The 115000-nt window shown below is 48.0% G+C and overlaps 6 protein-coding genes and 1 non-coding gene across 7 annotated transcripts in view; 3 read left to right on the top strand and 4 right to left on the bottom strand.

Moving 5' to 3' along the window:
• Positions 1-16, bottom strand: part of LOC135819434 (acid phosphatase type 7-like) — a 7506-nt gene extending 7490 nt beyond the window's left edge. Inside the window, exon 1 of the mRNA XM_065332648.1 lies at positions 1-16. This exon is cut by the window's left edge and continues 701 nt beyond it. The gene's annotated coding sequence lies outside the window, so the exon portion shown is untranslated.
• Positions 17-7984: 7968 nt separating this feature from the next.
• LOC135819443 (acid phosphatase type 7-like) lies at positions 7985-28904 on the top strand. Its single transcript, XM_065332658.1, has 8 exons — positions 7985-8453; positions 19428-19529; positions 20068-20223; positions 23831-23906; positions 24264-24381; positions 25055-25255; positions 26662-26867; positions 28014-28904. Exons 1-8 carry the CDS (start codon positions 8097-8099, stop codon positions 28175-28177), a joined length of 1380 nt encoding a protein of 459 aa, XP_065188730.1. The 5' UTR covers positions 7985-8096; the 3' UTR covers positions 28178-28904.
• A 1671-nt stretch (positions 28905-30575) lies between these two features.
• LOC135819452 (acid phosphatase type 7-like) lies at positions 30576-46963 on the top strand. The gene is made up of 8 exons (XM_065332668.1): positions 30576-30988; positions 36985-37086; positions 37874-38029; positions 43002-43077; positions 43316-43433; positions 43858-44058; positions 44621-44826; positions 45880-46963. Exons 1-8 carry the CDS (start codon positions 30623-30625, stop codon positions 46041-46043), a joined length of 1389 nt encoding a protein of 462 aa, XP_065188740.1. The 5' UTR covers positions 30576-30622; the 3' UTR covers positions 46044-46963.
• Positions 46964-47886: 923 nt separating this feature from the next.
• Positions 47887-47958, bottom strand: Trnaa-ugc (transfer RNA alanine (anticodon UGC)). The gene has a single exon. It is a non-coding gene; the product is annotated as a tRNA-Ala (tRNA).
• A 111-nt stretch (positions 47959-48069) lies between these two features.
• Positions 48070-70553, top strand: LOC135819461 (DNA repair nuclease APEX1-like). Its single transcript, XM_065332680.1, is given in 13 exon segments — positions 48070-48223; positions 48338-48400; positions 50077-50156; positions 53943-54000; positions 54232-54318; positions 55407-55471; positions 60843-60886; positions 62907-62978; positions 64209-64239; positions 65954-66003; positions 66006-66068; positions 67015-67195; positions 69486-70553. Coding segments are annotated over 13 exon segments (936 nt in total). The 5' UTR covers positions 48070-48205; the 3' UTR covers positions 69610-70553.
• Positions 70554-70696: 143 nt separating this feature from the next.
• LOC135819471 (high mobility group protein B1-like) lies at positions 70697-75688 on the bottom strand. The gene is made up of 2 exons (XM_065332688.1): positions 75238-75688; positions 70697-71516 (listed from the first exon to the last, which is right to left on the bottom strand). Exons 1-2 carry the CDS (start codon positions 75594-75596, stop codon positions 71303-71305), a joined length of 573 nt encoding a protein of 190 aa, XP_065188760.1. The 5' UTR covers positions 75597-75688; the 3' UTR covers positions 70697-71302.
• Positions 75689-81466: 5778 nt separating this feature from the next.
• Positions 81467-115000, bottom strand: part of LOC135819480 (protein FAN-like) — a 39207-nt gene continuing 5673 nt past the window's right edge. The window contains exons 7-36 of the mRNA XM_065332700.1: positions 112196-112264; positions 111950-111994; positions 111391-111443; positions 106876-106916; positions 106555-106646; positions 105887-105958; positions 105228-105421; positions 104721-104803; positions 104395-104565; positions 103805-103868; positions 103147-103198; positions 102597-102647; positions 102260-102329; positions 101757-101888; positions 101469-101511; positions 100883-100982; positions 99871-100109; positions 99617-99675; positions 95999-96066; positions 95770-95837; positions 93960-94021; positions 92949-93010; positions 91637-91693; positions 88051-88074; positions 86845-86902; positions 86426-86482; positions 85782-85820; positions 84732-84834; positions 82882-82991; positions 81467-82427 (exon numbers count right to left, since the gene is read on the bottom strand). Coding sequence (XP_065188772.1) covers positions 82339-82427; positions 82882-82991; positions 84732-84834; positions 85782-85820; positions 86426-86482; positions 86845-86902; positions 88051-88074; positions 91637-91693; positions 92949-93010; positions 93960-94021; positions 95770-95837; positions 95999-96066; positions 99617-99675; positions 99871-100109; positions 100883-100982; positions 101469-101511; positions 101757-101888; positions 102260-102329; positions 102597-102647; positions 103147-103198; positions 103805-103868; positions 104395-104565; positions 104721-104803; positions 105228-105421; positions 105887-105958; positions 106555-106646; positions 106876-106916; positions 111391-111443; positions 111950-111994; positions 112196-112264 — 2427 coding nt within the window. The 3' untranslated portion in view covers positions 81467-82338. The remainder of the gene's footprint in view (positions 82428-82881; positions 82992-84731; positions 84835-85781; positions 85821-86425; positions 86483-86844; positions 86903-88050; positions 88075-91636; positions 91694-92948; positions 93011-93959; positions 94022-95769; positions 95838-95998; positions 96067-99616; positions 99676-99870; positions 100110-100882; positions 100983-101468; positions 101512-101756; positions 101889-102259; positions 102330-102596; positions 102648-103146; positions 103199-103804; positions 103869-104394; positions 104566-104720; positions 104804-105227; positions 105422-105886; positions 105959-106554; positions 106647-106875; positions 106917-111390; positions 111444-111949; positions 111995-112195; positions 112265-115000) is intronic.

The following is a 115000-nucleotide window of genomic DNA, read 5'->3' on the forward strand; positions in this document are numbered from 1 at the left end:
TCGCCTCCGGCAAACGACTAGCAAACCGTTTGATTTGCCTTGCAAACTAAAAAAAATATTCAGCTTGCGAGCAGATGTGTGCGCAAGATCGAGGACTCAAACTGAACATGACACTTGACAGAATAAAGTAAAAAGTCATGTATTGTACTTTGTAGTGTGGTGTCAAAATAAAAGTCACGTGCAGAATTATTTGTATGATGTGCATGCACACGTGCAGGCCTAGGGGCCAGTATCGTCAAGATTATTACCATGATTACCCTGTACACATACTGAGTGTATCATCATGCATCGATATCGACCTACACAACACTCAACACTACAACAGTACAATCATGTATGCACTGTTTTAACAGCAGTACAGCGGCATGGTCGAACTAAAAAATACGCACTGGCAGTGGTACTCGTATGACCAAGACTCGGGTTGCCAAGAGTATACTCTTGGTATGACTGTGAGTCGTAGATCTACCGAGACTTTGGCAAGAGTACAATCGATCATAATCCGGACCCGGGGCCGGAGGTTACGTACTCTTGCCAGTAGCAAGAGTATTACTATTATGCTCCCAATGGACTGAGGCAGAATCCTGGCAAAGGATTGCTCTCGCTTTCCAGCTGTTCATACTCCCCGAGCACACCCTCCACTTTTAGTTTTAGGGTATGGAGCCCCCCCCCCCCTACTAGTATGGCATGAATGTGTTCGAGCTAGAGACCATAACGCTTTGGCCCCACCCCTCGATCTTCCCTGTTTTGAAAGTCTTTGGACACACTTGAGTTGGCCAGAAGATTTCATACTTCTCATTCTGGTCCAGTGGAGGAGGGGGGGGGGAGGAGGCGGCGGAGGAGGAGGAGGCGGACGAGGAGGGGGTGAGGCGGAGGAAGACAACTGAGGGGAGGAAGAGGAGGAGGAGGAGGAGGAGGAGGAGGAGAAGGGGAGAGAGAGAGAGAGAGAGAGAGAGAGAGAGAGAGAGAGAGAGAGAGAGAGAGAGAGAGAGAGAGAGAGAGAGAGAGAGGGAGGGAGGGAGAGAGAGAGAGAGAGAGAGAGAAAGAGAGAGAGAGAGAGAGAGAGAGAGAGAGAGAGAGAGAGAGAGAGAGAGAGAGAGAGAGAGAGAGAGAGAGAGAGAGAGAGAAGGTTGAAACTATTGTGGACAAGTCAATGCAGTGCATGCAGGTGATGCAATCTATCCTCAAATCAGTCAAATGACAATGCTGGCGCGATGGTTCTCGGAATCTTTGCGCAATCATGGACTCTTATATTTAAAAAAAACAAAAAACAATAATAGTGACTTCGAAAAGTGACTTGGCAAGTGCGTCCAACCTGAGTGCATGCACTAGTGGACGTATGGTAGATCTTCCAAACGGGCCATTTAATTGCTTCAACTAGTCCACGTACAAATCGAGTGTACACGCACGTGATGTATTCTCTTCGTGTGTTGGTTCAGAGACATGGTGGCTGAAGTAATAAACAGCGCAGTCTGAGACAAGTCCTCCAACTCTCCAGCCTAGTCCAGGGCTTTACAGTGTTTACACGTAGTCTTAAAAACTTGCTGTGGTCTTTGTGGTGACCCAACCCTGAGGCGGTTCTGAGGACGCTTTGTTCTGGTGGTATCACTAAAGAGTACGCCCGATTTTGTCATTGACAAGACTGAAAGACTGTGCCCTCTACTACAGTACTAGTCTGGCACCTTTGCAGTTGAATTGAAACTTAGCAATCCTATTACTGCAGTTCTCTTTTAATTTTAAACTCAGCACTGATATTTATGATGGAGGTTATCATGGTTATGGTGTAGTGTCTGCCAACCTGTTCGTGTCTGAAGCACTTTGGACTTATACCAGAAAGTGTAACAGGCTGACAGCACTAGCCGGAGGAACTTGCAAGCTCTGAGGCTTCACAACTCTTTACTCTCGAAATCAATTCCACAATGCAATGAGAAAGAATGATGGGTTTATATAGGCCAGAGGGAGAGAGCAGCTGGGAGTGAGGGCAAAAGAAAGCAGGAGAACAACAGGACAAGAAACAGTGCGGGGGAAGAATGGACCTAAGTGGCGAGCAACGGGTGGGGCAACAGGAATGACATCTAAAACTGTGTAGCGAAAGGGATCTTACTTGTAGGGCTAGTTATTGGAGCGGGAAGGATGCCGGGAAATACGCTATTCAAAGAAGAGAAGCTGAATAGAGCGAGGGAATCTTATACATGATGATTAAGAGGGCCGGGGGATACGCAATGGTGCATGAAGTAAGACTACAGTCTAGTACAGGAATCAATGTAATGCATAGTACAGTGTGAATGGGCGCTATAGCCTCATGCCGTACCGGTCTTGCAAGCAGGGCGATCTAGTCCTAAGTGGTAGCGCGGGAGAAGCACTTAGAATGTACATGTACCTGTAAACTACAATGTAACTAGGAGGTTGTGTGATAGTGACAGTCAGGGATACTACATTCGCCCCTCCTCCGTTGAGACACGTCCTCGTGTCTACGGGACGGATGTTTGTGAAAAGACAGACACATGCATCTAGAAGTAATTCGGTGGACGGATGAGCTGGCGATTGCGGAGATTGTATGGAGGTAAAGCAGGGGGTGGCGGCAGCTGAGGTGGCGGAGCATGGAGAACGGGTTGATCGTAATCTGGAGGGTGGATGACAGGCGCATACTGAATTGGGTTCGGCGGTGGTTCTGGACGTGGAAGAAAGCGTTTGAGACGGTCAGCATGGACAACCTGGCGACGGAGTGTGTTTGGATCTTGAACTTGGATGGTGATGTCATCGATGACACGGGTTACCTGGTAGGGTCCAGTCCAGTACCTGTGGAGTTTTGCTGATGTGCCTTGGGGAACGACAGGGCTGTAGAGCAGAACAGAATCACCGGGGTTGTATGTAGTAGGAGAACGGGCGGTATGGTCATAACCATCTTTCTGGCGTGTAACGGCGCTGGCGTTGTTTTCGCGGGCAAGTTTGAAAGCATACTGAAATGATGATTTCAGGGCTTGGACATACTCAGGGTGCTTGGTGGGCTGCTGGGCTGGCGGGAGGTCGTGAAGGAGGTCGACGGGAATGGTGGCTTCTCGTCCGTACATCAATCTGAACGGGGTGAAACTTGTGACCGAGTTGTGGCTCGTGCGGTAGGCGAACAGTACTCGTTGTAGGTGGAGGTCCCAGTCAGTGTGTTTCACGACACAGGTAGAGAGCATCTTCTCGAGAGTGCGGTTGAATCGTTCAATAAGGCCATCTGATTGTGGGCGGTACGGTGTTGTCCGGGTCTTGTTGATCTCAAGGAGTTTGCAGACGTGCTGGAAGACATGTGACTCAAATTGCGGTCCTTGGTCAGAATGAAGCGAGAGGGGAACACCATGGCGACAGATGAAACCATCCACTAGACATGTAGCGACTGTAGTGGCGAGAGTGTCCTGCAGGGCATAGGCTTCGTACCATTTCATGAAGTAATCCCCCACTACTAGAATGTAACGGTTACCTCTAGCAGTGACAGGAAGTGGGCCCATGATATCGATACCTACTCGCTGGAGAGGAAATGAAGACTGGTGTGCTTTGAGTGGCGCTCTTGGGCGAGGTACGGGAGCTTGACGTTGCTGGCACTGGGGACAGGTCTTGACCCATTCGGTTATGTCGGCTGTCATGTGTGGCCAGTAGTACCTTTGACGAGCACGGGCCAGTGTGCGAGAAGTGCCGAGATGTCCGGAAACAGTAGAGTCATGGATAGCGTGGAGAGCTTCATCACGGAGAGCTGTGGGGAGGACGAGCTGTAGAGTCACTGTGTTGCCATCATTTACATAGCGGCGATGGAGTAATCCATTGTGTAGGAGAAGACGGTTGGACTGGGTCCACAGGCGAATAGTAGCAGAGCTGACATGTTGAAGACGGGCATCACCTCTGGCAGAAATGTCGGTGCTAGAGAGCCAGAGATGGACAGGTCTAATCTCAGGATCAGCTGTTTGAGCAGCAAGCAGGGCGGCAGTAGTCCAGGTAGGTAGCCAAGAGTCTGGGTGAGCGGGTTCTGGGATGATAGCAGCGCAAGCAGGGTGAGCAACAGGGAGGGGTAAGCGGGATAGAGCATCAGCAGTAACATGAGCTTTGCCAGGGCGGTGTTGAGCATCATAGTCAAAAGCATCCAGCTTTTCAATCCACCTAGCTACAATGCCATCTGCATCTTTGAAACGGGACAGCCAAAGGAGTGCCTGGTGATCAGTGCGTAGGAGGAACTTGCGACCCAAAAGATAATGCCTAAAATGGTGAGTGAAATGGACAACAGCAAGCAATTCTCGGCGGGTAACAGGGTAGCGGCGTTCAGCGCGAGACAAAGTGCGGCTAGCATAAGCAACTGCATACTCACGACCCGTGGAGTCAGACTGGGATAGGACGGCCCCAATAGCGATGTCACTGGCGTCGGTGTCGATGATGAACGGCCGGGTGGGATCAGGGTAGCGAAGGATCGGAGCGGACGTCAGGCGCTGTTTGAGCTTGGTGAAGGCTTGGTCAGTTACCGGTGTCCAGACGAATGGCGCTTTCTTCTTGGTTAACTCATGGAGTGGCTTGGCAATCATTGAGAAATCCTGGATAAAGCGGCGATAGTAGGAGGTGAACCCGAGGAAACGACGTACTTCCGTAGCGTTAGTCGGTTGAGACCAGTCACGAACAGCATCGTACTTGGTTGTGTCGGGCTTAACGCCATCACAGGTGAAGATGTGGCCCAGGTAGGTAACAGAAGAACGCAGTAGGGAGCACTTACTAGGTTTGACTTTGAGACCCGCATCGCGAAGACGGGCGAGAACTATGGCCAGACGTTCCAGGTGTTCGTCCAGAGAGGTCGAGAAAACGATTACCGTATTTCCGCAAATAAAAGGCCGTCCTCGTTTACAACGCCTTCCTCGTATATAAGGCCGGGGCAGGGTCCGATTGAAAAATAAAATACCGTCTCCGATTAGAAGACCAGGCCTACTAAACGAGTCTTTGTTCTTGTGTTAAAAATAGAAGACCGTGCTCAAACTGTGGGAAAAATAGAAGACCGTGCTCAAACTGTGTAGAAGAAAATGGAAGAACGGGGGTAAAACTGTGTGGCGAGAAATAGAACCGGGGTCAAACTGGGTTGAAAGAATAAAAGACCGTCCTCGAATACAAGACCGTCCTCAATTATAAGGCCGGGTTAGGACGAGGTTGAAAAAAATAGTAGACCGGCCTACTATTTGTGGAAATACGGTATGTCGTCTAAATACACTACACATATTCTGCCAACTAGGTCGTTGAGGACGGTGTTCATGAGCCTTTGAAACGTTGCGGGTGCGTTGCAGAGACCGAAGGGCATGACGTTCCAGTTGTACAAGCCGAATGGTGTAGTGAAGGCGGACTTTTCTTTGGCGGACTCGTCGAGCTCTACTTGCCAGTAGCCGGAGGCTAGATCCAATGTTGAGAAGTACTGTGCACCGTGCATGCAGTGGAGAGCATCATCAATGCGCGGCATTGGAAAGGCATTCTTCTTGGTGACATTGTTGAGCTTCCGATAATCCACACACAGGCGAATGGAGTTATCCGGCTTCTTCACAACCACGATAGGAGCGGCCCAGGGGCTGGACGATGGGGTGATTTTCTCTGATGCTAGCAGGTCGTTGATGTGGTCTTCGACTGCTGCAGCTTGGTGGATCGGTAGACGGCGTGGAGCTTGGCGAATCGGGTGAGTAGAGCCGGTGTGAATTTCGTGCTTGATGATGTCCGTGCGACCTACATCCGACGGTCCAGTCGAAACACAGTCGGCGTACTCATGAAGAAGTGGAGATAGGCGGGCCTGCATGTCTGGCGTGAGGTGGGAGAGATCAAAGGCAGCGGCTGGGGCTGGAGGGACTGCATCGGGCTGTGGGACAGCAGCACTGCACTGAGGAAGAGAGTCGTCGATAGCACCCGGACTGACAGCAGCAACGAGGGTACCTTTTGGAAGGCAGCGTGGTGTTGACTGAGTATTCAGGACCCGGAGTGGTATGAGGTTATCGTTAGACGGGATGACCGCAGCAGTGGCGAATACTACATCATACTTATCCATGCAGGACTGTGCTGATTCCACTACTAGAGGATGGTCCGTACTGTGCTGGTCGGGACTGTCGGCGAGGCGACCTTGTACAATTAGCTGGGAAAATGGTGGGATCGTACATGCAGCAGTGAGGTGTACTGAATTGGCAGTTGTGGGAATGTTACTTACTGAGCGGACTGGAGGCGTGGATGTGGCAGAGATGACGACATCACCTATCGACAGGGTGGAAGCAGAAGCATTGACGATACCACTGTGTGTCGTTAGGAAGTCGAGGCCAAGGACTACATCTGGTTGGATATCGGCGATGAGAACAGAGTGGTTGAGCTTCAGGACACTATTGAAGGAGAACGTGAGATCACACTGGCCGTGTACGGTGATAGGTGAACCACTGACGGAGATCATATTGAGTGTGGAGCGTTGCATAGTCAGAGTTGTTGGCAGATCTTTCCAGAGAGTGCGACTGACAATTGTTACGGAGGACCCAGTATCCACGAGTGCGTGAGTATGCATGTCCTGCAACAGTACTGGGACATAGAGAGGAGGAACAGCACGGGCAGCAGAAGCAACAACAGGGGGAGCAAAGAGGGACTGTATGCATGTGGGTACGGTGATGTATTGGAAATAGGTAGCGAGGGCGAGCGCACAGCAGCATAACACAAAGAAGACATAGGCGTCGGTCATAAAAAGAACACGGGCAATGCACAGAACTAGAAAGCAGACTACGAGAAAGAGAGCAGGCCTGGTGTCATAGCGTGGTGTGACAGACTTACACATGCCACCAGGAGGAGTCCCTAGATTGGAGGCCGCTGCCGGTCCCGGACTCACTGGGGCAGCGGGCGGCGGTTTCCCTGGTGTTGGAGTGCTCGGCAGTCACGGCGGACGTGGCCCAGCCTGCCACAGTGCCAGCACTGGACGGTAGGAGAGCGGCGGATGCCTGCTGCGGCTGGTCGAGCTGGTTCAGGAAACTGTCGAGGGTTGCTCAGCTTGGCCTCCAGAAGGTCCAGACGATCCAGCAACTTCGTCAGGAGCTGTGTTGGCGGGTCCGCGCTGGCTGTGGCGAAGACGCTGACAGGCGCTGGGGCCGACGGGATCACACTTTCCGCTTGGTGAATGGCGTCATACTGTAGTGCGGCCTGGAGCGCCTCGTCCAGGGTGGCAACATTGAGTTCGCGGATGCGCACCCGCATGGCCCGGGAGTCGAGTCCCGCCAGGAATTGGTCCTTGGAAAGAAGGTCTCTATCGCCGTTCTGCATCTGAGGATACGCTAGGCGTCCCAGTTCCCGGACTGCCTCACAGTGTGCACCCAAGGACTCTTTGTCCTGCTGCCGGCGAGCTTGGAATTCGGCACGGTGCAGGTCTCCTCGTTGGGGAGGCGCGAACCTGGCCTGCAGTGCCTGGGCGAGGGTTTGTAGCTGGCCCTGGCGTACGGCTTGAGGGAGGGCCTGGTAGAAGAGAAGAGCCTCGCCTTTCAGAGCCAGGGGCAGGAACTGGACTGATTCCTGAGGCGTCCAACCATTCACCAGTGCCACTTGCTGGAACTGGAGCCACCAAGACTCCCACCTGTCTATGCCTGCGCCTGAACATTGCCGGAAGATAGTGATTGACTGTGTCTGCTACAGCTAGCCGTACACTACAGTACAGGGCCCACTTCCTGTGCGAGAGAGCACAACTCATGACCAGAAGGATGACCATGATGACTGCCATCATGAGAAACCATCGCGAAGTCGTAGATAACTGTTGACACATAACCATGATTATAACCGGACTAGATCAGTATGCAGTGTGTCAGTATTTTGCAAAATAAATTTGCACTCATATCTTGATTCACCAAAAATGCACGCTATCTAGTATCTACACGACCTGAGCTGATGACACTTGACAGTTCGTAGATCTACAACACATTACCATGATTACATGATTTGATCGCCAAGATCAGATTCACAGTCAGCTGGTCCGAAGGCGAAGATTTGCTTTTTCCAATATTTTTAATCTCCGTGTTGAAGCTCACCGGTGCACCGTAGACGTCTACCGCTAAGCTCACACCTCCGAGCCTCACCCCGCAAACAACACGATGGCAGGGACAAGCAGTTCAGCTACCGTTCTGGTCTTGCTGTTTTCGCTGTTCCTTGTTGCTGAATGTCACAAGCACGGTGGCCGACATCGTGCTGATAATGATGGATCGTCAGCAGTCGCCACGGTGGCACCGTCAGCCGAACAAATCCACGTTTCATTCGGCCGTAGCACTAGCGAGATAGTGGTGATGTGGTCCTCCAGGAACAGCAGTAAAACTAGCAGTGTTCAGTATGGCGGCAGCAGCAGTAGCAGTCCACTTACTGAAAACCTGAACGTGTCGGTTGCTGCTGAGTGCTGGCAGTTCACTGAAGGCAATCCTGATGGCGTCCAGTGGCTTTATCGAGCCAGGCTTCAGGTAAGGCATGGCCATAATACCATACTCCGAGACTCGAAAAATCATAGTGGCGATTATAGTTTTTGGGGGATCCAAACTAACTTTCGCCGGTGTCACATAGTACTATCCCCCCCCTAGCGCTTGCCCCCCCCCCCTCCCCGGGGAAAAGTACTATGCACCGGAGTATAGTGATTGGACCCCGGGGAACTTTACTATGCAGTGTTTGTACCCCCCCCCCCCCGGGAACTTAACTACGCAGCAGAATGCCCCCCCCCCCCACACACACACACATCACTGAACCAGGTACATGTAGAGAACAAGACTACAGTACAGACTACATACAGTACACGCCTGGGAAATAATAATATTTGAAACTTAGCTCAATATGGTTTCGCCAAAAACTGCTTTATTTCTCGCCCACAAGAGCTTCCCTGGTGATATAGTCTTGATCCGAGGCAATGTTTCGGTGTATGTGGGCATTGACTGCCCTCAGTTTCGAGAAAAGCTCCAAGCGATAATCCTTTCCTTCGCTTTCTTGCCAGAGTTCTCAAGACCAACACAACAGTGTTGTGGTACACAATTCGTCGTCAAAAAGTACTCAGCGTAGATTTCGTGCCGAATTCCACCCCAAACAATTTACGCTGACCTCTAGCTCTCGCCACCAATTGAACCCACTGATATATACATCTACACGAGCAATGGTTCGAGTCAAAAGGACAACTTCGCAATGAGCGTACTTTCTCAGGGTAATATTCTACATGTACATGACCGTATATTTTATACCTATGGGCATGGAACTAATACCAGTATTAGTTCCAACGAATGATGTGTGGTGCTCTTGGACGTGTGTACATGTATAATTTTTGGTGGTGACAGTCAATTTTTTCTTTAGACTTTTCCCCTTTCCATTCCCTCAACTTATGAGTACATGTATACTCGTAATTATAACACCATCGAGATGACAAAATGACAAGCAGAAAGACATGAAATTGCTTCCTTTATGTACAAGTGTATGCTCATACTATTTGGGATGCTTTGCTGTTTTCCGTGGCACGACAAACAGTAAAGCATCCCAAATAGTATGAGCATGCATTTGTACATAAAGGAAGCCTTTGTTGCCAGTAAACACTGGCTGCGGACATGAACATTATCCTGCCGAGCAGAGCATTAGTACAAACACAGACACACACGCATGCACACACGCACATACAAGCATGCACACACATGCACACATGCACACACGCACACACACACACGCGCGCGCGCGGCAGCTTGCTACAAGAGAATCATGCTAGTAATGCACTTCACAGGCCATTAGCACATGCACCGGTTTTGGGCTGTGACAGACAGTAACGAAGAGAGGGAAAGAAAGAAAGAGAGAAAGAGAGAGAGGGAGAGAGAGAGAGAGAGCCAGAGAGACAGAGAGAGAGAGAGAGTCAGAGAGACAGAGAGACTGAGACAGAGACACAGGTAGACAGACACACACACCACACACATACACACAGACAAACACACATACACACACACACACACACACACACACACACACACACACACACACACACAAAGAGACTGAGACACACAGTGGGACCAGAGCATGACAAGGCATCAGCTGAGGAAACCAAGAAATTGTAAAGTTCAAGCAGTGCATGGTTATGTTCTTTCAGGGTAAACAGTGCCAAAAAGGGAAGTGCAGAGCTGGGAGAAGTGCAAGTTGGGAATACCAAAAGCAGAAACAGGTTCACATAATGACAGCAAGTGATGTTCAGCATCGGGCTACTGAAGTACTGGTAAGCATCACTTGATTTGTGACTCTTCCAAAGCACACCAGACAAAGTAGATGGCAAAATTGCTACACCCTAAGCAGTAGGAGTACTTTCTTGGGTGGATACCTGTGCCGCTAGAGTCTGGCACCAACCTGGTATCTTACAACTACTGGAAGGTTAAGCCAGTCAGCCACGGCCGAAATCTCATCAGTCACGGGTACCCTACCGGCACTCACGGCCGAAATCTCATCAGTGGTAGCCCACACTCCCGGGTGGTGCATCATTGTTGCTATAAGATACTCTGCTGCTGGATTGGGATTATCCCCAAGGTCAATCATACAATGGAAGCTAGCTGAAGCGCTTTCGTGCTTGGGAGCATGTTTCAAAAACCTCTTCTTGGCTTCTTTGTGAGGATGATAGATATCTGACTGGGCACTAGCGGCAGAGTGAAGCTCAACAGGTGAACGCATCAGCTGAACGTATACAATAAAGTAGGGAGACAGCTTTGTGGACGATTGCTTGTTGCTGCTGTGATACTATTCCACTCCTTCTGGGATTCTATCACCATCTGTCAAAGTGGGCGAAGAAGGGTTCGGGTGAATCGCTCCGTGAGACCATTTGACAGTGGATAATAAGCACTGCAGATTTTTGTTCTACCTCCATGTCCTTGCACAGCAGCTCGTTCCCGTTGCTCACAAACTCTCGGCCTTGCTCACTGATAATGGTGTCGCGACAGCCAAACCTCGACACAACGCACTGAATGAGTGCATTGCAGACACGGTTGATGTACACTTATCTGGGATTGTCTTGGTTTCGGCCCACCAGCACAGATACTTGGTGAACACCACGATGTACTGTTGGCTATCTGGTGTCAACTTCAGTATGCCAGCAAGATCCATACCCCAGGCTTCGCATGTACATGGAGAAACCTTCTCCACAGCACAGCATCATACATTTCTTTCCACCAGTAACGCTCCAAGATCTTATTGAAAGTGGCAGCCTCCTGCTAGATTATAACCACGAGCAGCACGCACAATACGGTCTTTGTCTCGTTCCTTTGGGACCTCTCGCATTGAGTTTGGACGCCGCTTCGTTGGTGAGTGAAACAGCACCCCATCCTGAACTAAGACAGTGTCAAACTTCTTCCTGAAGTTCTGCTTCAAGTAAGTTTTTTGCTTCTACGTTCTACCTTGTCGTCCATCCATGGCAGAACTACAATGCAGAGAAGGAAGGAACGAGCTGAAAGTAAACGTCACTCGAACTAAAATGATCTGAAAACGAAAGCCACAAAGGACAATGAAATCTGGAAGGAACTTTACTTGAAAAATTCAAATGCACGGGTGAATGAGTAGTAAAATACCGGTAGTTTACTACTCCCTACCACAGATAGCTCGGCCCTGAGCCTTCTCTTTGACTGGCGAGGGGGACATCCACTACATAGCCATTTTCCCGGGGGGGGGGGGGGGGGGGGGGAGTGCGACGTAGTACTCTTCCCGGGGAGTCAACCTGCTATATAGTACTCTTCCCCAGGGGGTCAATGTACTATATAGCAGATTGCCCGGGGGGGGGGGGGACAAATTCTGGGGGGGGGGACAAATTCTGGGGGGGGGGGGGTGACTATACTATGTTACACCGGCTTTTGCTCCACCTTGTCCATGATTGTACTAGTACCGGTAGTAGTACAGTGCTGGCAACTGAAATCCGCCCAGGGGGTCGGATTTCAGTTGCCAGCACTGTACTTCGAAGCGGTACAAACAGTAGACGCGGTATGGAATATGCCCAGCTCAGAATGCAAAATTTCCCTTCCATCAGCTACACCAACTAGGTACATGTAAGCCTTGTAAAACAGAACTCTGGGGGAAAACCCCCACACACCCATTTCACTCTGCATGTTTAGAAGAGTATCTCTTTGTCGTTGTTACTATAATCGAGTGGCACATTCGCACTACAATTCTACGAGTGCTAGTTTGAAATTACAGTAGGTATCGGTTATAGCGTGGGTGTTTGAAAAACGACATTTGATTCTTATTGCCGATATTTCTTACACACGATAAATCACGTGTGACATATCATATGCACGTGTGACATCATGCATATACATGTACATATGCACGCACGTTTGGCATGTGGACACGTACACATGATACACGTACACCACGGGTGTTTGCAGTGCATGAACTCTGGCCAGTCGTCCCCGTACGCAAAATGCGTACGCATTTGTATTTACCGTACATTTCCTCGTGTTTTGGGCGAATCTGAGCAGTACGACGCTGTCGAATTGGGCCTGAATTTGCCCTGAACCAGCCGCTATCGAAGTAAAATTAGGTGTTTTGAAGGTCACACGGGAACGCTGCGGCCATGTCTTCTTTCCTGCGTCGTTTGTTTGAAAATCGGCGTGTTTTTGAGCTCGTAGTTCGTCTTCGTTGTGGAATGGCTGTGCGTACATTCTCCTTGGAATTACCAAAGTCTCACCCCCGTTTATTACATTACTAAGAGTTTTGCCGGCAGCCACGATAGTTTTTATCCCTGCTTCCATACGTCCTTTCATTGAACAGCCAAACAAAACTTTGTGGCGCGCCTTAGTTTTTTGTGGCGCGGGGGTCTCAAGTTTGTCACTTCGAGTTGTACACAACAATCACATCAACACCTCAAAGGACCAAAAAACCAAGTGAGCAAGTATTTCAACCTTGCGATTCTGCCAGGCCTACTCTGAAGATGGAGACTTCTACTCGGTAGCACATACTCGTATCAATAAGCTGGGAGGGAGAGCGTGGCGAGTAAAATGTTGGGATAAAAAGAGCCACATTCTCTCTCGGAAAAGGTCGTCCGTTCCTGCACTGGCTACACACTTGCTCTACCCAGCTCTGCAGAAGGCTAGATTTTGCATGCACGTGCGAGATTCGCATCCGCCGCGCACATAGGCAGAGTCGAAATTTTTGTACTCTCGGATTTGCCGCCATCTTGACGAGTGGCCACTGCGAAACACCCGTGACACACGGATCAATCAGACTCGCGGTCGTGCTAGGCGACTGCGGAGCAGCGGATACGAGAGAAGTCGGAAGAAAGAGTCCGACTGGACAGAAAAAGTGATTCTCCAATGCTCCCTTGGATATAACTCTCTTTTTGTGTTGAATATGATTGTATTGAGTATGCACAGAGCACAGATGTTATTACTACAGGCGATATACTTTGCACTAATCTGGCATATTTTGCTACACAAAATCCATTCTTAGGGCCGATATATTCTACTATGCGATAATACTGCTTGTAAGAATAAATATACACATAAAATATGTGTTATGATTATGAAAAAATGAGTGTTCATTCTTGTAAGCAGTATATTCTTGTATACGACCACACTATAACCGATACGCACTGTACGTTACGAATTGTTACGTTGTACAGCAGGTGCGAACAATTAATATTTACATACTCACCGGTTTTCGTTTCGGAGTCCCGCGCTGTGACTCAGCTAATTTCTATTTCGTTTGCCTTGTATTGTCTGACTAGGGGCGCTGTCACCCCGTCGGGTGCAAGCACCCTTGGACAGAACTTCAGAAGCACTTCACTTCACGACAAGTGTTCATTTTCGTTTTCCTCTTCTGCTTCTGTTGCACAGTTTGAACTTTGAATGTGTGCTTTTTTTCGTACTCTGCTCTCGATCGAACCATGCGCGGGTCGATCTCCATAATTTTATCTTCCGTTGCCATGACTGGCATTAGTACGCGTTCTGTACTCACTCGCTGCTTGGCACGCTTGCAGCGCGTCTTTTTTCTGTTGCAACCCAGTGCCTGCGTGCACGGTACGGGATTTGCGAAGCCACATCAGCGTTGGTGTGTCGTTGTGCTTCGTTGTTGTTTTGTTCTTTTGCTGAGTGTGGTCGTTAAACCTGAGCAAGAACGGGTCGTTGACAAGGCGTGGTTTCGATGTGCATGCCCTCCTGTCAACTCCAAACTATTGGTAGCAGAGGATGGTTATCACGGAGCCATCATGGAGGTAAAACTAGAAGACCTCGCACGGAAAAAGCGAGAGCTGAAAACGGATTTCACAAATACGAGGAGAAATTTGACAGTGGAGTCAACGAATGAGGTGCCGAACCAAGATGACGTGAAGGCATGGAGAAGCCACTTGACGACAGTGTATAACGAGACCAAGAAGGTCATCATGGAATACATGGAAGCGGTGGTGGACACTGACTCTAGGAGACATGCTGGTCTCCAAAAGCAGTACAAGCAGCTGGAAGGCCAGTATTCAGATGCCATGGAATTGGCCAGGAGTGTGCTCATCAGGAGCAGCAGAGCGAGCCTGGCAGCGTCGACCAGGCAGACTCCCAGTCCCAAGCAATCGCCACTGAGAGGGGCAACGCCGTTACTAGCGTCAGTACGAGAGGAAAGCAGAGAAATTCTAGATCTGCGTGCGGCGCTCCAAGATGCACCGTTTCTTGGTCGCCAGCACGATGCGCGGGTGATGTTGCCCAGGGCTGCAGACTATGGAGAACGGGTGAAAGCAGAGCCGGACAGTCGTGTCGTAATGTTCAGTGGTCAGCGTGTGGGGGAACCTGCTGAACCCTTCCCGACCGTTGCCATGGCAACCGCGTCAGCACACGCGCCACCGCAAACGGATATGATCAACAGCAATGCATGCACCGCTTTATCTGCAGCAGCTGCAGAGTACCAGCCACGTAGTTCAGTGCTGCCAGCGTCATTTGCAACTATGACCACGGGCAGCAACGCTCCCGCTATAAATCAGGAACAAGGCTTCCTGATCCACGATCCTGCTGATCAAACACCTAGTATGATGTATGCAACGTATGGCAACAATAGTGCTAGGCCGCAGCAGGCATACATGTACCAACAACAGCAACCGCAGTGGAGTGCGAGCAATAGTGCAGTCATGTACAACTCACCTGTGTCTACTGGACCGTCGCACACCATCTCTGCCGGAGCGTCACAGTACGGTGTGAGACCCAGCGCTGGCATGCAAGCACCCCGGACCACAGTATTCGCCCCAGTTCCGACATATGTCGGAGGCACCGCAGCTCGACCTGCGCCACGGACTGCTCCAGCGGCAGCTGCACAGATCAACATCGCCAGCAAGCTGAAGCGGATCGAAATTGCCGTGTTCACCGGAGAGAAGCGAAAATACGAGCGCTGGAAATCCGCTTTCAGCGTTTGTGTGGACCAGCAGCCGCTCTCCGCTGAATTCAAGCTGCTGCAGCTCCGACAGTACGTGGCGGGTGAGGCACTGGATGCCATCGAGAGTCTCGGCTACTCGGCAGCAGCATACGATGCTGCTCTGCGGCGGCTGGAGCGACGCTTCGGTGGGAGTCGCCGGCGCCTTGCGGTTAGGATGGAAGAGCTGGAACGATCTCCACCTATTCGAGCCGGTAGAGCCCAGGACCTGGAGCGCTTTACCGATGTGCTCGACATGGCAGTGGTGACGTTAAAGGATGCCGGTATGCACACCGAGCTAGGTACCGGCATTCTCTACCAGCGGATCCAGCAGAAGCTGCCGGTGAACTTGTTGGCCCAGTATCGCCGCTGGATAGTACACCACCAAAAGGACGAATCGGTCGAGGTGCTGCTGGAGTGGCTGAATGCCGAGGCAGAAGTTCTTGCTGCCGCCACGGAAACTATCGAAGGCATCAGCCAGCAGCATCACGTCAGAAACCAATTGTCAACCAGCGGGACAAGTCGAAATCAGCCGACTCGGACGGCAACTGCTCACGACGCTGTGCAACCGCGCACGACCACGTTCGTGACAGCTACAAACACCGCTGGCAACGTGCCGACCGCAAGGTCCACATGCCAATGCTGCAATGGCGGCGGGCACCCGATCTGGCGTTGCCCAGAGTTTGAGAAACAAACTGTAAGCCAGCGCTGGGCAGCAGCGAAGCGAAGCAAGTCATGCTATAGATGCCTTGCGACTGGACATAGCGGCAAGGATTGCCCACGGGACCGGGAGTGCGGTATCGACGGGTGCACGCAGCATCACCATCGCCTGCTGCACAGTGAGCCCCGTCAACCGCTTCCAGCGTCGTCAACCCACGCCTCCGGAGAGACTGGAGCCATGCAGCCGGAGAACTTCAGTGCTGTCTCCCTCGGAAACAGCACGAAGGGAGAGGAGAATAGAGTACGGACGGTGACGTCGATTCGGACAGTTCCCGTTCAGCTATCCAACGGCAAGCGGTCGCTAACTGTTAACGCGCTGCTGGACGACGCCAGCACGCGCTCGTACATAGCGAGCAATGTTACGGCAGAACTCGGCCTGATTGGATCAAGCATGTCGCTGACCATCAGCAAGCTGAATGGACAGCAAGAGACCATTCACACTGTACCAGTATCGTGCACTCTGCGAAGTGTTGACGGAGCCACATCGACGACGCTCCATGCGTGCACAATCGAGCAGCCAACAGGCAACATGGAAGTTGTAGACTGGCACCACCTGGGAAAGCAGTACGCACATCTAGCCAACGTTGAGTTTCCGCCCCTACCGTCGAAACGCCACATTGACGTGCTTATCGGTGCCGACTATCCGGAGCTTCACATGGCGTATGAAGAGCGCTCGGGTAACAGCCATGAGCCCGTGGCGCGTCGGACGGCATTAGGTTGGACCTGCATCGGCCCAGTCAACCAACCAACGGACGAGTCCATCGAGCTGACTGCGGTGACCGTCGACCAATGCCACAGCGAGCCGAATCGTCTAGAGCCAAGCCGCTATTCCGACTGGGTACGAATGTGCCGTGTTCATGCTTGGTGTGTGCGATTCGCTACGAATTGCTCAGTACCACCCGCACAGCGAGAGTTTGCTGAATTATCGCCACAAGCGATCCGAGACTCTGAGGAGTTCTACATCAAGCGAGCGCAGCAACAGTCGCTACCAGAGTATGCTGCAGTTAAGGCAGGCAAGCCGATCCCTGCAACCAGCAAGCTAGTCTCGCTCAAGCCGATGATTGACGACGCCGGCCTGCTACGCGTCGGAGGTCGACTACAGCATGCAGACTTCTTGACTGCAGAACAACGCAATCCGATCGTCCTACCACGAGGAGATCATGTGACACAGCTGATTGTCAAGGCATGTCACGAACGAGGATATCACGCGTTCGGTGTCAGCCATACGCTAGCCGAACTCTCGTCGCGCTACTGGATCGTCGCTGGCCGCGAAGAGGTGCGAGCTTGGGAAGCCAAGTGTGCGAGGTGCGCCCGGAACCGTACGAAGCCGGCAATGCAGGTGATGGCGCCACTACCTAAGGTCCGAGTCAGCCTGCCGCTACGCGCATTCGGCCGAGTCTCCGTAGACTACGCTGGACCGTTTATGACGAAGCAGGGTCGCGGCAAGACACAACACAAGCGGTACCTGTGCTTGTTCACCTGCTTGCAGACGAGAGCAGTGCATCTCGAGCTGTCATACGCGTTGACAACGGACTCGTTCCTGCAGGCGTACGTACGCTTCACCAATCGACGGGGAGTACCGATCGACGTCATCTCCGACAATGGCACGAATTTCGTCGGCGCCACCAATGAGCTTGCTCAGCTAGTCAAGCAGCTTGATGCAGAGGCGATTCAGCGGCAGACAGCGGATCAGCAGACTAGCTGGCGTTTCAACCCTCCAGCAGCACCACATTTCGGCGGAGTGCATGAGGCGTTAGTAAAATCGGCAAAGCGTGCTATCTCGGCGATTCTGAAGAACGCAGAGGTCACAGACGAGGAGCTATTGTCTGCTATCGTCGGCGCGGAGGCGCTCATGAACTCACGGCCACTGTCCTACGTGTCGGCAGATGGTCGTGACCCGACTCCGCTAACGCCCAATCATTTCATGTATGGCCAAATCGGTACTCGGTTCGCACCTGCAGGAGTGGACGAGAGCGAGTTCAACCCTCGGCAACGCTGGCGTGTAGTGCAAGAACTCGTGCTGCACTTTTGGCGGAGATGGATGCAGGAAGTCGTGCCAGAGCTGAACCGGCGACTCAAGTGGAGGAAGGCCGAGACAGATCTCAAGGTCGACGACATCGTTCTAGTGACATCCCAAGACAACCCACGGGGCACTTGGCCAATGGGTCGCGTCACCGAAGTGCACCCTGGTCCAGACGGACACGTGCGAGTTGTGAAGGTCAAGGTGGGCGACAAGACCTACACCCGCCCAATCGTGCGTCTTTGTAAGCTGTTCTGTGAGTAGCTCCTTGTTTGCCTATTTCAGAACAATAATCAATTTCGAATTTTTTGGTCACTGTGAATTTCGGCACAGTGAGAAGGGAGAGAAATGTTTAGAAGAGTATCTCTTTGTCGTTGTTACTATAATCGAGTGGCACATTCGCACTACAATTCTACGAGTGCTAGTTTGAAATTACGTTACGAATTGTTACGTTGTACAGCAGGTGCGAACAATTAATATTTACATACTCACCGGTTTTCGTTTCGGAGTCCCGCGCTGTGACTCAGCTAATTTCTATTTCGTTTGCCTTGTATTGTCTGACTAGGGGCGCTGTCACCCCGTCGGGTGCAAGCACCCTTGGACAGAAGCACTTCACTTCACGACAAGTGTTCATTTTCGTTTTCCTCTTCTGCTTCTGTTGCACAGTTTGAACTTTGAATGTGTGCTTTTTTTCGTACTCTGCTCTCGATCGAACCATGCGCGGGTCGATCTCCATAATTTTATCTTCCGTTGCCATGACTGGCATTAGTACGCGTTCTGTACTCACTCGCTGCTTGGCACGCTTGCAGCGCGTCTTTTTTCTGTTGCAACCCAGTGCCTGCGTGCACGGTACGGGATTTGCGAAGCCACATCAGCGTTGGTGTGTCGTTGTGCTTCGTTGTTGTTTTGTTCTTTTGCTGAGTGTGGTCGTTAAACCTGAGCAAGAACGGGTCGTTGACAAGGCGTGGTTTCGATGTGCATGCCCTCCTGTCAACTCCAAACTACTGCACAACAGGTCGAATATTTTCTTCCGCCAATTCCATCGTAGGGCAGCACACTACTTTACGATGGTATTGATTTATTTGAATTCGGTATCTCAACAGTACATTGTACAACTTGGGAAGATCCGAATGACATAGATACATAAACATAAAAGTGGAGTAGGTGCTACAGCTGATCATTTTATCGCAGGTTGATGATTATCACTGTGTGTCAGCCTGGCCCCAAATTCCACTTGTGAAAAAAACCCATCCTTGAATATGGGCGTGGGGATGCCCGTGATTCATGGTGACTCTGTCGTGTTTTCCTTTGCTTTCAGAACTTGTCTCCCGGCAAGTCGTACAATTATCAAATCAGCTCCGCACCTGGCGTGGTTGCCAGTGACGTCTTCTCTTTCTCCGTTCCCGAGCTGCTGGATGAGGTACTGGACTGTAGCTTTTCATGTGTATAGTGGGTTGCTTCAGTGTAAAGTACACTGGATGTAAAGTACTCTGCTTCAGTGTAAAGTACACTGGATGTAACACCCTCTTCAGTGTAAAGTACACTGGATGTAACATACTCTTCTTGCTGGATTGGATATAAAGTACTTTTTTTAGGATCCTGCCGCTATCCTTTTCCAGTTACTAGTGCTTGACCTTGGAGTATGCAATACCTTGGCTGTATAGTCACAGATTTCACTGCAGTTTCACAGTGTACATGGTAAAGCTTATAGCCTGAGAAGGAAAGGCATAGCAAATTAGCAGTCAAGTGCAGAGCAGTGATCACTGACCTTGTATTGCTATGTTCTTATAGCACACCCATGTATACACTCCGACTCACATGGTCACGGCTATCTGGGGTGGGGGTTAGGGTATATTATATTGGCTGACCTTTTAATAGCAGTCTGGATTTTTAACATGCCTTTGAACACAGTAGTACAACAACAGGCAGCTTTCTCGCCTTTGTTGTTGTCTATGCAGGCGTACCCAATGCAAGTTGTGATGTTTGGTGACATGGGTAAAGTCGGTGGTAGCGCCACCTTGCCCCGTCTGAAGGATGAAGCAAAGGCCGGGGACAACGTGGCCATGTTTCATGTTGGTGATTTTGCCTACGACTTCCAGGATGATGGAGGAAAGGTGTGTGTTACACTATGTGAATGTTTGTCAGTCAATTCTGAACTGATATTGCAGCAATTTGATTCAAATAATAATGTATTATGCAGCGAAGTTATCAGTCACATTGCGAGTGGTGATGGTTAAAGGGGCACTCCGGGAATATTTTCGGTGGTGTGTTCTCTTCATGGGGGCCTTATATGGCCCCCAAGGAATGGGGAATCGCGAAAACTAGGCCCAAAAAGTCGATATATGAAGCTAGGGAGGGCCAAGTTTGTCTCCTCTTTTGATGGTTTTGATGACGTCACGTGTGATTAGTATTCAAATTCTCTGCATTTGAAGATCTTAGTTGTTTGAATTTTCTGGTGATGAAGAACGATGTTTGGTCAACATTCCCAAGCTTCACAACTGCGACCATACTCTAAGGAACCTGAAGGACCTCCTGAGGTGCCACTGGTAGAAGCGCAGCCTGATGACGGCCAGGAAATTGGAGCGGACGACTTCACTGGTCGACAAGGAAATAACGATTGGTGTTCCTGCCAGAAATGTGGGGTGATGCAGAGGGCAGTCGATTACCTTCGCTGTCGAGAGAGCGCTGCAGCTGTTAGCATTGACAGCCCTTTGACGTGCGTTACACATCACCCCGACTTCGTGTCAGCTTGTCTAAAAAAACTGTTCTGACCATATGCCTCACGACATATAGAGAATTTCGGGATCCTCGTACGCGGACCAGTGAAGTCGTCCGCTCCAATCTCCTGGCCCTCATCAGGCTGCGCTTCTACCAGGGGCACCTCAGAGGGTCCTTCAGGTTCCTTAGAGTAGGTCCGCAGTTGTGAAGCTTGGGAATGTCGACCAAACATCGTTCTTCATCACCAGAAAATTCAAACAACTAAGATCTTCAAATGCAGAGAATTTGAATACTAATCACACGTGACGTCATCAAAACCATCAAAAGAGGAGACAAACTTGGCCCTCCCTGGCTTCATATATCGACTTTTTGGGTCTAGTTTTCGCGATTCCCCATTCCTTGGGGGCCATACAAGGCACCCATGAAGAGAACACACCACCGAAAATATTCCCGGAGTGCCCCTTTAAAGGGGAAGTTAAGCCAAAAATCAAATTTTCACCAGTTGTAGTCTTCGGGGTGCTGAGTCGAATGGTCTTGGTCCGAGGAAGCTGAGATGCTCCCTTCCTCCTATATTCCCAATCGAACTCGCGCACTTCCACCGAAACTGGGTGACTGCGCCCTACTAGATGGGGATTTGTATGCAAAATGTCACTAAAAGCGCCATTTCGTTCTTATAAAAGCACGGATGACCGAGATTGGCCCATATGTTGTAGTCTATTGGACGCTGAGTCGACTGGTTTTGGTCCGAAAAGGCTGCGATGGAGCGTTCCTCCTTTATTCCCAATCGAACATGGTTGAACAAGCGGTCATGTGCTCCTGCGTACACCAGTCACCTGGTCACCGTGCCTGCAGGGTACAACTTACAGCCTGTTTGGCCTTTTTTGGGTGCAGTCCTGTCACTCGAGTTGAACTGGAGTTGAACCTTGGTGTGAAGTTGTCGCCTGCTGGCGCGGTGACCAGGTGACTTAAGCACGCAGGAGCACGTGACCGCTTGTTCAACGATGTTCGATTGGGAATAAAGGAGGAACGCTGCATCGCAGCATTCTCGGACCAAAACCAGTCGACTCAGCGTCCAAAAGACTGCAACATATGCGCCAATCGCGGTCTTCCGGGCTTTTGTAAGAACGAAATGGCACTTTTAGTGACATTTTGCATACAAATCCCCATCTAGTAGGGCGCAGTCACCCAGTTTCGGTGGAAGTGCGCGAGTTCGATTGGGAATAAAGGAAGAAGGGAGCGCCTCAGCTTCCTCGGACCAAGACCATTCGACTCAGCACCCCGAAGACTACAACTGGTGAAAATTTGATTTTTGGCTTAACTTCCCCTTTAAAGGGGAAGTATACCCTAAAATCAAATTTTCACCAGTTGTCTTCGGGGTGCTGAGTCGAATGGTCTTGGTCCGAGGAAGCTGAGACGCTCCCTTCCTCCTTTATTCCCAATCGAACTCGCGTACTTCCACCGAAACTGGGTGACTGCACCCTACTAGATGGGGATTTGTATGCAAAATATCACTAAAAGCGCCATTTCGTTCTTATAAAAGCACGGATGACCGTGATTGGCCCATATGTTGTAGTCTTTTGGACGCTGAGTCGACTGGTTTTGGTCCGAAAAGGCTGCGATGGAGCGTTCCTCCTTTATTCCCAATCGAACATGGTTGAACAAGCGGTCACGTGCTCCTGCGTACACCAGTCACCTGGTCACCGTGCCTGCAGGGTCCAATGACTAGCCTGTTTGACCTTTTTTGGGTGCAGTCCTGTCACTCGAGTTGAACTGGAGTTGAACCTTGGTGTGAAAGTTGTCGCCTGCTGGCGTGGTGACCAGGTGATTTGGGTACCCAGGAGCACGTGACCGCTTGTTCAACCATGTTCGATTGGGAATAAAGGAGTAACGCTGCATCGCAGCCTTTTCGGACCAAAACCAGTCGACTCAGCGTCCAAAAGACTACAACATATGGGCCAATCGCGGTCATCCGTGCTTTTATAAGAACGACATAGCACTTTTAGTGAGATTTTGCATACAAATCCCCATCTAGTGAGGGCGCAGTCACCCAGTTTCGGTGGAAGTGCGCGGGTTTGATTGGGAAAAAAAGAAGGAAGGGAGCGTCGCAGCTTCCTCGGACCGAGACCATTCGACTCAGCACCCAGAAGACTACAACTGGTGAAAATTTGATTTTAGGGCATACTTCCCCTTTAAAAGAGTCTGTCTGCCTCACATAATGGCTATAGTGGAGCATGCACCCCTTGAATAAAATTGATCCTATATATTCACGCTTAGGAGCTGCATCTGCGCCTTGATCCTAGAGGGTGGTGGCGTTCCTACGGATGCGGAAAACTCGGCTCTTAGCCGAGTCCCATGCGAACCGTGAATTTTTAATTTTTTTATTCACTGCAAATATTTGTCTAGATACTGTGATGCAATCATGTCTTTTTATTTAAAAAGTTGACCGTCAGGTGGTTGTGCACTGAAAACTGGTCTTCAGGATGGAGAGATGCCGGGCCCTTGTACAGGCTCAAGTGCTTGCTAGAATGATGGGTTGCCGCATGTTAGGACCAGTCAGAGTATAATGTTACAACTTAGGATGTCTCTTTTAGTGAAGTGCTCATTAACGGCAGCTTTTGCTGTTTGCTGTTGTACCCATCATTCTAGCTTGTCTTGGGATACACGGTGTAATTTGGTTTGCTTTGGGTGAGGCATGTAGCTCCATGGATCCTGAGGCACTAATGCAATGTAGTCTCCTTCCACTGGGGGCACGGAATAGGAGATCGTTGTCACGTTTACTTGTGAATCATGGTGTGGACGCCGATAGTGTGGCAGTGACGTCTGCCTGTTTCTGCGTCCATTCAGATCATAGATGTAATGGCATAATATGTTCCTCCCCCACCCTCCCTCTCTCTCTCTCTCTCTCTCTCTCTCTCTCTCTCTCTCTCTTTCTCTCTCTCTCTCTCTCTCTCTCTCTCTCTCTCTCTCTCTCTTTCTCTCTCTGGTATTGCACTATTTAAACAGCGAGGTGATGACTTCATGAACAGGCTGCAGGATGTTGCTGCCAACATTCCTTACATGACCTGCCCGGGAAATCATGGTAAGATGAGGGGGAACTTCATGCTTGCTGGAATTTTTATAGTTCCAAATCCCTGCTATTAAAGGACAAAAAAATACGGCTCGTGTCAGACTCAGCCAGACTAAAATGTAAGGAACTAACTCGCTGCGCGAATTTGAGTTGTGACTATCTGCCCAAAACAAATCCAGTTATGATATGAAGCTGCAGGAAGCAGTCAGACAGATTCTTAATCTCTCGGAACCCTGCTTGGAAGCATGAGAAACTTTCCAGTTTCACCTCTTTCCCTGCTTGTGATGAATATTCCCTGCTTGTGTCCGGATTTCTGCTTGATACGTGTACTAAATTATAGCAGTTACACAATGTTCTGTGTTCTTCCAGAGATAGCGTATAACTTTAGCCACTACCGCAATCGCTTTGCAATGCCATCTGACGATGCATCTCCAGCCAATGATCACTTGTGGTGGAGTTTGGACATTGGACCAGTGCACTTCTTGAGGTACGCACCGCATTGCTCATATAAATGCGTCCACGCAGTCCCTATGGACTCTGACCATACAGCCAACCTTGCGAATAGTACCCTCGGTCGGCCATGAGAAAAGTGTCGTTATTCGTGAGGTTAAAAGTATGCAGTTGAAATGGCTTCTTGGTCTGAAGATACACTGTAATGTTGTTATTGGCAAGGCACTATTATAATAATAACCTCGGATATTTATCCGAGGTTGTTTTCGCGAGATTGACTGTACATAACGTTATACACTCAAACTCCTCTTATCACATGATGCCTGCATCTCATCTCTTGCTGATAGTAATAGGAGCTGTCTGCAACACCGGCCAATGTGTTTAGAATACATTTGTATCGTTGTATTAGGATACGAGTTGCAGGTATTGGTGAATCATGATGGTGGTAGCACAGAACGTGTGCACGCCACAGCATGTGACGCAAAGTCTACCAGTTGGTGCGAATGTCTCGTTTGAGCCCAGGGGAGTGTGGATAAGGGGAAACGGAGTGTGGTTGCATGGAAGGATATAATTATTGTGTCCCGTCTAACCTCGTAAGCTTGCCCCTAATCACCTGGTTTGATTGTAAATGATGTCACGGTTTGTTTCATTTATGTGGGCTTGCATTTGGATCCTTAAATCTTCCAATATGCTGACTGTGATCCTTTCAGCTATGACACTGAGGTATACTTTGCTCGCGAAGACCTGATCCAGGCTCAGCTGGACTTCATCAATGCCGACTTGACCCGTGCTGCGGATCCTGCTCAGAGGAAGAAGGTGCCGTGGATTGTTGCGTTTGGTCATCGTCCAATGTACTGCTCTAACATTGACAATGATGACTGTACCACACCAAAGTCCAGAGTCAGAGCTGGGTAAGTACGTGCTTGGTTATGCGGCACATGGCGAGTTCCCAATCATCTAAGTGCGCGTGGGTTTTTAGGCCTGAAACGAACCCCAATACCGTAAAAGTCCGTAAATAAGTGACCTGCCCGAAAGAAATACCCCCTTCATTCTTTTGGCTTTGTCTGTTGAAGTCAAGTCAAGCCCGATAAACATACTGCCCGAAATAAGTACCGGTACGGTGCGCACATGTAGCACGTAGCATGTACATCGACATGAAAATGACTTCTCCACTACACACAAGTCAGGTCCGAAAGTTAGTTCGCGCCCGAAAGTCAGTACCCGCCCGAAAGTTAGTATGGGTGTGGTCACTAAATTCGAAAGTAAATACGTACTTATTTACGGACTTTTACGGTAGAGGTGAACGAAACATATTGACGAGCTGTACGCTTCGTTTGACGGACTCACGAACTATTCTTAACAAATAAAGCCACAACAAATGTCCACACAAGCACTCCATCACATTTGTAAAACAACCAAGAATTGGACAATCTGTAATCCCTTTCTTTTTTGAATAGCTGCTGTAATCCGTAATGGGGACCTGGGGCAAGGGTGGCTGGTGGAGCTCTGCAGAACATAATTATATGTACATTGTTATTGGCAGTGCAAGCATGGGACTGTATGTACCTGTGCATGCGTCGACGGACGAACATCCGACATCTTGAAGTAGCGAATCGAATTCTCTTCAACTCCCATATGGAGCGAACCTAGTCGAACGTTCTAAAATTCGTTTCATCCCTAGTTTTTTTTTAAACTAACTACCGGTGTTAGGAAAGTACTCATGGCTTATGATATGTATGTACCCCATGAAATCTAGGATCAATTGGTAATCACTTGGTAGGATAGCGATGATGTAGATCAGGGAAATTGCGGCATATGTACGGTGGGATGAATCAGAGTTGTGCACTGCTTGGCTGTGGACTCTTTGCATGAGTCATTGACTCAGGTTGTGGAGAAAACATGTACTGTAAGACATGTTATTATAACGAGTCGCAAATTTAACGATTGTCCAAAATTCATAGGTTAACGAGAAGATATGTTAACGATCTTGCAGTATTCTGCCATATCCACACACAGCATGTATGAAGCAGTACGGCCTCAACGGATCTTATTATAACGAAGAAATGTCATCCGTTAAAACGTTAGATTTGCTTCCTCGTTATATATACATGTCTTACAGTACATGAGAACTACTGTACAGGGTTCCCGTGATCAGTCAGCTCAGGTCACTTCTACTGCATGTGCAGCTGTATCAGTAAGGCTGCCAATCTTCGTCAGTCTACTCATCCGGTCTGCTCTGATCATGTGTTTCCAGAGTGCTCCAGTGCTGGATATAGATGTTGCCGTTCACCATGACCTCTGTGTTTGTATTCTCCAGACTAGAAGCAGTCCTGTACAAGTACGGAGTTGATTTCATCGTTGAAGGCCATGAGCATTCCTACGAGAGACTGTACCCAGTGTTCAATGAGACCGTCACACAGAAGAACTACACCAATCCCAAAGCACCCGTTCACATGATATCGGGTCAGGCCGGGTGTAACGAGGACAGCGGGATATGCGTCAATCCGATTAAAGGAGAGAAAGGTAAACGGTGTTGTGATGGCGTATCGGCATGATGGAATTTACTTTGTAGGGAAAGAAGCGTAGACTGCGAAATGATGGTCAAATACAATAATCGTTGTGTATGCAAGTTGTTATGTTTCTACTACACAGTTTGCTATCATAGTATGTACATGTATTGTGCATGCTCGCATTTGATTGTTGTTGTTGTCTCACCCAAGCAAGAAACCTACTTGGACTTATGAGTTCGTTTGTAAGGGCATACCAGATGCAACTAGAGAATGTAGATCAGTCCGTAAGGGGCATGGCACAGAAAGAAGAATATCCGCTTTTCCTTGCTTGACATACATCAGTCAGAATGTGGTGGACATCACGCAACTGCATTGGAACTGCATTGACACACATCAGGTTTATCAAACCTGGGCCTCTGTCAGGTCCTGGCCCCTGCCCCATCTGGCGATCCTATAGGAGAACTTTTGCAGTGCATGATTGTAATTAAAACAGCCTAGGTGGACGGTTATTTTCTGATAACTTACTATGAAAAGAAAACCTCTAGTGGGGGCAATACTTTGCTAACTTGGGCCAATATTTTCTAACGCCGGTTTGCAGGGAAATGATTTGGGATGTGGAGCCATGGCTGGTGAAGGGAGTGCTCGATTTTGAAAGTCATCAAAGGCAAACGACTGAGGACTTCTACTAGTAAAATGAAATAAACCCAAAGCTTATTCAATAGCAATTGGAATCACATGGTAGCAACTAGCAACCTATATGACTAGTATGCCCATACCTCGTTTATCCGGGCGGTCCGCGACCGGGCACTGCGCGGAACTTCGAAACCGGTCTGTAACTCTGAATCACATACATTTTGATGGGGAAAGGCCAGAGATGTGGCATGTGATCTATTTTCACTAAAAGTAACAAAAGAGTACCAATATCTCCACCCAAAACTCGCCCAAAGGGTGCTCAGTAGGCCAAAGTGCCCGTAACCGTCGGTGTCCGAAAAACTGAGGTATGAGTGTAGTGGAAACAGCTGCTAGTCACTTGGTGTTGTCTACAGGGATTGTTTTGTAGTTGAGTGAAACACGTGGTTGTTGTTGTTGTTGATGTTGTTGTTGTTGTTTTTGTCGTCGTCGTTGTCGTTGTTGTTATCTGTGTATGTCTGCGGTGCAGGTGACTGGTCAGCATTTCGTTCCTGGCAACAAGGCCAGTATGGCTATGGTCGACTGAAGTTCCTGAACGCCACACACGCACAGTGGTCCCAGGTGTATGACGTTGCCAAGCTGGGCGAAGACACCGTCATCATAGAGCAGCAGAACCATGGGCCGTTCAATTGAAGATGTCCGACAGTCACGGATAGTCTGACCCAGTGTATGCCACCATGGAGCAGCCCTGCATGCCATGGAGCAATTTTCCCCTGTCATGCCATCGACCAGTTCTGAATACGTTGAAGCAACCCTGCAGCCCTGCACAGGGTCTTGACTGCTACTTACTCGTACGTCTCAGCTCTGCTACATATACATGTACACTACGGTGGACAATTGAATTTTATCTCATCCTACTTTATCTCTGAAATGGAATAGCGACAATTATTTTTGTTAACATGGAATTGGGATTACGACCGGAAAGTAGAGAAATATGCACACTCCCGTGTTCCGGCAGTTAGGGATGGCATTACCGAGGGGCCTGAAATATTACTGAATTGAAGTATGTATTCCACAGGCGCTAGTTCAGTTGAACGGATGGCCGTATAACTTTACAAGACAGTTGTTGACAGTTGGACCGTGCCCTGTTATCTGGTGTTAGTGTAGTACATGTACCGTCAGGCTAGCATAACTATCATGGTGCGCCGAGCTCGAGACTCACATGGGGCGGGGGTGGCAGGAGAAGGGTACTCACAATGGAAGACTTTACTAGTATTGTGGAGTCAGGTACATCCCTACCTCCCATTCAAGTTCTTACCATCCATTTCTATCATCATGATGTGAGTTCCTGACCTTCCTGTGTTCCTGTTTCTCATGGCACAATTGTATGCGAGTGTTGGAACGTTATTTGACACTCAGTTCCATAACGTGAGATGTGCGTGATACTAGCAATCAATTCCACTTTAGCCATCTTGTGGTTTCGATCAAGTCACAAAGTTTCGCTGCCCGGGTTAAAAAATTCATTTTTATTTTTTATTTATGTAATGCTTACTCAGTATAGCAATGGCTTTGCAATGCCTGGCAGCCACCCTGTCAAGGAATGGCCGTTTCTTGGTTCTTGATCACTGAATGTCTCTGCAATCTGCAATGTAGCTAGCCTAGCTATAATTATACACAAGTCTGACTGTGTATCGTAGTGGAGGAAATAGCCTGCCTCCATGCGGCAATCCGGCAGCACTAACAGAAGTCGAATTAACCGCTGTAACTGAAGAGCTTACAAAGTTACAGCTACAGAGGTTATGCAAGTGATGAAATGTAATGGTGGTGAGTCAAAATTATATTATAAATTTATAATACATGATGATGATAAACGGTGTACGGCGCCGGGATCCGAATCGGTGTACCGGAGAAAATAAGCCACCAGTCTAGGCACAGGTACATGTTACCATTGTATGACTCTTGTCTGAGTCTTGATTGTAGTCTAGCAGCAGCAGGGGGGGGTGGGCGAATGCACTAACTTATTGGGAGCCGCCCCGAGCCCCGCAAAGGCCCCCAGTCACTCCTTATTCAGCTCTTCGAGCAGAAATCTCAAGCCAAATGGTCCTTGCGTACATAAAGAATTGGCAAAATTTCAGGTACGCAAACTCGACCTCACGTACACAAAGCGGTGGAACGACAAGCAAAAAGGAGCCCCAGAGGGCGGCCCATCCCCCTCGCCGACCGTGGGGGTCCATCTCTCTCCAAAAAGTGTTGCGGCGCCTTAAAAAATCTGTTTAGGCAGGTATTATGCTTTCAACGGTGAGTGTAATGGTGGTTGATGACACACCCTGTTGGTAAACTCGGAGGACTTCGCCTGCGGGTAGGTTGACGTCTCGGAACCCACTGTAGGCTTCAATGCACAAGGTCCCTGTTACCGTGACGTCGTGCAAGATTCGAAGGATCACATCATTTGAGGTGTTCGTCACCCCGAATCCACCCCGCGGCGCCAGCGCTGCAAATGCATTCCCCCTCCCCCCCCCCCCCCCCCCTGCTGCTAGTCTTGAAGAACGCAATGAAACGATCACTGACTGAGTCCCTGGCCCAACAAGTGGATAAGTAAAATAGTTACAGTCAGTATGCCCTACACGACTCACAACTTACTTGTAAACTGTAGCTTTTTCTGGTTTTCATAGTTCAGTATCCTGACCGGTTTCGTACACTACACTCAGTGTAGATCTAGATCTTCACTTCAGCTGGCACTTGGCAGTCAGTTCAGAGCTTGTACTTGTAAAGTAACTTTTTTAGTTAGTTGTAGAGGTGAAAGTGAAACTGCAGGTCGTCCCCCGACCCCGACCCCATCATGTCAATACAATGCATGAGCCATGCACTGATTCATGGTGATATGAGTTCATGAACGTCATGACTCATGAGTTACTAGTATACTATTCCTCTGTCATGTCGTCATCATAATTATAGCATGATGTGCAAGTCAGGGAGTCGTAAAATACCGGTATTTTACGACTCCCTGGTATTTTACGACTCCCTGGTGCAAGTAGTTCTTCCGATTCAAATCAAAAATTGAAAAAATAATATTGTGAAGTATTAAAATAAGTGTCACTCCCATTGATTCTGTCATGCTTCTGTGAACAAACACCAAGAATGGCGAGGACGAATGTGGTCAGGGTTGCTGGACTTCTCTTGTTATCTACACTGAGTCTTCTCGCTGTTGATTGTCACGAGCGACATGGCATCCGCGATGACCACGCCAGTGTTGCTGAATCGGAGGTGTCAGCAGACGCTGCTGAGCAAATTCACATCTCATTCGGCCGTAGCACTAGCGAGATAGTGGTGGTGTGGTCCTCCAGGAACAGCAGTAAAACTAGCAGTGTTCAGTATGGCAGCAGCAGTAGTAGCAGTAGCTCTCCACTTACTGAGAGGCTGAACGTGTCGGTTGCTGCTGAGTGCTGGCAGTTCACTGAAGGCAATCCTGATGGCATCCAGTGGCTTTATCGAGCCAGGCTTCAGGTAGGCTACTATCCAGAAACAACAATCATGCTTCAAGTCATACCAAGAGTACATACTAGTAATCCCCCCCCCCCCCCCCCCAGAGTGTGCAACGCCAGATCCAGCTCTGCATAGGGTCTTGGTCGAGCGTAATTGGATCTTTGCATCATAATACCGTACAGACCTGAGGGAAGCTAGGGAATTGCAGGGACTCTCGGATCAAAAACAATGGTGCCCTGCCTCGAGACTGGCCTTGCGCTGATGTGGAGCGTACGCATGACATCAGAAGATCCGACTACGCTCGACCAAGACCTTATTCAGAGCTGGATCAAGGGTTGCACACTCTGGGGGGTTATGTACTGATCTTGGTCATACTTTATGTCAAGGAGTCGTACAAGCCAGGGAGTATTACTAGTTCAGTACTCATTGTACAAACCCGGTTTGTACGACTCCGGGGCGGGGGGCAGGGGCACTGATAAGCCAAAGGAATGGGCCCAAATAGCCGATATTACACTGCTTCAAAAATCACATGATAAACTTATTGGTGTGGCCCTGGCCGCACCTGCCGTACTGGTTTCGACGCCCGGCCTGCCGCAGTTACAAACTCACTACAGTAGAGTCGCGCGCCCAAGAACGTGGAGCTCAAGAATGCCCAGCCTAAAGTTGAGAACGGCGGTGTTGGTTTTCTGCTGCATTGAAATACAGCATCTTTTCTACATGGAGAAGCTTAACCCTTTCACTACCCATTATTTTCGCAATTGAGTCAATTCACAGTCTACAAAAATACTTCGCCGTGCGCCAAATATGCACCAAGGAGTGAAAGCGATAGTTGCAGTCGATAGCCAAGGTCTTTCTGAAGACGTAGAGCCCTCATTTGTAATAATCCGACAATATTTGAGCGTGTGACGAAATATTTAGTGATTGCCTATTGCATCGATCCACGTGGATCGATATTTGAATGGCTGGTAGTGAGAGGGTTAAAGGCGTGTATACGAACACACTACAGTCGACGAAACAGTTCTGTCTGCAGATTGAACACGATACAGTGTATAGAAATAGCCGAGTAATATAAACGAAACGAAATGGTATAACAGTATAGTAAAGATTATACGAACACCTTTCGCATGTTGTTGACTGATTGAATGCGAAATTTATGAAAGGTGAAACACGGTTGCACAACAGTAAGCGCTAATTGCACTGCAAGTAACTACACACAGCGTTTTCACTATGCTCACTTCGAGACATGGACAAACTGCATGGAGTAGCACGCATTGCACAAATTACCAGGTCCTTGCTCATCCATGCTTTGGCACATGTGGTGATATCGACACGCACACTTCTTACATGGCCGCAGCACAGGTGGTGCTGGTTTCCGGCAGGCAATGCACACTGGGTCACCAGTGCTGGCACTCGGATCCGCTGCACTGCTGCACGCATCCAGACTGACAACCTGTATTGCCACTGGAGAGGCTGCTGGGAGACTGTGAACTAACACGTGTGGCGATAGATCTGCTGGTTCATCATCTGCATCTTCCTCAATCTCGCAGATGGCAGCGGAAAGCTCTTCTTCCATTAGCACTATTTCATTCACGTCATCTTCGCTTTCTTCGCCACCGCTTCCAGCGTCTTCTTGGCAGAAAGAGTAGCAGGTTGAGCCTTGAGACTTGATCTCACCATCGGCGCTTCCATCGGCAGTCATCAAGCACCCGGCGCGGTGGCCAATCATCTCGAAGTCAAACGAGGAAGTGACTTCGCTCTACTAGTATGCCTCGCCAAGCCACTTGGTAATAAGCACACGGCGTTCCCATGCTGGGATGCCCTTGCTCCACCTTTCCAAGTTTTCGTCAACCTGGAGCCATTCCTCTCATTGTCGTTTCAGCACATCCTTGGTCTTCTTTCCAACACCAGCGTCGATAGGCTGAATCAAGCCGGTGCAGTCGGCCTTTAGGAAGTGCACCTTGGCGTTGGCAGCAGACTTGAACGTAGCAGCCACTTCAGGACTGGTCTGGGTATTGAGGTTGTCAAGAAAGACAACATTCTCCTCGTCCTTCTCCACGAATCGCGGGAATACATCTTTCGCATACCAGGTGCAGAATTCTCTGTCCGCCCATGCCTTAGGCTGGAAGGACACTATCACCCGGGGATCACACTCTGCCCGTTCTTTCTCCGTGATGCGAAGACCTTTCCCTCGGAAAATTATCACAGGCTTTGGCTGCACTGCATCATTGTCCAAACGGACGCAAAGCTGCAGGGTGGCCTCACGCTTGTCGTCCCCTTGCTTTGATGCGCGCATCCAGATGTGCTCTGAGCCTGTTGTGTCATATATTCTGTCCGTGGAGTCCTGCAGAGTCAGGGGCACCTGGTCGATGTTGTATCTGTTGTGAGGCAGCCAGCGACCCCACTTGGTGCTTCGCTGCACACCTCGCCTGACACGTCGACGGAGACGTGCATGCCACTTTCTCACACCCGGCAGCCTTTCTTCAATGGAGCAAAACTTCTTGTTACTTCGTGCCCGAAGTGACAACTTATGACGATTCAAGAATGCGTTGAACCAGCCACGAGAGGCACAGAACCCTTCCACAGCACTGTCCCCAAGCTGCTCCTTGATCAGCTTCCGCATTGTGGTCGTAATCCAGAGGCCTGATATACGCTTTCCCTTGGCTCTCTCAGCCTTGAGGAGTTTATACAAAATCGTCTTCCTGCTGCGCGTACGTCGCCTTGGCTCCAGAATGGAAAGTTGTCCGCTTTCGATGGCTTTCGATTTGAGCACTCCAACTAGCAGCTTCCGGGATTTCGGGGTTGCCCATTTCGTCACCATAGCGTGCGCAATTCCAAACTCGTCTGCTGCTGTCATTACAGGTGACGAGCTGCCAGCGGCCTTCAGCACGTCCAGACGCTCAATGACACGCTGCTTGAAGGCAAGCGGGTAGCGTTTCCTCTTTGACGTGCCCTTTCGCCTCTTCTTATCTGGTTGACCATCTGAACCATCTACCAATGAAGGGAAATAAGCAGCAAAGACACCTACTGAGTCAAATGACTGCCACTGTCAGTTCTCAACCAAAACAATTTTTGTCAAATTGAAAAATCTCACCTGTTAGTGTTGCTCACTAGCCATTAGTGTCTAGAGTTGTTTGTCCACGAAATTTGCAATATGCCAATACGGTACCAGCAAGAGTAGGTAAGTTGGCATAGAACAACAGCTATGCAAAGCCATGTTCATCTCCTCTTCACTTTGGAAGGCAGTACAAGCACCCTTCATACCTCGACATTGCCTTGGAGTGGAAGCAAATTCACCATGAGTTTTCCAATTCGCTACAATCGATCTCGGGGTGATGATCGTGTCTTCTTCATCACCACTGCAGCCTGGATAGCCTTCGGGAAGACATGTGTCACTCTCCTGCTCAACAGATTCCTACATCTAGATTTGGTTACCGTCAGGGAACGAAACAGAGCTGCAAAACACCAAGTACAGTCGTCCCTCTCTAATCCGGCACCTTTTGCTACGGCGTTTTCTGCTGGATTAACGAGGGTGCTGGATTAAGAAATCCTGCCCTCTGACCTGGCCCTACCCAATTGCATGCATTTATCATACGTCAAAACGCAGGGTTTTTCCGTGTCGACCCAAGTATTTGGTGCACGGCTTTATATTCTCAACTTTTCTCCAGGAATATACACAGTGATAAAGTGATAAAGTAAAACAGAGAACATGTTCACATGTACTCTTGACACACACGCACACACGCACACACCTGAAAATTGGCAGGACACTACTCCTTGCTAAAATAAGAAAGTATGGTTGACTGCTTAGCCGTTGTTTCCTTGACAACATTGACCCTCTTGAGAAGGCCACGCAAGCAGTCGACATCATGCAGGTCGAACGTTGTAGTTAGTTGTAGAACGTCAGTACCGTCGGTCAGTGTCGTGCCATGTTATCGCATGAGCTGATTGTTTAGTAACTGGTGGTGTTAGTGGACAGTATAGCGTAACTTGTAGTTCCTTGGTCTTTCTCTTTGTACAAATTGAGTTAGGGTTCGGAAAAGTCCTAACAACCAACCGAACTGAACTTTCCCGCACGAGGTCGAGTACAGTTGTCAACTGAACTGAACTCTGAAGTGGCCCCGCGCGCGCGGCACTGACCAGACTGGCCTAGCCTGGCCTCAGTGGCCTGGCAAGGAGTGCACCTGTACGGTACGCGATTTACGACTGCCGGATTATGAAATCAAACTACGTGCAGTTTGAGCGATTCGTTTCAAAAAGTCACTGCCGGAGGCGGAATTCAAGTGCCGGATTAAGATGTAGGAATTGAACGAAAAAAATCGGTTTCGTCAGAAAGTGCGCCGGTTGGCAAGGGTTCCGGATAAACAAGTACCGGATTAGAGAGGGATGACTGTAATTGTTTTCTTCCATTCAATTACACTGCTGAGCATGCACAGCATGGTGACAGCTAAGCAGTACGCACGTCATCAAGCCCAATTTCCAAATATGGAAGGTGTTATTTATGAAATTTGACATGGTTCCTCTTCTCTGATCGGCTCGAGACATAGGTCATCGGAATCAGTGCCCGATTCTCCTTCGGATACTAGTAAGCCATACTTATTTTTGGCGTTCAGTTTCCCTTTAAGTTGTGACTGATCAGGCCATCTGTTGTTCTGACTAGTGTGTGTATATATATATATATATATATACTCAATCTGCGGACAGCATGCTGTTTCGTTCTTTTTGAACTCATCAGCGCAGCACAGAGGAAATGAGGCCGAACCTGATAGCAATGGAAATAAAAATTTCCAATCAGGCCCGAACGTACCTTGCCAGAGTGCTCAAACTGACAAGTCAGTGAGCTCTGCATAACGCAAACAGCAAAGGCACTACCCCACGCAAGAGTGCTCAACTGCTACAAGAGCAGGAGCGAAATACTCAATCTGCGGACAGCATGCTGTTTCGTTCTTTTTGAACTCATCAGCGCAGCACAGAGGAAATGAGGCCGAACCTGATAGCAATGTATATATATAATTATACAGTCAACGTTGCGTATAACGACACTCGGCGGGGCATCAGAAAAGTGTCCTTATTCGCAAAGTGTCCTTATACCCGAAGTCTCACCATATGTATACAGGTAGAATGGACTTTGCTCTGGGCATGAAAATTCGGTCATTATTCGCGAACTGTCGTTGTATCCGCAGTCGTTATTAGCGAACTGTCGTTGTATCCGCAGTCGTTATTAGCGAACTGTCGTTGTATCCGCAGTCGTTATTAGCGAACTGTCGTTGTATCCGCAGTCGTTATTAGCGAACTGTCGTTGTATCCGCAGTCGTTATTAGCCAAGTTGACTGTACACAGTGCGTTGCTAGTGCATCGCTGTGCCGCCGCGACGTCGCCAAAGCATCTCAACTGATGATGTAATCGCATAACCTCCGATATGACAGATACCTGGAAATTTGGTGCGACTATTATAAACAGTATAATGACGGATTCAACATAATATGCAACATCTATCCAAGAACAAGTTTCCTCGCTATGGTGTTTTGATTCTTGTCAATGTGGGCCAAGAGCGTAGTGTGGAGTGTTTCGAATCGTTTTCTAATTGCCAAGTTCGTCGCAACTTCTAGGTGATTCAACGACACGTGCTTGAAGTAGAATCGGGGAAATACTGTATTGCAGTCCATTCCTTGGAAAGTGGCACCATCACTTTGTTGGTGTCTCCCACATACATGTAGTTGTAGATTTCGTGAAAACAACAGCACATCCTGCATTGTGTGACCCGTGCAATAATTCCTTGCCACAGTTGAGGCCAGAAAAGTCCAGGGACAGGGAATTAGAAATTCAGCCAGTTTTTACAAAATTAGGACAGGTACGCCATGGCAAAATTTATGGAGAAGCAAATTTGAATCCCAGATTTTTTCAAGTTTAAAGTGGGGTTTGAGCCTCAATTCGCCCAAAATTGGGCTTACAAAAGCCAGCATGACTTTTTTGGATGAATGGACTGTAGAGCATTTTGTGATGTTTTCCTGTGTTTTCAGAACCTGTCTCCAGGCAAGTCATATAATTATCAAATCAGCTCCGCACCAGGCGTGGTAGCCAGCGATGTCTTCTCTTTTTCCGTTCCCAAACTGCTGGATGAGGTACATGTGCTGAACTGCGTGTCACCATACAGTATTAGCTATTGAAATTGGGCCACCTGATGAATAAACCTGTGGCGTGTTTGAGTGCTCAGAGTATGTATGTGTGATGCTAGAGCCGTGTAGCGCCTGGTGTTATTTTATTTGAGGTTGTATTCCCCTGATCAATGCTTTACTATCCCCACTGTGTTGGTCAGTGAAGCGGTGGGTGACTTCGGTGACTTTATAGCATTTGCACAGAGAAGTTCGCATCTGTTTTCTTAGCTTTTCGCACCTTTCCTTCCCTTTTTACAGTTGGGGCCCCTCCCTAAGGGCGGGGGGGGGGGAGGGTCCTAATAACCCCCTGCCTGTTGCTGGTAATGGTCTTGGCACCTGTGCCTGTGGGGTGTGGTGGCCAACTCGCCACTGAGTGGACATTCACCCCAGGTCATCGACCAGCGTAGTCAACATCCTAAGCGGATAGGTTACGCACACAGCATAGCTCACCTTGTTCACACACAAGAATAATCAATAAAGCTAGATTTGGTTTGATCAATTCCAGGTATAATTACCATATTCAAGTGGAATCTGGTCCGAACAACCACCCGGTTCCATCAACCACCTGGCCTCTACAACGACTTTGCTTTGACACCCACCCCTGGCGTTCAAAGACCATGCAATGATAAGCCAATCTCATGGGTTAAAAACATGATAAACCAGTCTCATAGGTGGTCACTAAAACTAGGGTCCACCTGTACAAATTTTCAATCACGGTCCTGTTGCTTGCCTGTCTCTGTTCTTGTCCATGCAGGCGTATCCAATGCAGGTGGTGATGTTTGGTGATATGGGTAAAGTCGGTGGCAGCGCCACCCTGCCCCGTCTGAAGGAAGAAGTGAAGGCCAGGGACAATGTGGCTATGATCCATGTTGGTGATTTTGCCTACGACCTTCAGGACGATGGAGGAAAGGTATGCGTATTTTGTAGGGCCGAAACGATTGCCCATTTTGCCTTAACGATTAACCAATAACACTAACGATCGATTTATTGGTTTTTCCGATTTTCCGAACAAGTTCTATACGTGTCATGTTGGACATCAGTATACAGCAAAAACAATTAAATTTGTTCAACTATATGTAGGACTCAGTGACCAGTCAAGGCCCCGTGACCAATCACGGTCCCCGTGACCAGTCAAACAGTCACAAAACCCCCATGACCAGTCACAAATTAGTTTACCAGTCACAATGCCCCATGACCAGTCACAAATCACCATACATTTACATGTGTAAAGTACACAGTTCGTGACTGCTCGCAGGGTGCTTCGTACTGCAGGATTTGTTGTGGAAACTATAATTCCCTATGAGCGGTCACAGAATGCAGTTGTGACCACTATAATTCAATACGAACAGTTACGTGCGGAATGTACAGTTGTGACCACTCTTTCTCTGTGAGTAGTCACTGGCAGAATATAGGTATTTCTGTATTACAAGAGAGATTGGAGGCTTTGTCACAACTCTGAGTTTCACGTATTACTACGATCGTCAGGCAACTGATGGCTCCTAAACGGGCAGCCTGAACATAAGAGGGAGCAAGGTGGGAAATTCTGAGGGGTATCATAGTGCAAGAGTCAGGTGCAGGCGTGAAGTTGCCAAGTCTTCAGACTTGGGGCTATGCAGCAACAGTTCCAGCGTGAATGACATAGTATAGAGCTGGGGACCACACATGCCCACACCATTACACACACATACACCCACACTCTCTCCCTTTTCTCACATACACTCACACGCGCACACACACACTCATTCTCTAAATCTCTCTCTCTCACACATACAGTCAACTTTGCGAATAACGACATTCGGCGGGGCATAAGAAAAGTGTCCTTATTCGCGAAGTGTCCTTATATCCGAAGTCCCATTTGAATGTATGTGAACCCATATTTTGTATAGTATGACATGCATATCGAAATGAAGCTCTTTTCATGCTCTACGTCAATTTGTACTTTATTTTCGTATTGCGATTGAAAGGAACAATAAAGTCAATATCCAAGGGAAATAAATTGAAAAATTAACCTTTTGGAGCCATCTACAAGTACCGGGACATGTTCATGTACATGTATGAAGATTAATGTGCAATCATGTACAACTACATGTACATGTACAATAGGCGTGCTGATCATTCAAACTATTTTGAAGAAAAGAAAAAAGAAAAAGCCCCCCCCCCCCCCCCCCAGGCTGTATCTTCTTGTATGTGTGCCTTATCCATCGCCACGGGTTCTGGTACTTCTGCATGACAGGTACTTGAAATAGCTGTCAAAAAGCCAGAAAGTCGTTATTCAAGCAGTGAATATGACCTCGGGGCACAAAAATCATGTCGCTATTCGCGAATTGTCGTTATTCAGATAGTCGTTATATCCGAAGTTAAATGTATACAGTCAGATGGGACTTTGCTCTGGGCATAGAAATTCTGTCGTTATTCGCGAATTGTCGTTATATCCGAAGTCGTTATTAGCGAAGTTGACTGTACGCACATATGTCATTCATTCTCTACATCACACACACACACACCTGGCCTGGTGTACAGCTGCCAAATGCTTAGCCACGCCGCCCCGAGACAGGGGGAGAGTAGAAGAGAGAGTTTGAGACACACACACACATCCACACACACACACACACACACCTGGCCTGGTGTACAGCTGCCAAATGCTTGGCCACGCCGCCCCCGAGACAGGGGGGGGGGGGAGTAGAAGAGAGAGTTTGAGACACACACACACATCCACACCTTTGACCTTTGACGCCCATCGCCGGAGGCGATGATAGCAATGCTACGGCAGAAGCCATAGCAACTTGTGCTGGGATTACACCATTCAACAGCTTGCAAGGCTGAAGAATTGACCGTCACTATTCAGCCTGGTCTACACCATACAGCTATTTGGAGTGACATTTTCTGGCCACATCCACACACACACACACACACACACACACACACATCCACACACACACACACACATCCACACACACACACACATCCACGCACGCACACACAAACACACACACATTCTCTAAACCTCTCACACACACACATTCTCTCTCTCTCTCTCTCTCTCACACACACTCTCTCTTTCACACGCATGCACACACACACACACACACACACACACACTCACACATGCGCGCGCACACTTACTCTCTCACACACACACACACACACAAATAGGCAGCGGGACTACCAGCTAGATTCACGTGACCTTGCGGACAAAGTTACGGAGGTAGAACTTGTTTTCACGACGACACTTGGACACAAGTACTTCTGTATTATTATTTTATCTCTTTTCAACCAATCCACAAGCCAAGAAGAGATGCGTAGACTAAAGAACCGTACTCTTGGTGATACTGATCGCAAACATGATTAATTCCTCCAGGCCATTGAGCACCCAATTCTAAACCTTATCTAAGCAAAGCAGCATGCCAGTTCAAGAACATCTCGTCAGACATACATATCGATACATGTCTGGTGCACTCTCACTAACAAGCAGGCATCGCAGGCTACATTCGCACCAGCAATCAAAAGAAGTTGAAGTGAGTGAATATTTCTATAAAATTAATAATTGGAAGACAAATGAAGGTGTGGAGGACCGCCCAAAAACACTGACAAGGAGACAGTAAACGGTACACAGTACTCGTATGCGTGTACTTATACACGTTATAGCAGCACAACGAGAAGGACCATGATGCATAATGTTGCATCAATAAATTTTACAGAGTTATTTTGGGAGTAGAAATGAAGATGTGTTCGAACTTCGAAGCAGTAAACTGCGTAAGCACTACGTTGAGCCAGAATATTGAAATACAGTTTCCTGCAGTCAAAACAAGACACTCACACTTCCCTGGTCTAGTTCGCCATTCTTATCGATAAACATGACTTGATTTAATTTCTTACGATGGTCCTTGAGAATGGATCAATGATGTCTTGAATAGATGTCTTCCTGAACGACTTCAACTGAGAGGCAGTTTCAGTTTCAACAAGCTGGACATTGTTTTTCTGTGGAGTCTTCCACAAGAAAGACAGAGCCACACACACGAAGGTGCTTGATGTACTCAGTACCTTCTTGGAAATGAACATATTTTCATTTCCATCTTCATTATATTTTCGTCTCTGCATCGTCGACGATGTCCACTTCTGACTCCGTAATCTTGTCACCCATCCTCTCCAAAAACACAAATCGAGTGCTGCTTGCATGCTGGATCAGTGGAAGTCAGTCTCTGCTCTAGCAAGATCGGCATGCAAATATTACATGACTGAAAATATTCCGAAATAGCTTTTCTGAACGACGAAGTTTGTTCTTCAAATATGATGAATAGCACAACCTACTAGCCAGAACATCCTCTCAAAAGAGATTCTATCTGAAGCCTGCAAGATTTTCGACCACCTTTCGTTTTGGAGAGGAGCCCACACACACCAGACTCGAGCTACAAGTAAACTACGCGGAGATCGAGAGTTGATCGAAATCTTTCTTGCTCACTTCTGAAACCTGTGAAGGAAAAAAGTATGCTGAACGCGTGAATGCCTACAGTTGAGTCGTAATATTTTGACGTGGATCCTGTGACCGTTCACAGAGAAAGTCGCGGCTGTTTCTGACTGGTCATCGGGATTCAAACTGGTGTGTGACTTTATGACTGCTCTTCGGGGATTTGTGACTGTTTGATTGGTCACGGGGATCGTGATCGGTCATCGAGACGTGACTGCTCACTGAGTCCTACATATATACAGGTACGTATGGGTGAAAGATACACACAGGCCCCAAAAAGACCAACATGAAATTTGCAACGTGATATGAGCAGTGTTCCTCTGCCATTAAACATCAACGATCAGTCGTCTGTCATCTACAATGGATAAGGGTCGACTGGAATCGACAATCCAGTCGATGATCGACTCCGTCAACATGCCTGAGCGCCTGCTGTCGCACGTTCGCAAGTTATCTGTGCCGAAGAACGACGTGACGGGCTTCATTCCAGCACTGTTCGTCGCACTGTCACTGCGCTCAACATTGCTGGTAGTCGCCGTTGCTGTCGACTGGGTTGCTGATCCTTTCCCTACCGCAGCGGCGTACTGGTCTTTATGAGCAGAAATCAGGTGCTGGAACAAGTTGGTTGTGCCGCTTTGACGGACGAACTCGCGGCTGCACGAATTGCATCTCGCTACGCTATCAGCTTCTTCGAAATATGCCCACGCTGGCGATCTCTTGGTCAGACTAACTTTCGCTTTTCCAGGCGGCAGCATTGTCCCTGCTCTCCTCGCCAAGAAAATCAAAACTAACTAAGTTTTTGACAAGAACTGAACAAATTAGAAGGACGGCAGCCACACTCGCAGTTTCGCTACAACCTAACAGCAATGAAGCTTTCCGGTTGTTACATTTTCCGGCTACGCTGACTAGTGCAGTGAATTATGTAGTGACTATGTACGACTACCCAAAAAGGATCAAGCGCGCAATGATTGTACGGACCTACGGCTTCATGCACGTCTACTTCGACGTTCATGTACTTGTGCGCATGACGCGCGTGCATGATGCCATGCATGGTCTGCATGCACTGACGTCATGACCGCTCTCGCACTGTACAGTCATAATCGTTATCGATCATAACGATTATCGATTTCATCCATAACGAGTGATATACGAGTAATCGGTATAATCGTTTCGGCCCTAGTATTTTGCAAGCTCAGCTGGCTGAACCATGAATGGCTCACATTCGAACTCTGTCGTAGTCAGTCTTGCATCCAATCCTGTTGAGTTATGGCGTCAGGGTTCTGGTGCATAGCACATGCTGTTTGCATTGAATCGAGTCAGCTTTCATCTCTGTGCGCACAGTTGTGACGAATGTGTTGTATCTACAAAAATACTTCAGTGTTTTACGCTTTGTCTTCTGTCCAACGTGCTTTCCCAACAGCGAGGTGACGACTTCATGAACAGGCTGCAGGATGTTTCTGCCAACATTCCGTACATGACCTGCCCAGGCAACCATGGTAAGGTGCGGGGAATGGCATGCATGCACATGATGCATGCACATGATGCATGCAACCATTTCATTATCTATCATCATTCATCAAGCCAGGACATAAGATTCTATTTCCGTTGCGGAAAGCGAAAAATACAGGAAATGCTTGACATCACGGCTTCTCCTAGAGGTATTGACCCTCCATTGCTAGTATTGTCCTCTACCTTGATGGTCCAAATCTCCGTTTCCAATGTGCTTACTCCTAGAGATCGCATTTAACTTCAGCCACTACCGCAATCGCTTTGCAATGCCCTCCGCCGATGAATCTCCAGCCAACGATCAATTGTGGTGGAGTTTGGATATCGGCCCTGTGCACTTCTTGAGGTATGTTACTGTACGTCTCCACTTATCACCACATGTCTTCTTGACTTTAACTTTACTTGTGTTTCTGCATGCTTCTTTCGCTTGGACTCAGCTTGTGGATTATCGTAGTGACCAGGCTCAATGCGGTCGAGATACCGTGAAATGCGAGAGCAGGAATTGGGCTTGAAAGTGATACGTCAGAAGTCAAAATCTAACGGCAAATGGACCCAATCACTTCCGGTGGATGTGTCACTATGCTGCGAAGGAAAACCACCCACACGTGTATGGACCCACACAAAAACTGGACCCAAGTGGATCCAAAGGTCGTTATTTGTCGTTAGGTTTTGACTTCTGACGTCCTCACTTTCGAGCCCTATTGCCATGGTGTTATATTGTAGCATAGATGTTCCATTGCCGTGTTTTTTTGCACCTTCTTGCTTTTCAGCTATGACACTGAGGTCTACTTTGCTCGCGAAGACCTGATCCAAGCTCAGCTGGACTTCATCAATGCCGACTTGGCCCGTGCTGCGGATCCTGCCCAGAGGAAGAAGGTGCCATGGATCGTTGCGTTTGGTCATCGTCCTATGTACTGCTCTAACATTGACAATGATGACTGTGCCACACCAAAGTCCAAAGTCAGAGCTGGGTAAGCGGTCCGACTGTGCGAGAAGTTGTCACCGCTATTCCGTGTGTTAGTTCAGTGAATGCACAGTCTTAGAGTTCTTTTTTGGGTGTACCCCCACACGATGAAATCTACACGGCTCATGTACATGCTAGATCAGCCAGAATTAAGAGGGGTCAGGTCATTTTCGCTTAGTTGGTCCGGTTACGGTTGGCTGGACCAGTTATGGTCGGTCGGATCAGTTACAGTCGGCCGGATCAGTTACTGTTGACTGGACCGGATCAATGCAGTTTCAGTTTATTCTGCTTCTTTCCATTGCCTGGACATGCTTGATGGAAAGCACTGTAGGCACTGTGTTTGCAGATACTGCACATTTGGTCATAACTTCCCAGAAATCAGACCAAACAGCACAGGGGACGCAGCCATGACACCTAGTCCGTATCGGTTCTTGGGCAGTCTCGCAGCGCCGGTGCCTTATCTTGGGCGTAGGGGCTCTTTGGTCCCAACTGTACACCCTCGGTTTTTCATGCCCCTGACAGAGACTGTCAGTCATACGCTGTCCTATTTATCTTATCTGTTGGCGTAGATTGGAAGCAACATTCTACAAGTACGGAGTTGATTTCATCGTTGAAGGCCATGAGCATTCCTACGAGAGACTGTACCCAGTGTTCAATGAGACCGTCACACAGAAGAACTACATCGATCCCAAAGCACCCGTTCACATTATATCGGGGCAGGCCGGCTGTAATGAAGCCGGAGGGCTTTGCGTCAATCCGATACTGGGAAAGAAAGGTGAGAAATACTTTGGCCGAAGTTTTTTTTGGCTGTGCTATTCAAGCAAAAGTATACCTCTGAGAGAGCAGTGTCCCTTGTGTGTTTGTGTCAACAGGTGTGTGAGTGTGTAGGTGTGGGTGTTTGGGTACGGGCGGGCGTTCAGGCAGGCAAACTGGAAATGATTATTTTCAGTTTGTCTTCAACCTTCTAAAAAGAATCGCCTTTTCATTACCATAGGCCAATGTCAAAACATAGCTGCTAGTGCAGCGTGTACCTAACTTTTACAGTACTTTGAAGTAGCTTGTACTGTTTGGTTGCATGCAGGTGAACTACCCGTAGAGTCCATAGAAACCTGTACGCACACATCAGTGTTGAGCTGAGAACAGCAAACATGTTGCCTGGGGAGGGAGGGGGGGGGGGGGGGGGGGGGGGGGGATAACCTCAAGTGGAGCTTTACGTCCACCCTAGATTCTTTCACACGTTTTCCAGCTTTGCTTTCCGCGGGGGGGGGGTGTTCTGCCCCCCCCCCCCCCCCCCCCCCCCCGGTATAGTGGCACAAGGCAATGCCTCTAGTACATATGCAATGCCTCTAGTACATGTGCAATGCCTCTAGTGCATGCCTCTAGTGCATATGCAATGCCTCTAGTACATGTGTAATGCCTCTAGTACATGTGTAATGCCTCTAGTACATGTGTAATGCCTCTAGTACATGTGTAATGCCTCTAGTACATGTGCAATGCCTCTAGTACATGTGCAATGCCTCTAGTACATGTGTAATGCCTCTAGTACATGTGTAATGCCTCTAGTACATGTGTAATGCCTCTAGTACATGTGTAATGCCTCTAGTACATGTGTAATGCCTCTAGTACATGTGTAATGCCTCTAGTACATGTGTAATGCCTCTAGTACATGTGCAATGCCTCTAGTACATGTGTAATGCCTCTAGTACATGTGCAATGCCTCTAGTGCATGCCTCTAGTGCATGCCTCTAGTGCATGTGTAAGACGTTGTCCTCGTTTGGCGCAGGACCCATTGAACACCACATGCTTTCTTTGTTTTGTGCTTGCATAGGTGACTGGTCAGCATTTCGTTCCTGGCTTCCCGGCCAGTATGGCTATGGTCGGCTAAAGTTCCTGAATGCCACGCACGCACAGTGGTCTCAAATGTATGACATCGTCAAGTTGACCGAAGACACCGTGATCATCGAGCAGCAGGATCACGGACCGTTCAGATGAGCAATCATGTTAGTGTCCAGCAGGGGCCCAGGGGATCTTCAGGCTGGCTCCAGGGGATCTTCAGGCTGGCTCCAGGGGATCTTCAGGCTGGCTCCAGGTATATCATGAATACTATTACTAGTACTGCATTGCCACCTGGCCGTCATTATTCAGGTTGCTCTAGTGCGTGCACACACACACACACACACGTGTGTGTGTGTGCTTGCTGTGCACAAGTGCATGACACCCGCCCCGGCATCACCGCCCATACCCCAGCGCATACCAATCACAAGCCATCCGTGTTGCAACCAGCACTGCGCTACCTGTGATCGCTGTTTTAAATCTGCTCCTGGCTTTCGGCGACACAATTGCAATCGTGGACGGCGTCGTGGCGGAGCGGCTTCCTAGTGGCAGTGCTGACTTCTCTCAAACTCTCTCTTCTACTCTCCCCTGTCTCGGGGGCGGCGTGGCCAAGCATTTGGCAGCTGTACACCAGGCCAGGTGTGTGTGTGTGTGTGTGTGTGTGTGTGTGTGTGTGTGTGTGTGTGTGTGTGTGTGTGTGTGTGTGTGTGTGTGTGTGTGTTATTAGGCTGTGGGATGTGTGCTGTGTGCTCAGTGATGTATTATTTATTTTGGACATTGTGTCCACATTGTGTCCTTGTGACTCTTTGAGCTTTCCTACTACATTGTATGATATTCCTTCTCATTTCAAACTTTGTTCCCACAAAACTCATAGGATCTAGGAATGACATTGATTTGTGCACAATGGACTCTTTAGGTTTTTATTAGCGTTTGGTACAAACGAGATATTGCTGATAGCCTTGTACTGTGAGAATAATTCCTGAACGGCGCCGATAATAATACTGTAGACAAAGTGTCTGAAGTCCTTGCTGCAAATAGTGCTCAATACCCTAACGAGGGCAGAGCGTACTACACAAGGCAGAACAACAGAGACCAAAGCTTTCTCGTTACTCCGAGTTTCGTGTTCGAAAACACTCGTCTGATGAGTGCTTTTGAACACGAAACTCGGAGTAACGAGAACGTTTTTGGTCTCTGTTGTTCTGTCTTGTGTTTCTGTCTTGTGTAATTAAACTGTATGTTATTGTTGTTGATGCACTTGATTGACTATTTGGGGAAAAAAACCCATGAACGCTCAGTCTCTCATTGGCAAACTGGTTTTAACATTTTCATGGCGTGGAACACCGATTGTCCACAGCTGTCGCCGTAAAGCTCAATGGTTTCCTGTGCATATGGGCCCCAGAGCCACACCCCATCCACATGGTTCAAACTTCAAAGCGTACGTGATGTCCGGACATACACATGGAACAACTTGAAATGCACGGAAAACACCCAGGGTACCGTAAAGCGTGAAATTTTCGCGGCGTTTTTAGTTCGCGTTTTCAGAATCCGGACAGGTTTGCGAGGTTTTAATTTTGCGATTGCAGAATGGCATTCTTGCTAAACCTGTGGCATTCTTGCTAACCCTTTCATGGATCTCCTTTTCGCGCTGTCTGAATTTCGCGATTTCCACGCGGTTGCGAATTTCGCAGAAATTAGACCATGGCAATAATTTCACGGTTTACAGTAGTCAGACTCAGTTGTTACTGTACTCTTTCTATGCAAACACTGTATGTTGCGAGACTGTGGAACAACCTGTTCAATAATGTTATCAATGTACTTAACAATGGCGTCCATGAGGGACCGTATATCCGAGTAAAAAATAGACTGGAAGAGGAGGTCTTTAAAAAAGAAGTGTTTTAGTTTTAATCCGATTGCTCATTTGGCCTGTTCTGTCTGTTTTGTAAAATTGTGTTCTTGATTGAAAGCGAATGAAAGAGGTGCAGAGAAAAAAAGAAAAAAAGTTTGGAGGATATGGGGTTCGAACCCATGGCCTCTCGCATGCAAAGCGAGCGCTCTACCACTGAGCTAAACCCCCAGTCACGTATATCTACGGCGAAAATGTGGATCATACAGATCGAGACCAGGTCTGAGTTCCCCCTACATGTTTTTCGCCATGCATATGGCGCCAAACAGGATTTGGCACGCGTGATACACGCTCAGACCAAAACAAAATCGATGAATGGGTATCCGCTTTTTCTATCTCCATTAATTTTCTCGTCTTACCTTAGGCCGAAACATTACTGTCATTAGCTTAGAAACACCTTTCGTGACTGGCCGGGAGAATGCCTCGCAAACGCAAGGTAAAATTTCAAGTATTAGTTGGAGCAGAGCGTGCCGAATCAAGCTTGAATGAGTGTTCAAAATTTGATTGCTCTGCGCGTACTCCGTTTGTTTGGATGTAACTGCATACACAGGGAGAGGAGGCAGGTGATTCACAGCCAGCCAAGCGAGTGAAAACCAGTGATCCTCCCGCCGAGGTCAGCCTGTACTCTTGTCTGTGGGGTAGACTATAGCCAACATGTGTGTTGAGCTTGTGTTTAAAATACCTGGTTGTGCGTTGTATTAATTTTTGTAGTTGTGTGTGTGTGGGGGGGGGGGGGGGGGGGGGAGGGGCAAAATATTAATGGCCCAGCTCAAAAATAAAGAGGGTATCAATGAATCGCACAATTTTACACGGAGGGTTGGCTTACACATCGCCAGTACGCACCGGGGCCGTGAGTGCCTATTGCGGCCTCTCCCCATCCATGTGGCTTGCGGTTATGTCGTTATCTTATGAGCACCACTCCTGTGCGTATCAAAATTGTACGGTAGCAGCGAGGAGCCGATATTCACTTTTAATAGGCCCCGGATTTCACCTACATCAACTGTGATTATGGGTCAATGCACGTCAAGAGTCCCTCGCCAAGAGTATATGCTACTGTGATTATTGGTCAATGCGCTACGTGCTGCTTGTATTACATAGCCTGCCTGCACGACACCCTGTACTCGTGTACTTACACTCACAATATCTCGTATCAGCTCAACCGTTTTTGTTGGGTTCGCTCGAGTACCAGCACAATCTCTATGCGCGTGGACTAATAGATGATAATATGCCAAATAACGTGCAACTAGGCTTGAGAGGGCATCGCACACAAGTTGCATACAAATTATACTACAATGTGTACACGGTAGGCCCTGAATTCTGCAGGAGCACAAGTCACAGGTAACCGTACAACTTTGAACTTTGTATGCAACTACTCTGCAATGCCCTCTCAAGTCTAGTTGCACGTTATTTGGCATATCATCTATTATCTTGGAGGAATGAACTGCAGTTCCTTACGAAAGTTGGTTTCAAGCCGCAGGGAAAGTGTGGTACAGTGGGCATGTAGTTGATTTCCCTCCGTGCACGGATAATCAGAGGTACTGCATAGCAGGAAAATTTCGGACGGAATTTATTTTCGTACAATTTCGTACATGGCCTCTTTTGGACTAAAATAAATTCTGCACTAAAATGTGTTCATGTGAAATTATGTACACTACACAATAGTATACATGCGTACTGCTTGCGAACACGTGCATTTAGCATGCAACACTGTGCGAAAATAAAATCCGTACGAAAGGTCGAAATTCAGCTTTGTCCGAAAATTTCCTGCTATGCAGTAGCTGCATGATGTAATGAAGGCGGCAACCCCGCACATCAGGCCCGCAGAAAGGAGATCATAGTTGCATACTGTTGGCTGTGGACTAATGTTGTTGTGCTAGTTCTAGGTACAGGTGGAATCATTCCCTTTTCGCACACGCACAGTGCGTACTTCATTCGAGTCGTTCAAGATTGCGATGCCTTTGGCGATTTGCATGCATGAAAGATCTCCGAATTCTTCGAGCCCTATTCCTAAATTATGCCAGTTTCTTCGACTTCCAGGATAAAATAATTCTCCAACTACCTAGAGACAATTCGAAAGCACCCTTAGTGTATTGACTTGGATTCCTCCACATAGCAGCACTCCAAGTCTAACGATGATCCTGTCCACTGTTTGCTTGGTGTGTGTGTGTGTGTGTGTGTGTGTGTGTGTGCGCGCATGTGTGTGTGTGTGTGCGTGCATGTGTGTGTGTGCGCATGTGTGTGTGTGTGTGTGTGTGTGTGTGTGTGTGTGTATGTGTGTGTGTGTGGCAGGACGAGTCCACTGAGTTAGCTGCTGCCACCGCCTCTGGCAGCGACAAAATGGCCTGCACTCGGCTTGCAGCTAATGGCAAGTAAGTGCCATGATGTTGACATTGATTGAGGGTGGTGCTGGTGTTGATGCTGGTGCTGGTGGTTGGGATTCATGGCAAGTGGTGTGAACACCTGGTGTAATGTTTGACTATTATCTATAGAAAGGCAGAGACTACCACTATATTGCACCCCAACATGCTCACACACTCAGACTCAGACATGCCCATCGCGGAAGCGATGATAGCGAACAGCTATGTTAGACATAGCAACTTGTGCTGGGATTACACCATTCAACAGCTTGCAAGGCTGATGAATTGACTGCCACTAGTTTTAGCCTGGTATCCACCACAGCTGATTGAAGTGGCTTTTTCTGGCCAGTGAATCCCTACTTTTCATTTTTCATTGTTTTCCATTTTTCCATTCTTTTTTGACACACACACACACGCCACACCACATACTCCGACGTACGCTGGCTGTTGGTAACCACCCAGGAGAGTGAAAGAAGAGCTAGGAGAACGAGAAAGAGAAGAAAGACGTGTGGAAACGTAATCGTCGGGAATTGAACCTGCAACCTCTCGATTGGAAATCGACTGCGCATACCACTGCACCATATGGGACACACACACGCACACACACACACACACACACACACACACACACACACACACACACACACACACACACACACACACACAAGCCCCCCCCCCCCCCCCACACACACACACATCACACACACGCACTGTCCTGTCCTGTCCTGAACATTGCCGTTTCCGGTTACATGTCCCCTCGTGTGAGGGGCCGACAGACATGGAGAGTTGGGTTGAGGTGCTGTGTCGCATCAACGTCCTAGCGAGATTTCCTAGCCATTTCATTGATCCATTGGCTGCAGTGGGCTCTGCAGCAAGGTAGGGCGAGCCGCTGGCGGGTGTCACACGATGGTCCAGCAGCGGTGGCTTGGCCGTGCACTGGAGTAGCAGATGGGGGCATATCCAGGCATTTGTGGACGGCCAGTCCGCCAGGGCTGCGAAACCAGCGAAGACATGCGGTGCATTGCCTGCTGCCAGCCTGGTCTGCTACGGGTTTGCGACGCTCTTCAGTGCACTTGTGGCGTGGCAGGCCGCTCTTCGAAAAGGATCTGTTACAGATACTGCACTGACTCCGTTCACGAGAGGCCGGCTGTGGTGGTGAAGCAGTTCTGAATGCTGTGCGCCACTCTCCCCGCTGCTGCGCGGTGTCGAACCAATCTTCTTCCAGATGGAGGTGACGGATGTCAGTTCGGACGGCATCACGCCAACGCTTTCGGGGACCACATGCAGGGCGTGTAGGTAGCAGTGACCCGAATAACAGCTGGCGAGGGGTGCGGTCGTCGTCCATCCTGGTAACGTGGCCAAGCCACTCCATCCGCCGTCCAAGCAGGCGAGTTGGGATATCGTCCTGCTTGGTGTCATTCCAGATCGCCAGGACTTGGGTGTTCGTTATTCGGTCACTCCAGACTGCCTGTCGGGTAATTCCAAGAATCGACCGAATGCAGCGGAAGTGAAAAGTAGATAGGGCGGTGATGTCCTGCTGCAGAGGTACCCAACATTCGGAGCAGTACAGCAGCAGTGACAGTACGCACGCTTCATAAACCACACGCTTCGTAGCAATGGACAGGTTAGCGTCCATGAAGACCGAGCGACGGAGTACACCAAAAGCCCGTGATGGCCCTTCAATGCGCGACTTGATGTCTTGGGAGGAGCGGCCAGTAGTGTGTACCAATGAACCAAGATAGCGGAACTCCTCGACACTCTCGACAGTGTTCCCTGCCACTAGTAGGGGAAGCCGGTCGGCGGGTTTGATAGCATAGCCAACTGGCATGACCTTCGTTTTGGCGAGGTTCACCTTGAGACCAAAGACGGCAGCTATGTCCATAAAGATGGTCAAAACCTGTTGCGCGCCCGTGTACGACGTGGCAATCAAGGCTGAGTCGTCAGCAAATTGGCAATCGTTGTGCATCTTGATGACGTCGGTCGCTTTCCGTCGAAACAGCAGTTTACCACCTGTGTTTGTAGCAACAGGAAGACCAATATCAGGGACGTTCTCGATCGCCCTGTACCACAGTTGAAAGGCAGCCCACATGTAGATGTTAAATTATGTTGGCGCCATGCAGCAGCCCTGCCGAAGACCATTGTTAACCTCGATTGGCTCGACCTGGATATTGGGTAGAACAAGTGCGAGTGAAACGATTTGATGATGGTAATAAGATGGTCGGGGACCCCAGCCCTGCTGAGTACTAGCCATAGGCACGAGCGATTTACGGAATCGTAGGCCTTGCGTAGATCCACAAACACAAGGAATCCTTTGCAGGGGTGTTCGTATAGCTTTTCGGTGATCTGCCGTACAGTGAAGACCATATCGGTGCAGGAGCGACCTCTGCGAAATCCACATTGCGTGTCGGGCAAGAGGTTTTCGGCTAGTGTCTGTAGCATGCGCTGGATTAGTGAAGCAACAGCCTTCCCGACGACATCCAGCAGTGCGATCCCGCGACAGTTGTCGCACAAGGCAAGGTTTCCCTTCTTGGGGTTGGGGAGCAGGTTGCAATCTCGCCAGTCCTGGGGAACCTCGCCGGTCCTCCACACCGCCTGGACAATGTCCATCAGCTGAAGCATGCACTCATCTCCTCCAGCCCTCACCATCTCAGGCAATATTTCCGAGGCCCCAGCAGCACCGCCGCCACGCAGGCGTCCCACAGATCTCCTAATCTCCTCGAGACTCGGCACCTCGGCAAGCTGATCATCAATAGTCTGCTGCTGCAGTTCATTCACAGTTTCAATATCAATTTCACTCCGGATGTTTAGAACGCCAGTGAAATGGCATCGGAAGCGCTGGCCATGTTCCTCCGCCGATGTACATAGGTTTCCATTTTCGTCCTGCACAGCAACAGCCGGACTTGGTACGAGGCTGCGTCGTGCAGACTGCATAGCCTTGATACCATTCCACACTCGTGCTGAGTTGAACCGACCTTCGTCGATCTTACTCGCTTGCTCAGAGAACCAGTTGTCCTTGGCTTTACGTACTGCAAGACAGGCCCTGCTTCGGGCATTCTTGTATTGCTGGTGATCTTCATCCCATGTCCCATTTGACACCCATGTTGCATAGTATTCATTGCGGTCGTCGAGCAGCGGTTGAAGCACACACACACACACGCACGCACGCACGCACGCACGCACAGGATTTCACCCAAAAGCGAAATGGCATGCAGTATTTTCTAGGATGTTTATAGCCGCACCCGTATAAACCCTCCTCTCTTAGAGCAAAGAGTCATACTAAAGTTTGCAACTTTCTTTGCATTGAAAATTCTGTCTGAAATGCATGTGCAGGGTTCAAGTCGTAGGGCAAATTTCTGGTCAACTTGACAAGTTTTAGTGGCAAAAGTGTGGCTTACACTCTGTAATGGAGTTTTAGTACAGTGCTGCTCAATGAAATCCAGTCACGTCACTCAAGTTTGCGCCTTACACCATTTCGCAGCCTGGTGTTCGCGGGTCTAGGGCTGCTTAACGCCCGACGTGTACTTGAGTGACGCGACTGGATTTCATTGAGCAACACTGTACATGTGCCGTAGCACTGCAGCCGGGTGCCCACGGCATGTCCTGTTACAGTTTGGAAATGATGCTATGCTCCGTCTGTGTGCACACTTTTGTCAGTGTTGTCGTGTCAGTAGACCTGAAAACGCTGTGCGCTGCATTCAAGTATACAGGCGTCATACGACATTTTGGCACGAGTGGGCCCCGTATCGGCGCTGTTGTTTTGAAATTCAACATTATTCTGTTGTGTATATTTGCATGTAGATCGCATGCGTTGAAAGTGGTATCCTGGAACATCAATGGAATACGCGCATGGGCAAAGGTAAGGTGTGTGTTTGTTGTAGATGAGCTGCTCTTGTGTGCTCAACAAGCCTATAACTACCAACAGTGCGCGTCTTCTTTGAAGTTCTTTTCCTCTCCGTATTTTCACCACATCTTATTTAAAGTTATTTTGTTCACTACAATGTATTGTCTGTGTGTCCAGTGAGCTAGATCTAGTGTGTTTACGCGTGAAGAGAACGTGAGCGTGAGTTTGTGTGCTATTTGCGTGCAGAAAAATCCTCAGGCTTATCTGAAGAAGGAGAACCCGGATGTACTGTGCCTGCAGGAGACGAAGTGCTCGGAGGCTGACTTACCCGACGTATGTAGCATGCCACTGCCAACCTTGCCATAGTTGTTGTTTGTTTGCTGTTGTTGTTTGTTTGCTGCTGTTGGTGTTTGTTTGCTGTTGGTGTTTGTTTGCTGTTGGTGTGTTCTTTGCTGTTGGTGTTTTTTTGCTGTTGTTGTTTCATGTTTACACTGCTGGTTTTTTTGCTGGCTCTGGTCGAGTGCAAGGCTTTGTTGTGCATGTGCGTGTGTGTGTGCATGGTATGGCTGGGGTGTGACTGGCCTATTACAAGCACTATGATTGCCTGTACTGCTGACTTTGGAGTCTTGTAGGCTGAAGGGAAGTTGTAGCACTATATAGACCTCTTTACAATGTGCTCCATCCGTACCATGCACCATGTATACGCCCGTCGCAAAAGAAGCACGCGAATCTGCAAATGCACTGGATGTGCACCACCCACAGATTGTCTCTTATAGCAACGATAGCGGACAAGATCTGAATGAGACAGATCAAGACTAGCGCCAGATAACACAATCCACACAACCTGCGAAGCCATGTGAATCGACCACCAATGCACACCTGGTCTACACCACACGGAGTACATCGGCATAGAACGGCCAAGACAGTTACCTGTCTGTAGCACACACACACACACACACACACCTGGTCCTGGTAAACACTGCCATTGCAGTCACGTGTCCCCTTACGGGGCCGACAATATAGAACGACGAGCGGGACCACGTTCGAGAGAGCCATCTCCAGCAGCTATGGATCTGGCTTATCATCGGAAATGATTCCTCTCACGGCTGCCGCTAGAACTGGTCCATCACTCTCCACAACAGAGCGAACATTCCATGAGCCAACGCTCAGAGTCACACACACACACACACACACACACACACACACACACACACACACACACACACACACACACACACACACACACACACACACACACACACACACACACACACACACACACCCGCACACACACCTGCCCCCCCCCCCCACACACACACACGCCCACACACACGCCCACACACACACACACACACACACACACACACTCGCTCGTTCGCTTATTTTCAACTGACTCTATTTTCTTGTATTGCCATGCACAGCTTGGGCTAAGTGGCTACCACCAATATTGGAGCTCAGCAGAGCAGAAGGGTTATGCTGGAACTGGGTAAGAATTACACCAGGACGTACCCCCGGTATCTGAATACTGCCTTAGTCATAGTAGTAAAAGAGTGACTTAGCTTGATGAAATTTATGTTCACCACCACCACCACCACCACCACCACCACCACCACCACCACCACCACCACCACCACCACCACCACCACCACCGTCTTGCGCTGCAATTCATTTATTATGTATATATTATGGCATGGTTGGGAGGGCAATAATGGATTTTCAGTGCCCTCCAAGTGAGCCCGAGGGCTCACTTGGAGGGCACTGGGAATCCATTATTGCCTCACCAACCATGCGGCATGCCATAATGGATTTATCACTTTCAGCCTAACATTACTGAATACGCTAACCTGAAAGAATCAAAACTAAAGGAGAAAGTCGACCTCGTGTGCAGCAACACTTGAAAGGAAAGAAAGGAAAGAAAAAGAAAAGCTGGGATCGCCACTTTCGAACACGTGTTCACATGTACGCTGCACTGTACACAGTCACCGTGTTCAAATCCCGTACTGGCCGTAGATTTCACGCGTCCGGTGTCACTGTCAGGGTTACCACGGACGACGGGCTTTGGACGCGGGCGTTGGACTGATTTATTGCCCGCTCATACAGATCAGTGATTGGCCCGATCCAAGGAAACAGTCACGTGACATGTGATAAAAATTTATAATTACCTCTCCAAAGTTTCGCCCTTGGGCCTGTGGGATAATGAGATAACAAACCGGGAGTTTTAGACGGTTTCGCGACCTTAGACCACGAAATTCCAGAGGAGAAAAAGTATTGTTATTGTGGAAGGAGTTCTTGAGTAACTGCTAGGAAAAACCTCAGGACTGAGAGAGAAAACCAAAAAAGGAGAGAAGACGATGACAACCGTAAAAGGGATGATGCACTACGGTACAACGTTACCGTAAAATGCGTAGTACAGTGCATTTCAAAACTATAGACGCGTAGGGTTTTTGAAATATTTCAAATTTGGCTGGAACTTTTTGCGAATAGTTTTCGGAATATTGCTCAGGATCGCTCCACAATTACTCTCGTATAGTTTCTAAAGGATTGGATAACAGACGCCCAATTTGGAAAAATTTATGCACAAAGTGATCACAGATTTTATGTGGTATAGATGCTGGCATAACGGTTTTTGCCTAGGTACGCGTCTATAGTTTTGAAATGGACTGTAGTACCAGCGGTTGACACTTTGGGCAACTCGTTAGTACGGCTTTCAATTCAAATAAAGCAGTGATAAATATAATGACAAAATCAGTGGAGAACAATAAATTTGATTGCCGATGTCATGTGACTGAGTGGGGACGCCACATTACTCCCCCACCAGTGAGCAAGTCATACAGCAAAAGCTGAGCAGTGAATGGGCCAAACACTAAAGAGGAAACATATTTTTAAAAAAAACAAAGAAACAGGAAGAAACACGCGAAAGCGGGCAAAAGAAATAGACCAAGGCAAGCAATGAGGCGGACATCACACAAATGCGGGCTTGAGGCGGTCAATGGAGACCGTGTCTGAGCGACCATTGATCTTATCGGGCGATCCAATGCAACAGGAAAGCCCGGGCCACTGTTGGAGTCCTGCTGTCCGGTATTGGCAGTGCGTCTGGCCACCGAGTGTAGCGGTCAATACACGTAAGCGAATATGTGCAACCGGAGCATGATGGTAGAGGGCCAACTAGATCAATGTGGACAACCGAGAACCGTTCGCCAGGAGTCAAGAAACGGGAAGGGCTAGATTTGGTGTGACGGTGAACTTTGGCTTGCTGACAAGCTAAACAACGGCGGGTTAAGTCGCGGACATCCTTGCGTATACCAGGCCAGAAATAGCTAGCAGTGAGGAGACGTACTGACGAGCGAGTACCAGGGTGAGCAAGGTTGTGCAATTGGTTGAAAACAGCTTCGCGGAGAGATGCAGGTACATACGGACGGAAAGAACTGGTAAAGATGTCACCATGCAGATACGTATTAGGGCTGACGTAGCGACACGACCATTGAATGAAAGTGCCGGGAGATGGGGCAGATCGGAGCTTGACCAAGTCTGGGTCAGATTGTTGAGGATTAGCGAGGGCAGCAAGGTCGGTAGCAGGCACCACTGTACACACGTCGGAGGGCCGAGATAATGCATCTGCAACAGGGTTGGCAGCACCACTGACATGTCGGATGTCGGTGGTAAATTCAGAGATGAAGGCCAAATGACGTGATTCCCTCGGGCTGTAGTTTGAGAAATTTGAGGAGAAAGAGAAACAGAGTGGCTTGTGGTCAGTGAATACATGAAAACCACGACCCTCTAGCTGCTGCCAGACATGCTTGATGGCCAAAAGAAATAGCTAACAATTCCCGGCCGAATGTACTGTAACGGGTCTCCGCTGGTTTCAGGACTTTGGAAAAGTAGGCCAGTGGCTGTTGATCGCTACCCACACTGTGGTGTAATACAGCACCAATGGCATAATCGGAGGCATCCACCATGAGCCTTAGCTCTGCGTCCGGCAGTGGATAATGTAGCTGAGTGGTGGCAGCCAAGGCAGACTTGGCCTCGGCATATGCATGCATAGCGTTGGCATCGAACACCACAGGTGTGGTAAAACACTTCACTTTCTACTGTACAATCATGCACACACTGTCGCGGACAGCTGGCCAGCAGCTGCCGCGACAACTTCAAGATGGGAGAGAGACCTGGTTTGTTGTTACTTCTTTCACCACATAAAGAACACTGCTTGGAGAGAGAAAACTACCGAGAGAAGGACACGAAGCACTACAAGAGAGCACTCCGAAAAAGGATTCGCTCGCATGGCAGCGTATGCATGCTCTGCCAGCGTACTGTGTGCAAAATGTGAAACCAAAAATAGATTATCATGATTTTGCTGCGTGCAAAAGCCAACCAGTTTGGGAAGTGCATCGTAGCGATCCCGCGATCGCGTATCGACGCTAAGATGGCGGCTGCACTGGAGCGCTGACAGTGCGTGCATGCAAAAAAGGAAAATAAATAAATCAGAAAAATGCAGTTCAAATAAGGGTGCGTTTGGTTGGTACGATCTAGAACAGGATCGAACAGCTGGTGCACATAGTGCAGCCTCATGCCAACCAAACGGTACTGTAAGACATGTATATATAACGAGGAAGCAAATCTAACGTTTTAACGGATGACATTTCTTCGTTATAATAAGATCCGTTGAGGCCGTACTGCTTCATATATGCTGTGTGTGGATATGGCAGAATACTGCAAGATCGTTAACATATCTTCTCGTTAACCTATGAATTTTGGACAATCGTTAAATTTGCGACTCGTTATAATAACATGTCTTACAGTACTCAAGAAACAGAGCATATTTTTGTGAAAAATATGCCAAGCTTGGTGCATTCTTCAAAATTTGTATGGGTCACCATGGTCACTGTGTACGGTACGACAAGTCCAACCCAAAAGCGTATGCACGTGATCATTTGGGACCAAAATCGATGTTCCCGCCAGGTTTCACTGTGAAAAAGTGAAACTGCTCGGTCTGCGCCGGCCTCAAGGCCGGAGCAAGCAGAACATGTTCTGGCCGACCCAGAACAGGTGCAGTCCCAACCAAACGCGCTGTTCTGGTGAATCCTGTTCTAGATCGTACCAACCAAACGCGCCCTAAATCGACCGTTCGATCGAAGAGATAATAATTAATAATTCCACACATGCAATTCATTTCAGAACAAGATTATAGAGCGAAGCAAGTCATGTGTCAAGCTACCTTACTACAAATACTTACTATACCTAGAACTTAGCTATGGGCAGTGGACCTGGACCCTATCGCTCCTGGGATATACCTTAGGTAAGAGTGCGACGTAAAGACAAATTGTAAATACTGTAAATTCAAATTGCACTCGTAGCATGTATTCAAATATTGGCAGTCGACTAATCCGGCATTCGCACATATTGCGACAACAGGAGACAACTTGCCCTTTGGACGACCTTGGAGGAGAATGGTCAAAGGTAACAGCAGGGTAGCGCACTGAGGAATAAACCGGGAGTTTTAGACGGTTTCGCTACCTCAGACCACGAAATTCCAGAGGAGAAAAAGTATTGTTATTCTGGAAGGAGTTCTTGAGTAACTGCTAGGAAACACCTCAGGACTGAGAGAGAAAACCAAAAAAGGAGAGAAGACAATGACAACCGTAAAAGGGATGATGCACTACGGTACAACGTTACTGTAAAATGCGTAGTACTGTAGTGCCAGCGGTTGACACTGTGGGCAACTCGTTAGTACGGCTTTCAATTCAAATGAGGCAGTGATAAATATATTGAGAAAATCAGTGGAAAACGAGAGAGCTTGGAAGCTCAGGGCCCTACGCTATGCTTTTTTTGCCTAGCTCATCATGCATGTTATTAGAACTGATGGAAATGTTTTTCCATTGATTGGCTATAGTGTTTTACGTCGACCATGACGGCTACAATGCCCAACCATACCACAACGAACTGATCGGCTACATCATTGTATTGCAAAAAGTATCCATCAGTTCGAATAACATGCATGATGAGCCAGGCAAAAAAGCACAGTGTAGGGCCCTGAGCGAAATAAATAAACTTTCTCTTGTCATTCAAGGGTATTACGACACCGTCTGCCACCTTGATGACCTAGGCAAAAAAAGGATAGGGAAGTTGTAAATTTTTCATTTCTCCTATTTTATTTCAAAACAATAACCTAGGATTCCAACCCGCACTATCGCTATGCATGCATTCCCCCGATACACTTCGCATACATACTCATTCTTCCAAGTTGCTTCACGTTATGATCTTGCATTTGAAAAGCCTATTTGAATATTGTGGCCATGGCCAGCTGTCTTTGATGGTACGGTACGGGACAGGTACGGGATAGCACCGGCATGCCGATGGCACAAACAAACAAACACGAAATTATAGCTGTGTGGACCCTGGCTAGCGCCAGACGATACTGAAGTATCGTCTTTTGCATAGCTACGGGAATAAATTTGATTGCCGGTGTCATGTGACTGAGTGGGGACGCCACATTACTCCCCCACCAGGAAGTGCCAAGTATACTCTGGTGGTGGTGACAGTGGCGGTGATCTTAGCTAAGAGATGATTCATGTCCATTACTGTATCGTGAAAACTGGTCCTGTATCACTTACTTGTTTGTTGTTTTGCAGTGTCAGCGTCCTATGCTCCGCTGCACATGCTCTTTCTCTGTTACATGGTCTATGCCCCCCCCCCCCCCCCGTGCTCTTAGAATCTCGATGTTACTGTATTGCCATCCTAGACGCTATTTCTCTGGTCCACACATGTTTGTGTGTGTGTGTGTGTGTGTGTGTGTGTGTGTGTGCGCGCGCACGCGTACGCATATGCGCGTGTGTATGTGTATTTGTTTCTGTATATTCTAGGCTTCTGAGCAAGACAAAGCCGTTGAATGTTACCTATGGCATCGGTATGTGAAGTGACTAGAAGTAGGCATTTGTATTGCTATCATGCCATGAGTACATGAGTACATGAGACCTAGAGCGTGCAGCTGGAGACCTATTTTCTGCATGGCTGTCTGTCATGGCGAAATTCCTGGATTACTCATACTTATACTTGTAGTCGAGGCAGGCAAGTGGTGGGAAGTCCCATAGTACATACACCTGAGCTGCAGTTGCGAAGCACCAGGAGATCTGTTTGAATCCTGTTTGTATACACTGCATCACTATAACGATGTAATCCAGTCGCCGTGACACCAAGCCATTCAAGCTGCACACTCCGGGTTTCATGTACTCTTGATTTAATATGCTTACAAGTTAGAGAGGATCTCAGATTCTCCAGGTAATTGTCCACAGATCTTGTTCTGATATTTGTTTTATGGAACGGAAAGGTGGCATAGAGCCCGAAAGAGGTGGCAAATTGCCCGTACATGTATATGCATATTGGAGTACATTCACGATCTCTGGCATCACCTGGCTGACCTCTACAGAAATTGCTCGTCGGTCACATGCCGAGTCACATGCAGGGTTGTGTTTAATGGCCTGCCTGCAGTGCCTGCAGTACCTGGGCAAGTGTCACATGGTCTGGCCCTTGTATTCTGACTACAGTACTGGTGACCATGGTAACTCACCACACGCTGTCATGTGACTTGTGACATGCAACAGTGCTAGTGCCCGAGGCCGGCGATCATGCATGCTGTGTGTCATGCGACCGGAGTAAATATCCTCTTTAGACAGTTTAGTTTAAAACTGATTTTTACAGCTTCACGTTTCACTGGGACCAAGCTGCTTGTAATCGAATATGAATGTTGTGTCAACCAACCCCGGCATCGATAGTTTGCATTTGTTGTCCGTCCAGGTTGATCGCACGCTTGTCATAATTATTCCATTTTCCCTCTTACCTTCATTGTTTTGGGGGGGGGGGGGGCAATGAAGTTGACTTCTTGCTGCAAGAAATGCACAGGATTGTTGTGTCGCTGACGCATACCCCTAGCCACACCTCAGTCACTCACGCACACCCCCATCCACAGCCACTCCAGCACACCCCCAGTCACTCACGCATGCCCCCAGTCACTAAAGCCCACACCCAGCCACTCTCTCTCTCTCTCTCTCTCACACACACACACACACACACACACACACACACACACACACACACACACACACACACACACACACACACGCAGTCACTCACGCACACACCCAACCACTTACGCACACACCCAGCCACGATATACCACAATACGGCACAAGGCTGTGTGATTGGCATCTATTGGGTCCTGACCAGAATCGGAACTCCGTTTTTACATGTATACCAAAGTATGACCCATGGATATGGTGATGAATTGTGTTCTAACCCAACACCACTGGTGATAAATATCGTATAGACTTTAAAACAATAATACATGTAAGAGGATGGAAAAAAGTGCTATAACTCCGAGTTTCACGCACTAAGTGATCATCAGAAAACAGACTATGGTATGGACTTTATATTGAGTGGTGGACCAGTGCCTCTGAGTGCTGCCACTCCTTGCACTGCACTGCTCTACATGTAGTGATGGTGTCACCCTGCATAGCCACTGGTGCACTGGTGCGTGCAGTACCATCACAGTTTTGTGCTGGCGTGACCTTCGCCTTACAGTATGCCACCCTTCGCGTGCCTGCGTGCCTGTCACTATCACATCATTCTGTGACAGTCAACATGTACAGTGTGAGCTATGGCATGCCAGGCTGGACTAGTGTGACCTTGTCAACGCTTCAACTCCTCACATCTCTTTACTACTTTGGACTAGTGTGACCTTCTCAATTCTATACACTTCTCACATCTCTTTACTACTGTGGACTAGTGTGACCTTGTCAACACTATACCCTTCTCACATCTCTTTACTACTGTGGACGAATGCTCCTGCTCTTCATTTCTTGGTGCTGCAGTTTGTTTTTATTCGTTCTACCCTCATTGTTGAAATATTTCCCTTCTTTGTGGATGTCCAGGCGAGGAAAAGCATGACAAGGAGGGTCGAGTCATCACGGCGGAGTATGAGGACCTGTACGTTGTGACTTCCTGTAAGTCGGTATCTGTCCTGCAGCAGTCCTAGTGTCTATGTACATAATGTTTAGTTTGTATACGAGTACGTCGTACAATTCACAAACAGCAACAGTGCAGCCGTCTTATGAGTGTTACACGAAACTCTGAGTAATGTCAAGGAAGGACCTGGTTGCACTGTTGATGTGTAATCTTTGTATTACTGGCTCTGTCTACTGGACATAGAGCCCTATACGCAGTCTGCGGACCTTAGACGCCTGTACGTATATATGTATGTGCAAAACTCTAGACTTCATTGCGATCGGTTCGGCCATTGACTCTGGCCATTGACTCTGAGCTCCGCTCGAGGCGACCTGATAAGGTCGACGGCTAGCTGTCTGCAGATTGAGTATAATGTATGTGCATGTAATATGTATGTGTGCGTATTTGTGTGTGTGTGTGTGTGTGTGTGTGTGTGTGTGTGTGTGTGTGTGTGTGTGTGTGTGTGTACTGTAAAACCGGGGATTTCCGGTCGTGTAATACTTTTGGTATTTCCCAAAAGCAAAGGTTCAGTAGCGCGAAAATTTTGGTAAACCAGTTTTCCAGATCCGAAAATGCTTTTTGCACACTGTGTGGCATGGCATTGTTGAATTTTAGGTAAAAATTACCTGTACCGAAGTTACCGTATGTGTGTGTTCGGAAAGAGCCGGGTTGAATGCTGCAATGTGTTTCTACTTTCCAATCAAGCTGCAGATGATCACTTCTCCTGAATTATCTGAATACCTTTTCTTTTCTTTTTTTCGATAAACGAACCATTCATACTCTCTCAGCTCACGGTGGAACAAGAGCTTGGTCCATGCTTTTCACTTCTCCAGCCAAGACTACATTTCAATAAGACTTTTGCACCATCGTACGTTCCGTACATTCCAGTTTGGTGCCCATTGTGGCAGGACAGAGGGCCGACAGCTTTGCAGATTTCATGGCCATCCTGCTTCTGTGTCACGATAACCTCAAAAGTGATCAGATAACAGCCGACATAGTGCTTGTCAACGTGCTTAGGGACTTTTTACTTTGGGGATATACCGTAACGTTTAATACATGAATTGTAAAATCTGATCTGTTCTGGTGTCATACTCGTTTTCTCACATGCATGTGTTTACATGTGTTGACGTGTGTGTGTGTGTGTGCGTGTGTGTGCGTGTGCGTATGTGCTTACGTGTGTGTATGTGTGTGTGTGTGTGTGTGTGTGTGTTTATTTGCTTGTCCTGTAGATGTACCGAATGCAGGAAGAGGGCTTGTGCGGTAAGCTGAAAGGAACGTGGCTGGTGTGTGTATCTCACAGTACGCTTGCCATTCAACTGTTACAAAAAGACTAGTGTTGAAACGATCTCACTGGGTACTCGTTAGCTCGCTCGCCAGAAACTCGGCTCGTTTGTTCGGCCAGCTCGTTTGCACTAACGAACACCGTACACCGTACTCCGTACACATGGCAGTACATGTCGACCGGGGAGTAGAAAAATATTTTACGACTCCCTGGTCGATCGAGAGTCCAGTCCCGCGCAAAGTGAAAATCACTCGCAGTTACAGTGACTGTATGCCTGCACAACACTTGAGTTGTTTCAGTTGTCGTTGCAGCTTTGGTGGACTCTATTGATGTCTTGTTCCTCATCTTCTGACCTGTCGCAGGATATGCTTCGGTCACCTCCATTCGAGTGAAAGTTACGCTCATTCGTTTGGAAATTTTCTCCCGCGATTCAGCGAAGAACAGGGCTACTTGCAATCTTTGCAAAACAGTCTATTCTTACAAAGGCTACTCAACGACGGCGCTGAAAAGACATCTCGACACCAAACAGCAGTCCGAAGTGAAGCAGCAGCAACCGCAAATGCCGGCGGTGATAATTTGCGGTGATAATTTGAACCAGCTGAAAAAATCGAACTTAGAAAAAAATATATTCAAAAATCATAATTTCATTGATGAAACTCGCTAGCTCGCTCGATAGCTTGCTCGTTAGTGGAACTGATCGCTCGTTTGTTATAGATACGCTCGTTTCAACACTAAAAAAGACACTATAGTAACGTATGGATACACTTCGTCTGTATATGGGCCGTTTGTATTGTTACCTCCCAGCGGGCTTTCAAAAGAGGAGATAACGTTAGTGACATCGTCACATACCCCGACGACTGTTGTCTGCAGTTTTATTTGTTCACGTATATTAAAATCCTGCTAAAAGCACTTCTTTCCATCCTGCCGCCATTCGTTGTGACACCTTTCAAAAAGTGAACCCCCACCGCTGAGCATTGACAAATACGTCAGTTTTATTGTGGTGTTGGGGTGGAGAGTTGCTGGCAAGCAACTGGCCGCCAGAGAGTAATAATAATAATAATAATAATAACCCAGATACGCGTACAACATGCACAGCCATGCTATACACGCTTCCGCTGCTGTTCTCTAGCTCTGTCCAATATTATATGTATGTCAATATCCGGCCAGAGAGTAAGTACTCTGAAAAAAGGTTTTATCTTCTATGTTGTTTTGCATGGCCTGTTTGCTTGCTTGCTTGCTCTCTCTCTCTCTCTCTCTCTCTCTCTCTCTCTCTTCTCTCTCTCTCTCTCTCTCTCTCTCTCTCTCTCTCTCTCTCTCTCTCTCTCTCTCTTCTCTCTCTCTCTCTCTCTCTCTCTCTCTCTCTCTCTCTCTCTCTCTGTCTCTCTCTCTGTCTCTCTCTCTCTGTCTCTCTCTCTGTCTCTCTCTCTCTCTCTCTCTCTCTCTCTCTCTCTCTCTCTCTCTCTCTCTCTCTCTCTCTCTCTCTCTCTCTCTCTCTCTCTCTCTCTCTCTCTCTCTCTCTCTCTCTCTCTCTCTCTCTCTCTCTCTCTCTCTCTCTCTCTCTCTCTCTCTCTCTCTCTCTCTCTCTCTCTCTCTCTCTCTCTCTCTCTCTCTCTCTCTCTCTCTCTCTCTCTCTCTCTCCTCTCTCTCCTCTCTCTCTTGCTCACACACACATGCACACGTGCACACACACAGCCTGGACTACCGCGTGAAGGAGTGGGACCCGGCGTTCCGTGCGTACCTGAAGATCTGCACAGCAAGAAGCCGGTGGTGATGTGCGGTGACCTGAATGTCAGCCACCTCGACATTGGTACAGTAAACACTATAAAGTCATAGGAGTGCAGTAACCACTATGACGTCATAGAGTGCAGTAACCACTATGACGTCATAGTAGTACAGTAAAACCTGCCAAGGCGACCACCTGTCCTAGAGGATCACTACAACTAGTACCAGTGGGTGTAATTTCCAGTCAATGACCCTGGGTAAGGTGACCACCTGTACGTGGGGACCACATTTGAAGGTCCCTTGAGCTTAGACAGGTTTCACTGCGCACATTATGAAGTCATCAGACAACAATTGTGCGGCCTGATGTTTACATACTGTAACATAGCATGAAGCTCTGAGTAGGAGTACTTGAAGTGCATATTCCTTAAGCCGAATGGCCGTGTACATGTACCGTAAAGTACCGCCAGAGCGCCCCGTCTCGCGAGAGCGCCCCACCTTGATTTTACAGCCAGAGAAAGGAAAATCGTATGGCAGAGTGCAACGAAGTGTGTACGATGTGAGAATCTTAGTGTACTAAGGTCACACTTGGCAGGTTTTGTGTGGAGCTTGTGTCCTCTTGAAGGTACGGATTGACTGCAAAACGTGCAATATGTGTACAAGGGTTCATGTCGTATGACCTACAGACAGCAGACCACCTCCACAATACGACCAGGAAAGGATGAGATGGTGGGGCGCTCTGGCGGTACTTTACGGTACATGTATGTCACGCAATAGGTCACATTGTTCATTCTGCTGTCTAAGACTAAAGGTGTCAAATGTTTCCGAAGTATTTGTCATTGCAGGGCGGGTGTGACTCCATGTTTTCTGTGGCGTGGTGGTTGTGGTGGCGGCGGTGGTGGATGATCCACGTCCCACAAACTATTTACAGCACTGTTTAATACTCAGTAGCCAGTTGTGTTTCTTTTTGTGTACTTGCCCCTCTGAATGAAGTCTGTGTTCCCCTTTCTGTGTGCTTGTTCGTGTGGATGAAGACTTGGCCAATCCGAAAGGGAACAAGAAGAATGCCGGCTTCACGCCCGAGGAGCGAGATGGCTTCAGCACTCTGATTAGTGAGGACTTCTTCGACACCTATCGTCACCTGTACCCGGATACGACCGCTGCCTACACTTTCTGGTCGGCCATGGGCAATGCACGTGCCAAAAATGTTGGCTGGTATGTCCTCTGCATCCTTGTGTATATGGGGGCAGGGCATAAGTACCTTCAGGGCTCACAGTTGCGTAGAAAAGCGTCGATTAGATGGGGGCGGTGCACGTGCTCCAAAATGCCAGCTTGGCCAATCAGCAGTCAGCATTTCGTCGCATTTTTGCTCGAAGTAGGGGGTGTTTGAAGGAGTTAGCAGCACTTCAGCCAGGTTCTACGAAGCTGGGACTTGGCCCAGGCACAGATGACAGGTGTTCCAAAAGATTTACCGAAACAAATTTTCATTACTCACACGGGTATGCCAGAGCATATGCGTAAACTTCGTGAGATATAGTACAGCATTCGAAAGGAGTATCCAAAAACGTCTCGGTAAATTTCTTTGCCAGGGTCTCCTGAAAATTTTGAGCCATAGATTGTCCAAATCGACCAAGGGGGAGATGCTCTGTACTAATTTTAGTAACCCCGAGTCCCAGCGGCGCGCAACCGCTTGCGCGAAAATGTGTGAAGATCAAACAACAAGAAAAACGCATGCATGCAGCAGAACAGCAACGCGTGCCGTCGAAGAGAAAATCATTGTGCACAGATTGTTCAGTGTTCTCTCCTCAGTTCGCCCGCGGCGTTGGTTGCTGTGCTTTCATTCTCGCTGGAGTTCTTGTGGCAGCGCATTTCGCCATCATGGAGGAACTGGCACCCTGGGAAACCTGGTCTCCATCCGATCACCAGCTCCGTGTGGTATCATCATGTTCTCGGCGTTACCTGCCTGGCGAGCTCTGACTCGTTTGTTTGTCTTCTTACCTGTGGAATCATCACGATCGCTCATTGTAGGATCAGCTCTTGGTCGAACATGGCATGTTGTTTTTACTGGGACTAGCACAGGTTGCGTTTCGCCTTCTCCTCCTAAATATCGCGAACATCGGCTCTAAAACTACGAGAACAGTACAAGTACAACTCTGGTTCTTTCTCTTTTCTGTTCTGTTTCGGATGCGTGGGATGTACACGATCGGTACTCTCCCGGGGTCACGCGACTCACGTGCACCAAACCCGCCCTCGCACGACGCTTTTGTCGATCCTGCATGCCTACTGTGAGCCCTGACCTTGCATGGGAGAGGGGACACTGTTATCTGTGTATGGGGTGGGGGGGGGGGGGGGGGGGGGCACGGGCGTCTGTATTTCGGTGGTTTTTTCACAGCAGGGTGACATTTCCTTTGAAACTGACAGGACTGGCCCTTGCAGTCTGGGACCCCTGCTGGCATCGAGAGAAAAGTCGCACCAGCATGCTGCTGTTGTTGCAGGTGCTGCTACTGTTGATTAATTTTGTTTTTAACTCGGATCTCGGATTTTTAATTTTGTTTTCAAATGTTTCGAAGTTGAACTCGGATGGTGAGCCAATTTAATTATGATAAAAAAAAGAGAAGGACAAAATGTTACGAGTTATGACTAACTGTCCACCAACGTGACCAGATCTTATACCGTCAGCGAATGCGACAAAATGGCTCAGTACTCCTTGCCAGTGTTGTGCTATTTTATCGCACTCGCTGACTGTATAAGATCTGGTTACGTTGGTGGACAGTTTGTCATAACTCGTAACATTTTGTCCTTCTCTTTTTTTTATCAAATGTTTCAATTCTTTATTCTTTATACGATGCTTCAAGGCTGCTAGGAGATTGTTGTTGGTGTTGACTTCTTGTTATCTTTGTACATTTTTTAAATATTATTTCATTTTTATTATCAATAACACTAAGGGTGCGTTTGGTTGGTACGATCTAGAACAGGATCGAACAGCTGGTGCACATGGAGCAGCCTCATGCCAACCAAACGCTACTCCAGAAACAGAGCACATTTTTGTGGAAAAATGTGCCAAACTTGGTGCATTCTTCAAAATGTGTATGGGTCACCATGGTCACTTTGTACGGTACGACGAGTCCAACCCAAAAGCGTATGCACGTGATCATTTGGGACCAAAATCGATGTTCCCGCCAGGTTTCACTGTGAAAAAGTGAAACTGCTCGGTCTGCTCCGGCCTCGAGGCCGGAGCAAGCAGAACATGTTCTGGCCGACCCAGAACAGGTGCAGTCCCAACCAAACGCGCTGTTCTGGTGAATCCTGTTCTAGTTCGTACCAACCAAACGCGCCCTAAGAACAACAGCAGTGAAATTTACAAGTGTGAATTTTAACAATGAAAGCGAGAGCAATAACGAATGTGTGTACTAACACTAAACTTGCAACTGAAAAGTGAACAAAGAAGAGAAAGAAAGAAAATATTATTTTAAAAATGCACTTCTGTTCGTTCTTTTGCATGCAGGAGACTGGATTACTTTGTGCTGTCCGAAGCCCTAAAGGAGCGCCTATGCGACTCAGTTATTCGCCCTGCCGTGCTTGGCAGTGACCACTGTCCTGTAACGCTCTTCCTCTCAGAAAAGTCATGATTATCATGATTTCCTCAGCCGCAAACGTATCCCCTGCTTTGGAACAACCGGCCTTAGCATGCCTCCAATGTATGTGTACAATTTGTACAATGTACTAGGTGCACCATCAACTGTGTGATATAATGTACTAGGTGCACCATCAACTGTGTGATATCGGATAGCAGGGTGTAGCCTGACCGTGGTGCATCTGCTGATGGAGAACATGGTGCCACGTCGCAGTGGTTAAAGTCCACGTACGTACGTCAAATGATTGCAATTCGTTGCTGTTCTCAGCCTAGCCAAGTGATGAATATTTTTTAGTTTTTGTAAAGTGCAGGAAAGCGTGTTGCAGATGTTCGGATGGCGAAAAACATCCAAAAGCAAGTTAGTTCCAGTCAACTGTTACTTTGACGCCAGTGGTGTATTGCAACGTGTACATTAAGGTTGCAAATTGTCATTGCCAATCCACATTCAGTGATCTTGCTGCGCTTGTTCTGCTCATCGGGTGGTATGATAAATTTATAATACCATCAGTTAGTTACCGTCATAATTATGTAGTTCCACTGTTTATTTTTTATTTTATAAAATGTTTTTTTGTGAAAGTTTGTTGCTTGCAGCATTCTAGGTGGCACTTCTATTATTGGTCTACAGTGCATTTCAAAACTATAGACGCGTAGGGTTTTTTAAATATTTCAAATCTGGCTGGAACTTTTTGAGAATAGTTTTCGGAATATTGCTCAGGATCGCTCCACACTCTCATATAGTTTCTAAAGGATTGGATAACAGACGCCCAATTTGGAAAAATTTATGCACAAAGTGATCACAGATTTTATGTGGTATAGATGCTGGCATAACGGTTTCTGCCTAGGTACGCGTCTAGTTTTGAAATGGACTGTAGCACTGACCATTATGTACTTTATTATTATTCATGTGTACATCCGTCCGTGAGTCATGTTTTTACTGAAGAGTGAATAGCTGTTACCTGAAGTTGTGCTTGGGGAGATGTAAAATACGACTCCAAGGTTTTGTTCAAAATGCAATTAATTAAAATCCATACATATACACGCCACCAGCATGCACACCAGCCTCCAGTCCACCCTGCAGCCAATCGGACATGCACACTAGTTCTGTTGGAGGTGCGAAAAGGAGAAACAATGCATGTGAAACACGAGGAACATATCTTCTACAAGTGGTGGGTTGGCAGCGTGATTAGTAATGGATGGGAATAATCATTTCACGGGGTACGGCAGCCTATGTCAGCGGTGCACCAGTACAGATTGTCAAGTTCTCCATGATACCCATGGCACCTACTACTAGTAACACTACCACAGTCAGTACTATTATTCTAGGTTCTAGAATACATGTAGTGCATAGACAGGGTGCATACACACGCAGCAGCAGCACACACACAAAACAAGTTCGAAAGACAATAGAGACGCACAAACAGGGCATGAGGCATGAACACAGCAGCACGCCGCAGCTTCCCTAAATGCTTTGTGCGACAAACGCAGGATAAGTCAAGTCAAGAAAGTTCAAACGCAGCTCACGTCAAAAAGGGTACAATCACTGATAAGGATGTTTCGTCTCCCGTCCATCGCACAACACGGTAAGCGAATGCATAGCCATGCAACATGCCTAGAGTATTAGAACGGCTACTACAGTTCACAGTTCTAGGAAGGCAGCAGAACCGGCCGTCGGTTGTAGACCGGAACGCTCACTTGCGGCTTTGCTTGGCCTCGAATGCAGCAAGATCTGCGGCCGCACGCACACGGTCCTTCTCAGCCTGCTGAGTGTAGGGTGCCTTTGCGCTCGCGCTCATGTCTTGCCACTGGGAACCAAGACTCTTCACAATCTGTGTTACAGCCATACCTGGATTCTGGGCACGGAGCTTAGGTATTTGCTCTTGAGTAAAATATATGTATGAAGATCTGTGACAAAGAAATGCACATAGCAACAATGCAATCACACTTTCTTGTATAGCACGCAGTGAGCATTAAACAGTCACTGTTACACCATGCAGCTAGCCAGGGCGAGTGGTTGCGTAACCATGACGACCCGGACCTTACACCGAGCCCGTTCATACCTGAAGTAGTAGTGTACAGGCAATCTACCCTTGAAACGATAAACCCTATGACGATACTGGTTCTTTACTCCACATGATGTCATCCCATAGCATGTAGTTGCCAATCAAAGGGGGAGGAGGTGAAAGCCAACCACGTAATCATACTTGAAGTACAGTGTAGTACCCTTGTAACATCTTTCTGCAAAACCCCAATCGCTCCGTTGACTTAAGTATACCGCACCTTCCCTCTAGGGTACCTCAACTCAAACGGTGAGGTACCCTAAAATGTGCAAGTGGCTGTAATCGAGTCTGGGAGTACTTAAAAAGAGTTTATGCCTTGCCTCTAGAACAATATTGCTATAGCGATATTATCCCTATATCGGTACAAAATGGGCTGACAAATCGACATCTTTCTATTTTACAATATCTAGCAGAGAATTTGTAGAGCCCACGATCCAGGGAGGTCAAGTTTCGCTTGATACGTCGCTGGGACATGATGAAATGCAGTGGGGGCACCAGTGATGGATGCCTTGCAAATATACATAACGTCAAGAGTACATGAAACCCAGAGTGTGCAGCTCGGAGAGGTTGCTGTCAAAGCGAAATTCCGGGATTACTTCATTTTAGATATGCAATGCGAACAAGCAGGATTCAAGCAGGTCTCTTTCTGCACAACTGCAGCTTAGTTGTGCGCACTACGTCACTTTCCGCCTCAGATTTGAAACAACTATGATGTAATCCCGGAATTTCGCCACGACACACACCCATGCAGAAAAGGTCACAAGCTGCGCACTCTGGGTTTCATGTACTCTTGAAAATGTGCATAGAACATACATGTACATCAGTTCTTGACACTATGGAGAATTGGAGATTGTAAAAATATAACAAAAATCATGCAAGAATGGACTTGGATGGAGAGCCAAGGATGAATTTAGAGAAAAGAAAAAGGACCAAGGAACTACAAGTTACACTATAATGTCCACTAACACCACCAGCTACTAAACAATCAGATCATGCGATAACATTTCCCCTCCTATGTTATCATAATAACTTAGAACCTTCCAAGTCGGAAGGCTGTTGGAGTGCGCATCCGAGATGTGCTAGAGCTGATAGCCAGTTAGTTGTAGAATGTCAGTACCGTCGGTCAGTGTCGTGCAATGTTATCACATGAGCTGATTGTTTAAAGTAGCTGGTGGTGTTGGTGGACATTATAGCATACTTGGCCCTTTTTCTTTTCTCTAAAAATCAGGCAACGGCACATACAGGTGTCTGTATGGAATGAACCAGTTACAATTATGATGACATGTCGTGGTCTGAAACAATTTTTAACCTTTTGAGCCCGGGCCCATTGAAAACCTCTGCCACGCAGAAAAAAAATTAAATTCACTCTATGTGAGCAAACTTGATTTCAAACGATTCTTTCATGTATCCTGAGCACAGAACTTTTTTTGTTTTGGAAATACAACAAAAATTACAAAAGTTATGACTGTTTTCAGAAAGGCAGTTATACGCGAATTTGATATTTTGAAATGTATGCACGCGCATGTAACTCCAGTTCAAACTTACGGAGCGACTCGCATTTTTTTACTGTACTCGTAAATCCTAGGAGTACTCTGTGCAGCGGCACAGCTCGACGCCAAGCCACGGAAGAAGTGCGGAATCGATGTAGTTCCGTACTGACTCGTGACGTTCCAGAACGTCACACGTGTCACAGTGGCAGTGGTCATGACGTGTCAGAACGTCTAAGTGCTCAAAAGGTTAATATCGCATAAAGATAGGTCAACTGTACCTGCAACCTGTGAGAAGTTGCCAATTGAACTATTTGAGAGGTTCTGCTATACATAAGGCATAGAGAAATCACGTAGAGAGCAGGTGTTTGGGTTAGAGTCTACGGCTTCGCGTATTTCAGGTCCAGATTTCTACGCATAGATGAGGTTCTCTACGTTGTGGCACCCGCAAAGAAAATGCGTACAGATCTGCTGGGCATCATTCAAATGCAGGCAGTAAACTGCCAAATATGGATGTGGAAATTCCCAGTACACATTCCACATGATTTCTCTATGTGAGCGCAGAGCAGAACAGGTTTTCTTTACGCTACGAGATCGCGAAGAGAGTTCCCGGGATTCTCCGCGCCGCGTTCCCGTACCGCAGAGCAGGACATCACTAGTATGCAGTGTGTGGCACAGTGCATCAACAAATGCGGTGCCCCTGGTAGAGGAGGGTGTTTCAAATAGGAGATATGTCGCAAACCGGAACGGGCTAAATATTCGCTTTCTCTCTTGGTATTTTGATTAGAATACATAATTATGTCACAGTGAGACTACGATGTGTTTTACCCCGAGCCAAAAGTTCATGGCTCTGCGATGACCAGAAGCACCATACCAAGCAGGTGAGTTTTTGACGTGTTGCTTCGCACTGCGACTTAAGTTTTTACGTCTTTTATTTCGAAAAATCAACTTCTTGTCGCAGGTAAACAGCGGCTCGCCTCTCTCATATAAAGCACCCTATACCAATGAAAACTAATGAAAGCACACACAATGCTTATTGTTTCTCTGTACTGGCCGTCGTGGAGCGATAGCAATTACCTAATTTCAGAAATCAGGGTGAACTTGACGTGGACTCCATTGCACGTTCCTGTTTGGAGCAACCTCTGTGACACCAACATTTTAAACAAAAAATCGGGCAACTTGGAGGCAACGAACCAACGCAAAGGAGTCTCTTCGATCGACTCTGGCATTAGAGCAAACTTCAAGATGCCAGCTACCGCCCACAAACATATTTCGAGTGAACAATCCACACTGATGATCGGTTTGGGTCTACACAATTTTGCTGTCAAACCGTTCCTATTTGAAACATCCTCCTCAACTACTAGGTTCCCACACAGTTTGCGCATTGCGCCAGCAACCAAGGCATTCACGATTGGTTTCAGCTCTCACAGCTGCATGGGCCAGCAATAGCATTATGATGTCACCATCCATGATGCACTGTTACTGTTGCACTGAGGACCCATTGCCATACTTGGTACCCACCTCGCAAGCAATGCACACACATGTAAAATAGTATGTAATTATGTCATCAATGTGATAATACCTTACACTACACGTACTGTTGTGGACTGATTGAAATCCGGTGGAATGACTGGGGCCGGCGCCCTTAGCGCGTACACGCACTATAGTTCCCGCACACACTGCGAAAATGTACCAGCAGTGCTCGCGGCTGCAAGGCCAGCGCCCCGTGGCCGCTTGACTCTCTCGGATTTCAATATCCACAACAGTACAAGCAGTGCAAGTACGGCATTATGTGTAAGCCTGGCTTGATCGTTAGCAGGCATGATGATGATAGCATTATTATGGAATCTCCCCCTCCCCCCCCCCCCCCCCCCTAGGCAGAGGGTCTGAACCAGGGCTGGACCCCACACGGTTGGTTCATAAAAAATTATGGTCGCAAGAGGGCTCTGCCAACCGGTCTCTGGTTGCTGTCAGGAACACTACTTTCAAAGCAGTGTGGCCTCCACCTTGCGAAAAGTATGCTGCTGCCATCATCATACCTACATTGTACAGTGTATTAACACGCCGCATATTATGTACCTTGCTCTCACGGGCTGCGCATTCTCCGCTCGAAATTTGGCAATTTCCACCAGCCACTTCTTTCGGGCCTCTTCATGAGCTCTCTGGTAGGGACCTTTCTCCGCTTCCGAGGTCTGTCGCCACTGTTTAGCCAGCGATGCGAGATAGTCCGTTGGGCTGGCGGCGGCTGGTTTGTTGTAACGATCCTTGACAAACAACGCCATAGCACCAGGCGCTCTCTTCGGTGGGGTTGGACCTTTCTCTGGCTTCGGCTTCGCCGCAGGCTTCTTTGCTGCTGCAGCCTTCTTGGTGGTAGCCGCAGCCATTGATCTTACCACCATGGGCAGCGGGCCCGTGGTAGTTGAGCGGATAGACAACATGGTGATATGCAAGCACTTCTTTCACTCCACCAGATGAATTTCAGGACACTCAGAAAAACCGTTCTCTCTGTTTCTGGCTGGAAACTAAACCAGTACGAGTTACTTGTACTGTACTGTAGTCTCGTGCGCGGGCAACGACAGTTTCATGCTCATGTAGCTAGCTGCACGTGCACAATTTCCCGCCAAATACTCCGGACCATTACTCATTAGTGTGGCATTACCATTGTCATTGATTACCATACACCGGTACCGCGGTCAGTATTTTACGACTCCCTGGTTGAGATGCTTTGAAAGAGGCCCAAGCCTAATACAATGTCATGTACATTTACTAGCGATATTTATCACTATGAGTATGACCGATACTGCATGCAATGTATGCGAGTGGGGTGTCAAACGATCAGGGGCCAGTCAGGGCACCGACCGACGGTCCGTGCACATACGCATTGCATTAGTCCATCGGCCAAATCTCAGAAAGGGCCTCTTTCGGCGAAGGTGATGCACTGAAGCTCCAACTAAACGCCCTTTGGCACACTAGCTCATGAGACCCCATAGAATACGAATCCGTTTGTTGGACGTTGCCAATCCAGTCCAGGATAGTCGAACTGGGTCGAATACCTTCTTCCGATTTTCGTAATTTCGTCCACCATTACATCTTTCTCATCGACTTTTTTTCGCTTGGCGAATGTTCTTGAGCCGCTGAGCAGAATCTACGCGCGCTCGAACACTTGAAATGCCTGCATGTTGACGGTTAGCAAGATTCTAGCGAGCTTGGTGGAAATCTATTATTTATTTTGACATTTTTGGGGGAATCTGAATTAGAACGGTGGAAGCTCATTCGGAGAAGACGGCGTGTCGCCGCTGTCGGATTGTCGCTACTGTGTTTCAGACGTATTTGCTTGAACGTGCTATTGAGGATGGACAGAAGATGAAGAGACGGCTTTCTTGAACACGGACGTTTTGCCTACATTGTAGCTGAAACATCTCATCTGGCGTCTAGAACGCAATTATTATGAGTTGTGAGTGCCAGCTGAGCTGAACACAAGCTGGACACCATTCGTCAGCTGGGAATTTGCATCGAAGCTCTTGATAGCCACGATAAGCATAATTATACAGAGGTAACCCTGTTTGACTCAATACGCATGCAGGTGATACCACTAGTGGCACTACAATGTAAATGGTGCAAAATTGATGCAACAGCGAATATGTACTTCGTACAATCACGAACAATTGTAAGGCAAGTGTTCATGCCTGTCATAGAAGAATTTCAGCCCGGAAGTCTTGTTGTCATGGCCATAAATAATACAGGACTTGAGTTGGCTCTGGACATAAACACACTTGTGGTGAATACGGTCATTATTGCGAGAAAAATATTTAACCATTGTATGTTAACACCTGATGCCGCACTACACGCAATATTTCATGTACATGTATGTGAGACTCGATTGCATCCACAGGGCCGTAGATGCATGTAAGCACACAATGCTGTACAGTATACGTAGTAGTCGACATGTGGTGCCTTCCTGCTGCACATGCACATGCGGCAAGTTGGCAACGGCACATGACCTATCTGCACCGCACAGAAAGGAATATTGCACACATGTACCTGGTCACTCGATAGGCGATGCCGACTGTACTAATCTTATCCATATTACCCGATAGGCTATAGCACACTGCGTAAGATCACTATGCAAAAAAACAAGTGCTTTGGAGCGAATATACACTAAAGCAAAGTAGGTTTCAATGGTACAGCACTAGTCACGATGAGGGGAGTTACGAGGATGGTTAGGCGGTGACACATAGATGATGATTGTTAATGATTCATGCACGGTGGAAAATTACCACCAATGGCGATGATATTGCTTTCACAACAATGACATCAGTAGGAGCAGTGACACAACCTTACTGCTCCAAGTAGGATTTACAAGCGAGTGAAGGGAGAGCAGACTGGTCTAATAGCAGACCGGGTCTAAGCAAGGAAGTAATCGGCATCAGAGGTGAGCTTGCACATCAGAAAACAGATGATGATCACCAAACACAGAGAAGTTGGCTATGTGTATGTTTGTGTCACTGTGTGTGCATGTGTGTGTGTGCGTGCATGTGTGTTTGTGTGTATGCGCGCACATCTGTGTGTGAGAGAGAGGCAGACAGACAGATAGCATATGGTGGGAGGGATCAAGGTCTGACCTCAGAGTTAAATGCTGAAGGTGTGGAATAGCAACAGTGCGAAACACTGGAGCCGAGTAGGAGCGCCAGTGGTTGAGGGCTAGCACAGGAGTAGCAGCAGCTCCAGCCTAGGAAGATCAGCTTCTGGATGAAAATCTCCCGGACACAGTAGGTGCCAAGCTTCACTAGCAGATTGCCGGCAGGGGTGCACGGCGAGCACCCGTACATCCCTCAAGCCACCAGAGCCGCAGTACTTGGACACGATCCAGGTGCTTAACCGCCAACAATGCTGAGAAGGCACTGGAGCCATACAGGAACTTATGATCGAGCATGACCACAGACTTGAAATACAGGGTCCGGCGTTGAATACTGAGACAGCGACGTCTCCTCCACAGAACACCACTCAGCCCCACCATTGCATTATTTTCGCTTTTTCATGATTTTTACAATTGTGTTAGAGCACACAGCACTCGATGCAACATTTACCAGTGACTAAATAACTCCGCGTCTCCGACCATAACTGCAGCGTTCCCGTGAGCCTGTTGCCGTGTTGGATTTCCGTCAGCCTGTTGAGATTATCTTCATCTCGTCACATGTGAGCCTGTGTGTTTCATCCGTATCGTGGCACAATTACACAGACACGATTTCCAACTCAGGCCGGTTCCGTTGCTCGAAGGGTTGGCGGTAAGAATTGCTACGCCGTCTGTGGCTGCATGGGAACTTGGCGAGTCGTCGTCTTTCTCCATAAATCCTGATCGTCACGCGAACAGCAGCCACTATTGCCTAAAAACTACGACACAACAGTATCAAGCTCGCCCCAGCAGAAGGACACGAATGACGAGCGCTAAGACGGAGAAAGAGAGACAGGGTTAGCGAGAGCTGACTAGTACAGGTGCGCTGTCATCTCCTGAGGTGGTGGGCGAAGCAGTGAAGTGAAACGAAGGAAGATAGAAGGCATACGGAGGCACCAAAACCTATTGCCTGTCACATACTAAGTGCCATTTAGGGTTGACAGCTGTCAGCTGACAGCCTCAAAAATTTGAAAATCTGCTCAAAAAACTCTCGATCAGAACTCTGCGCACTCTCAAATGGAGCGCACAGTAAAAAACTCGGCGACGAAGAACGCTTCGTATCGACGCCCTGGACTGAATTCGGCACGTCCAACAAACGGAATAGTGTTCTCTGATATATTCTCTACGTGCTGGGTATGGTCGCGTTTAGTTGGAAGCTCAGTGCATCACCACTTTCGATTTTGAGACTTGGCCGATGGACTACATAGCTGGCTACAGCTCATGTCACACAACATCAGCATTTCCTCACGATGGAGGCATATTATTTTGGCAACTAATCGAAGAGAAAACTCCAAGGAATCCAATGCAGCAAGCGCGATCGTGGCACGATGCTGCGTTCCCGAGCTAGATGCGAAGCCTGCAAGATACGTCACGGCACTTTGCATTTCTACACGCGAGTCAAACGCTCCAGACCAGGGATTTCCCCCTTTTCAAGCGATCTACGATCTCGGCAACAGGCTCAGACGTCTTGGAAGCGCTCCCTGCATCTTCACGAAAAAAATTGGGCGTCCTGGGATAATCATGATAATGGAGATGGAAATGGCGAGCGATTTTCGTGTGACGGCGCAAGTCTAGCGCTGAAGCGATGTCTGTAGCTTGTTGCGCTGGAGCTGTGCTTTATTTGCTATCGGATTTGGGCCCAACGGGTTGCTTGTAGCCAGAGCTTTCCAGAAAGCCCAAGTTTGTGGAAATCGGTCAAAGGAAACAGAAAATATTATCCAAAGTAGGTGAAACAATTGTTGGTATTGCACCCTAAATTGAGGTGCAATTTGTAATGGTCTCCTACTGTCGAGGCTATAACTTTACTTTCCCTGGTCCAAATCAACTCTAGTTTTCTGCATACGATTCCTGGTGCTCCTGGCAATCAGATAGCACCACAAACAAAAAATATGACTTTTTTGTGATAAGGTCTGTTTTCTCATCTGACGGCTCGTCACTACTATCAAATGCGCCACTGAAATCTAAAAGCGCCGCTGAGTAACTCCAGGCTCCTAGCAAGGCCCTCTCGCACATCATTCTTGTGAAGAATACTCCGTCCGCAGTCGACCGCCCAGGGCGGAAGCCAGCCTGGCTTTCAGGCACAAAGGAGTCCACGAATGTAGTGCAGTGCTGTGTGAGAATACGGGTCAGGACCTTTCTGACCACCGACAGAAGCATAACTGGTCGGTAACTTTTGGGGAAGCCGGCTGGCTTATTCGGCTTATATATGGGCACGATCAAACCGCGTCTGAGGTCCTCTGGACAATACTTTGCCAGTTGAACAGCGTTGAAGAATGTTGTTAACCAAGTGGTGATTGAATCTTTACTGTATTATGATTCAGTCCATATTGTGAGAGCCGTGGGCCAATGGCCCCGGTGAGAAGGCAGTCTTGCCTATTCATATGGTGAAGTAAAATGAAGAAACAACAACAACAGTCAGCCACAATCATGGTTGGGATGCTCTGGTGGAATGTGGACTCACGGCACAGCTGCACTTGCACTAGTAGTATTATAATACTACTAGTGCAAGTGCCGCTGTGCCGTGAGTTATCACACGCTTTTAGTTTGACAATAGTGACTATTATACAAGTAGTACACATATTATTGTATAGCGACTCACGCTAGCTGCACAGATTTTTTTACTTTTTGGCCAGTCGGCTACTATCATTTCATCTTGGGGCTGGGGTTAGACAAGGGGAAGTAGCCATGTAGGGCTGGAGTGAGCCAGCCTTTTGGCACCGGGAGTAGCACAGATTATAATAATTATCGCCCATGGCATATTAAAGGGCCTAGGGGCCATCCGTAATTATCGATCTTTTTCAAGAAGAGAAAAAGTTTCGTTCATGGGTGGGTGGGTTGAGGAGTCTCGTTATGAAAAGTATTGATACCTGAAACATCAGTCAATTATAATTCTAGCTGTCAAGTCAATGTATTTTTCGTCCGTGGGTGGGGGAGGATCATAACTAAACTTTTTTTTTCGTTTCGTGAAAATTATCGATAATTCCGGGTGGCCCCTAGCCCTAAAGGCTAAAACAGGGAGTAGTACAATACAATAATGGTATTGTACTACTGCGTGGTGGGGCCGTTATTACACTACGGCACACGTTTCACGTCACGTTTGCTCTCACGGCAGAGCTCGCGGAAACGCCGACCTGCCCTCGAAAGCCCAAGTCTGGATTTGCTCACGGCACGGCTCGCGTTTGGATCGCGTGACCTGAAACCGTCAGAATTAGATCAAACGTGAGCTCTGTGGGTATATAAACCAGTATCCAGAGTTACTCATTGCTGTTTTCTGATGATCGCTTAGTGCGTGAAACTCAGAGTAAAAACACTTTTTCATCCTCTTATTATGGTTAGTACATGCCTATGTATTGGACCTGCAAATATACCACTCAAGAACTGAACATTAACGCATCCAATCAGCAAAACAGGCAAAGTTGCCTTCTAGACAGTAGCACGACGGCATCATATTCATAGACAAACAACATATCATGCAACAGTACCCGAATGATAGCGTGCATCTATCACTGCTCACCCTGCTCACCCTGCATATCGGTGCACAAGAAAGCAGTGGAAACACACAAAAAAAGGACCAATACAAACATGCAGGCACGTGTGTGCACATGCATACACTAACACACAGAAGTGCGCGTGCGCTCGCGGCCTGTGCCACAAAGGGCGAATTGTCATACTTCTTTGTTTGGGAAAATGACACACCAATGATGTGAAGTGTGACAAGACATCACAGACCAAGTAACACGAGAGAGGGGAGAGAGAGAGAGAGAGAGAGAGAGAGAGAGAGAGAGAGAGAGAGAGAGAGAGAGAGAGAGAGAGAGAGAGAGAGAGAGAGAGAGAGAGAGAGAGAGAGAGAGAGAGAGCAGACACAGACACACAGAGAAAGTTGAGCTAGCATTGCTGGAGCTCAAATGTTACAAAAATAGGAGTACAGACAAATCATATGCACAAAGAACAGGTATGGGTATGCTGCTTGCTGCACACACACACTGAACGAAGGAGCACAGCAAGGCTAGAGCTGAAGCAGCAGAAGACGATAGCAGGACACTGTAGCAGGTAAAGCCACTGCAACGACAGCAGTAGAGTGGTTGGCCCAGCTCAGCCTCAGCGTCTAGGAGTGAGAGCATTACGCTAGCTACAAGAACTTAAAAACACATACACTATGGACAAGACAAGACAAAGGAGAAGCCGGGTACTAGCGGCGAAGAATTGACATCATTCCATGGACTAGGCTAGGTATATGTACCAGTTTCAGTAGGGATGGGGATATAAAAAAAATATATATAATGTTCACACTAAAAAGTCAATATAGTGCTGATATAAGGTATTTTTCTGGCAAACAAATACGTCTTCAGCAATCAGAGCATGTTTCAGTCCCAAGCGAGTGAAATCATCTCACACAGCAGACGAGTCGGTGGCATGACGCGTACGCTGAGCAGCCCAGAACGTGCCCAGTGCATCTGTTGAGCAGGCCTCGCAAAGACTGGCCCGATGCAGCAGGGGTCGGGCTGGTATCAGCTGCGCCACATGGCTATGGTGCGGTCTTCACCGCCCGTAATGACAACGTTGCCATCGGGGGAAGCAACAATGCTAGTGACGGCGCCTGAAGGGTAGAGACAGTAATATGCACATACATAAACACACACACACATCACACGGGAATAGGGAAGATTTCACGAAGCATGGCCCATGCAATTTGTGCACAAAGGGCGACGGCGGTAGAGCGAGAGCGGGCATGCATGAAAGAGAAGGTTGTTTCGTGAGTGCGAGGGAGTGTGCATGTGTGCGAGTGAGTGTGCGTGTGCGTGCGTGTGTGCGCGCGCGCGCGCGCGTGTGTGTGTGTGTGTGTGTGTGTGTGTGTGTGTGTGTGTGTGTGTGTGTGTGTGTGTGTGTGTGTGTGTGTGTGTGTGTGTTGTTCGGAAGAACAGTTCCCCGGGCAAACAGTATGTAAGTCGTTAGATTGCTTGTAAGAAGGCAACAGCCTGTTAGGATTGCCCTGATTGAAGTATAACATTTACAACAACATGCACTAGCACTGTGTTTGGATGCAAACATACCTTTGTGGATGTTGAGTACTGCCAGTGGACTGCCTCGGATCAGATCCCAGACGAACAGGCCACCCGACTCACTTCCGGCCAGAATGATGTCACCGTTCCAAGCTGCACACCTGAGCAAAGGACGTACAACCACGATCGTTTGAGGATCACAGCCACATGAAACCTACATGTACGTAGTAGGGAGGTTTAGTCCCACGTAATCCGTGTGTACTTTACGTGTGTGCACCACGTGATACTCAGTGACCCACGGACAGCCGTTTTCTCGATGCACGACATACCGTGTATGGAGGCTCACCGACGTTCCGCCAGAACGTTGGTGAAAATCAGAATGGAGCGGATTGTGGAAAAAAAGCTGTGAGGATGCTCTGCTGAAGAAGTTTTCAAAACACGAAATCAAAATATTCAATGAGCTTCGAAGCTTCATTTTTCCTTTCGCTTTCATGCTTTTGTTTTTTGTCGCATGAACACTTTGCTTTTTCGAAGTCGTTCTTGTTGTTCTTGATTCCGTGCGAGGGCTCGCATGGAAAGGGAAAGGTGGTGATACTTGTCAAGTTGATAAAATAAGTTAGACGTGCTGGAAAATCAAAAAGCTCATTATACCCGCTGGCTCGTCTTGAAAGCCCTCCGAGGCGCAACACATTCAGTGCCGACCAATCCATAATCGACACAAACAGAAACCAAGCTCACTTCGAAGTGCTTTCGTTTCTTCCCGAACCCTTGTCCAAGGTGTTTGTGTCCCGAAATAACGTGTTTATTTTTCCTGCTTTCACAAGTTTCGAATCCGTGCGACTAAACACAACATTGCAAACGTGGGTTCATTGTGAGAACCTTACGTGTATCACCAAGAGTACTTGTACCCGTATCCGTTACGTGTAACTATACCTCCCTAATACTACAACAAGTAGCAGAAGAATTGCACTGTGACTGTGCTTGATGCACAGTGGCAGAGCATACTGGAAAACATCACAGAGCAGTATTCATTGGGACTTGGAACTTCACACTTGATGGAGAGAGAGAGAGAGGGAGAGAGAGAGAGAGAGAGAGAGAGAGAGAGAGAAGACACCCGAAAAGCGGAGAACTCGGGTCTTCTATGTGCTGATGGCAGGGGGTCGGACACGCTACGGCCACGACGGTATTGACCGTACCATTCTTCGCCCCAGGTACCCGTGAATCAATAGAACACACGGATGTTGACTCTAATTAAAAAAAATGTCAGCGGAGCTACCCCAACCCCACAAGTAAATCGTGCTTCAGACGGCTGATTGTACCACCCTAAAATACCCCCCCCCCCACGCCCCTGGCTTATGGGTAAAATACCCTCTGACGCCCCTGGCTTATGGGTAAAATACCCTCTGACGCCCCTGGCTTATGGGTAAAATACCCTCTGACGCCCCTGGCTTATGGGTATGTAGTTATTCAGCTACATGTATAATTTATGTAGGTACAAGGAAGGGGTGCTGGAAGCGATATACCCGATGAATGATTGAGGGATCGAGAACTCGAGAGTACCAAGATTGTCTTGGTCAAACATTTTGCAGATTTGTGAATTTGTCGCTGCGCGCACCTGATCTATAGCCGACATAGAACAGGATGTGAGTCATGAGCAATGGGCCAATGGCCTCCTTGCACACGTGTTATTTCATAGCTAGACATAGTGCTGGGATATAACAGGATGTGAGTCATGAGCAGTGGCCTCCTTGCACATGTGATTTATTCGAGCTAGACATAGTGCTGGGATATCAATGGATGCCGAGTAATCATGGCAATGCAAGAACACATGAAACTGACATCGACACACTAGAGTATGGCTTGTGCACCGGCCAAGGACCAACCGGTAGATTGTCACCTACTTGAGGTTTTCTTTCGTGTCCTTTGCGTAGATTTCGGTGGCCGTGTTCACATCGATAACTCTCATGTAGTTATCTGCGCTGCACGACAGAAGCCGTTGGCCGTCTGCGGACCGAGAAGACAAATTCAAAACGGGCAAAAATAACTAATCAGAGTCATGAGAGAGAGAGAGAGAGAGAGAGAGAGAGAGAGAGAGAGAGAGAGAGAGAGAGAGAGAGAGAGAGAGAGAGAGAGAGAGAGAGAGAGCGAGAGAAAGAGAGAGAGAGAAAAAAGAGAGAGAGAGAGAGAGAGAGAGAGAGAGAGAGAGAGAGAGCGAGAGAGAGAGGGAGAGAGGGAGAGAGCGAGAGAGGGAGAGAGCGAGAGAGAGAGAGAGAGAGAGAGAGAGAGAGAGAGAGAGAGAGAGAGAGAGAGAGAGAGAGAGAGAGAGAGAGAGAGAGAGAGAGAGAGAGAGAGAGAGAGAGAGAGAGAGTAGCAGCAGCACAGTGTGCTTCAGGAGTGCACAGGCCAGGGCTAACACAATCACAGTACAGGCCAGGGCTAACACAATCACAGTACAGGCCAAGGCTAACACAATCACAGACAGTACAGGCCAGGGCCATCAGCCTAACACAATCACAGTCTTGGGGCTTATCAGACTGACCGCCAGTACTTAGCTACCCATGTCCAGTGTCATGACCATTGCGCAAGGTATGAATGCATGCACATCACCTGTGAATAGTTTCCAAGGGACCTTGGGAGAAATTCCCAAATCCACAACTAGCCCTACAGCAAGAGGACGGCTATTGCTGGTACAAGCACCGGTAACACACCACGCCAAAGTTACCTGCAGTGACTATGCCAAGAGTACAGTAAACTACGTGTGAAGAGGACTACTCTGACTACTCTGATAAGGCAACCGCTTGTCTCCGAGGACTACTACAACCCGGACCATGAGTAGAGGACTGAAAGCTCTATTTTCTTGTCATTTGAAGCACCCACCCCTCCCCCCCCCCCTGCCCCCACCCCCATCCCCGGTCACCCACACACCCATGCACACATGTTGGGTAACTAACCTGGACTGAACTTGACGCAGTTGACAGTGTCCATGTGGACTAGAGAGCACAACGGAGATAGGGGAAAGCATTTTGACTTCAGAAATCACTTTCACCGTAGCATGGCTTTTTTACAGGACCACCATACCACCACCACATGTAGTGGAGGGCCAACAATTAGCATTCATTCGCTTCTGGAGAATCTAAAAAAACACTACAGGTTGAAACTGAAAAGGTGTACACTGGAAAAGGCTAACATTTCAGTGAAGTCCCCCACGGAATGAGCACAAGAGGGTGAAGCAGTGTGTGAAGAGCTGAGATACAAGCACACATTGTTACCGTCTGTACTCGGTTAGTGCCATCACAATGCCTGAAGAGTCACGGCATAGTAGAGCGGTCGTAATGCGGGTGTGCCAACTTAACCTTACTTTACTCTTTACCCTCTCTTGCAGTGATGCTGCTAGGAATGATAGGCGTAGTCTCTTGCAGTGATGCTGCTGGGAATGATAGGCTTACTCTCTTGCAGTGATGCTGCTAGGAATGATAGGCTTACTCTCTTGCAGTGATGCTGCTAGGAATGATAGGCTTACTCTCTTGCAGTGATGCTGCTAGGAATGATAGGCTTCGCATTACAACAACAACGGCAGCACACAAAAGTCACTCACGTGGAAGCTGATGTAGTAATGCGTTGTCGTTTTCCAGATCCCAGATGTTCATAGCTCCTGAGCAACACAATACAGAGTACACCACAGAATGCAGTGCAGGTAAAGTCTGGTTTAAGCGACCATTCAACATATGGAACCGGCCCTTTATATAATAGCGGTTCTTGAGCATTGCATTAGGCCTCTGAAACCAGAGTCACCACCGGACCATCGAGCCAATTATCGTTGACCAAGAATGCGATAGGCTACCCGGTATACCAGTACATTTTGAAGTAATGTCATCAATAAGTGCAATTCCCAAACAACATTACTTAGTGGAATGGTGCAGTGCAGTGCAGTGCAGTGCAGTGCTGGACAATGAACGTAGCCTAAGCTGGCTGTAGGGTAAGGGAGTCTGGAACCAGACAACTAATGGTTCTTACCGTCGGTCATGCCAGACACGACTAGTGTCGTCGAGGGGTTGATGTCAACACAGCTCACCTGCAGACACAACAACAACAACAACAACAACACCAACAACAACAACACCAACAACAACAACAACAACAACAACAACAACAACAACAACGATTTGAAACAACAACAACACTACCTCTTATTGGCCACAGGCTATCGTGAGCATAAAGGTTCGAAATAACATACAATGCAGGAACAGTTGCCCTTTCATGAAGGCAGTCCCAGAGGCTAGAAGACACTACAACGTGTGATAGTATTAGTAGGGAGTTCAGTTCCGGTCACTGAAAAGCGAAAAATGCAGTCACAGCTCGCCTGTACAAAATGAATGGGCGCCTGGTGGCTGCAGTTTGAGATGCAGTTCGAGGCCCCAGTATCTTCCCCCGCGGCCTCTTCGGCCTTGTCGATGCTATTTTTAGGTAGCTGAGGTCATTACCTTTCCAATGGTGCCACACATGCCATGCTTCCCAAAATAATGCCTCCGCGCTTGGCGCGGATGCACTTCGAAGTACTAATTTCGACCAGATCCGAACTCGGCCCCGCGAGGAACACCCGATCTTCGTGTTCAGCGGCCTCGAATTAGCCTAAACCAAGAGGATTCTAGAACATCTAGGCTCGCGCTTTATCGCGGTAGAAGGAAAATGATCACAGAAACCAGCCCACGGCGATTTCCTGGTGGTAGACGAAAAAAATCGAGCGAACTGCGCGCACGCTGTAGAAGCAGTGACGGTGAAAACGTGTGACTTGTGCAAGTAGGCGCGCACGGCATCCGTGCATACTGCATGCATGCACACATCCTGTATCGCCATGTACGCACCAGATAGTGCAGCGCTGGACGGAAACCACACGGCTCACATACATACTTGCATTTACTTCTGTGACTATTTTCTCTCCCGTTTTCCGATCTTCAATCGACTATAACTTTAGATTGCCTTGGAATTTTGGGTTCAAATTTTCACAGGTTGTTTCTCACATCTTCCCGGTTTAGAAAAACTAGCGTTTTACGTGAAATTCGCGAATTAGGTTTTTCGATTGAAGTCCCTAGTATTAGTAATTTTGTACTTGCACGGAAGTCAACGAAACAGAATCTCCAGAAGAAAGCCAGTTGTATCGGCCTTAGAGACCAAGCAATAACAGAGGTGCCGCTACTGCTGCAGCACTCTCCACAGTCTCACCTGAGTATCATGGTCCAGTTCCGCCTAGACACCGAACAAGACCAGCAGAAGAAACAAACCAGCAAAGCATTTGTTAGTATTGTTTTTTTCCAGAGTGTTAGCAGCGCCGGGGTCCAAGCCGCAGAACCCTGTAAATGGGATCACCGGGATCACCGACTGGAGGAACCTCACATCGAGTGATGCGTCATTGCTGCAAGAATGTACATGTATAATGGTTTCATAGCTGAAATGGCGCATGTTCTTGCGGATCGTGCGACTTGTTGTGGTGTGTGATGGGGATTCGCACGCACCCCTCACTCGTGTACTCTGTGTCCTGAACCTGAGTCCTGACCCATGGTACTTTAACGTAGATTCTATCGTACTCTCCAATATGGTGCATAGCCCACGGTGAGTCGCTGTGATCGGGTACGGTTCTGTGTCTTTGTGGGTCTATTACTCCCGTACCTTTGTGGGTCTCTTACCCCTGTACCTTTGAGGGTCTCTTGCCCCGCACCTTTGTGGGCCTGCTACCCCCGTACCTTTGTGGGTCTCTTACCCTGCACCTTTGAGGGTCTCTTACCCTGTGCCTTTGTGAGTCTCTTACCCTGTACCTTTGTGGGTCTCTTACCCCTGTACCTCTGTGGGTCTCTTACCCCCGCACCTTTGTGGGTCTCTTACCCCCGTGCCTTTGTGGGCCTCTTACCCTGTACCTCTGTGGGTCTCTTACCCCTGTACCTTTTTTTGTGAGTCTCTTACCCTGTACCTTTGTGGGTCTCTTACCCCTGTACCTCTGTGGGTCTCTTACCCCTGTACCTCTGTGGGTCTCTTACCCCTGTACCTCTGTGGGTCTCTTACCCCTGTACCTTTTTATGTGAGTCTCTTACCCCTGTACCTTTGTGGGTCTCTTACCCCTGTACCTTTGTCGTGGCTGTTTTTTTCGCGATTTTCGCTCACCTAAAATGGCGTCGCTGAAGGGGGAAAAATTCTCGATTTTCATGAATTGACTTGAGGAAATTGGATGCGTATCTCAATGGATTCGCCTAGAACATGCTCCATTCACTCCGGTTTTGACTGAAGTCTCGATTTTTGCCTTTGGTATCATCCCAGCTGCGCGTACATGCCTCACACGGTCCACTTCATTTCATTTTCCTTGCCGATCGAGGACATTTCCCACCCGCTCTCCTGCACGTTGTGTTCCATATTTCCTCAACAGTTCTGGCGTTCCTAGCTCTGTTCCCTGTTACTGACCAACTAGTTCAGTTGAATTTCTCGTTGGTACTTGTAGTATCTAAGAAGTACATGGAGAAAATCTTATGAGAATCCGTGCACGCAGTCCGAACACCGTGCGTCAAAACAAATTGTAATTTTTCTTTCTTCTCACTGTAGTCACTGTGCACACATGGACGAACACACGCAGTATCTGCAAGAGGTGTGCCGCTTAGGCGGCAGGAAATTCTCTTCCTGTAAGCAGCCAACCCGTTACAGTGTGCAGAAACACGCTGACACTCTCCTGTCTGCCCTAAATGTCAATGTGTCACAGGACAACCCAAACATACATCCTCCATATATATGCAGTCTGTGTGACAAAACACTGAAAAGAGCAAGTGGCACATCCAAATCCTGTGGTGGTGGTTGTGGTCCTGCCGTGAAATGGCAGCCCCACCACCGCACCCACTGTGATTTTTGTTTGAATCACACTGCCAAGACCAGGGGCAAGCATCAGAAGAAGAAAACAGATTTACGAGGTGCGGCAGCGCCAGACGCAGCAGACGCACACAGTGGGCACGCGTGCGCAACACACAAGAAAACAAGTGGAACAGATGACCTAGGAGCGTCATCTAGAAGTGGCTTGGATACATCCGTGGACAGTGTGCGAGCCATAGCCAGCGGCATGCACAAAGCAAGCGCCGAGCTAACGAAGGAGAGATTTATTGATGAACATGCTATAGAAAAGTGCACTGTATGCAACAATGTTATCGACAATGTAGTCGAAGCAGCATGCTGTCAAGAGCTATTCTGTGTAGACTGCATATGCACATGGCTAGCCAGCAGCAGCCAGTGTCCAGTGTGCACTGCACCTATGAGAGCGTCAGAGCTCAAGCAGCCAGGCAGAGTTCTTGCAAGGATAATCGGCAACTGGTCCGTGCGGTGTGACTTTCACATGCAATCACTGCAAGGTTACCCAGCAGTTGTACCCCTCCAGAGTCTCAAGGAGCACGTAGCAACTTGCTCCTTTAACCCAGCAACAGATACGCCTCCAATTCGCACAGTACGACCGCTTTCAACAGTTGAGGATGTGCTGTCTGCCTCGCCTTCTAAACTGTGCGGTAATGTTGCCGAGCGTCTCACGAATCACTTGGTAGCATCGAAAGTACACGACGGCAGGCTGACGGTGCAAACAGGCACACATGGGAGACCGCAAGTTTATCAGCGCACTGTGGTGAGTAGTTGAGGTGGTTTCCACTCGTTGCCAGCAGCTCGTTGCTGATGCAGAAATCTTGCAGCAGCGGTATCATAGATTGTTTTCGGGATATGCCGACTGCAGCCAACGCTTCAGCCATTGCAACAGCATGTCAGAGGCCGACATCTCAAAGCTGGCTGACTGCATCCAGCTGTTTCTTCAGAAATGCAGAGAATCCATTATCACCCGGCAGCTCGGCAACATACCTCCGAAACTACATCTCTTGGAGGAGCACACAGTCCCATTCACCAGGAAATTTGGAGTCGGTCTGGGTCTACACGCCGAGCAGCGCAGCGAGTCAATTCACGCCAGATTCAACAGGCTGAGCTTCGATTATAACGCCATTCCTGGGACTCTGCAGCGCCTCACAGCAATGTGCCAGCAACATCTCGTCGGGACACTGACACAACATGACGCTGTTCGTCCCGCCACGGCATCAAGAAAACGCAAGGCATCCGAGCTCGAGCAGTGATCCTCAGGCCCTGGACGCAGCAGCTTGGCCATTTCAGCCCTGATCCAGGTAAGAAAAATAACAACGGTACTGCTGACTCCTATTTGAGCTCTGTAGTGACAACAGGAATAGACGTCGTCCAGCAAAAACCTGCTGTGCATGGCTGTCTACCTTCCCCATCCTTTTCTTTCCTTGTTTGTTGTTGTCGAAGCTGAACACTTTTTGTTGTGCGACTTCGAAAGTTTGAATCCTTGTACCCGATCGCGGTGTTTGTTACCTTGACAAATCACAGTTTTCGCGTGAATCCCACAGGATCTTGAAATCTTTTTCAGTTTTCACTTTTCAGAATATTTTTGAATTTCACCGTAAACCTGGGCGAATGCCGCCATATTGTTAAGTGGTGGCCGCGAAACAGCCGTGTTGTGGGTCTCTTACCTCCGCACCTTTGTGGGTCTCTTACCCCCGTACCTTTGTGGGCCTCTTACCCTGTACCTTTGCGAGTCTCTTACCCCTGTACCTTTGTGAGTCTCTTACCCCTGCACCTTTGCGAGTCTCTTACCCCCCCACCTTTGTGAGTCTCTTACCCCTGTACCTTTGTGGGTCTCTTACCCCGTACCTTTGTAGGTTTCATACCCTGTACTCTCTCTGAGTTTCTTAAAAATCCAATGTAGCATGGGCAAGAATACATTACTTACCAGCAGTTCAGGCGGAGCAGGACGGCGACTCCCGGACTTCATGCCAAAGTTCCAAACCTGTGCGAAAGAACAATCACAGCGAACACGCGTTGCATCACGGCTTGCGAGAAGAAGGCAAAACACGCCGTAACACTTTGCAATGCAATAGAAGCCAGCGCACCCAGGTTGTTCGTGCTTCCCCTAGCTGCATCTCATGTTTGGCATTTAACCCTTTCAGGGTCACAGTGCATTTACTACGTCTGGGCACTGAAATTCAGTGCATCAGTACAATTGTGGAGATAGCAACAAACAAATTGTCACAACATTTTTGTTTCTCAACGGATTTTCACAACTTATGGCTTACTGGAAAGCTCCTTTCCTGCTCGTCATCTTCCACGTACTTTCAGAGCATACAGCACCTCAAGGACGCCCCTAGCCTCGCCAACAGTGTCCCTACCGTGCGCCAGTTTGGCATCAAGACCACGCTCAACTATTTCCTTCGGTTTGGGGCTCATACTCAACGTAGAACTACGATTCAAACTGCATCGAGCTCGTGAGATTCAAGCGATTCAAATGATGTACACATACGTCATGCTGCCTTTCACACGTCATTGGGAAATCCCCTTGAATGACTTGAAAGTCGCAAAAATATCACCAGACAGAAAGTAAGAAAATGTTCAGATCGAAATCGCACGTTCAATTTATCGCCGCTCGATCATTTGTTGAGCTATCGCCACACCGAAAACACCTCTGGAAAGCCCTTTCCAAGACCTTTCCAATGAGCTATAGATCTTCGCGATGCGATAATCCGTTCCAGAGTTATCGCTGTTTGTACAGTGATCTATCAGTGCGTACGGTACGTGGACTGTACAAAAAGTATAGCGCGAGTATACTCGTCATTGCCCAGACGCGATGGGGCCTGCATGACGAGTATACTCGTCATAAACCCGGAAAGGGTTAAGTGGTCTTTGTAAAAATAAAAAAATAAAAAAACTTGGCTGACAAAACAACATACACTTAAACTACATACTATAGCGCCGTGCTGGCCAAAGAAATCCAACCTCATGAATAAAATAGCGCCGGGTTCTACGCAGCCCTAGCACCACACACACTGGTCTGTGCACTCGAACGTGGCGCTACTTTATTCATGACGTTGGATTTCTCACAGTCAAAAATATAGCAGGTGTCAGCAGCTGCAAGAAGAGAGCTGAACAATCGAGTCAACATGCAAAGTCGCAAACACAGGAAATGAAACAGCTCACTTGGACGTCGTTACTACCCAGAGTCACACGCAACACTTAATGCGTATCCAGAGTACTGGTCAACGACTCACCTTGACTGTAGAGTCCCATGATGATGTCACAAGACGCTCATTGTTCCAGCACAGAGACGATACTACAACATTAGGGTTAGCACAGATACGCAAAGTTAATACACATAGCAGGATAAAAAAACAAAAACAGTACCAGGAACAAGAACACCAACAGTGCCAGTAGTAGATAACTTTCGCAGGAGAAGACTCAAATATGCGCTCAGTGCACCCAACCAACAGTGGGCTACAGTCATGTTATAGATTGCTGACAAACTGAAAGGGTATAATGAACACGATGACAAGACCCCATACCCCCATCGGCTCACCCACCCACCCGGCGGCCTCATATATGCAGATGCCGTCAGATAGGCACTAGGTTTGCTGCAGTGAAATTCAAACACCGTTACATGCTATCAAGCATACCGTTACATGCTATCAAGCATATATATGTAGTCGCCTGATGATTGCATTGAGCAAGAAACTCCGAGTTGCGACAAACCTGTAAAACTCCATTGTGCCTTTTGTGTATATACTGTAGTATATCTATATATTATATCTCAGCTGCACATTCTAGGATTTTGCTGCAACCCAGCCTCGTGCATGGAGTTGCAGGTGTGGACTTTTGTTGATAGTGAGACGAGCTTGTACGTATAAGCTCACATTCATTCCAACAGACAGACACACACGCACACAAGCATGTGTGCACATGTTGGGTTAGCTTTTGGGCTAACCCTAGTTAGCGATAGGACCGATGCACTGCTCTCTACCTCATGCTGCGACTGAACTGGTTTTACGCGTGCACTCAACTGCTGCGCATGCGCGCCCAAATCGCCTTGGGTAGCTCTTGCTGCGCTGACTTCGGCTTGCGCTTTCCTTTGTAGTGTCACTGAGCAGCCACCGGAATTTATTTGCACACAGACAGACAGACACACACACACACACACACACAAGCGCACACATAAGCACACACACACACACACACACACACGCGCGCACAAAAGTACACAAGGGCCCACGCAGACGGAGCCTTACCTGCATCATCGTGTGCTGTCGATGTACATAACGTGTGTCCATACTCCACCGAGTAGACATATCTAGACACACACACATGTTCACATGCGCATACATGCACATACAGGCACACACACACACACACACACACACGCACGCACACACACACACACACACACACACACACACACACACACACACACACACACACACACATGCAGGTACGCACGCCCACATATCTTATTGACCTTTATTGTAGTATTGGAGATGGTACATGGTAGTTGGTATTGTCTTGCGCACACAATACATGACGATTAGAAATGGAGCGCGGTCATGGAAACCATTCCACGGGAAAATATTCAAACCATGTGAAGAATTCAAACATTGTTCATGAGCCGAGAACGAGTTTGTCAGAACGAAGAATTGTGAGAACAAAGAGGTTGCTTGTAGTTGTAGAGTAGCATTGTTGTCGCTGGTGTAGCAGATCAGGGTACTGCCTTGTAATGCCTGAATAATCCCTCTACAGACTTGTACCGGAATACGGTACTACGATGTACTCTGTTCCATCATGCATGTGCTGCTGCCTTGTGCGCAAGTGCACGACTTGGATGCGCCTGCGCACATATGGTTTGTGATGTTCTTTGATTTGTTGTTCTTTCTTATCGTACTTCCCCACATATAAGCCCATGGGCTTATAAGTGAAAATTTGCTACAAAAAAGATTCGTTGCTGTGTGGACATGTTCGGGCAGAAGCCCATGCGCTTATATGTGCAACACAGGTCTGTCTGTGTCCTAAACAACGGTGTTATCACAATGCTTAGCAGTATATTCAGCTTCCGAGTGTTTCACCAATAGTGTTCAATTATAAGCGCATGCGCATATAATTGAGGGGTGCGCTTCTGTACGGACATAAGCACATGCGCTTATATGTGCGGAAGTACGGTATGTTCTCGAGTTGAAAGGAGATTGAATCCTTTGACAATAATGCAGTAGTTACTTTCTTGTTTCACATAATGACCAGTAAATACAGTCTTATCCTCCCACAGCCTGCTCATGTCAAACAGCAGGCGATGATGATACTGCTGCTTTCTCTGCTGGCAGGTATCATTGCAGCTGCAAAACTTCATTTAGCAAATCTTGAGTTGGAAATGATCCCGCAATCATCTTCTCCAGAAGGACACTAATGTTATCAATGACTCAGGCACACGATTGATACGACGAAGTGCAGGGACTAAAGAACGCAAATATGGGGTACAAGTACAACCAGGCAGAACGGAAGTTTGGTGGCATAATCTCTCATAGTGAGCGTGCACTACTGGAGGATGAAGATCCGATTCCCATATTCAATTTGGGTAATCCGACCTATCCCATGATGCTACCGTACCTTATGAAATAGTGATAGCAGCAGGGGGAGGATCATCTGTTCAAGACCAGTACTTCGCGATTTAAAGTTGCCCAGCCAGGATGGTCAGAGAATGTTAGATCGTTAGGGCGCGTTCAGACTACCGATAAAAAGTGACCGATTGGGAAAGTCGCCAAGGTGATTAGATCACGTGACGTTACTGGCACGTTACCGGTGGGAAAGTTTTACTGCCGCGGCTGCTGCGGCAGTAAACTTTTACCGGCAGTAAAAAAGTGCTCAGGCTGCATGCGCGCTGCGAAAAAAAGGGAAAATCCCTCGTCAGTGCCGCGGTGAGAGCTGAAAACTTCACGGTAACGTTAGTTTGTTATCGGTAGTGTGAATGTCCTTCACGGTTTATCGGCATTCACGGTTTGACGGGGTTCACGGTAGTCTGAACGCGCCCTAAGGCTGAAAGGCAGTAGCACTTACACATTATTATCCCAAGACCCAACCACCACCGTCTTGTCGTCCGGCATGACTGCTAGCGACGATAGCGCCTGAACGAGAACGAGAGAAAGTGTACAATATGATTTTTTACCAGTGGAGCGACTTCAGCAATATGGCATCGTACTAGAATGGCTCTACCAATATACACAGGGCAATCAGGATGGGTACAAGATGCCAGGTGACTCGAAAGACAGCGCACCACTACACTGACCATAGCCGAGAGGTTGATGCTTCGCAGCTGCTGCTGGTCCTCAATTGAATAGACCTTGAGAGTGCAATCTGAGCATAAGACACACACACACACACACACACACACGCATGCACACACGCATGCATGCACACACGTTCACACACACACACACGTTCACACACACACACACACACACACACACACACACATACACCACACACACGCGCGCACACACGCGCGCACACACATACACACACCACACACACGCACGCACACGCGCGCACACACACACACACACACACAGACGATAAGGTACTGACCTCTGACTGGTCTCCTGAGCAGAAAGCAAGTCAAATCAGGTACCTGAGGAAGATGAACAGATATCTCCAGTGGGCATGATAACGTCCGGACATCGGACATTTTCCAGATGTTTTCGGAGGAAATCCGACCAAAAACACTGGGTCCGGACACTTTGACCGGGCGCTTTTGAAAAAATCGAACTACTTCAAAAGCACAGTGATTTGTGTGCATGCTCGCGATGTGTGCTTGTTTTCAAGTGCGCGCGTACATGTAGTACTAACTAGTACACCCGTACCATGAGTCCGTGACCAGGGTTAGGGCTGGCTTGGGCCGGCGTGGGTGTCATGCGCCAAGCCGGATATCAGGCCACGCATGCAGGCTGGTTGAAGCGCGCTTGCACTTGTCGGTTGGTGTCGAGTACACGTAGATCTATAAGTGTACTGAGACTACAGTACTTTTGCGAGTACAATGTAGTCAGTGCTTGCGAGTGTTCAGCCTAGTGAGAGCCATGGTTGCTAGTCTGCGCGGCTACCGGCGCTCTTCAGTGCCACTTCCAGTTCACTCGGCTGTTCTGGAGGCTGCTGAGTGTTCACTGTAAGCGTATGACACAAGTACTGCTGATGTACATGGAGTTGCTTACCTCTCTTTCTTTCTTATCTTTTCTTTTCCTTCTTCTCTCTCTTTGTTTGCCACGGCGACCCCGTGTGCTGTCTGTGACTTTGAGCCTCATTTCACTGTACTACTTTTTTCCCTTTTACGTTTACTTTATACCAGGCGTGGGCCATCCCCTGAACATAGGTGCCACCATTTTTCTTTGTTTCAATAAATGGTACATTCTGTTAAAAAATAAAAAACTTTGCGAGTGGTGAACGAGAGTTGAGCCGTTGTCAAAATGTTTGGAAAGAGGAACGGTGACGGTGAGAGCTCTGCTCCGGCGAAGAAAGTAGCACGCGGAGTGAAAACGTCTACTTGTGACAAGTGGGTTTCCAATAGTGACAAGGAACTGAGTACCTCCGTTTGGCTGAGGTACGAGCGACAGAAAGACGACCGGGGCAATTGGTGGAAATTCTGAAATGCGCGGTGTGCGTCAAATTCGAGGAGCAAGTGAAAAGCAGCAAGAATTTCAGCGAGGCTTTCATCGTCGGCTCAAGAAATTTGAGGACGTCCGGACATGTCTGGCCAAAAATGGAAATGAAAGGACATGCCGTCCGAGCACTAATTTCTTATCACATGCCCTGTATCTCTGTCCTCCATAATCACCAACTGTCCTCATCATAGATGATGAGTCGTATTTTCCGTATCGGCATGGTGACTCTTGATGAGATGCCAGGAAACGATGGTTTCTTCTCCGACAATAAGGAAAACACGCCACCAGATGTAAAGCTCAAGCAAAAGCCAAGATTTGCTCCTACGGTTATGATCTGGCTGGCCATCAGCGAAACTGGTCACTTGGACCCCTGTTTGCGAAGCCGTCAGGGCTGGCCATCAACAGTCAAGTGTACATTGATGAGTGCATTCGAACCCGGCTGCATCCCTTTATCCAGGAGGTGCATGCGAATGATGAAGTTCTGTTCTGGCCAGACCTGGCGAGTTCCCACTACTCGAGAGCCACTCAGGATGCTCTCGCAGAGCTCGACATCGACGTTGTCCCGACGGACATGAACCCTCCAAATGTCCCACACCTTCGGCCTATTGAGAACTTCTGGGCAATTTTGAAGAAAGCAGTGTACGCCAATGGCTTGGAGGCAAATCTGAGACACAGCTTGTCGCCAGGATCCGAAAATGCCTACAACAGTGTAGCAGAAATTGACTGGACACCTGTCCAAAGGATGAGGTCGATGCTAAAGACAAAGATCCGGAAGGCAGCCGACACATCCCCCAGATCAATGATCTACATGCACTATCAACTCGTTGAACAGGGTCCCCCCGACAGACTCATTCTCATGATCAACTCGTTGAACAGGGTCCCCCCACCACAGACAGACTCATTCTATCAACTCGTTGAACAGGGTCCCCCCACCACAGACAGACTCATTCTATCAACTCGTTGAACAGGGTCCCCCCACCACAGACAGACTCATTCTATCAACTCGTTGAACAGGGTCCCCCCACCACAGACAGACTCATTCTATCAACTCGTTGAACAGGGTCCCCCCACCACAGACAGACTCATTCTATCAACTCGTTGAACAGGGTCCCCCCCCACCACAGACAGACTCATTCTATCAACTCGTTGAACAGGGTCCCCCCACCACAGACAGACTCATTCTATCAACTCGTTGAACAGGGTCCCCCCACCACAGACAGACTCATTCTATCAACTCGTTGAACAGGGTCCCCCCACCACAGACAGACTCATTCTATCAACTCGTTGAACAGGGTCCCCCCACCACAGACAGACTCATTCTATCAACTCGTTGAACAGGGTCCCCCCCACCACAGACAGACTCATTCTATCAACTCGTTGAACAGGGTCCCCCCCACCACAGACAGACTCATTCTATCAACTCGTTGAACAGGGTCCCACCACCACAGACAGACTCATTCTATCAACTCGTTGAACAGGGTCCCACCACCACAGACAGACTCATTCTATCAACTCGTTGAACAGGGTCCCACCACCACAGACAGACTCATTCTATCAACTCGTTGAACAGGGTCCCACCACCACAGACAGACTCATTCTATCAACTTTACCTATACATGTAACTGTACAAACCGGCGTTTTATAACGATTCAGATTTTGTGCAAATTTTTGGGGCTGCCCTGTTAATAAGCTACAATGCACTGTAGAGCATGCAATCTGCCTGAAGGCTACCATTTTGCCACAGCATTCGGAAGTTGTACAAGTTTCGGCTCCACAATCCGGTGTGCTGCTACTATTATATATAGCTTCCATGGCCGAAATTGTTGGTATGTCTATTGGCTTTGGGTTCCCAAGCACTCAGTTGTCGAGGTTGTATTGGTACAGTAACTCCGGTTTCACTTCAACGTAACAGCGCAACTAGTATAGTATGCATTCATTACAGCAGCGTGCTGTCTATTCTGGTTACCTCAGTAAGTGTAGAACGTCCATAGATAACTGTCTGGGCTGTTTTATTCCCATTTACTAGTACTCCGTATGGTGTAGACCAGGTGTGCATTGGGGGTCGATTCGAATGGCTTTCCTAGTTACGTGGATTGAACAGTAGTCTGACAAACGTCTTGATTTCCTTCATTCATTCATTTGTGCAGCAAATTTAGATTAATTAATACTTAGCAACCCAAGTCGACAATGTAATTATCATGCACCCCCACCCCCCACACACACACATACACACGAGTAAAGCTTCGGCTTACCTTGCGACACAGAGAACACACTTTTGCAGTCCGCCGAAAGCTTGAGGCCGGTAATTACACTGAACAGGCACCAAAGTAAAAAAGAATGCCAGATTGAGACGAGATAACAAAGCGGAATAACTGCTGTGACAGTCAGATGTGGCAGCTTGAGAGAGCGAGAAGAGATGTAACGGAACCAGCTTCCGAGCATACAAACACACACATACACACACACACACACAAAGGGCAAACGGTGGAGGCAGCACTGCACTCACTCCCTGTGAAGCTTCTCAGTGCGCACACACTTGAGCTGCTCGACACGATTCCAGCCGGACACGGAGGAGTCACGCTCACTGCCGTCCGTCTCGTCCCGTGTTAGCTCTTCACTGGTCGCCGCCGCCTGGCTCTTGGTCATCATACTGTGGCGTGTTATGGTGGGTGAGTGTGCTAGCTCTGTGGACAAATGCGAGGACAGTCGCAGCGCTGTCTTGATGTCCTGTGGTGTTGAAACGGTCTGAGCACAGAGCAGCAGCAGCAGCAGGAGAGAGAGAGAGAGAGAGAGAGACAGAGAGACAGAGAGAGAGAGAGAGAGAGAAGAGAGAGAGAGAGAAAGAGAGAGAGAGAGAGAGAGAGAGAGAGAGAGAGAGAGAGAGAGAGAGAGAGAGAGAGAGAGAGAGAGAGAGAGAGAGAGAGAGAGAGAGAGAGAGAGAGAGAGAGATGAGACATAGCTATAACTATACATGTACAGTCTACACAATCAGTGGAGCAGAATTTCCACATTGAGAAACTCACTGAACTTGAGCAGTCATTTCGTTGCAAAATTTAGACAGTGCATCAACACTTGGTTGCAAATTTCCCTTCAACCGGCTACTTCAACGTGCAGGTAGGCTTGGACATGGCGAAGGAGTATACTAGAGCTGTGCACTGTGCAGCTGATGAGTGATTGTATTGACTGCCCAACATTGTGATTATTGCTATCAATACTTCAACAGTGCTGTAAATATTGCTGCACTGACCGCTACAAATACTGAAGTACAACGAATCATACAATCATGTACATGAGCAGGTACAGCAGGAGTGTGCATAGGTATGTCAGTCTGTTCTGGACTTCGGGTACAGTGCATTCTAGCTCCAGTACCCGAGGTACTGCTCTACTGTGTGTGAACTCCATGGACCCTTTTGACACATTGAAATGTGTTGAAGACAATTCACAACTGTGGACAGGGTCCAGTCCTGATAGGCCAGACAAGGGGCGTCTGAGTGTATTTCTCAATCTCCTAGACTTACTTTTCTTGCGGGATGCGGCGACGTGAAGAGCTGCTTGGGCGTCTGGCCGAACTCGGTGATCTGCACCTCCAATGATGCCCGCTCGTTGGGGTCCGTAATACTACAGGTGAACAGGAGATAAGAGTGCACGTGAACAGCAAATGAAGTTTCCGAAAGCAAGTCGCACCAGAAGGCTGTGTGGTACTTAGCTGGTCAAAAACACATACTGCACAGCATATACCGGTAATACAGTTCTGGGCAGAGAAATCCCACGTCATGAATAAAGTAGCGACGCGTTCGAGTGCACAGACCGGTGTGCGTAGTGCAAGGGCTGCGTAGCACATAATAAAGTAGCGACGTGTTCAAGTGCACAGACCGGTGTGCGTAGTGCAAGGGCTGCGTAGCACCCAGCACAAGTTGATTCCTGCGGTCGGAATTCTTTGGCCAGTACTGTATATGCTAATCCGCATGTATTCTACGCAGCAATCACTGTACATACACGTGTAGACAGGTCAGGACACAGGTGCACTGTACTCAGTGTGTGTACATAGGATTGCTCAAGCCTGCATATACATGTACACACACGCCTGACGTCGGCGCCACGTACCTGGCCAGATCCACCGCGCCTTCGTACGTCAGGTAATAGAACACTACACAGCAACACATAATCACACAGATAAACATATGATAGAGATGAGCAGCTGGAAAACTATGACACTCTAGTTACACATATCACACTCAGCACAATTCTTCCAGGGTTCATGGTCTGTAGCCACTAGCAGTGTTCTTACACCCAAGCTTGACTACACCAAAACAATAGCACAGTGAAAATACCAAAGTGCCATAGTGTACGCCCCACAAAACACATCACATCACCACAGCTTGTGCAACATACAATTGTCCGCTTTGACAGCCTCTTCGCCGCGCTGTTGATAGCCAAAGATGAGGTCGATCCACTCGTGGATGTGCTGTGATACGTATTCGCACTCCAGGGCCTCGCGCATCTTTCTAATGAAGTCATCTCCATCTGATCATCAAACACAATACAACAGCAACAGCAACAGCAACAGCAACAACAACGACGACGACAACAACAACAACAACAACAACAACAACAACAACAACAACAACAACAACAACAACAACAACAACAACAACAGCAACAGCAGCAACAAAATGTGAGAATAAAGAATTTCAAACATACAACAGCTGTTTATGTAGTCAAACATGTACAGCCTGCATTCAACTTGAAAGTAGCCAACGCAACATCTGCACGCCGATCCCAAGATTGACAGAGAATTACTCTAGTGCACACATATCATCTCAAAAGAGTAGAATTGATCAAGTGTACTGGCACCGTGCAGGCAGGGGAAGGAGGAAGGTGATTTGGCATTTTACCTTTTGCCCAGGGTGGCAGCAGGACATCATCGACTTTGGTACGATCTTGCCGACTTCCAAAGTCTAGGTTCTGGAGAGAGAGGGTGAGAAAGAGCGAGAGCGAGAGAGGGGGGGGGGGGGTATATTAGACAAAAGCTCATGCACGTCACACAATATACAGGCGCGCAACTGCCAAAGCCTGGGTCTGCTCAACAGGAAGACACATGCGGTAGGCTAAACAAAATTACAGCTGAACGGCTGGAAGCTATCACAGATTCTTTATTCACAGCAATGCATAGGGAATCAGTAGATGGCATATTATTGAGCACTGCTGCAGGTCTGCAACGGGTCTGCGTACCTGAGTATTGAACATGAAGTCACTTGGTAACGAGTAGAACTCCGGGATAAGCTGGCAAGTGAAGAAACAGGTGCACACGTACATACACATACCATGTCCACACACACACACACACACACACACACACACACACACACACACACACACACACACACACACACACATGCATGCACACACACACACACACACACACACACGCAAGCACACATGCACATAAACACATCCCCACACATACAAACACACACACAAATGTACACGATAACACAAAGGTGTTCACGCACACATGCACATGCACACACACACACACGCGCGGGCGCGCACACGTACACAAACACCTACTAGTAGAACAGAAGCAAAATAGTACACATGCAGCAGTGGCGAGTGACAACGCAAGGACGATAGCCTGCATACGTTCTACCTTTGTCATAACTCTACATGTACTAGTACCCACAGGAAACCAAGTCTATGAATGGGATTCAAATACATGCAGCGCCAAAGAACAGCTGCAATGCACGGTTAGTAGCAGCAGTAGCCACAGTACGTAACGTACCTCCTTGACATCAGCATTGCCACACAAGCAATTTGTCCATGTTTCTCCAATGCTGCATAGACACACAGACACACAGACACACGCACACACACATACCGTAACTCAGTCAAACGCCGTCTGTCCCATTGGGAAAGTCAAAGTTTGCACGTTAGGTGCTATTTAGCGCTGTGTAGCTTTAAATATATTTCCTTTTTTACGGCTCTACCATCGAAATGACCCTGCACCCCCCCCCCCCTGAAATTTAGAGTGCCGGTTTTAGTTTTTAATAGTGTATGTGTCACGCATGCATGAACGGACGTGACAGACACAGACACACATACGCTCAGGGTAAACTCTTTTCGTCTCGTCCTGCATGCCGTCGATGACTCCTTCGCAAGGCCTCGTGATGGGTCCAACAGCAGAAAACAGAGTCAGAGTGACGACACCCGAAGTTCGTCCTGTAGTCTGCTCTGTTGACTTTCCGCTGTGGACATCTACTGGGAACTGTCCCAGGGACGACCCTGGAATCTCAGAGTCGTCCCTGAGAACCGAAAACTAACAAAAACTAATCAAACGATGAGAGCTACAAAATTCCTAACTGACTCTTGTACAGTCAAGCAACACACACGCACGCACACACACACATGCACATGCTGCAGTATCACGGCACTGGACATACTGGTTAAACAGGCGATCAGCTTGATCAAAACGACCGTTCTGCAGGCACAGCATGTACTCGGGTGCTGCAGCAAGAAAACAAAGGGGAAAAGCAGCAACATGGGAATCAGGCCTGATACTCTGGGTACCGGTATATGCACGCCATTCATTGACCAGACATACAAGCGTGATCGGTAAAACACTAACAAGAGATATTCAGCCTCTCCGAGTAGGTTCTTGCTCCACCAACATAGAGAATCTGAACCAACATTCCCTGGGACTTCACACAGTTTTTTAAAAACATGTTCTAGTCCTCGTGCCAGAGTGGCAAAGAAGTTTGAATGCATTCCGCCAGGAGCTGAGAACTAGTGAAATGTTAAAAGATGATGCAGCGGAAGACCAGGGCGCCCGAAGAAATGATGGAATTTACAACCTGGGTGCCTATCATGCCACCGTGGCTGATTAAAATCACCCACAACACATGTTTACTAGTATTGGCACTACGCCATTATGAATGTAGAATAAAAATAAACGTTAGAAAACCAAGACTCATCACAGAGATGCATAGTCATCACAGAGATGCATAGTCATCACAGAGATGTGCGCACATACCTATTCTGACCAGATAGAATAGAACATAGCCTGGTGTCGAGTAATGAGACCCGTACAGGAACTTTGGCTCTGGCATTTCCTTGTAGCGCTCCTTGAACTGCTCCAGACGTGACTCTGTCATGGCACCAATCGGCTTGCTCAGGTCACGGAACGTTGCCGGGTTGCTTAGGTCTGCATGCAACATCAGCAAGATGCAGATGTGTGTCAATGACTCAATGCATACACATTCATACAAGTACATGCATTTACATACAATTACACATAATTACATACATACATGTACATACACTGAACGGAGGCAAAATTCATACTCTAAGTATGCTCACCTAGTTGCTTTGATGCGTAATCCGCAATGACCCACGGGAAGACCGGATACTGAGTCAGATCGTTGAAACTACGATCTGCCATGCTACACCAACAACACAAAGACAATGCCAGCATCAGAAGCATCAGAAGCAGCAGCAGTCACGACAGTATCGGCAGCAGCAGCGGCGGCGGCAGCAGCAGCAGCATAGACAAGAACAAAACACCGCAGTTGAACTATCAACAACCACTTCATACATCCGCATAGGTAGTGGCTGCAACGGGATAATACCATTGCAATGCTTTACGGGACCTGTGTCAACACGCAACTCTGTTTTCCAAACCATGGTTTTCACTTCTCCTCCTATTCTAAACTGACACTAGTGGACTGATGGCTGTTTGGCGCGTGTGTTGCCTGGAACCGGATTATCTTGCTTGGTGTGTAATCGTGCGGTGACAAGGCTACTGGTAAGAGGGACGGGACAAGCTGCATGTGCAGTGAACATCGGCAGCAGCAGCAGAGTGCTTACCTGTTTAGGTACATGAGATAATCATAGTTGGATATGACGCCGTTCTGCCACTTGAGCGTCAGGTTCTCCTGTTCCGTGTCCTCAAGGCTGATGTCCGGCTGAGCCAAAAGCTCCTTGTAGAACATGTTGCGCTCCGCTTCCGTACCAAACACAAGGTAGATGTGGAAGCCGTCGGATGAATAGATTTCAATGCCCTGCGTGACACAGACAGGCAGACAAATAGACAGACATTGAGCAAGGGCATGATTCTCCACATGAGGACACACCAGCAAAGGTTCAGCTAGGAATCCATCACGCACAGCACTAGGACCATTCTGAATAATATATATGGTCAAACTTCTCAAAACGTTTACATTCGTCAGTATTAAATCTTGGTTCGGCTACCTACTACTGATGTATGAGACAGATATTTCGACAGGCAGACGCACACACGCATACACACATAGCGTGTGTGCATAAAGCATGATCACCGTAAATCTGGAAGCTCGCAAGCAACGACCACAGCAGCGGCAGTTGATTGATGACCAACATCAGGAGAGGCAGCAGGCAGCGCAGCACTACAACGTGGTTCCTAGGAAACCCATAGCATACACTTATATCTAATATACCTAGGAACAGGAACAACGGTTCAAAGGAACAGAAACAACCAAAGTACATACCACATGCTGGAGAAGATAACGTCTCTTGATAACTCGACTGATGTCACTCAGCTTGACCTTGTGAACCGGCACCTGTAGAAAAGACAAAGAAGAAATGCCCCTTTGTCAAACGGCTGCGTGTTACATCCAGGAGATGAACTATTCAAGAAGCATGTAAAAAAACGTGCAAGCACATCTCCAACTCGGGCAACGTGAGGCTTCACATGCACAACATGGGTGTGTTGGGTAATACAATCTGCTCACACTCCCATTTCATCGTGCGAAGAAACAAGAAATGCATGGCACAACAAGCTGCTGCACATTTCAGTGCAGAGAATTCAGGGCCTGAAAAAAGATGCCTTCGTATAACGTACAAGTAAGTGCAACATAGACGTTTTATTTAAAAAACGTGCACCCCAGACTTCTATGGCATTGTACCAAGTACAGTTGTGCTCGGTGAAATCCTACCCTAACTGGCCTAAGTGCAAAACTGGCGCCCTGTACCAGTTTTGAATACATCATTGTATTTGTACATGACATTGTGTACGTCCAGCCGCATTCGTGCCACTTCCAGGGTGTCAACGGCCGTGCAAAACGAGGGCGCCAAATGTGCACTCTGGGTCGGATTTCACCAATCGCAGCTGTGCATGTAGCGTATGAACATGCACAGCTCACACCATACTACACACCGGGTCAGCGTTGTTGAACGGCTGAAAGTAGAGACGAGAGTTGGTCAGCATGATACGGCCGGGGTTGCACACCAAGGGAGTGATACGATCACCTGTAACGTGTCAACACAAAGAAAGAACATGAGAGACTATGAAATGATGGCCAGGCTACAATCGGGAACGCTAACTGGAAATTCCAAAACAACAACTTATTAGCAATTGCCAACAGCACAAGCAGGCAAGGCAATATTTAGACAGTGGCTGGTGAGTCTAACAACCTGTGCACGCCACACATTGCCTCAAGACCCTAGCAGCAATGCTCACACATGCACTATGTAGTACCTGTTGTCTCCAGCACAATCTTTTCATACAAGCTGTCCAAGCTACACAACACAGACAAGAGAGAGAGAGAGAGAGAGAGAGAGAGAGAGAGAGAGAGAGAGAGAGAGAGAGAGAGAGAGAGAGAGAGAGAGAGAGAGAGAGAGAGAGAGAGAGAGAGAGAGAGAGAGAGAGAGAGAGAGAGAGAGAGAGAGAGAGAGAGAGAGAGAGAGAGAGAGAGAGAGAGAGAGAGAGAGAGAGAGAGAGAGAGGAGAGAGAGAGAACACACACAAGAGAAAAAAGAACATGAAACAGAGCAAGCTAATATCCACAAACAACACAAAGACCTTTCTCACAAAGTGCACGTGACCTGACGCCCGAGGCGCAGCATAAGGCAAAAGACCACTGCATGGTGGCCTGAAAAGTTACACAATTATAATTTAATCTACGTTCCAACAACAATTTAACAATAGCAATAAAAAGGATAAACTGCGCACTGCTACTTTCTACACTCATCAAGGAAAAAGCTGGTGAGTACGTTCCAACAACATTTTCTTCTCACACTAGTCCATGTTGTCGGTTATTTCTGTTTTCAAACGTGTCAAAACACTTCATGTGCTACATTTCATACTTCAGCGTCCTTGGTACCAACTTGATTTCGTTTTCATAGTCTTGCTAAAATGTTACACTTTCTCTCTATATATACGCGTATAGAGGAGATGCAATGATGTCAAATCCGCCTTATATGTGCGCGAGGTGAGTGACAAAATGCCCATTTATGGGTTAACGTATTGCATATCCTCTACGCCTCTACTCCATGCGCTGCTCTTCAGCCATTCACCACTTTATAGAGATTCTCTCTATATACTTACACTGTTATTTTTTCCTTCATAACAATACGATAATTATTATTCCAACTGATGACAATCACACGAAAACGTTCTTGGAACTTACCAACCAACTTTGCCTTGATGTGTGCATAAAGTATAAATGCACAGTTTATCCTGTGCATTGCTATAATTCTAGTTCATTTTGAAGTAATTTACTGTATAGCAGGAAATTTTCGGACGGAAATATTTTCGGACAGCCGAATTTCGACCTTTCGTACGGATTTTATTTTCGTACAGTGCTGCATGCTAAATGCACGTGTTCGCATGCTGTACGGATGTATAGTGTCCATAACTTCACAGGAACAAATTTTAGTACGGAATTAATTTTAGTACAAAGGAGGCCGTGTACGAAATTATACGAAAATAAATTCCGTCCGAAAATTTCCTGCTATACAGTAGTTGTTCATGGCCATTATGTCGACTATCTCATCGTGGTGTACGTCGTGTAGATGATCGGAGTTATTTCACAACATTACCTGCTATGTCGTCGTCCTGCCCGGCCGACAGCTGTACAAATCATGCTTCAGCAGATTGCTCATGCCCCCCCCCCCCCCCCCCCTTATATTTTTAGATTCCCAAGATCAGATCGAGAACGATGTCAGAAGTGGGAAGCTTCAGTATGGCATCGCCGTGGCTATCCGACGGTATGCACATGATATCTGTGGGAATCGTTTCTTGAACAAAGAACCCTCGAACTACTACTAGTATCTACATGACGTGGACTACATCTCCACAATCGTGGATTGCAAACCCAAAGCACAAGAGCAAGCTGTTCAAGTTGATGCCAGGAAAAAAACGACTCTACCAAAGGGAGCAGAGGAAGAGAGCTGAGTCTGCTCAAGCTACTGCTGCTGCTCAAATAGAAGAAGAATTGCCTGAATCTGAACTTGTCCGTGACAGTGGAGATCTGCTGATTCCCCATGATCGGAGACCACTGATGGTCTTGTTGCTTGTACAGTATTTGGTACTCGGAGTAGGGTCATTATTAATAGGAGACACGTGTTAGTGAGGTGACCAGTGAGCTGGACGCCTACAAAGCAGCAGCAGCCAGTCGCAAGCAGTCACGTTCTGCAAAGGATCTAGAAAAGGCAAGGAGAGGTTGACTGTGTACCTGTACTACGGATCGGTGTTCCTTCTCTTTTAGGTCACAAGCTTGTTTCGTGTGGTGGTGGTGGGGGTGATATCACTGGTTATTCAGCCCAGACGAACCTGCTCGTAGATTTCGAAGTTGTTGAGTACACAGAGACGAAAAGCTCTGTAGCCATGGAGAAGGTCAGATTTTCCAGAGTTCTGAATTGTTGAAAGGAATCCCTCGCAGTCGATGTCATTGTGACAGGCAGAGGCCCTTCTATCAAAGCCACCATACGGAATGAGCACCCTGCAATCTGCCACCAGTTTGACGTGTGGCACTTTGCCAAGCGTGCTGCCAGCAAGCTGCGGTCTGCTTGCCATCGCAAGAGCCATGCTCCACTACTGGGTTGGATTCCAGCCTTCATAAGCCAATTCTGGTGGTGTTGCAGCAACTGTGATGGCAGTGCTGACTTGTTGAAGGAACATTGGCAGTCAGTATTGTACCACGTCTGCAACATCCATGCATGGACGGGAGGACAGCTATGCAACACACGCGCCCATTCTGCATTGAAAGATAATCTGATTCGCTCTTTACACTGGCTTCCCTTCACTTCCTTCTTCAGTTACCGGTCTGGGAAACCAGATGCGGTGTAATCAGAAAGAAGAAGCAAATCACTCCGCAATAGGTATCACGGGTCGAATAACAATGCAGTGTGTAGGTAGATAGATTGAGTAAGTCGATGAGTTCCTGGCAGTGATGACGCGGCCGTGGCTAGGCTTGCTAGTGGAAGACGTTTGTTTCCAGTTCAGCTATTCTGGCACCTACTTCTCAGAGTTTCACCGGGAGGATAGTGTTCTGTCCAAAGAGTTGCCTTTAGTGCTTTTCTGGCCATCTGATGAGCAGGTTCGCTTCCACAACCCAATGTAGTTTGCTAAGTATCCCAACACAAGGGTCATAATTGTCTGTTTCGAGCTGTTCATTGAGCGTCCATCTGCTCTCCGTGTGAACTGCCAGATGTTTTCACGCTACAAGAACCATTCTACGTTCAAAGCTCTGATTGGCATCAGTCCCGGTGGTGTTATGACATATCTATCTTAGTTGATCACTGGTCGTGCATCTGACAAGTTCATTGTGCCGCACAGTAGCTTCCTTGAGCTTATTGAGGCCGGGGATAATGTGATGGCTGACAAAGGGCTCGAGATTTGGGATCTTCTTCTGCCTAGACGTGCTCCCCTCAACATCCCACTACCATTCCTGGGCCAACACCAAAGCCAGTTCACTGCCTAGGAAGTGGATGATACAAGCTGCATTGCTCCACTTTGTATCCAAGTTGAACAGGCAATTGCCCGTCTTCGGCGTTTCCGGATTTTACATGGGGCACTCCCCATCACCCTTGCCCCTATTGCCAATGGCATTGCTGCGGTCTACACTCTCGATACAAATGTTTCTGATCTTCTGGTAGCAGATGAGCACTGAGCTTCCCATCGACTGGCACTAGTGAAATAGACATAGGCTTTCATAGACTTTAAGTTGCTGCAGTGACGTTTCCGCAAGTCGAACAAGGGTCTCCCATCAACTCAGTCTTCTTATGATTGCTGCGGACAATTTTGAAACGTCTACACACCACCTCAATGAGACTGCACTGCCTCGACAAGCTCCTCGGGGGATGCCGTGTCGGGGGGGGGGGGGGGGGGGGGGGAGGAGACAGGAATATGTCTACTATACAATGATTGTTCTCAGGGCAAATCATGTACGCTCAGCACAAATCACTCAAGTATTTTTCCTTGGGCGTCATGTCATGCTCACTTTGGGAAAGTGGTCTATGGAACCTCATAGCATAAACACGTGCACCTCTCAAACAGCAAACAGAACTAGGGATATATCTGCAACACTCAGTAGTCTACCAGCTCTCTATATATGTTCACTCCTCTATTATGTCATCACCTGTTTACTTCATGCTATATGGCCTCACTTCGACTTTCTCTATATAACTCCAGGTCATTCTACTCTTGTAGTAGTTGAGCACTCTCATGTGGGGCAGTGCCTTTGCTGTTTGCATTACGCAGAGCTCACTGACTTGTCAGTTTGAGCACTCTGGCAAGGTATGTTCGGGCCTGATTTAAATCTGGCTTTGGAAATATTATTTTCATTGCTATCAGGTTCGGCCTCATTTTCTCTGTGCTGCGCTGAAGAGTTCACAAAGAACGAAACAGCATACTGTCCGCAGATTGAGTAACTCCAGGTCATTCTCTATATAACTCCAGACGCGACTTTCCCTATACATCTCCACTCAGGTTGAGACTTTCTCTGTACGACTCCAACTCAGATTGCCAACTTCTCCATACAAAACTGAGTTGGAGTCATACAGAGAAAGTCTCAACCTGAGTGAGATATATAGGGAAAGTCGCGTCTGGAGTTATAAAGAGAAAGTCGCAGTGAAGCCATATAGGCACGAAGTAAACAGGTGATGACATATAGAGACAGTGACGACAAATAGAGAAATGATGCCATACTGAGTGTAACAAATACATGTACATATTTCTTGAGAAACCGAACCGTCACTACAAGAAAGCTTACCAGCCAGTGTTGAAAGTGACGCGTGCTTGCCGTGATCGCACTATTGACTGCACCTTTACACACACACACGCACACATACACACACACACACATACACACATACACACACACACACACACACACACACACACACACACACACACACACACACACACACGTGTGCATACACATGCACATATACAGCCACAATATGACAGGCAAGTATGAAAAGCTGATCTCGAGTGCGCTGCATTCCTCTCAGAGCGTTACATTCATGTTGATAAAAGCAAGGCGGCAGGAGAGACGAATGGCATGCCTCCATCAGTTGTGAATGAAGTAATGAAGTCAGGCCAGCCGTAGGCCAGACTTAATCAAGGAGGCACCTACGGGAAACCCAGAGAAACGCCAACCCTGGAGGGCACACTCCAGCCCTGGGAGGGAACCCCCAAACCTGGAGGGCACACTCCAGCCCTGGGAGGGAAACCCCAAACCCGGAGGGCACACTCTAGCCCTGGGAGGGAAACCCCAAACCTGGAGGCGACACCCCGGCCCTGGGAGGGAAACCCCAACCATGGCTTACCATCATGTTCTGCTCTGCCGTTGGCAGCGTTGACGCCCTGTACAGCTGCAAGGTTAGCAGCAAATGACACAGAGTACGAGATTAAATGAATGAAGAATGATCACGTCAAACAGTACACTCCAATCATTCCTGCAAAAACTGCCACGTCAATAGCACAACTCTACGTATGCTCCCTGGACTTCTCTGGCACAACACAAGTCTAGATAGAGCTGCTCACTACCACTGTGGAATACTGTGCATACTCACTTGAGTGATCTGAGGGAGAACATCAGAGCTGCTCACATAGTTCAGAGCAAAGCGAAACTCCGCCACCACCTTCATGCATACAGCCAAGTGCAATCAAAAGGTGGACAAAACGGACAGAATGGCATGCACACGCACACACGCACACAAAGTTTAATTGAATAGAACACAAGTGTCATTCGGGCACTTATGTAATGGCTTGTCACTCGTACACAGATAGACAAGTACATGCTGTCCCTATTCCCAAAGTGTGCGGCTTATCGCCGGTTGGCTGCATGAGTAACATACACACAATGCAAAAATACACTTCAGAACATAGCTGCGCATCTTGTAGCACTAGTTGTGAGCAGCCGAAATTGCCTCAGCTCGAATCTACAACCTTTCCAGCAATGTTCATATCCGAAAATGGCCGTGAAGAAGTTCGAATGCTATGATACAAGCATCAAGACAGTAAACACATGCCGTAAAACTCGTTTCACCCACGTGCACCTCACATTCAAGTGTTGGTTTTTTAAACATGCAATGCACGACTTTGCATCAGCTATTCCCAGTCAACTGTAATGCACGTCGTCGCAGACACCGGATAGATGGCTGTGGCCTTTCAGTAACAACGACGTTTGATAGGAGTGCTTTTGATGACTGATGTTGAAACGAATACCGTATTTTTCGGAGTATAGTGCGCACCTTTATAACGCGCACCCCAATCTTCATTGGGGGTGCGCACTTCAATCTTCATTGAAGTACATGCATTTCATATTCGGAGCATAGTGCGCACCTGCGATTTAGGGCCTAAAATAGCACATCTAAAGTGCGCACTATACTCCGGAAAATACGGTACAGTATTTTGACAATACTGGCCGAGGCGTTTAGTAGTTTGTGAGACCTGAAATTTCACCCAATTTGAAAAAATCCACACAAAATACCTGAAATGATGTGGCGTTTATTTCAGACAGGCGCTTATTTCAGACAGGCGCTAATTTCCGAAAGCACGGCAATAGAATAATCTAGAATGTTTGTGAGTTGAACGAATACTCGAATAATCGTAGGAATTCGCAGAAATCGAAAAAATAGCTTTGTGCACGAGTCGAGTTCATTATGAATGTGCTATCCCCGCGCGCGTCCAGCGCTAGCTAGTTGTGTACATGTACGGGGATCGATCTGCATGCACGAGTGTACATGTAGCAAAACAGTGACTACAGGACCAACAAAGACAAAAGAGAAAGAATCCTGAAAAGTGGTCGAATCGTAGATAGTTGTTTTTACTTGCTGTTGCTTGTCGCGAACTGACCTTGCCCTCGGATGTGTGCTGCGCGACTCACAAGCATGTCAACTACAAAGCAGAGTTCTGTGTGGAGCAGTTTCGACAAGTTTGATGACGGCAGCGGGCAGGCTGCTGCAAGACAAATTTCCAGAGGTGACTATGACTCGCAGTCCTCATAAAATTTGCCGTCAATGTCAATTACACTGAAGAACACGTTGTGTATCTACTTCTAAGTATGATGTTTTTCAGGGTCAATGCCTTAGCCAGCAGTACTGACTGTGGCCTGTGCTTGCCACCGGCTGCAGACTGGCACTGCGCTGCGCCACGTCATGGACTTGCCGGATGTAAAGAACATCCTCATTGCACGCTGCTGCCTTGTTGGGTACTTTAAGCACAGCAATGTCGCCAGCCATGCTCTTCGGGAACGGCAAAGTCATAAACAAGCAAGCTCTTCAGCTTGTTTCTGAGATGGCAACTCGCTGGAATAGCTCCTATGGCATGGCTCAGTGCATGTCCGTGCTCAAAGACACAAAGTGTGACAAAAGCCAGCGACCATGCTTTGTGCCTCTCACCAGCCCAATGGACGTGCATTGAGGAGTTGTGTGACCTGCTGAAATGTTTCAGGAACGTTACTGTGATGTGGTCCTCAGAGCGAGATGGGACAATGTCCACCGTCCTGCCAGCTGTGATTGGCCTGGCTGAGGAGTGCGAGGCTGACGATGGTGACTCCCTCTTTGTGGCTGCAGTGAAGATCAAGCTGAGGAGTGAGCTGGAGAGGAAGTTCAACTTCTCCAACGTTGATCCGGACTCGGCCGAAGCACTGGCCGCTGCACTGGATCCGCGGTATCACAGCCTCACATTCACGTCACACGATGACCGCCAGGCTGTGCACAAGCAAGTTGAGCACTTGGCCCGCGAGCACAGTGTGTCCCGTGTCTTCTCCACGGTATCTGATGCCAGTCAGGAGGTTGATGTGGAGCCAGCGGCCAAGCGTTCCTGCATTGCCGTGGGGCTAGCACCAACCAGGGCATCTGTGCTTGCCCGCCTCACCGGAAAGCACAACTTCCAGGCTGCATCAAAACGGAAGGAGAACTTCTCTGTCGCAAAGCAGATGAAGCTGTTCCTAGAAGGCGACGTTTGTGACGGGGACAGCAGCCCACTTGAATGGTGGAAGGCACGTGAGGCTACCTTTCCTGACCTCGCAGCCTCGGCAAGCAGGTTCTTGGCAGCTCTCACCAGCTCAACTGCTGCAGAGGAACTTTTCGGCGACAGAAATATTGACGGACAAGCGGAGGGCAAACCCGGGAAGCAGGAACATTAATGCCATCTTGTTCCTCAACAAGAATGCTAAGATCTTGAGGTCAGTGATGGCATCTCAACCAGTAGCCACCTATCCCGACATCGTTCCGCCATCGTCTCAGCTAACCCAGCTCACCTCCGATGACAGCGACTGCGAGGTTGTGCAATGGTCATTCGCCAGCGACTGATTGCTGATGTGTTGCCTTCCTGCCAGCACTGGGCAGCACCACGACACTGCTACGTGTATA

This window comes from Sycon ciliatum, chromosome 1 (assembly GCF_964019385.1).
Source record: "Sycon ciliatum chromosome 1, ocSycCili1.1, whole genome shotgun sequence".
Lineage (NCBI taxonomy): Eukaryota > Metazoa > Porifera > Calcarea > Leucosolenida > Sycettidae > Sycon > Sycon ciliatum.

What these genes read in the sequence shown, in the direction of transcription:
- LOC135819443 (XM_065332658.1), top strand. Translation starts at nt 8,097, where the DNA reads ATGGCAGGGACAAGCAGTTCAGCTACCGTTCTGGTCTTGCTGTTTTCG. An exon ending in TTTATCGAGCCAGGCTTCAG is followed by an intron (nt 8,454 to 19,427) that starts GTAAGGCATGGC and finishes CTTTGCTTTCAG; the next exon opens with AACTTGTCTCCCGGCAAGTC. An exon ending in GGACCAGTGCACTTCTTGAG is followed by an intron (nt 24,382 to 25,054) that starts GTACGCACCGCA and finishes TGATCCTTTCAG; the next exon opens with CTATGACACTGAGGTATACT.
- LOC135819452 (XM_065332668.1), top strand. Translation starts at nt 30,623, where the DNA reads ATGGCGAGGACGAATGTGGTCAGGGTTGCTGGACTTCTCTTGTTATCT. An exon ending in GGCCCTGTGCACTTCTTGAG is followed by an intron (nt 43,434 to 43,857) that starts GTATGTTACTGT and finishes CTTGCTTTTCAG; the next exon opens with CTATGACACTGAGGTCTACT. An exon ending in TCCGATACTGGGAAAGAAAG is followed by an intron (nt 44,827 to 45,879) that starts GTGAGAAATACT and finishes GTGCTTGCATAG; the next exon opens with GTGACTGGTCAGCATTTCGT.
- LOC135819471 (XM_065332688.1), bottom strand. Translation starts at nt 75,596, where the DNA reads ATGTTGTCTATCCGCTCAACTACCACGGGCCCGCTGCCCATGGTGGTA. An exon ending in GCGCAGCCCGTGAGAGCAAG is followed by an intron (nt 71,517 to 75,237) that starts GTACATAATATG and finishes TCTTTGTCACAG; the next exon opens with ATCTTCATACATATATTTTA.